This window comes from Myotis daubentonii, chromosome 5, assembly GCF_963259705.1.
Source record: "Myotis daubentonii chromosome 5, mMyoDau2.1, whole genome shotgun sequence".
Taxonomy (NCBI): domain Eukaryota; kingdom Metazoa; phylum Chordata; class Mammalia; order Chiroptera; family Vespertilionidae; genus Myotis; species Myotis daubentonii.
Genome location: NC_081844.1, coordinates 27026595 through 27141742, shown reverse-complemented (window position 1 = coordinate 27141742; position 115148 = coordinate 27026595). Strand labels below are relative to the sequence as shown.

Sequence of the window (115148 nt, the reverse complement as noted above, 5' to 3'; positions counted from 1 at the left end):
TGTAAGTTGCGGGTAATGAGAACTGAGTGAGGTGCAGCCTGGTCCACAGTGAGCAAGCGCTCGCTTTTCCTTGCAGAGTTCGTAGACTTGGCCCAGCGGGCACCCCGAGGGTCTCAGACTTGGGGGCCAGCAGGTCAGCAGAGCGGCTCAGGCGGCCCATTTTCGAGTCCACAGGGGAGAGGAGGCGAAGAGGGCGGGCCTGGGGCCCAGTTCAAACCTTCCCTTGAGGCCGTCACCCTGCTGGTCCTCAGTTTGCCCAGCTGTAAAGTGGGGCTGACACTAGGCCCACCTCACTGGGCTCAGTGCTTGGTGTATCATAGGTCCTCATAAATATCTGTGACAGTCGGTTTATCATCCAGCCGTTCAATCTCTTCCTCAGTCTGGCTTAGAGGACTCGGAGATGACCTCCCTCTGGGAAGCAGGCAGATAAGCAAAGAAGTCATGGGAGAAATGGATTCTGCTTGGTGATTCCATCTCAACATTAGAAAAATTGTTTAGACGGAAAATTTCACCTTTTTTTAAAATATATTTTATTGGTTTTTTACAGAGAGGAAGGGAGAGGGATAGAGAGTTAGAAACATCGATCAGCTGCCTGTTGCACGTCCCCTACTGGGGATGTGCCCGCAACCCAGGTACATGCCCTTGACCGGAATCAAACCTGGGACCCTTCAGTCCGCAGGCCGATGCTCTATCCACTGAGCCAAACCGGTTAGGGCGAAAATTTCACTTTTCTTTACTGGTTTTAAAGAGGGAGAGAGAGAGAAACATTGATTTGTTGTTCCACATATTTATGCGTTCATTGGCTGGTTCTTGTATGTGCCCTGACCTGATTGGGCATTGAGTCCCCCCGCCCCCTTGGTATATGGGGATGATGCTCTAACCAACGGAGCTATCCAGCCAGGACTAGCTGAAATTTTGAATATACATATAGGACGGGGAGAGGTTGGCACATAGTGACAATTACTCTTTAAATACAGCTGCTGGCTGTCAGCGCCTTCCTGCATTTGAAGAACTTGGAGTAATACCACTTTGTAATGTCACAGTTTATGAACAGTTGTTTGTTTCACTCGTTTTTCTATCATTCAGACTCTGCTGGAACATTTTGAAGTAGTTGTGGAGAATGGATGGTTCCTTTTCCTTTTTTTCTGCTGAGAGCGCCTTTATCCAAGCTGGAGGCTGAAACCAAGGAAGGACTTAGAAGCAACAGGAGAGAGCCCAGGCCGTGCTGCTTTGGACTCTAGAAACGTCACAGGGAAGAAGCGAGTCACACGGGGCTTCGGAATAACTGAGAAGTAAAAGTCAGTGACACAAGTGGGCCAAGGTGGGACTGCTTTTCGCTCACTGAAAAGTCAGAGGAAAGGGGGTTTTAGAGACAGGTTCAGCGGGGTTCGCCTAGGACGAGCTGTCGCTGCCCACGGCTGCCCTGGTTGCAAGTCTCATGGGGGCTTTTAGAGTTTAGGAGAAAGAGAGCAAACGTGCAGGCCCGAGAAAAGGAGAGCGCACTGATTCCTTTTTAAAAATTTTTTATTGATTTTTTTATTGATTTACTGAGAGGAAGGAAGAGAGAGAGAAACATCAATGATGAGAGAGAATCATTGATCGGCTGCCTCCTGCACACCCCCTACTGGGGATCGAGCCCACAACCCGGGCATATGACCTTGCCCGGAATCGAACCTGGGACCCTTCAGTCTGCAGGCTGACGCTCTATCCAAGCCAAACCGACTAGGGCTGATTCCTTTTTCAATGGATTTTGTAATGAGGTGAAATTCACATTACATAAAATAAGTCATTTTACAGGGAATAACTCAGTGACATTTAGTACATTCATTATGTTGTGCCACCTCCACTTGCACCTACTTCCAAAACATCAGCCCAAAGGAAACCCTGTACCCATTAAGCAGTTACTCCTCATTTCCCCATTCACCCCAGCTTCTGGCAGTTGTCAAGCTGCCTATATGAATTTACAGATTCTGGATTTTTCATGTAAGTGGAATATGTGACCATTTGGCTAATTGCATCTAGCATAATGTTTTCAAGGTTCATCCTCATAGCATTTATCTGTATGTAATTCCTTTTATGACTGAATAGTATTCCATTATATGGATCACCACAATTGGTTAACCATTCACCTGCTGAAGGACATTTTAGCTATTGTGGATAATGCTGCTGTGAATGTGTGTGTGTGTGTATGTATGTGTGTGTATATATACATATATATATATACTAGGGGCCCGGTGCACGAAATTCGTGCACTGGGTGTGTGTGTGGGGGGGGAGTGTCCCCCAGCCCAGCCTGCCCCCTCTCACATATTGGGAGCCCTCAGGCGTTGACCCCCATCACCCTCCAATCGCAGGATCGGCCCCTTGCCCAGGCCTGACGCCTCCGCCAGAGGTGTCAGGCTTGGACAGGGGACCCCCATTTCCCCCCGATCACTGGCTCTGGCCCCCACCCAGGCCTGAGGCCTCTGGCTCAGGAATCATGCCTGGGCAGGGGACCCCCATCTCCCTCTGATCACTTGCTCCACCCCCCGCCCAAGCCTGACGCCTCTGACCCAGGCTTCAGGCCTGGGCAAGGGGACCATCATATCCCCCCAATCCCCAGCTCCGCCCCCCACCCAGGCCTGATGCCTCGGCCAGAGGAGTTGACCCTCATCACCCTCAGATCACCAATCACCGGATCAGCCCCTTGACCAGGCCTGAGGCCTCCAGCAGAGGTGTCAGGCCTGGGCAGAGGACCCCCAGCTCCCCGCGGTTGCAGGCTCCGCCCCTGCTCAGGCCTAACACTTCTGGCCTAGGCGTCCGGCCCGGGCAGCGGGGACCCGCAGCTGCAGTGGCCCCGCGATCGTGGGCTTCGCTTTAGGCCCAGGCAAGGGACCCCTAGCTCCAGGGACTGCCAGCTTCGAATGTGCCCAGCTCCCATCGCTGGCTCCACCCCTACTTCCTGCTATCACTGGCCAGGGCGGCAAAGGCACCTGATTCTCCGATCATGGCTGGGGGGCAGGGCAAAGGCGGCCCCAGGGCCGCCTTTGCCCTGCCCCCCAGCTCTTAGCTCCCCCCTGGGTTTCCGATCACTGTCAGTGGCAGGGGGCTTCTTCCTGCTTTCCCTTTCACCTCCCTGCATTGTGCCTACATATGCAAATTAACTGCCATCTTGTTGGCAGTTAACTGCCAATCTTAGTTGTCAGTTAACTGCCAATCTTAGTTGGCAGTTAATTTGCATATAGCCCTGATTAGCCAATGAAAAGGGTATCGTCGTACGCCAATTACCATTTTTCTCTTTTATTAGATAGGATATATATATATATATATATATATATATATATATATATACGTACATGTATGTGTATATATATATATATATATATACACACACACATATATATATTTGTTTAAGTATCTGCTTTCAATTCTTTGGGGTATACACCTAGGAGTGGAATTGCTGGATCATATGGTAATTCCACATTTAACTTTTCTAAGGAACCGCCAAACTCTTCCACAATGTTCATTCCCACCAACCATGTATGAGGGTCCCAGTCCCCTACACGTTATTTTCTACTTTATTTTTATTACAGCCATCCTAATGGGTGTGAAGATGTATCTCAATGTTGTTTTGATTTACATTTCCCTAGTGATGTTGAGCATCTTTTCGTGTGCTTGTTGGCCATTTATATATCTTCTTTGGAGAAATGTATATTCAAGTCTTTGTCCATTTTTAAATTGAGTTCTTTTGTCTTTTTGTTGTTGAGTTAGGAATTTTTTATATGTTGTGAGAGAAAATGGAAGAAAAAAAAACAATGAAAAACCTCTCTCGCTCTGCAGCTCTATGAAGTTTCAGTGCTTCACCAGGATAGTTCCAGCTCTGCCTTAGCCCTCGCTTCCTGTTTGTGCGGAACCTAGAGATTAGCCAGAGTGACAGCTTGTCTTTTCAGGTCTTTCTGAGCATTTTCCTGCCTTGGGGATGCACAATGCTTTCTAAGTTCCCCAATATATATGGGTGCTTTTCAGTGCTCTAATTACCCAAAGAAACTTCCACCCCAGCTTTTCCTCACAGCTGCTAGCCTGTCTGTCATTGTTCTCAGTTGTAATCTTGCCCTAGGTGGCTGTGGGTCTTCTTTTGCCTTATACCAGTGATTTTGTACCCTTTTCATCTTTTGTTGTTGTTTTATTTTAAATTCTTTTTTAAAGTATATTTTTATTAATTTCAGAGAGGAAGGAAGAGGGAGCAAGAGATAGAAACATCAATGATGAGAGAGAATCATTGATTGGCTGCCTCCTGCACACTCTCCACTGGGGATCGAGCCCACAACCTGGGCATGTGCCCTTGACCAGAATCCAACCTGGGACCCTTTAGTCCACAGGTTGACGTTCTGTCCACTTGAGCCAACGTGGCTAGGGCTTATTTTAAATTCTTTATTGTTGAAAGTATTACATATGTCTCCTTTTCCCCCCGCCATTGACCTCTTCCTGGCCCCAGCACATGCTCTTGGCATCTTTTTCATCTTATGTCACACATAAACTAATTACTAAAGTTCTGTAGCACACCAAAAATATATTTTTTGCAGATCCAACAAAAAAATAGGTGTAATGTTGATTTAATCACACAAGGCAGCTATTTTTTTTAAGACCTAATTGTCTTTATTAAGTGATTCACAAATCAGGCAGCAACCCATCCCATCTAGTAACCAGAATGGTACTCCAGATGGCTATTATGTGTTGGCTATTGTCATTGTTTTATTTGACACTCTAAGGTAGTGGTTCTCAACCTTGGCTGCACATTAGAATCACCTGGGAATCTTTTTAAAATCCTGACTTCTGGGCCTCATCCTCCGAAAATTCTGTTTCTTTGTTACTAATGTTGTGGCCCCACCCCATAACAAAGAAACAGAATTTCCATAGGACGGGGCCCAGAAATCAGGATTTTAAAGATTCCCAGGTGATTCTAATGTGCAGCCAAGGTTGAGAACCACTGCTCTAAGGGAAAAGAGGTCAGTGCCCCTGACTAAATAGTCAGGCATTGCATATTTTAAAAATTCTTGCAGCACACCGCTTGAAAATCGCTGCCTTACGCTGTTTTTTAGGAGTACGTTCTGAACTAAACAGACAAGTGTCTGGAGTTCGTCCTCAGGTAGCCCGCAGACATGTCAGAACAGACAAACACTGCGAGAATGAGGGCTTCTGCTCCCTCCAGAACTGGGGACGCAGGCTGCCGTCTTCAGGACCTGCCATGCTGGGGAAGGAGATGAGGGAAGGGCAGGGAACACACAGGGCTTTCCTGCCACATTCACACCGCCTTTTTCCTGACTGAGCACTGGCATGGTTGGCATAAATCTTTAGCTCTTTCCCAGCGGTTAGGTAAAGTTGATTCTGACTATCTTTGCTCGATTGGTCAATTTTTCTGGAGGGACAGGCCCTTTGAACTACTGATTCCTCTATTTTCCCTGACATCTGGGGTCTGAATGGATGATTCTTATGTTCCTTGATTAAACAAAAACAAAAACTTCCCCCTCCCCTATTATTCCACAAATCTTTACTGAGCGTCTGAGACTGTGAATAAAACAGAAACTGTCCATGTGCTGGTGGAGTTGTCATCCTACTGTTGCTCCCCTAAGATGATGTTAGGTAGTCATAGGTGCTAAGGAGTAAATGCTTGGCTGTAGGTGGTATGACCCATTTAGCCTGGTGGAGTCAGGGAGGGCTTCCCTGAGGAGGTGGCATTGAAGCTCAGACTGGAAGTAGAAGGGACAGGAGGAGACAAACAGAGAACAGTGCCACAAAGCAGAAAGGAGGTGATGGGAATGGAAGCAGTCAGTGCAGGCCACATCATGTGGGGTCCCTCTTCCCTTTGTAGCGTTGGCCTAGAATCTTAGCCTGAGGTCCTTACAACCATGGGGAGTTGGCAAACTGGTTTCTGGAGGTGAGGGTTCCCCTGAAATTATAACCAAAAGATTCTAAGAATGTGCTGGGAAATCTTTGTGCGCCGCCCCCACCAGAGCTGTTCTTCACCTTTCCCTACACTGCTCTGTACCCTGGAAGGCTGATCGCTATACACTGGATCAATCTGGCTGCTTGAGTTTGGCCCTGGCAGGAGATCTGGGGCCTGGAGAGGAGGAAGGCCTAGATATATATCTCCTGGCTCCCACCTGTTGGTCTGTATCTCTCTACCAAAGCCTGCAACTCCAGCTCTCTCCAAATTCCAGGACCACTTCCTCCCCAGCAACTTCAGATCTGGGCGGGTCACAGCTCCCTGACCCCAGGAGTCACCATTCCTTGTTGATTTCCCTTCATCCTGTCCATGACTCCTCAGGGCTGCCTCGTAAGTACAACAGCTGTGACAGGTGACCAGTACAGGCATGTGTTGCTGTTTTTCTGAACACAAGTCCAGGTTATAGATTTCTGCACCACATTAAATGCTCCCAGGATGAAGTCCTTACATTCAAGTTCCTTCACACACGTTATTCCCTCCACCTAGCATGCCCTTCCCCCTTCTCAAGACTTTTGGAGTCAGATATCTGGAAGAAATCTCAATTCTGTCTCCTATCCATCAAAGCCAAGAGTCTCTTAACTCTTCTGTACACACAGGATAGAACCACAAAAATAGACCGACGGAATATGTTTTGGCTTTCAGGCCAGACAGCCAAATATTTACGGCTCACCGTATGCCAAGCTCTGTGTAGGCTTAGGGAAGCTGCAGCAGACAACAAGGACCCCCTCCCTGCACCTCTCGAGGCAGAGAGCTGGATGAATCCAGTAAATTCAAGCATGTTCTGTGAACCACCTGGACCTAATCTAATTGACATTTACAGGATATATCACACAGCTGCAGAGCGTTGTTTATATATTTTAAGGGCCAATAGAATGTGGAGCAAGATATGCTGGGCCATTAAAAAGTAATAAATTTCTGCCCTAGCTGGTTTGGCTCAGTGGATTGAGTGTCTGCCTGGGGACTGAAGGGTCCCAGGTTCGATTCCAGTCAAGGGCATATGCCTGGGTTGTGGGCTCTATCCCCAGTAGGGGGTGTGCAAGAGGCAGCCAATCAATGATTCTCATCATTGATGTTTCTATCTCTCTCTCCCTCTCCCTTCCTCTCTGAAATCAATACAAGTATTTTTTAAAAGATTAATAAATTTCAGAGGATTAAAATTATATGGAGTATATTGTCTAACCACAAAGGAATTAAAGATCACTAATAGTAAGTTATTTAAAAAGCCCAAAGATTTATAAATTAAGGAACACCTAAATAAACTATGGTTCATAGAAAAAACTCACAGGGAAAAAGATATTATTTCTAATAATGATAATGAATCACAATATATTAAAATGTGTGAGATGTAGTTAAAGCAGTGCATAGAGGGAAATGTATAGCTTTAAATGCTTATGTAGAAGCATTTATATAGAAGATAAAGGTTTTAAATCAATGATCTGGGCTGCTCAGTTTATTGGAACATCATTCTATACACCAAAAGGTTGGGGTTCGATTCCTAGGCAGGGCACAAACCTAGGTTTCAGGTTCAGTCCCCGGTCTGGGCACATATGGGAGGCAACCGATCAAGGTTAGTTTCACATCAATGTTTCCCTCTCTCTTCCTCTTTCTTTCAAATCAATAAAAACATATCCTTGGGTGAAGGTTCATATAAATGCTGAAAAAAATAAATGATCTAAGTTTCCATCTTAAGAAGCTAATAAAAGAAGAGTTGATTAGACACAAGGTAAATAGAAGAAAGAAAAAAGTAAATATAAGACCAAAAAGCAAAGAAATAGAAAACAGAAAATAGAGAAAAATAACAAAGTAAAAAGTTAGTACTTTGAAAAGATGAATAAAACATTAATTTCTAGCAAGACTAATCAAGGAAGAAAAAAAAACACCCACAAATTACGTTGCCAATGGGACATCACCACAGACCCGACAGACATTAAAAGGATAACAAGAAAACATTAACAGTTTATACCACTAAGTTCTACAACTTAGATGAAATGGACAGATTCCTTGGAAACAACAAGCATACTAACTGCAATAAAAGAAAATTACAAGGCACTATGGGAGAATTCGGCAAAGGGGTTTTCCTAAGTTCAGAGGGAACTGGGTAGGCTTCACAGAAGTGATATGTAAGCTGAGACCTGAAGAAGTGGGATTTGACCAGAGGGATAGAATGATGCCCAAAGGTCCTGATGTTGGAATGAGGGTTGTGTGTCCAAAGAAAAAAAGGTCCAGGGGTCCTTTTCGGTGTTTGGTGTACACATGTCTATGTCCTTCCTGGGTGTAAACCTCCAGATGGGCCCACTTAACTTGAACAGAAGTGTTTAGAGAGCAAAGCAAATCTACTTGTCAAACAAATCTTTGCAAGTTTCTGAGCTGGAGCTGGAAGGCAATTTATTCTGCAAAGTAGATCATGGCCTCAGTGCCGGAGCTGGTGCTTCACCTGGCCTGCGAAGCTCCTAACGCTTTTCTTCGCTGTGGTTTCACGTTGGAAATGCTCACACCCCTCATGGCGTCGTGCTCCATCTCATGAGTTCTTTGGATCTCTGTCTGCTCCTCTTTTTTTTTTAAATATATTTTATTGATTTTTTACAGAGAGGAAGGAAGAGGGATAGAGAGTTAGAATTGATGAGAGAGAAACATCGATCAGCTGCCTCCTGCACACCTCCTACTGGGGATGTGCCCGCAACCAAGGTACATGCCCTTGACCGGAATCGAACCTGGGACCCTTCAGTCCACAGGCCGACGCTCTATTCACTGAGCCAAACCAGTTAGGGCTCTGTCTGCTCCTCTTAGCTGCATTCTACGGAGCAAGAAGATGAGGCTTCAAAGGAGAACCATGCCTTCCTTGCCTGAGGTCACGGAGGCCAAGCCCTAACCACCCTCCATCTGACATGTACATCAACTTTGGCGCTGGTTGGGCTGTGGTACATGCCTTGGGCGTGGATTTCCTGAACAGCTCACAGTCCTTACCCTTCCTCACGCCCAGGAGTCCTCTCATTTGTTTGTCCCTCGCATCTTCAGAACTATGGCCACCAAGGCTCCGAGAGGTGCTCGGGTCTGATGTGCACCAATGGAAGGGGTGGGGAGAGGAGAAGGAGTCTTTCAGTAACTCAGATATTTATGCAACTTCCTGCCAGTGAGGAAATACTCGGCTAGAAACAGCCCAGCTTCTCCTTTCCCTGCTCTGGCCCCACAGAAGGAGTTGTGGTGAACCGTGGGCCACACTGGCCTCAGCCAGATTGCCTGGCCAGTCGCTGGAGAAGCAATGCCCTGGACTGTCCTGCTCTTTGCAGCTGGTGAGCCTGACACCCCTGCAACCCACCCCCCCCAGCCACTCCCCATGCCTGCTCACCTTACCTCTGCTCTGGGGGCAGGAACCTGTACCTGGGGCTGCCCTCCCCAGGTGCTGGAGATGGCTGAGCCCTGACAGATTTGTCCCAGAGCCTTGGAAATGTCCCAGGAGCATGGCTTTCTTTTATGGGGCTCCTCGTTACCCCCACATCATGGTTATCAGAAATGCCACCCCGCCAAGGAGAGCGGTGCCCACGCCCCATGACTCAGCCCTGTTGGCCTCTGAGGCTCCCACCTCCAGGGCCAGAGCAGCAGATTTGCGGGCGGAAAACGGAAGGCTTGTGTAGACCTCACCTGAGCCAGATCCACACTGTGCCCAGGAGCCTGGGGACAGCTGGGGAGACAACCCCGAAATCTATATTCCTCACCACAGCCTGGGAAGCAAGCTAGAACCTCCCCTCCTCCGGCTCTCCCTGTTTCTCATGCCCTCCTCGAATACCCCACGCCCCTCCAGCCTCCCAGCCTTTGCCCACACTGTCCCCTCTGCCTGGAATGCTCTCTCTCAGTTCTTCCTGTGTCGCTTCTTCAGGGAAGCCCTCCGTGGTCAACCCAGCTACTGCAGCTTCTCATGACTCTAATGCAGTGGTTCTCAACCTGTGGGTCGCGACCCCTTTGGGGGTCAAACGACCCTTTCACGGGGGTCGCCTAAGACCATCGGAAAACACATATATAATTACATATTGTTTTTGTGATTAATCACTATGCTTTAATTATGTTCCATTTGTAACAATGAAATTGGGGGTCACCACAACTTGAGGAACTGTATTAAAGGGTCGCGGCATTAGGAAGGTTGAGAACCGCTGCTCTAATGTGCTGCACAGCATTTCTTATCTCCTTGAGAACATGAGCTCCCGGAGGCAGGCATGTCTGTCTGTCTGTCTGTCTGTCTCATTCACTGCTCTGTCCCCAGTACCTACAGCAGGGCCTGGTGCCAATCAGTACTGGTGATTGAAGCAATGAGAATGTGATTGCATTGCTGTGTAATAACTACTGCTATCATTAAAAAAAAAATGACTCAGCCGAAACCGGTTTGGCTCAGTGGATAGAGCGTCGGCCTGCAGACTGAAAGGTCCCAGGTTCGATTCCGGTCAAGGGCATGTACCTGGGTTGTGAGCACATCCCCAGTGGGAGATGTGCAGGAGGCAGCTGATCGATGTTTCTCTCTCATCGATGTTTCTAACTCTCTATCTCTCTCCCTTCCTCTCTGTAAAAAAATCAACAAAATATATATAAAAAAAAATGACTTAAACGCAGTGACCCCTGACCATGTACAGGGCACTTGATTCCCCAACATCGCAGTAGGGTGGGGATGACTAGCCTCCAGTTGTACATAAAAATCAAGGCCCACAGACATTTATCAACCTGTTTGACTCTATCTTGATTTGAATGTCTTCTAGATTGTGTAACAGTAATTAAAGATGTATCTTCCAGGCTACATGTATAATAAGAACTTCTATTAATTGCATATATGCCTTTGATGTATTTCCCCCCTCCAAATTATCAGCTGTGTACTAGGATTTGACACGTGAAAAATAAATCTGTAATCAGCTCGGGGAGGGAGGAACAAGGTCCAGAGAGTGTGAGCCACTTGCCAAAGCCACACAGCCAGGTTGGCCCCTGCGCTAATCACCTGCTCACCCAACCTCCCTTTTCTGCCTTGTAGGCTCCATGGCGATACCAGCGCCATCCATCCTGCTGGCGCCCCCGCACCCCAGCAGTCAAGAGGACCCCATCTTCATTGAGTGCACGGCCCCCCAGGGCTTCCCAGGGGCCAACTTCACGCTGTACCAAGGGGAGAAGGTGGCCCAGCTCCTGCAGGCCCCTGCGGACCAGCTCAGGGTCACCTTCAACCTGAGTGGCGGCTGGGAGGCGGCCGGGGGGACGTTTCACTGCCAGTATGCCGTGCTAGGCGAGCACAGGCAGCCGCAGCTGTCAGACCTCAGTGAACCTGTGCACGTGTCCTTCCCAGGTAAGGCCCTTTCACCAGCCCTCACTGCCTGGCTCCATGTTCTCACTACCAGGCCTTTCCAAGTGCTGTTCCCTCTGCGTGGAAGTTGTCATAGGACGAGCCAGGCTTCCAACTTGCCAGGATTTACTCACTTTTCCTTGTTTAAGCCTCACAGTCATCCCGTGCGGTGGGTGTAGTGATGCTCCCCATTTTGCAGGTAAGGAAACCAAGGCATAAGAGATGAAGGGACTTGCCCAAGTCACACAGCGAGCAGGCAGCAGAGCTGGGATTCCGCTGGTCTCCAAAGCCCAGGCATGAAATGTGCATGCTCTGCTGCCCCTCCCCTCCTGGCCATGGGACATGTTAGAGCACCTGCCACTCACCGTGAACGAGTAGTCTGAGAATTATTCGATCTGCCAGTGGGGGCAAGTAAAATGCAAGGATGAAATACAGCCTGGTGAAGGGTGTCATTTTATTTTTTTTTAAATATATTTTTATTGATTTCAGAGAGGAAGGGAGACAGAGAGATAGAAACATCAAGGATGAGAGAGCATCAGCTGCCTCCTGGCACACCCCCTACTGGGGATTGAGCCCACAACCGGGGCAAGTGCCCTTGACCTGAATCAAACCCAGGACCCTTCAGTCCACAGGCCCACACTCTATCCAGTGAGCCAAACCAGCTAGAGCTAACGGGTGTCATTTTAAATACAGAGGAGAGTGGTCAAGGAACACTTCTCTGAGGAAGCAGTGTTTGAGAACAGACCTGAATGATAAGGAGTCAGCCACATGAATGTCTCTGGCAAGAAGGTTCCAGGTGGAAGGAGCAGGATGTGCAAAGGTCCTGAGGCTGGAGTGTACCTGGTGTGTTTGAGCAACATGGAGGCACCCGTGATTGAAGCCTAATGAGCAAGGAGGAAAGTGGGGAGAGACGAGGGCAGGGAGGTAGCAAAACGGCTCTTGTAGGGCCTTGTGGCTGCAGGAAGGACTCTGGCTTTCTGGGTGAGTGCGACAGAGTTCGGGAAGCTGCTGATCCTTTCAAGACAGGGTGGGTGTGGGCTCTGGATCAAGGAGCGGAGAGAGGGAGGAGCCTCCAGGTGGAGCCTCTGTGTCAGCATCAATCAGAACTTTTCCAGCTGCAAATAGAACTTGGTTGCTAGCAGAGGCTCACACATTATGATGACAAAACAGTCTCTATGTCCTTCCCGGCCTCAAGCTCTACTATCAAAGGCCCCCTTCTCTTACCTTGGTCCTGTGGTCTCAGAGTGGGGAGGTGACAACCTTTACCCCCCACCCCAGATGAATGAATGAACAAGGCTAACACTGTGAGAACACCAAGCGTGCATTCCTCCTTCACCCTCCTGGCTTAGCTCCTACCTCCACTGGGTCAGGGCATCTGCTCCAGGCTCCCCCGAGAGATCCCCTCTCTCTCCAGGGAGGGGCAGACAAAACTCTGGAGCTGGGGCTTCAGCTTCTGTGGCTGACCTCTGTGTAGGCCTCATGGTCCACACATGGCTGAGGGGGGGGGATTTGTCCTCTGATACCCTGGTACCCACGCTGAAATCAGCAGGACTCTTCAGGCTGCAAGTAACTGAAAACTTGACTCAAACTGGCTTCGACAACAAAAAGGGATTTGTTGATTCGCTGAACTGAAGTCAGATCACGGTGCTGAACTGAAGTCAGATCACGGTGCTGACTTCAGGCATGGCTGGATCCAGGTGCCCAAAGGTGTCAGGAATCATTTGCCACCTCTCAGTTCAGCTTTCTTCTGTGTCTTATTCTCAGGCAAGCCCTCCCCCACATGGTAGCAAAATTCTACCCAGCAGCTCCAGATGTTTATCCTACCAGTTTTGTAATATTGGGTAGAGGAGTAAACCTCTCTTCCCAGCAGAGGCCTATCCAAAGTCTCAGAATTAATTCTCATTGGCTCAGCTTGGGTCACATGCCCATCTCTGAACCAATCACAATGACCAGGGGGAGGGAATGTGCTAATTGGCTAGATATAAGGTTTGCTGGGTCCCTAGGGTCCAGTTACACTCAAGCCACATAGTTGGGGTGCAAGGGGGGAAAGCTGACAAGATGATAGTTGTCCTACCTCCTCCCTGTGCCTCCACAATCCATGACCTGCCCACTCTCTCTTTTCCCATTTTCCTCTAGTACCCACTTGGATCCTGGCACTCTCCTTGAGCCTGGCTGGGGCCCTCCTCCTTGCTGGGCTGGTGACTGTTGCTGTGGTGATCAGGAAAGGTAACAGCAGGCAAAGAAAGCCTCACCGGAGGATGTGTTCATTGATTTAGAGAGAGAAAGGGAGAGAGAGAGAGAGAAAGACAGAAACATCCATGTGAAAGAGAAACATCAATGAGTCGATCTGTCGCCTCCCGCATACACCCTAACCAGGGATCAAATACGCATGCAACCCGGGTATGTGCCCTGACTGGGAATTGAACCCACAACTTTTTGGTGCACAGGATGAGGCTCTAACCGAGCCAGCCGGCCTGGGCTCCAGAATTCTTTCATCTTCTCAAACTGAAACTTTGTCCCTATTAAACATTAATTCCCCCTCCACCTCCATCCAACCCCTGGCATCTACTGAAATTAATTTTTATGCCGAAACTGGTTTGGCTCAGTGGATAGAGCGTCGGCCTGCGGACTGAAAGGTCTCAGGTTCGATTCCGGTCAAGGGCATGTACCTGGGTTGCGGGCATATCCCCAGTAGGAGATGTGCAGGAGGCAGCTGATCGATGTTTCTCTCTCATCGATGTTTCTAACTCTCTATCTCTCTCCCTTCCTCTCTGTAAAAAATCAATAAAATATATTTAAAAAAAAATTTTTTTTTAAAAAATCCTTGCCCGAGGATATGTTTTTTTAAAATATGTTTTTATTGATTTTTTTTTTTTTAGAGAGAGGACGGGAGAGGGGTAGAGACATAGAAACATCCATGAGAGAGAAATATCAGTGATTGGCTGCCTCCTGCACACCCCCGACGGGATCAAACCCGCAACCTGGGCATGTGCCCTGACCAGGAATCGAACCAATGACTTCTTGGTTCCTGGGTCGAAGTTCAATTGTTGAGCTACACCGGCCGAGCCAAAGGATATGTTTTTATTGATTTTGGGTAGAGAGAAAGAGGGAGAAACATCAGTGGGTCAATCAGTCACCTCCCATATATGCCTTAACCGGGGATCAAACCCAAAACTTAGGTATGTGTCCAACAGGGAGTTGAACCCACAACCTTTTGGTGTATTGGACAACGCTCCAACCAACTGAGCCACCAGGCCAGGGCCAGACCTTTTTTTAAATTATAAGGTATTATTTATTTTATTTTATTTTAATCCTCACCTGAGAATATTTTTCCATTGATTTTTAGAAAGAGTGGAAGAGAGGGCAAAACAGAGTGAAATATCGATGTGAGAGAATCACATCAATTGGTTGCTTCCTGCACGGGCCCTACCAGGGGCTCTGGGCCAGGGAGGAGCCTGCAACCAAGGTACATGCCCTTGACCAGAATCAAACCTGGGACCCTTCAGTCCACAGGCCAACGCTCTATCCACTGAGCCAAACCGGCTAGGGCCAGACAGACTTTTTTTTTTTAATATATTTTTATTGCTTTCAGAGAGAGAGAGAGAGGGAGAGAGGGAGAGAAACAGCAATGATGAGAGAGAATCATTGATCGGCTGCCTCCTGCATGCCCCCTAGTAGGGATTGAGCCTGCAACTGCAACCCAGGCATGTGCCCTTGACCAGAATCGAACCCGGGACCCTTCAGTCCCCAGGCTGATGCTCTATCCACTGAGCAAATCTGGCTAGGGCCAGACAGACTTTTAATATCTGCTGTTTTTCAGATGCCTTGAGACAGTGATGTCCAGTTGAAGTTTTTTCCTCTTCTCATTTCATGTCCATATAATAAAGAAACTGAGAATGTAGCCACCCATTTTAACAGGAAAATGAGTTTACTATCCAAGGGCCATCTTTCGTGTGGGCCATCACATATGATCACCAAGGATTATTCAATCAAAAGTTGAATGTACGCCCTGGGGTGGCTCGGTTGGTTGGAGCGCTGGCCTGGGCACCAGAAGGGTACGTTCCATTCCTGGCCAGAGCACCTGCCTAGGTCGTGGGTTTGATCCCTGGTTGGGTGCGTGCGGGAGGCAGCCTCTCTCGCTCGCTCGCTCGCTCTCTTTTCTAAAACAAAACAAAAAAGCAATTGAACATGCTTGTACCTTGTTTGACGTTTTTACCAACACACATGACTCATGTACTTGGGGAAAAGAAATGTTTGCAGTAGTTCTGTTGAGTGGCAAATTTGCTAGGGGAGAAGGCAATGTCTGAGGGGGGCTTTTGGCCTTTCAGCTTTCAGAAACTTGCAACCAGGATGCACCCAGGACCAAAATCTAACAAATGCTTGTTTATTTTTTGTTCCCCAGTTAAAGTAAAAAAAATGCAGAAGAAAAGGTGAGACCATTTCTGGACACCCTGTGGCGGTGAGGGGGGGCGGGGCGGCGGGTGTTAGGAGAAAGAAATATTCAGTCCCAGGGCATGAGCTCCTGATGGGTGTTAGGGACTCTAAGAGCCGGCCAGGTTCTGGGAACAGAAGGGCACTTCCCTGGCTGTGTGGGAGCTCCACCGTGAACAGCACTGAATGATGGGAGGGCCGCCTCTTAGGAACAGGTGTGCGGGGCACTGTGCTAGGAGACGCTGAAGCTGGAGCGCCTGTTAGCCTCCTAGCACCCCGGAAGCAGGCACTATTAACAGCCCCATTTTACAGACCAGGAGACTGAGGCACAGGGAACTGGTGGCTGAGCCTTCCTCACATCCGTTTACTGCCAGCTGCCAAAACTGTTCTCATCACTCTAGAAGTCCACAGTGGGAGGAGGCGAGTGGCGCCCCTGGGGCTGTGCGGTGCCCAACTTGGTGCCCTGGTCCTGGCCTTGGTTTCTCCTCTGAGAGGGGTGGGCACCCGCTGCCTGGTGGCAGAGAGCTAGCAGAAGCCCTGGGCTGGAATCCTGGCTTCATCGGGCTGGTGGGCTCTTACAAGAGCATTTCCATATGAGAGGACTCAGGATGGGTGGGGAACTAAGGTCAGGTTTGGGGCCTGGAAAAAGCCTCCTGCCAGAGATGGCATCACTGTCTTCCCAATCCCTTTGCAGAGAGCGGGAATCCTGCTGGGCCCAGGGTAACTGCACCACCACAGGTTTGTGCTTCCTCCTTGATCCTGTCCCTACCCCCTCGCCCAGGCAGGGTTCACTGCCTCAAAACACTATGGGCCTCACCGCTCTCTACTGAACCTCTTTCGGGGCTGATCACTTCCCTTGGGGGCAAGAATACACTCTCTCCCCTTTCCAACTCCCCTCGACCCCATGTTTCACCTCTCACCTTCTCTCCTTGCCCTATGCGTGGGCCTTTCATGCACACTGCCCTCTGCCTAGAGCACGCTTCTTCCCTCTGGTCGCAGTCCAAAGGTCACCTCCTCCAGGAAGCCTTCCTTGATTTTCTAGACAGGGTCTGTGCTTTCTACTTACATGATCCCAACAGACACCCTGTCATTCTTCTTGCCCCTTAGTAGAAACACATTCAAGTAATCTTGCCTGTTGGGTATGTAACATTCGCCTCCACCGCTGGACAGTCAGCTCCACGGGGGACGCACTGCGTCTGTCTTGTCCCCTGGAGCACCCTGGTGCTTTCACGGTATCTGTCACCATGCTCCAATGGAGCCCCATTTGTGGTCCAAACGTGTCGTTCTGCCGGCTTCCACCAGGGGGCGAGGGGTAGCCAGTCTGTGTGCGTGCTGCTCGGGAAGGGGCCCCCAAAGGGAGACACTCCATTCTTGTACTTTTTTCACCGTCTCGCGCATTTGTTGAGCACCTACTATGTATTGAGGTCTATGGGGCTCCCTCGATGACCACGACAGAGGTGGCCTCTGACCACAAGCTCACATTCCGGGGGGGGAACATCTGATGTTGGCCCAGATCTGTGGGGGCTAGGAGGGCTGTCCTCCAAAGAAGTGGTATTTAAGCAGAGACCTGAAGAAGGCGCTTCGGGGAGAACCTGGGGCAGTGGAGGAGCTGAGCGGTGCTCCCGAAAGCGGGAGTGGAGATGAGGAACCCATTTTCCAGAGGGTAGCGGAGGCTGCCGAGGATCGGGGCAGAAGAGGGACGTGATACCATTTGCGACTGTGAAGGGCTCACCCCGTGAATGGGCTGGAAGGGAGCAAAGAGGATGCCCTGAGACGGTGCAGACCCTTTCCTCAGGGTCTACATTGGGTGCTGGGCTTGGGGGAAGTGGGTGAACAAGGAATTGAAACTGGCCCCAGTTTTGGTTTCCCTCTCTCTTTCTTTTTCAGACATGTCCTTCGATAATTCCTTGTTTGCTATCTCACCGGTAAGTTGTTTCATTTCTTGGCTTACTGTCCTGATGCCAGGAAGGCAGGGGCCACCACCAGGCTGGGCTGTTTCTGAGTTGGGGGAGGGGGTGGGGGGGTGCTGGGAAAAGCCCAGAATCTCTGAGCAGGGATTTGTCTGTGAGCTGAGAGTTGGCTCTGAGACATCCGGGGGGGGCGGGGTTTGGGGGTGGCCTCATACGGGCCATTGTGTGGCAATGGGCAGGCCCCTGCAGGTGCTTGGTCTTGGGGTCAGCACTGTCGTTGCATTCAGTTGGGACGACCCCTTAGAATGGTGACAGAGGGGACTCAGGGGACCTGGTGGCTTTGGGGGATCATGGAGCGCGTGACAATCCGATGCACACTGTAGCCCCCTCCTGGTATAAAGAACAGCCTACTGTGTGTTCAGTTTCTGGGACTTCAGCTTAAACGTTCCTGTTGTACATTTTCCCTTCTAGTGGGGAGGGTCTCACTACACACACCCCTCCTCATCAAGGAGTGTGGCTCCCCTAGATCCGTGGTCGGCAAACTGCGGCTCGCGAGCCATCCGCGGCTCTTTGGCCCCTTGAGTGTGGCTCTTCCACAAGATACCACGTGCAGGTGCACATACAGTGCGATTGAAACTTCATGGCCCATGCGCAGACGTCAGTTTTCGGCCTGGGCGAGCCTATTTTGAAGAAGCACTGTTGATACTTGGCTCTGTTGACTAATGAGTTTGCCGACCACGGGGCCTAGATCATACATGTTCGAGCTGGGATTTGAACCCCTCTGCACAACTGCACCTTGGGGTGGCCTTGGTGTTTATACTTTATTACTTTTTTTTTTTTTTTTTTTTACTAAGTTAGCGAAGGCTGAGCCATGGCCACCATAGATAAAGACAATGTTCAGCTGCTCCTCTTCCCACAGAGAGGAGTACAGGTCTGACGTGAAGGTGGCCCCACTCGAGGTGCCCTCAGATGTCCCATTTGGCCAAGTAGACACTTAGTTTTTGGTGTTTTTTAAAAAATATATTTTATTGATTTTTTTTTTTACAGAGAGGAAGGGAGAGGGATAGAGAGTTAGAAACATCTATGAGAGAGAAACATCGATCAGCTGCCTCCTGCACACCCCCCACTGGGGATGTGCCCGCAACCAAGGTACATGCCCTTGACCGGAATCAAACCTGGGACCCTTCAGTCTGCAGGCCAATGCTCTATCCACTGAGCCAAACTGGTCAGGGCCAAGTAGACACTTTGGGACTGCTGTCAGGGCACCTGGGGCAGAGTCCTCTGCTTGAAGTACCCAGATGGGGACTGGGGTGGGGGTGGGGATGGGGTGAGAGTATTGGATTGGTCATCGCATCCTTCCTGGGCATCTGGACAAGAACAGAATGAGGCCCTCCCTTCCTCAGAGCTTCTTGTGTTTTGTTTTGCTTTTAAATGAAAGATATATTCTCCCCCCCCCCCCCCGAGAAGAAAGGAGAGGGGGAGAGAGATAGAAACATCAATGATGAGAGAGAACCATTGATCAGCTGCCTCCTGCACGCCCCCTACTGGGGATCGAGCCCACAACCCAGGCTTGTGCCCTAACTGGGAATCAAGCCAAGATCTCCTGGTTCATAGTGAACGTCCAACCACTGAGCCACACCAGCCGGGCTCCCTCAGAGTTTCTTAATTCTATGAGGGGAGAGATAGACGATGCCACGTGGGGGGAGTGACCAGGAAACTCGCTTCTCACTTACGTAGGGAATCCAAGGCAGCTCAGAGATGAGCCACAAGCAGGACGTAGCTGCGGACGATGGATCCAGGCTCAGGACGCCTTCCTGGCACAGCACATATAACTGGGGAGGAGGGGAGTGAGGAGCTGGCGGGCCATGTGGAGAACTTTGACTTTTACCCCAAGTGGGATGGGAGCCATGAAGGTTTCAGAGCAGAGAAGGGTCGTAACCAGATTCAGGTGCTCATGGGCTGGGGGGGCGACAGACTCGGAGGGTGTGAGCGGACTGGCCCTCAGCGTGGTTTGGTCCAGCGTGTGGGCAACAGAGGTGGAAGAAGCAAACGGATGCAGGTCAGGTAGACTCAGCAGATGGGAAACATGGCACTGCTTTTTTTTTTTTTTTTTTTAATCCTCGGGTCCAAGGATATGTTTATTGATTTTAGAGAGAGAGGAAGGAAGAGAGAAAAAAATATTTCGTATCTGCCCCAACTGGGAATTGAACCTGCAACCTTTTGGTGCTTGGGACTACGCTCCAACCAACGGAGCCACTTGGCCAGGGCATGGCACTGATTTTGTGTTAGATGAGGGCTGAAGGAGGAGGAGGCGTGGGGGTGTCTTAGGGAGGGAAAAGGGACAGACCACCTCATTCGGTTATGCCCAAGAGCAGACGGAGACATGAGTCTGGAATTCCAGAGAGAGAGGAGCAGGGAAGTTTAAACCGGTCCCCCGTCCCTGGTACAAAGATAGTGGCAAGGAAGGGGCTTGGCGCCAGGCTGTTCAGCCCTCTGAGGTCTTAGCTCTGGAAACAAATCCAGAGTTGTTAAGAAATGCCAGCAGGCAGGGCAAATTCTGAAACTTTCTGTGAGAAGCCACAGGCTCAAGGCACAAGCCTGATGATTTTTCCTTTTAAAAAGACATTTAGCCCTAGCGGTTTGGCTCAGTGGATAGAGCGTCGACCCTGGGACTGAAGGGTCCTGGGTTCAATTCCGGTCAAGGGCACCTACCTCATACCTCGGTTGCAGGCTAGATCCTCAACCCTGCCCTGATCAGGGTGTGTGAGGAAAGCAACCAATCAATGTGTCTCTCTCACGTCGATGTTTCTCTCGCTCTGTCTTTCCCCCTCCCTTCCACTCTCTCTAATAATCAATGCAAAAAAAAAAAAATATCCTTGGGTGAGGATTGATAACAACAACAAAAAAGACATTTAAAATGAAACTATGGAAAACAGAGAAACAAATTATTTCTCAGTATTTAGCCCTGGTGACTATATACTTATTTATTGCTATATTTTTTAATTAAAATTTTTTTTTATTTTTTATTTTTTTATTTTTTTTATTTTTATTTTTTTAATTAAATCTTTATTGTTCAGATTATTACATTTGTTCCTTTTTTTTTTCCCCCCCATAACTCCCCTCCTCCCAGTTCCCGCCCCACCCTCCGCCCTCACTCCCCACCCACTGTCCTCATCCATAGGTGCACGATTTTTGTCCAGTCTCTTCCCACATCTCCCACACCCCTTTCCCCCCCAAGAATAGTCAGTCCATTCCCTTTCTATGTCCCTGATTCTATTATAATCAACAGTTCATTCTGTTCATCAGATTATTTATTCACTTGATTCTTAGATTCACTTGTTGATAGATGCATATTTGTTGTTCATAATTTGTATCTTTACCTTTTTCTTCCTCTTCCTCTTCTTAAAGGATACCTTTCAGCATTTCATATAATCCTGGTTTGGTGGTGATGAACTCCTTTAGCTTTTCCTTATCTGTGAAGCTCTTTATCTGACCTTCAATTCTGAATGATAGCTTTGCTGGATAAAGTAATCTTGGTTGTAGGTTCTTGGTATTCATCACTTTGAATATTTCTTGCCACTCCCTTCTGGCCTGCAAAGTTTCTGTTGAGAAATCAGCTGACAGTCGTATGGGTATTCCCTTGTAGGTAACTGAGTTTCTTTCTCTTGCTGTTTTTAAGATTCTCTCTTTATCTTTTGCTCTTGGCATTTTAATGATGATGTGTCTTGGTGTGGTCCTCTTTGGATTCCTTTTGTTTGGGGTTCTCCGCGCTTCTTGGACCTGTAAGTCCATTTCTTTCACCAGGTGGGGGAAGTTTTCTGTCATTATTTCTTCAAATAGGTTTTCAATATCTTGCTCTCTCTCATCTTCTGGCACCCCTATAATTCTGATGTTGGTACGCTTGAAGCTGTCCCAGAGGCTCCTTACACTATCCTCGCATTTTTGGATTCTTTTTTCATTTTGCTTTTCCGGTTGGATGTTTTTTGCTTCCTCGCATTTCAAATCATTGACTTGATTCTTGCGCTCCTCTGGTCTGCTGTCGGGCGTCTGTATAATATTCGTTATTTCAGTCTGTGTGTGCTTAATTTCTAGTTGGTTCCCCAATATAAGATCGAGGGTCTTATTAGTTTTCGTGTAGATCTCATTAAGTTTATCGGCAGCTTCTAAACAGTTCTTGAGAGACCTTAAAAGTGTGGTTCTGAACTCTATTTCTTCCATTGACAATTTTGTCCCGTTTCTTTGTCTCCGCATTTTGTTATGCTTCCTTGGTGCACCCCCTAGTGGTCTTTGTTCGCAGTCTTATAGATAAATCTTGATTGTTGTAGCTAATTCCAGGGAGGGTTTGACCTCCAGGCCAAGTGGCTATGAGGATCAGCTGTGTCAGCAGTGAGAGAACTTCTGTCCTCTAGGGAGGTGCTAATCTAGCCTTTGCCTGAGGCTATCCGGCAAATGCCTTTGCCTGAGGCTATCCGGCAAATGCCTCTGTGCAGGGCTTGGGCGGGGTGGGTCGCACAGGATCAACAGGGTGGGCCGGAGAGAGCAGTTATGGCGGCTCTCAGTCCTGTCCCAAGGGGCTGTGCCTCTCTGAGTCCCAGCACCCGCTGCAAAGCTCGGAGAGAAAGCTGCACTCGCTCTGACCGAAGCCAGGCAGTCCCGCTTCTCCCGTTTGAGTCTGGGTCCCTAAAGACTCGCCCGGATCTGGAGCTCAGAGTCTGCGACTCCCTCCCGATTGAAAACAACAACCGCGCCCTCCGCCACCAGCCCGCTCCGCGCACTCCGCACCTCAGAATTTGACTTCAGCACTGCGCCTCCTCTGAGTGTCCGTATGCGTTTCTCTTTCCTCCTAGTTGTAGGACTTCCACTCAGCCAGCGTTCCTGTGGTTCTGGGTGATGTCCCTTCCGTTTTTTGGTTTCACTTTTGAAGTAGTTGTTCAAAGCAGCAAACTCCGGCGTTAACCTATGCCGCCATCTTGGTTCTCCTAATTAAAATTTTTGAATATAAAACACACCCATATGTCAGGGAGATTATACATATAGTAGTGTTTTTTTCTATCACTTAACCCTTCTCAACTACAGACATAGAAGTAACCACTATTAGGAGCTTCTTGCAAAATGCAAGCAAAGGTTAAAATAGCAAATCTATATCCTTACCCTTTTATTTTATTGTAAAGATCTTTTATTGATTTTTTTTAGAGAGAGAGGAAGGGAAAGGGAGAGAGAGACAGCAAAACACGGATGGCTGCCCCCTGCAACCCAGGCATGTGCTCTGACCAGAGCTGAACAGGCAAACTTTTTTTGTATGGGATGACGCCCAACCAACCCATACTGGCAGGATTATCCTCACAATCTTTTAAACATAAATGATAGCATGACACCTACATTGTTACGTATGGTGCTTCTTTTCCTTAATGGTAAATTCTAGTGATCTTTTCTAGTTTCTTTTGTTTTTCTTCGAATTATAATAAAATATATATAATAAAATGTACCATTTAACCATTTTTAAAAATTTTATTGATTTTAAAGAAAGAGAAACATTGATTTGTCGTTCCACTTATTTATGGCATTCGTTGGTTAATTTTTTTATGTGCCCTGACTGGGGTCAACTCACAACCTTGGTGCATCAGGTTGATACTCTAACCAGCTGAGCTCCCCAGCTGGGATCCCATTGTAAGCATTTTTAAGCAGCGTGGTTCCGTGGCATTAAGTACACGTACGTTGTGCAAACATCACCATCTTTCATTTATAGACTTGTCTTGCAAAACGGAAACTCTGTTCCCACCCTACAGTATTTCCTCGGTATTGGCAACCACCCAGCCCTTGGCAACCGCCATTCTACTTTCTGTTTCTGTAGATTTGCCTTTCTTTGTTTGTTTGTTTGTTTTAGAGAGAGAAGAAGGGAGAGGGAAAAAATATATCAATGTGAGAGAGAAACAGCAATCGGCTGCCTCCTTCATGCCCCCGACTGGGGATCCAGCCTGTCCAGGCATGTGCCCTGCCTGACCAGGATTTGAACCATCAACCTTTTGGTGCATGGAGCAACATTCAAGCAACTGAGCTACACCGGCCAGGGCATGTAGATCTGCCCTTTTTTGGACATTTTCTATAGAAGTGCGTCTATACAAAGTTCATCCTTTTGTGTCTGGCTTCTTTCACTCAGCATAATGTTTTCAAGGTTCACTCGTGTTGTAACATGTCAGAATTTCCTTCCTTTCTCAGGTTGAATAATATCCCATTGTGTGTGTGTACCACATTTGTTTACCCAGTCACCCACTGGTAGACACTTGAGTTGCTTCTACCTTTTGGCTATTGTGAATAATGCTGCCATGAACACATGAACATGGGTGTGCAAGTATCTGCGTTCCTGCTTTCAATTCTAGTTTCTTTTTAAAAAAAAAATATATTTTATTGATTTTTTACAGAGAGGAAGGGAGAAGGATAGAGAGTTAGAAACATCGATGAGAGAGAAACATCGATCAGCTGCCTCCTGCACATCTCCCACTGGGGATGTGCCCGCAACCCAGGTACATGCCCTTGACCGGAATCAAACCTGGGACCTTTCAGTCCGCAGGCCGATGCTCTATCAACTGAGCCAAACCAGTTAGGGCTCTAGTTTCTTTTTGGAACATTAGAAAGCTGTGCTCTTGGCTGAAATGAAAATGCAGCAGCTGACAGATCTCTTAGTGTGTACAGTATTGCTACACTGAGGATCTGGAGGATCTTGATATTTACTTTGTAACACCCTATAAAGTGCGAGTGACTTTTAAAAAATTTTTTTTTACAAACAAAGAGACTGAAGCTGGTTATGTGCCTTACTGGGGTCGCCCAGCTTAGGGAGGACCTAGCTGCGCTCACCTGGCAGGCTTCAGGTTTAGCAGGTTCGTCTCTTCTTGGCTGGTATTTGGAGCAGGAGCCTGCGAGGCAGAGGAGAGGGTAGACGTTTGAGGAAGCCCAGAATGGAAAGAGAGGAGATAATAGTAATGGCTTTGTTCACTTAACACTTAGTACTTACAATGTGATGTGCCAGGTGCTTTAACTCCTTTATGCTTCTCCGTAGCAACCCTAGGAGGGGGGTATTAGTGCTCTCCCTCTGGTGCAAAAGGGGAGACTGAGCACAGAGGACTTAAGTCATTCGACTGAGGTCACACCACCAGGAAGTGCTGGAGCTGGGATGTGGACCCAGGATGCTTGGTTCCCTGTTCAGCAGAGAGGAAGGCAGGAGGACAGAAGGCAGACCAGGCCCCTGACCCTGTGGAGTATGTGGGTGTGTGGGTGAGATGAGACCTGGTGGACTGCGGAGTCTCAGACTCAGAACATGGGGAAACCCTGACACGCCAAATCACCCAGTTCTATTTCTCTTCCACGGACAAAGAAAATGACTTCAGAAGGGGACGAAGGCGCCCTGGATGCTTGCTCGGATTCTGCAGCAACCTATGAAAACTCTGGGCCCCGGAAGAGGCCCACCTCCACATCCTCCTCACCTGAACCCCCTGAATTCAGCACCTTCCGGGCCTGCCCGTGAGGCTGAGAATTGGAGCCCCCGTCTCTCTGTCCATGCACTCCGCCCTCCATTCAGTGCTCTCACTTGACCTGGTGGGGCCGGTGGGGCCTGAGGTCCCTCCAGCTACTTTGGGGGGCTCTAGCTGCTGCTATCTCAGGGAATTGAACAGAGACAAAAGGGGTGCCTGGCCTTGGGACCTTCCTCACAGAGGAGCAGGAGCAGAAGAGGGGGAGCAGGCACTGGCTGGGAGCTGGACCGAAAGCAGGAAGTCTCTCTTTGGAGTCTCAGCTTCTCAGACCACCAGGGAAGTTGTTATGATCCCGTCTGGTCCCCAGCTGGGCCATAAGAGGTCAGAGCTTTCTGCACACCCCTCCTGTTTCCTCTTCCCTTGCCACAACCCAACTTGGCTTTTGGAGCATAGGGTACCTGGGGGCATGTTTTGAGTGTCTGCCTTGCTGGTATGCCTAAGTTATTAATATAGCACATGTTGAGCTGTCCCCAAGACCTCTATGGAGTGTAATCCTTCAAGCCTGGGGCTTCTGGGGACCAGTCACTGGATGCCTGGTGCGTGGCGGGGGGGAGTACCCCTCAACTGCATGCAGACAGGGAGGCCCAGGACGGTGCGGGGAGGGGACAATGCCTCAGAGAATCTCTGCTAAAGTCCTGGTGTTTGTGGGTAGAGGAGGTGGAATGATGCGGGGATGGGGCAGAGGAATATTGAGGAGAATGAATCGTAAATGAGAAGGTCCAGGGAAGGGTGGGAGCTGGGGAAGGTGATAAGTGGCCACAAAACTCTTTGGGTCCCCCCAAAAGCAGCCCTGGAACAGTGGAAGAGGGGGACTTAAAAGGAAGGTGTGTGTGTGTGTGTGTGAGAAAAGGCACTTTGCCATGTTCAGCTGGACTCACCAGCCAGCAATCATTGAGGGAAGGCAAAGTAGGGGCTATGGAGGGGTCCAGAGGGAGAGGGCCCAGAATTTTTTGTGGGGGAGGAGGCAGTGAAGGTCTGAGCATGGAGGGGGCGCTGTGGAACTGGAATGGAGATGATGGGGAGGAGAGAAGGAGCGCTTGAATGTTTCGAGAGAGGGGTTTAGGTTGGGTGTAGACCAAACATGTCAAACTCAAAGGCTAACACGGGCTAAATAAACAAGGTGTAAGTGTATGTGGGCCGCAAAAAAACAAAAGCTTCAACTTTCATAGAAACATAGGTTTATTTCGATAGAGACATGCTGAATACAAAGGGCTGAATGAAAGAGTTACCTATATAATAAAAGGGTAATATGCAAACTGACCCTAACAGCAGAACGATTGGGAATGACTGGTCACTATGACACATACTGACCACCAGGGGGCAGATGCTCAATGCAGGAGCTGTCCCCTGGTGGTCAGTGCGCTCCCACATGGGGGAGTTCTGCTCAGCCGCAAGCCAGGCTGATGGCTGCCAGCACAGCGGTGGTGGCAGGAGCCTCTCCTGCCTCCTCAGCAGCACTAAGGATGTCCGACTGCAGCTTAAGTCTGTTCCCTGCTGGCAAGTGGACATCCCCCGAGGGCTTTCGGACTGCCAGAGGGATGTCTGACTGCCAGCTTGGGCCCGATCCCTCAGGGAGAGGGCCTAAGCCAGCAGGTGGACATCCTCTGAGGGGTCCCAGACTGCAAGAGGGCATAGGCCGGGCTGAGAGAACCCCCCCCGCCCCCAGTGCACAAATTTTTGTGCACCAGGCCTCTAGTCATTAACATAAAATAATAACACATTTTAATAAATATTTTTCTTGAACCTTAACTTACCAGACACTGAATAACTGCACAAATTAATAAGCGTAACACAAATAAACCTATTTTTCTTGTTCTCCGAAAGTGAAATATTTCCTGTTGTGAACACCAAACAAGTCAGTCCAAGACTAATGACGTGGCAATCAGCTGCTAAAATAGTCGCTGCTAGTATTAGTGGAGAGAAATGGTGCGCCTGCACGAAAGGTGTGTAAGGGAAATGAATGCAACACGATTATAGTAATCAGTCATTAGCGAACGTTGTAGTTCGTTATTAATAATTATGTATAACAGGATAATGTAAAAATTAATTTACGAAATTTTTATTAAAACGTTTCTTACATACTGTTATATGAGCTGGGCCACAAAAATATTCCTTGTGGGCTGCATGCGGCCTGTGAGCCGCCAGTTTGACATTGTAGAGTGTGACTCCCACCTAAAACTGCTTTTTGGGACTAATGGACTGAGGGAATGGGGCCTCAGCCCAGGGTGTGCCCCAAGTGCCACACGCCTCAAAAAGTGAGGCCCAGCCCTCGCCCGTTTGGATCAGTGGGTAAAGCATCCCCCTGCAGACTGAAGGGTCTTGGGTTTGATTCCGGTCAAGGGCATGTGCCAGGGTTGCGGGCTCGATCCCCAGTAGGAGAGTGCAGGAGGCAGCCAAGCAATGATTCTCTCTCATCATGGATGTTTCTATCTTTCTCTCCCTCTCCCTTCCTCTCTGAAATCAATAAAATATATATATATATATTAAAAAAACCAATGAGAACGACATCTATGCATGCAGTGCATGGAATGGGTAGGAATGAGAAAAACAAAGTGCAAAATGGGGTGTATAGAAAACCGTTTTTTGTGTATTTGGGAACGATGGCGCCAGGACCAACAATTACCAGCTGCCCAAGTGCCAAAAAATGATGCTTCCGAAATCTCTTGATGTTGATTCCGCACGAAGAGCAATAAGGCTGCTCTACGTGAACCACTCACCACAGAAGCCGTTTTTCCTCTCTCTCATTGATGTTTCTCTCTCCCTCTCAAAAAAAAAAAAAAAAAGGGAGGACCACTGGAGGGAGCAGAGCCAGCATGGAGGCGGGCCCATCGCAGCTGAACTCTGCCCCTCCTCACGCCGCCTCCCACAGCCAGGCAGGGAGGGGGCGGGGCCAGCCTCAGGGGCGTGTCCAAGCCGTGGCGTCAGACACGCCCCCACCGCTTCCCGGACTGGGGCACCGCCTCATAAAGCGCGGCCCTGGGCGCTGGGCGGACCGGGGCGAGGGCGCACGGCCGAGCACCGCCCCGACGCGCTCCTGCCCGCCCTCCTCCGGCCTCCACACTCGCACGGCTCATTAGCGGGGCCTTCCCTCCGCGAGCTGGGGGCGGGGCTCAGCTGGGGGCGTGTCCGAGGCCGAGCACCGCCCCCTGACGCACGCTCCCGCCGCCGCCGCGCCGGGGCCACCGACCACCTCACAAAGCGGCGACCGTTCGCGCGAGGCCGAGTGGGGCGGGGCGGGGCCGACCCCTTCCCGCTGCGAGTGTGGTCCCCCGCGTGCTCCCTCCCCGCGCCCAGGGCGGCCGGCAGGGGGCGCTGCGCCACGGGGCCGGGCCGTCGGCGGTGGCAGCGAGGCGGCGCGTGGCCCGCAGGCGGCGCTGCCCGGCTCGGCCTCGGCCTCGGCCTGCGCGGCGGCGGCGGCGGCGGCGGCGGCGGCAGTAGCGGCGGCGGCCTGGGCCCGGGCGCGGCGGCGGCAGTGGGGCCTGGAGCCGGATCTAAGATGGCAGCGGCGGCGGCGACGGCGGGGCCGGGCGCGGGCATTATGGTGACGGCGGGCGCCGGCGTCGTGGGGCCCTGCGCGACTGTGTCGGTGTTCTCCGGCACCCGCCTCCTCACCATTGGCGACGCGAACGGCGAGATCCAGCGGCACGCGGAGCATCAGGCGCTGCGCCTCGAAGTGCGCGCCGGCCCGGAGTCGGCGGGCATCGCCCTCTTCAGCCGTGAGTGCGGGGTCCCGGGTCGGGGCAGACGGCCGGGCGGCGCGTGGCCACGGCGCACGAGGCGGGTCGGGCGGGGGCCCGGGGCGGGAGGGACGCGGCGGCGGGGGTGGGTGAGGGGCTTGGCGGCCCGAGGGCTAGGGCCCCGAGCGCTGGGGGCCTGGTGTGGGGTGTGTGGGGCCCGGCGGAGGGAGCGCGCGGCGTGGGGCCCGGCGGAGGGGTGTGGAGGAGCTGGATCAGGGAGCAGAGGCAGGAGAGAGGGCGGTCAGAGGTGAGGTGCCCGGTGTGCGGAGGGAAGCGGGAAATGGGGGAGCGAGGGCCCTGAGGTTGGGAGGGGGTGGATGGGCAGGAAGTGGGGGGCCGAGAGTGGAAGGTGGGTTCGGATGACGCCAGGGGCGTGGGGGCTGGGTGGGAGCGAAGGGGGCCCGAGGTGGGGAGGCTCGCGGCCGGGTGTGGCCGCCCGGGTCGGGGGCGAGGCGTGTGGGCAGCTTCTGGTCGTCGCAGGGGCCCCCTGGGCTGCTGAGCACGGTGGGAAAGTGGTGCCCGGTCTGGGGCGGCTTCGGGGGCCGGGCCCACCCATCGGGAGGGCGTGGTGTCGGGACCCCCGAGTGGGAAACTCGGCGACCAGGGCAGGAGGAGGGGGTGGTGCGAGCACCTGGGTGCGCTGGGCGATGCCGGGAATGGAGAGGCCCGTCGTGCCGCCGCTGAAGGGGTAACAGTTTCCTCCTGTGCCGTGGTCCTCGGGTCTCCTTTCGGGGGTGTGAGAAGCTGGGTGCTTTTTCAGAAGCTAGTTTCAAAACTGACATTTTAGGGGGGGCGGGGATCACAAATGTGTTTGCCAAGGACCCCTAGTCTTTGTAGTTCAGCCTCTTTCTTTTGTTACTCTTTCTTATCTGCTCTCCCCCATTCTTGATGCCTCCTTCAGATTTTGCTATTATGTTTCGTTCAGCTTTGTCTGTCAGGGTTTCTTACAAATGCTCTGCGGGAGCCACTCAGGAGTCTCTGACTGGCTGTAGCGCGTGGGGATTTTTGGCCACTTGGGGTATAGGGTGTGAAGATAGTTGGTTCACACAGGTTTCTCCCGGTGCCTCCACTTAGAAAACCCAAACTCCGGGAGCTGTGCCTGTTTCCCAAGTGTCCACCCCACCTTGCTGGGGCAGAGCTAGATCCTGGACCAGATGAGAAGGGAGAAAGGTGTCCCAGGTGGACATCAGAGCTCAGGACAGACACTTAAGGTCCATCTTAAGCTGAGTAGGATCCCCCAGGTCATAAATACGGGCAATCATTCTGCAAGTATTAATGGGGAACAGAGTAAAGGAGGGTAGAGTTTTTCGAACTAGGGTCCCAAGGCTGACCCCCAGGGGAGTTTCAGGAGAGTTGATTTTTCTTTGTAAATAAACTTCTTTTGATTTTAAAACAATTTGGGGTTGATAGGATTATTAGGAAGATAGTACAGAAAGTTCCCATATGCTCCATACCCAGTTTCCCCTCTTAGCATCTTTGTTCAGCAGAGTTTTTACTTTTGTGTTTTTTGCTGGTAATCTTGCATTGTATGAGCTGTGCAGATAGCACTTCTCTTTTTGAGGTAATTCATGACTGGAGTATTATTTGTAAAGAGGAGAAAGTTCATGTTTTTCTAACAGATCCTTAGTCTGGGATGATATAGTCTCACGAGTCTGAAAGATTCCCCCGCCTCCCACCCCCCTTTATGTTCACCTAACGTAGTGTGGGGTTGAGAGCAGGGGTTCTGGAATCAGCTGAACCTGCTTGCGTTAGTCTCCCAGGGCTGCTGTAGCAAATGCGGTGGCTTAAAACAGCAGGAATGTATTCTCATATAGTTCCTGGCCCAAAGTCTGAAATCAAAGTGTTGGCAGAACCACATTCCCTCCGGATGCTCCTTTCTTGCCTCTTCTAGCTTCCATGGCTCCAGGTATTGCTTGGCGGACAGCAACACAACTCTGATGTGTGCCTCCGTCTTCACACCCCTTCTTCCCTGTCTCTTCCCTTCACTTATCTTTGGATTTAGGGCCCATCCTAAATCCAGGATGATCTTATCTCAAGATCCTTATCACGTCTGCACAGATCCTTTTTACCAACGGTGAAGTCATCTTCATAGGTTCTGGGGGTTAGGGCTTGGACATGGTTTTTCTTTTTTTGTCCACTATGTGGGCTAGACTAATGCCCTACCGTACTTGTATGCCTGTGCCTCAGTTTCCTCATTGGTAGAATGGGGGTGATGGTAGGACTGTGTGGCACAGCATGTTTCCTTATAAATGGACACTTCTTAGAGGTGCTACCTATAACTCCTCCAATAACTGGCTGGCGATGGCCTCCAAGTAGGTTGGGTTCCTTCGTCTGAGTGAGGCAGCATTGGTTCCTGAGCAGGCCTGGAGAGTGGGTGCACAGGAAAGGACTGCTGTGAAGGGTACTGGGGAGTGCAAAGTCCCAGGGCTGGGGTGTGGGCTGCACACTGCTCCTGGATCTGAGAGCAGGCCTGCTGGGTATGGAGTGCTGACTGACAGTCCCCTGGAAAAAGTCAGAGATGGTCTAGCCACTGAGGAAATGTGCAGGCATGCGGAGTTGGGACTTGGGGGTTAACCAGGCTGCTGGAAGCTTTAGGCCTTCTCTTGGGATGAATTTCCTCTCTGGCCTCAGCATTTTCCCACCTGGATCCTTCTGGGATCTAAATGCTTCTTTGGGCAAGTGAGAGAGCATCAGGAGCCCAGTTTTGCTCCCTTGTCCCTCATGAGGTGGAGTCTTTCGAGCTGCTTCTGTTTCTAGATCACCCCTAGGATTTGAATTTGTGTTTGGGTTGGGACAGGGTTGGCCTGGATACCTGCACGAATTTCCCAGTTCCTCCATGTGGGACTTGGGCCAGAGGCATCTTTGGATGCAGTCAAGGATTCTGAATGTGGAGTCTGACTGGTATGGTCTTACACTAGCCATTTCACCTCCCTGAACCTATTTCCTTACCTATAGCATACTATCTGCACACAGCCTCGGTTTCCTCATCCACAATGCTGCTACTTGGAACCCCAGGAATGTGTGTGAAGTGGACCATGGGGTTGTGGAGCAGGGTGTCTGGCATTAAATAGTCACTATTTCTATAGATATTAGTGACTGTGATGTTATTGGTATAGAGTAGTAAAGGAGGACTGGCTTTTCTGGGAGGGATCCCCTTATACTGCAGCCTGCCCAGCTAGCTTGCATTTCCTGCAGATGGAAGAGGGACCTCTGGGCTGCAACCTCTGCCTGAGGTGGCACGTCTGGGAGCTGGGTAAGGGTAGCAGGACATACAGCCCTATTGCTTTCTTTTTAAATTTGATTTTAGAGCCCTAACCGGTTTTGCTCAGTGGATAGAGCGTTGGCCTGCGGACTGAAGGGTCCCAGGTTCGATTCCAGTCAAGGGCATGCACCTTGGCTGTGGGCACATCCCCAGTGGGGGGTGTGCAGGAGGCTGCTGGTCGATGTTTCTCGCTTATCGATGTTTCTAACTCTCTATGGCTCTCCCTTCCTCTCTGTAAAACATCAATAAAATATATTTAAAAAATTTGATTTTAGAGAGAGAGAGGAGGGGAGAAAGAGAGAGAAACATCGACTTGTTCTACCTACCCATGCATTCATTGGTTGACTCTTATATTTTCCCTGACTGGGGATTGAACCCACAATCTTGGTGTATTGGGACAGCACTAACCAACTGAGCTACCCAGCTAGGGCCAGCCCTGTTTTCCTTTTTTTTTAAATCCTCACCCGAGGATATGTTTTTTTCATTGATTCTAGAGAGAGAGGAAGGGAGAGAAAGAGAGACAGAGAGAGAAAAACATCGATGTGAGAGAGAAACATGGATTAGTTGTGTCACCCACACACCCCGATTGGGATCAGACCTGCAACCTAGGTATGTGCCCTTATGGAATTGAGCCTGTGACCCTTCAAGTGCATGGGATGACACTCTAACCATGGAGCAACATCGGCTAGTACCCTCTGTGTGGGAACGATGACAGCTGCAAAAGGCCTTGTCCCAGTCACCCTTCCTTCTTGCCAACTGAAGTAGCTTTTCCCTACCCCTTCTTGCCTCTTGAAGTCGCCCTGTGTCCATAGCATTGACTAAATGGCAGCTACCAAAAACCAGGCCATTTTCCCTGGGCAGAGGTACAGCTTTCCTGGGCTTGAGGAAGCTTTGGCACAGCATCTGGAGTACTTGGAGCAAGATGCCCCCCCCCCCCCCCCCCCCCCCAGGATGCAGCTCCTTGAGGAAGCCCATTGTGGGGTGGCCAGGGCAGAGAGCAAAACAGACTCTTAGTTCCTCAGTCCCATGACAGACTTACTGGAGATGACTGTGTCACTTGTTTTCTTGGTCAGCACAAGTTACTTTGGTTGTCTCTCTGGATTGTCCCTAACCCTTTGGCTAGGAAGAAATATATAGCAAGACTGGCTCATGCAGGGCTAAATATCAGTTTGTGGGGGCATGCCAGGATACGGAAACCCCAGAGAAAAACCCTCTGTGCAAACAGGGGAAGAATGGCCTGCTGCCACAGAATCTGAAACCCTTGTGATTTCCTTCAGTCATACTCATGGTAAACGCACCCCCCCCCCCCCATCTGTGGGAGGGGGTGAGGGCACAGAAGAGTTTATCATATGTGCCTAGCCTTTAGAATAGTCAGTGACATGTTGGGGTGAAAATCAAGAAAGTAATACTGGAAGGGCATTCATATTTCTCTGGTACCTGATGTTCCTATTGGCTGCTGTTCTTCATTGAGCATTTACTGTGTACCAACACTGCATAAACTTGTGTTCACATACTCAATTGCTTGACCTTGGGAGTAGCTGGGGAAAGGATAATGGTATAAATTAGGGCCTGGGAGCAAACTGTTGCCTATGGGCCAGGTTGGGTCTGCAGCCTTTTTTAAAATTTATTTTTATTTTTATTTTTTTTATTGATTTTAGAGTGAAAGGGAGAGGGAGAGAAAGAGATAAAAACATCAATGATGTGCCCTGATCGGTTTGGCTCAGCAGATAGAGCGTCAGACCGTTTACTGAAAGGTCCCTGGTTCGATTCCGGTGGAGGGCATGTACCTTGCAGGCTTGATCCCCAGTAGGGGGTGTGTAGGAGGCAGCTGATCGATGTTTCTCTCTCATCGATGTTTCTAAGTCTCTATCTCTCTCCCTTCCTCTCTGTAAAAAATCAATAAAATATATTAAAAAAAAAAGAGAGAATCATTGATCGGCTGCCTCCTGCATGCCCCCCACTGGGGATCGAGCAGGCAACCCAGGCATGTGCCCTTGACCGGAATCGAACCCAGGACCCTTCAGTCCAGGCCGACACTCTACCCACTGAGCCAAACCAACTAGGGCTAGTCTATTTTTATATAGTCAAAGCTAAGGGAGGTTTATATATTTTTGAAGGTTTGGATTTTTTAAAGACAATCCAAAGAATATTCAACCAAGACCATTGTGTCATGCAAAACCTAAAATACTTATTTGCTGGCCTTTGACAGTAAAAGCTTGTCGACCCCTGGGATAAATTAATGAAGCAGGCAGAAGGAGGGGGCACTGTGGGAACTTGGCCTCAGCCAGGGATGCCAGATCTGCCAGTTTTAAAAGAAATGGAAAAGCCTTTCATCATGTTTGTTTTGATTATGAAGTGTCCTGATTGCCCGGGCCAGATAGAGTACACTTTCTGGACTGTGTGGGCCAGTTGGCCCGACAGGTGTGACTCTTGCTGTGTGTTACCATTGGTCCTTAAGACAGTCCTGTGAGGTCAAGGACACCATTCCCGTTGTATTGGTCGAAAACAGGTGGAAAGGCTTGATTGACCAGGTGGCATGGCTGGCAGGCAGCAGAGCTGGGTTTAGAGTTCAGGGCTATTGGGGCTGCTGTCTTAATGCAGAGTGGTTCAGTGAAAAATGGTGATCAGGATTCAGTTTGTTTGTTCATAACACATACCCAAAGTATTAGTGGCTTAAACGAGATGACATTGTATTTCTCATGCTTTTTATGCTAAAGTCTGGAGATTGGCAGACCAGGGATGGTGTGAAGCCTCTACTTGAGGAACTCTTCAGACCCAGGTCCTTCCTGGAGTGAGGTCTTGTCATTGTTATCAACTTAGTGGCTGAAGTTCAGCCATTACAACATGGTTTCCAGGCAGCAGGACAAAGAAGACGTAAAGGATGCCAAGGGTCCATCCAGGTGTCTGTTATTGGAGGTTCCCAAAAGCTGGTTGAGGGGGTTTTTGCTTTCATCTCATTGGCTAGAATATAGTCACATGGCCACCACTAGCACAAGGAAGGCTGGGAAATGTAGTCTTTGGTACAAATGGTCATGCGCTTAGCTAATTTCAGGGTTTCTTTTTCTGTAGGGGAAAGGGAGAACAGACACTGAGAGACAGACGCCTTGGCCACAGTGCGTAGGATGTGGATATAGCCAAATTGCTGGGAAGGACATGGAGAGGTGCTCAAGTGGATGGGGGGTGGGGGCAGCAGCCTGTCATGGAGCAAAGGGGTCTCTGAGGAAGTGGGGAGCTAAAGGAGAGGTAACAAAGTTGGGTCCAAGTCATGTTTTACAAGTGACGTCCTTTTCCTATATGTGGTCAGGACTGCATTTTCCCAGAGGACTAACATGATACAAATGGTATTTCTGAAGATTACTCTGCTAATAGGTTATGGTGTAGCTGGAGCAGGGAGAGAGAAGCCTGTGGAAGCTTCCAGACCAGAGAACAGAACAGGAATGTAACTGAATAGTTTCACCTTAGCCCATCCCAGAAGCATTCAAGGGTTCAAGAGTTGTGATAATGAACAAAAGGTGAATTCGAATTCTGCTCAGGGCATTGGGGACAAGATAGCAAAGCTCATGACCCTTGGTCAGGGGTGTGAGTGACCTGCCAGAAGGCTTTGCTTGGCCACAGGGTTAAAATAAAAGTAGACATCCAATATTTTAAAAACTGGTTGATTTCACATCAAAATCTGACTTAGTACTTCTGAAAAATCAGAAAGCCTGGCAATCCCAGGCCTACATGCCCTGAGACCAGGTAGAGAATAGTGCCACCTTCCGAAGGGGCTATGCCACCCCAGTTAGCCAGAGACATCTTTCTGCCCGATGCCACCCTAACACAGGCCTTGCGCCAATAGTCATCTGTCCTTTCACTTGCAGTGGTTTGTTTCTTAAAATAGAGAAGCATTTGTCTGAACCCAGGTCTCCATCTGGTGTGGGATAACATCTCTTTCCCTTAGCCTGCAATCTCCTTTGGCCCCAGACCCTTCCTTTAGGTGGCTCAGGTGAATCCCTGTGCGGGTAAGGGCTGTTACACCCAGTCCTAACCTGGCCTGGCTTTTAGTCCCCCTGCCCACCCTGCAGCCTCTCTCCTTCCTCACCTCCATTTGCAACCTGTTTAGTCCACAGCCCTCCCTGGCAATTTGGAAATCCAGAACTTCTGGAAACCTAATCTGCCATTCATTTGACAGCAAAATTTAATCAGACCTGAACTCTGCCGCCTCGGTTCTTTATTATCTCTACATATCCAATTTAGTGTGACTAATCCTATGTTTCCCTGTAAAATATGTTTGGTTACAGGTGTTACCCATACTCTGCTGGGGACCACCTACATTATCTGTACCTGCTACCTTTATAAAACTGAAGAGTTTGTACAGGTGTACCTCATTTTATTGCACGTTGCATTATTGTGCTTTACAGGTCTTGCGGGTTTGTTTGTTTTTTTAACAAATTGAAGGCAAGACCCGCCACCAGAAAAAAGATTATGACTTGCTTTATTGTGCTACTCACTTTATTACGGTGGTCTGGAACCACCAATCCTGCAATATCTCTGAAGTCTGCCTACGTGGGCCTACATGTTTCAGACAAGGGGCTGAGGGCCCAGCATCATACCCTCTTTAGGGTTGTTGGGGTCTGTATGTGAGATCACAGGAGAAAAGAGGGCTGCACTGTGTGTGTTACCTGGCAAGCGAGCAAACATTCATTACATTTAGGGGTCTGGACGTGATAGTCACGCAGGGCCTTTTAACAGGAGGGGTGTGGCATGAACTCATGTTGATTCTCAGGTGCCAGACTTTGGACCAGGTCAGATTTAGCAGAATGGGGGAGGATCAGGTACCCTTGTTGGTGCTAGTGTGTTTTCTTTCCCCAGGAGTCCGCTCCATGTCTGGGATCTGCCTGCTACCCAGGGAGGTGGTGAGTTTAAGTTTGTCAGGACATCTGTCAAGATGCCCATCCCAGAGAGGGTGGGATGGAGGGTCATACCTGACTGCTCCAGGTGGAGAGTGGAGGCCACTCAGAGCTGGGGCTCTTAGCCTGAAGTCTGTGGACAGCTCGTGGGGTCCCACAATTCCCTGAAATTGTATGCAATTTTGCATAAGGACACAAGGACAAGAGTCAGTGGCTGTGACTCAGATAAGCCTCTTTGATTGTAGAAAAGGTGTGACAGTGGCACCTCTCCAGAGGGAACACATGTAAAATGCTTCACTTCATATGCATCTGGTAAACCATGGCCTTGGTGTTACTATTGGTTTTATGTGCATTTGGTCAGGAGGAGAGTCTCCCTTCTTATGATCTCCCTCAGAGGGATCTGTGATCAGAGAAAGGCTGACAGGAACTGGAGGACAGAACCAGAGCGGGGTGGGGGGCGGGGGGGGGGGGTGAAGTGGATGCTCCTGGCTTGTAAGGGATGGTGGTAGTCAGTGGGAGAGGCGGGGGCAGGGGGCCCTGTGTCTGCTAGGTCTCCGGGAGTGGGGAGCAGCTTTGGACAGTCAGGATGGAGAGGTTAGCAATATTGGCTGCTGCCCAGGGTTAGAGCTAGAGCCTTGTGGAGGTCACCGGATTTCTGACCTGGAGGGCAGCTCCCTTGGAGGGCTGCAGTGGGGAGGGGACCCAGCTAGTTGGCCGGTTTGGTGGGGCGGGGCTGAATGCCAAGTGGGAGAGCTGAACCTCACCCAGGATGGCAGGGCCCAGCCACAGTTCTTTGAAAATAGGGAGACTCCTTCAACCAGAAATGGGTATGGAGAGTAGACTTGCTGTCTTTTTATTGCAGTAGTTACCATTCATCTAACTTTAAACAGCAAAATTTTACTGAGCATTTGCTGTGTGCCATTTACAGTTTTAGGAGCTGGGGATACAGTGACAACTACAATAAGCACATGGCCCCACAACTTTGGCTCTGGGGGTGTTGTGTGACAGGCACTAAGTCAGCAATCACCTCCAGTGTGCTAGTGCTCCTAATGCTCTGTGCCTGGGAGAAAATAATGAGCTGATGCTCAACAACGTTGGAGGAGGCGGTGGGGGTTTGGTCAAGGAGGGGGTAGGGGGCTGGGGGGACTTGTTCAGGATGGAACATTGAAGCCGTCAGTAGAAGAGCAGGTGGGGGCTGGGCCAAGTTCTGACCCACACTTCACCATCTGAATGCCCTCTCTGTACCTCAGTTTCCTCTGCTGTAAAATGGATCTTGACAGCATCCACCTTGAAGGGTTGTTGTGAGTTATGAGCTAACAGAAGTAAAAATAGTGCCTGCTTCCTTTCACCTGTAAATGTCTTCTGATGTCTCTTGGCTGTTTTTATCTCAAAGCATTAATCTATGTTTCTTGAAGAAATTCATGAAAATGCATCAGTAAATTCTCAGCAGCTTAAAGATTGCCAAAAAAAAAAAAAAAAAAAAATTTGTGCCTGTTCCCCTGTGGTGGGAAGACCTCTAAGAGTGAGGTTGTGGCCGAGACCGGTTTGGCTCAGTGGATAGAGCGTCGGCCTGCGGACTGAAGGGTCCCAGGTTGGATTCTGGTCAAGGGCATGTACCTTGGTTGCGGGATCTGTGCAGGAGGCAGCTGATCGATGTTTCTCTCTCATCGATGTTTCTAACTCTCTATCCCTCTCCCTTCCTCTCTGTAAAAAATCAATAAAATATATTAAAAAAAAAAAAAAGAGCAGCCAGCAGCCGGTGTGGTTGGAGCAGGGGGAGCATGGGATGCACGGGGGAGGGGCGGGCCCCAGCAAAGGGGCGTAGCATTTATTTCAAAAGGGTTGGGGAGGGAAGTGACCCCTGTGGCTATGTCTGGGTTAGCCCAGTCCTGTTCCCTGCCTTTTCCAAGTAGGATGATCACGAGTGAGCCTCAGCCTGCCGAATCTCAGCTTTCTTGTTGATAGGGAGGCCTCACTGAGGGGTTGAGCTGGTGGCAGGTGACCTTGGCGAGGGTGGACGTCTGTGCCTGGACTGTAGGCACAGCCCTGCTGCACAAGTCAGACACGATCCCCACTCCCAGCACACCTAGTCTTGGGGAGCAGAGAGAAGGCAGAGGAGGAACCCCATCTCCCACTGTATAGGAAGTGGTCAAGGGCCCAGTGTAAAGAGAATGGTAGCTAAGGAGCTATGTGTGGGGGTAAGAGGCCACAGGCCAGAGAGAATTGAGGTGGGAAGGAGAGAACCCAGGGTCAGGGGGGCAGTAGCTCTGCTGGGGTATCAGCCTGCTCTGAGGGCAGCTAGGGTGTGCAGTGTCTTGCCCTTGCTTTGCATTTCCTGGGTGGAATATTCTCCCTTCCCCTCCTGGACTGCAGCAGCCCTCTCTGGGTCAGAAGATGCTGGAGGTTGTGATTAGCATAGGTTAGGAAGCCTAACCTTGATATGATCTTGTGACCCTGGCCAAGTGACCCTTGTCGTCACTACAGTTTCCTTTCTGGACAAAGGTAGTTTCAAAGGTTGGTGTCAACCCAGCACATAGCAGATGAATAACACGGTATAATCCTATATAATAAAAGTGTAATATGCAAATAGACTGAACGGCTGAACAACCAGTGGGCAGGGGGCGGGCCGGTGAGCAGGCAACACCAGGTCAGCCAAGGCGGGTGCCAGAGGGTAGAAAGAGGGGACGGTGGCGGGGTGATGGAGGGCAGGGCCGGCCGCTTGCTGGCTGGTGCTGTCCCCTGATTTTCCGGTCCCCTGATCTGCCTGCTGGTCACCTCCCACAGAGGGAGGCCAGATTGTAGCCATCAGTTGGACATCCCCAAGTGCTCCCAGACTGCGAGAGGGTGCAGGCTGGACTAAGAGACCCCTCATCCCCCCAGTGCATGAATTTTCGTGCACTGGGCCCCTAGTATATATTATATATTGTTATATATTATATAGTATATTTATATATATATTATATATAACTAGGGGCCCCATGCACAAATTTGTGCACCTTGAAAGGAATTGTGGGCCGCGGGGCTGCGGTGGGGGGTGGGTCTCGGCCCATTCTCTGTGCCCCGGCTCAGCTGCTCCGGCCGCCGCCACTCCCATGCGCTGACTGCACTGGCTCCACTTGCACCCACTATCAGTGCAGAGCGATTGGGGCTGGGGCTGGCTCAGGAGTGGTGGCTGCTGCCCCAATTGCCCCTCAGGAGCAGGGGGAGGTGGAGAAGCCCTTAAGGGCGATTGAGCCAGCAGCTGCCGCTTGCACCTGCTGATGGCGCCAAGCAATAGGGGCTGGTGCCAGCAGCAGGTGCAAGCAGCAGCTCTGGCACAAGCAGTGGGTGTGAGCGCTGGGTGGGACCATGGCACGCGGAAGCAAAGAATTTTCAGTAACCAGTAGAGGCTCGCCCCGATGACTGGCACCCCACCTTGGTCTGGCGCCCCCACTCACCTGCTCCACCATTCCACTGTGGCCGACGCCCACCATGTTCTGCGCGCACCCCCTGGTGGTCAGTGCACATCATAGTGACCGGTTGTTCAGTTGTTCCGCCCTTCAGTCTATTTCAGTGATGGCGAACCTATGAACTCATTTTTTTGGTTGATTTTTCTTTGTTAAATGGCATTTAAATATATAAAATAAATGTCAAAAATATAAGTCTTTGTTTTACTATGGTTGCAAATATCAAAAAATTTCTATATGTGACACGGCACCAGAGTTAAGTTAGGGTTTTTCAAAATGCTGACATGCCGAGCTCAAAAGGTTTGCCATCACTGGTCTTTTTGCATATTAGGGTTTTATATATATAGATACAGTGGGGCCTTGACTTACAAGTTTAATTCGTTCCGTGACGGAGCTCGTAACTCAAATTACTCCTTGTCAAAAAGTGAACGAGTGAGACACGTGATGCTGGGCTGATGTTGTGGCATTCACTGTGACGTTCGCTGCACCAACTAGTGGTGGGGTGTCTGAAGCTGGCTCGTAACCCGAATTTTAGCTCGCAACTCAAAGCAAAAAATCAGTCAAGAGAGACAGCTCGTATCTCGAAAAACTCGTTAGTCGGGACACTCGTAAGTCAAGGCCCCACTGTATACTTCAGCCTGCTCTGTGCCCTGGAAGAGATGATGTGTCAGTGGTGTGGGGGTGATCATGAAACCCCTGACAGTTGGAGCTGGGTGGGACACAGAGGTGCCCTTGGAGATCCTGTCTGAGCCCCCTGTTAGGGATGACTCAGGAGGGAGCTCCTCCCTTTGTGTGATCACCCTCCCATTGTCTCACTTTGAAGACTTGTTTGGTAAGCTTCAGGATTCAAGCCTCAGGAATAGTGCATGGACCTCTTCACATCTGCCCAGGAAAACCATGGCACCTGCTCTGACTCTTGTTTTGCTGCCCAGATCTGACTTTCTGGTTAGGAGTCTGGAGTCCCTGACTTCCCCCACCCCCACTCCCTTTGTTCCCTGAAAAAAAGTTATATGAAGGAAATTGAGACCAGACTCCACCCAGGCCTTGCAGGAGTTGGATATGGAGACTCCATGGCCCTTGTTTGTCTCATCTTGTGCGTTATTCTTTTGATTCCTTATTTAATTGTTTAATCAACACACAGATGCCCAGGCATTAGGTGTTCAGGGCATTCAACAACTATGTACATTCACATAACTGCCCCTCAAAACCAGACCTAGAATTTATCCCTTAGCCTCTGGGTAGTTTCGTTTGGTCAGGTGGGTCTGTCCCCGGCTGCCAGGCAGAGCACTCTCGAAAACTGGTCCAGACTGGTTGAAGGGAAGGGGGCTCTGTCTCCTCCCCACCCCCGCTCCTTATACAGAGAGGGGAGAACCTCCTTTTATTCCCTGTTTTTGTCTGTCTGTCGAGCAATTCATCACTCACAACTTTGGCAAGAGTGGATCTGGGCTGTTTTTCTTTTAGATTGTTGGTGGATTTGCTCCCCACTAATTGTGTTCCTGTGGCCAGGGTTTGTTTTTTGCTGGAATTGTTGCACATGTCAGAGGGGAATGGTTTTATGGATAGAAACCTGCCTGACAACCAGGACAGATGGGATTCTGAGCAAGGAAAGGACCCTTGCAGTTCAGCTTCTTCATGAAAAAGGGAGACACTTGTGACCCCTGCAGGGGCCTGGGAATGAATAACCGAAGAACTTGCCACGTTCTTCCTTGGGCTGGAGCTCAGGCAAAGGCAGCCTGGAGCTTCCAGACTTCTTCTGTGTGCCCAGGGGGCCCCCCTCTGCAGAGCCTGGCTCTGACTGCCTTCATCTCTGACCCCCTGGGCCCTGCTTATGGACACTTCCAAGCCCTATCATGACTAATGTTTACTGAGTCCGAGCATGTGCCAGCAGCCCTATGCCAGGCACTTTATGTTCATTGACTTGTCTAACCATGGAACAACCCCAGAGGATGCTATCTGCTGTGTGCTGTTGGCACAAGGGTGCTTGGCAGAAGCGTGAGTTGGGTGAGACCAGCTCATTCTCTTGGGGAGCCACAGTAGCCACAGATCCTATCCCTGTTTTGTAAACAGGAAGCTGAGGCACTGTCTGATGGATGGTAGAGTTCGGATGCCAACCCAAGTGCACTCGGTAACCTCTACCAGCCCTGCTGCTTCTTGGGCGCTGATGAGGAGTCCAGGCTGTACCAGGAGATTCAGCTAGCACCTGGCATGGAGGAGACACCCACCTGCTCCTTCTTGTCATTGTCTTTTGTTAGGGCAATGGCCCCTTGGACTCTTCTGGAGTTCAAAGCCAATTTTTCCTCATTCCTGCTTAGGTTTTTTTGTTTTGTTTGTTTGTTTTGTTAATCCCCACCCGAGGATATTTTTCCCATTGCTTTTCAGAGGGGAAGGGAGAGAAAAATTGATGTGAGAGAGGCGCATCAAATGGTTGACTACTGGTTGCCTCCTGTACACACCATGAACGGGGATGGGGAGTGAATCTGCAACCCAGGTATGTGCCCTGAGACTCTGTTGCGCAGACGGATGCTCTAACCACTGCGTGTACTGGCCAGGGCCATTCCTGGCTAGTTGCTGAGCCCTTTGTGGTGTCCCCTATAGCCTGCAACACATCTGGAGTTACATCTGGTGAAGCGGGCGGGTGGGTGATGGCCTTCCTAATGCAAACATCCTGTGCAGTGGGGCCAGTTGGACCTTTGGAGCCCCAGGGGCCTGACAGAGGCCTTTCCACCAGCACTGCAGCCCCGGGACATCCTGTTTCACCTCTGGGCCAATGGTCAAAACCTTTCTTTCTTTCAAAATGGGTCTTGGAGAGGGACTCCAGATGGTCAGCCCTTGGCTGCAGTTTCCTCCAACATGCATTCCCTGTGAGGCAGCCCCTGCTCCGTCCACCAGCCTCCCCAGAGCCACACTGGCCTGCATGTTGAGGCCCCTTAGCTGGCCAAGGGCGGCCCTCTTTCCTAGGAGCCACATTCATGATCCTTAGACCTGCTCCACTTCCTGCACTGTCCCAGACAGCGGCTGGAGCCAGAGTGAGGAGTGTACCAACCTCCCAGAGGGCCAGCCTCCCTGCACAACCCCAGGGATCGTGACACACCTCATGTCAACCTGGCTTTCCAGGCTTCCCTAAGGGTCTCCTCTGCCAAGGGCTTGTATGTCTCCGTCCTTACAGAGCACTGCCTGCTCAGTTCCTGCTGTGTGTTGCAGGTGGGGTCCCTCAGTGATCCCTCACAGCCATAGGAGGAAGGCTCCACTGCCTCCCTTTAGTGATGGTTCAGGGGATGGCGCCTGCCAGCCATGGTCAACTAGCCAGGCCTGGCTATGTCTGGGCCCAGAGCCCATGTCCTTCCCAGTAGTATCCTGAGCCCGGCCCTTCATAGCCTCCTGAGCCCAAATCTCCCAGGAATATGGTTTGGCTGTCTCTCACAATCTACTGGATCCCCAGGCTGAGCCGCTCCCAGCATGTCATCTCTCTCTCTGTCTCAGTTTCCCCACTTAAAGACGAGCTAAATGTGCCCTGGAAGGTGGTTGGGAGCACCTACTGATGCACTGTCTGGCACTTGGTGTGTGCCTGGTATTGCATAAATCACAGTTTCAAAGTCATGGTTGGGGGAAAGAGGCCAAGTGAAGGAGGCAAGAGGGGCTGGGGTTGCCTGTTTATTTCTTTGCTCACCTCCCTCCCCTTCTTTCATAATTATCTGCTAAGCCCCTGTGCTTTCAGGGCCCTGCCTAGGAACTGGCGCACATCTGCTGTCCCTTTTGTAGCTCACAAAGCCCGGCTGGGGCTGATTAGCATGGATGGGGAGATATTTGCATGTAATAGCTCCTGCCCAATCGGTGCCCTAGGATTCTTTTCAGAAAAGCCAGGCCCTTTCTTTGTCTGGTCCTCCTTTGCTTGGGGTTGCCCTTCTGCACATCTAGCAATTAGATGGGGCCTGTTCAGATCAGGCCTACAGAGCCCAACGCTTTCAACCCCTGAAGGTAGAACTGGCCTCCCCAGGAGAGGAACCTTCTGAGTGTCCGCGCTCAGGCTTCTGACCTCTCCAAGCCATCACTGATTTAAGAGGTTTGGTTGTCTCTAGTGCAGGGACCCTTCTCAAGCCCGTGGTCAGCCCATGGTTCCCGAGGGACAGGCCTGCCTGGCATTTCTCAGCATGTCACGCCCCACGAGCAGCTTCAGCAGTCTCCCAAATACAGCAGAGAAGCCTGTGGCCTGAGTAATACTGGGCTGCAGGGGCATTACCTAACCCATATGCCAACAGGAAACCTTGGGGGGAGTTAGTGCCCCCCAGATGGCTGCCTGTCTGACCAGAAGACTGTTCCATCCTCAGCCCTGTTCATGCACCACTCCACAGTCCTGTTATCCTGTCACTGGATGACTTTGGAAGTGATTAGCCTTCATGGGAAACCTGTATTCTCATAGCCCCTCTTGGAGTAGATTTAACTGTTTGACTTTTCCAGCTGCCTGTAAATTTTGCCAACGCTGGACTCAGCGTTGGGCCAGCAGAGGTGGCTGTGTTGAGTTATTGTGAAATATTTTGAAAGGAATGAAGAATAACACAGTAAACACTGTGTGCTTCCACCCTTACCTTAAGAAATAAAATGCAGATAGAACGAAGGACCTTCCCTTCTTGTCTCCTCCCAGGGAGGTAACCTCATGTTCCCCCAGTTCAGGGGGAGGGTTAGTTACCTTTCACCATGGGCCGTTTTGACGTGGCCTAAAGACCCAAACTAAATGAAGATGTGCCCAAGCAAGGCGTGAGGCTGGGCCTAGTATAGCTTCGTGTCCAGAATTCTCTCTGGGTCTCCTCCTCTCTACTGTTTACCTCTGGCCTTAGGGACATGGGGGCCAACAGCACCTGCTGTGTGCCCTTGGATCTTGGGCTGGGCAAGGGTGTATTAGTGCTACGACAACACTAAGCAATGAAATATTTTTCTAGAAATGAAAGCTGAGGATTTGGTGAGGGTCCCCTTGCTTGCAGATGGAAGAGCCAGGATTCAAACGCAGGGCTAACTGACTCCAGAATCAGGGTTCTGTAAACTACTTTGCCATGTGGCTTCCCCTGCTGGGGGAGAAGGGCTTTCCCAGGTGACAGCTGCCTCGAATGCAGGTCTGCTGCTCCAGGCTTAAAGAAACCTGAGTCTCTAGTGGCCCTGGGCACCCTGACCTGGCTAGCCACTGCCCCTCCTCCATCACACTCACTAAGAGGGGGTGGTGTGGGTGCAGGCCTGCTCTGAGGGAGCCAGTGACTGGAGGCTGAGATATTGGTGTGCTCCATCCTCTAGCTCTAGTAGGTCAAACCTTTTGAGCTCGGCGTGTCAGCATTTTGAAAAACCCTAACTTAACTCTGGTGCCGTGTCACATATAGAAATTTTTTGATACTTGCAACCATAGTAAAACAAAGACATATTTTTGATATTCATTTTATATATTTAAATGCCATTTAACAAAGAAAAATCAACCAAAAAAATGAGTTCGCGTGTCACCTCTGACACGGGTGTCATAGGTTCGCCATCACTGATTAGGCCATAGGGCCTAAGCCATCACCATCTGCAGCCTGTTCCCACTCCCCTTCCTCATCCAGCAGGATTAGGGGGGAGGGGCACCTAGTCAGACCCACTCACTTGGAGGAAGGCCAGCAGATATAACGATTGCCTTTATCTGCTTATCTTTTGTGTATGTGGTAAAAATTCCAACATGAAAAGTCCTTCTTTTCCTCCCTCCGGATCCTGGCCTGTCCCCATACTAGGTCTTCTGGTGTGGCCTTCCTGCAATGGTTTTCAGGCACATACAGGAATGCGTGCATAAATCTCTCCCTGGGACCCCGCTGTACTTAAAGTTCCTCAATTTCAACAATGGGAAGGCAGGTGGTGGGATTGGCTACCAGGCCCTCCACATGGATTGCCATCTCATCCTGCGGGCTGTGTCATGATCATCATTTGACAGATGAGGACGTTGAAGCCCCTGGTCACACAGCTGGAGAACGGCAAGTTCAGCCCTAAACCGTGGTCTGCCTTGATGTCCATCATGTTAACCACTGCTGTCCTTAGCCTTCCTTACTGGATGGTCAGAGAATGACCTCTTCTCTCTCCTGGCCATGTGGTGCCATGCCACACAGGGACAGATGGAAGTTTTCAGTGCCCAACAGTTTGGAAACTTGATCGCTGCCTTCAGGGCAGTGGGGCCTGTGCTTCTGGTAGATGGGATGTTCTTCCAGGATTCGAACCCTGCATCACTGCGGGCCTGGCTTGGCATGATTGTCGTCACCTCCCCGAGGCAGTCCATAATCTGCATTGTACCCCAAAACTGTGTGATCAGACCCCTGAGTTCCTTCCAGCCCCTCATATTCTATCTTCTTACTGGCATACCATGTGCCATCAACCTCCCACTAGCATCTGAGTGTGGGAAGGCAGGGTCTGGCATCCTGTTCACTGTTGGGGTCCCTGGTGCCTGCACTTGGCACACGATGGCTGTAGGCAGGAGCTGCCCATGGGCCCTGAGCAGAGGGAAACCGCTGGGCAGGGGGCTGGGAAGAGTGCACCTAGAATTTTCCATGCCTCGTGCTTTCAACCTAATTCCCCTTTTACTTAGAATGTTTTTCCTCTAGAAGGTGAACAGCCCGTGTTTTATTTGGCAACAGGAGGTGATTTAATAGAAGACCTCACATTTGGACAAGTGTTTCTATTCCCCCCAACCTTCAAGTCTGCCAAGATAAATAGTTTTAATTATTCCTCGTTTGGTGGCTGTAATGGTTTTCCTACTAGACCAGTGATGGCGAACCTTTTGAGCTCGGCGGGTCAGCATTTTGAAAAACCCTAACTTAACTCTGGTGCCGTGTCACATATAGAAATTTTTTGATATTTGCAACCATAGTAAAACAAAGACTTATATTTTTGATATTTATTTTATATATTTAAATGCCATTTAACAAAGAAAAATCAACCAAAAAAATGAGTTTGTGTGTCACCTCTGACACGCGTGTCATAGGTTCGCCATCACTGTACTAGACTCTAGTAACTAGAGAGACAAGGACTTGAAATTTGGCCTTTTTGTTGTTCGTCACCAGAGCTAGAGCTGGTGGCTGCTTTCTTGTCTTGCCTTCTACCTCCTTGTTCTCAATGAGGGAAAGAACCTCCCTCATCCTATTTATTTATTTATTTATTATTATTTTTTTTAAATTGATTTTTACAGAGAGGGGAAGGGAGAGGGAGAGAGAAACATTGAAGTGAGAGTGAAACATTGATCGGCTGCCTTCTACACACCCCCTACCAGGAATCGAGCCTGCAACCTGGGCATGTGGCCTGACCAGGAATCACACTGGCAAAATTATTGGTTCACTGGACAGTGCCCAACCAACTGAGCCACATCAGTCAGGACAGAAATTCCCTCATCTTGCATGAGGATGGAAGGTTCTGTTGGAGGAGAGTTTAACTCCAGGTGTTTGTCCTTGTTCCATTGCGTCCCTCTGATCCAGGTCTGTCCAGCCTGAAGGGATTGAAGCCCCCCTGCTTGCTTCATTACTCTCCAGAAGCAAGGGGGAGGGCCAGGAGGACGGTAGGGGCAGAAAGGTTACCGTGCAGGGCCACCCAGTACCCAGTGTTTTTGAGCAGCTAAGTGACTTTCCCCAGGCCATGGACACGGTCAGGGGCTGGGTGCCTGGTCTTCCATACCAGCTACTTCCTGCACTTAGGGAAGGGACCCCGCCCCTGGGCCTTCATGCAGTGCCCTTCACATGCAGAGCCTTGGGTCTGTGCAAGGAGGGTGTTAAATATGGAGTCACCCTATGATTGGTGCTTGTCCAGGAAGTTCTGGAGGACCTCTAAGAGAAGGTGACAGGGATACTGGGGAAGAGAGGAAGGGTGCTCTGGGTCTCAGGAGCCATGGAGGCAGAGAAGCCCATGGTCTGGGGGATGGCAAAGGTCAGCATGGCATGGCTGGGATGATGGAGAGGTGTGACAAGACTGTGGACACTGGCAGGGGCTCATGGGCCCCATAAGGAGTTTACACTTATTCCAGGAGGCTCTGGGAAACCATGAAGGAGTGTAAGCAGGCCAGAGACCACAGCAAATCAGCTGTATTAAAAACCATGACTCAGCCTGGCTGGCATGGCTCAGTGGTTGAGCGTTGACCTATGAACCTGGAGGTCATGGTTCGATTCCCGGTCAGGGCACATGCCCGGGTTTCGGGCTCGATCCCCAGTGTGGGGCGTGCAGGAGGCAGCTGATCAGTGATTCTCTCTCATCATTGATGTTCGTAGCTCTCTCTCCCTCTTCCTTCCTCTCTGAAATCAATAAAAATATATTAAAAAAAATAAAAACTAAAAACCATGACTCAGAGGTGACTGGAGGAGGCTCCTCCTGTCCCGCAGGACCACTGGTAAGTGCCCCCGAGACAGGTGTTTATGTGTCTGCCTTTTCCTGAGGCAGCCAGCTCTTCTGAGGCATTCCTGGGTGCTGGGCATGGAGTAAGGAATGGGTAAGGAGCAGGGCATTTCCTTGAAGCCAGAATCAGGGAGCCCCCTGTGTCTCAGGCTCCCCCAGATTCTGCTGCCTGGATCCCAGGGTGCTGTCCAGGGAGCCACCAAGGAGGTTGGCTCTGTGGTGGGCAGGGAGCCGGCAGTCTGTGGCCTCTAGAGCTGCCCCTTTCCCAGCCTCCCTCTTCTCCTGGCCAGCAGCTCCCCTTTCAGTCCTGTCTCTCTCTCAGCACGTGGTCCTGCTACTGCCAGTGGCTGTGGAAGCAGCCAGACTTCTGAGCCACACATACACTGGGGCCTCTTTCAACCCCTCAGCTACCCTCCTGCAAATCACCTATCTTGCCCAGGAGTCTGTCTTGGCAACCTCCCTGGGTCACAGCCACACTGTTTTGATCACTTTCATTTTCCCTGCTGTACCCTTCCAAGGAAAATCATTTTTCCTCTGAGTCTCACACTGAACACTGGAACACCTCTGATTACCAAGTATGTGTGTGTGGGGGGTGCTTCCAATATGGGTGTCCTATAATTCAACTCGGTCCTGACACTGCCTCCTTGGAGATGGGGTCAGATCCCACAGGCCAAGCGTTGAGTCCCACAAGATTGACTGTCGTGCTCCGCATGCAAATAGTAGGTCTAGGTCAGTGGTCGCCAACCTTTCGGACCTCACGAACGACCAGTGTTCCATGGACCACTGGTTGGCGACTGCTGGTCTAGCTTTGTCACCTGTGCTTCTGAGCAACCAGCTTATAGGTTGGATTTTCCCATGACTCTGTCCTTGGGTTTGACAGATCTGCTAGAGCAGCTTACAGAACTCAGAAAACATTTTACTAGATTCAGGTTAATATAAAAGGATGTATAACTCAGGAACAGCAGATGGAAGAGATGCGTAGGGCAAAGTGTTTGGTAAGGGACACAAAGCTTCTATGCTCTCCCCAGGGGTGCCACTTGCCCCAAGCAAGTGCTTTATTCAAAGTAATGTCCATCACTAGCTACACATTTCCCCCATCTTCCAGGTAATTTGTGGATACCGTCCCAATAGAACTTTTCTTGTTTTGAGGCAAACCATTCAGAGACCCAAATTTCCAGGTGTTTCACCAACCTGAAAGCTCTCAGAACCCAATTCTGTTTGAGTTTTTATGGAGGCTTTATTATGTAGACCAGGGGTCCTCAGACTTTTTAAACGGGGCCAGTTCACTGTCCCTCAGACCGTTGGAGGACCGGACTATAGTTTTAAAAAAAACTGAACAAATTCCTATGCATACTGCACATATCTTATTTTGAAGTAAAAAAACAAAACGGGAACAAATACAATATTTGTATTTGCATGTGGCCCGCGGGCTGTAGTTTGAGGACCCCTGATGTAGACAGTATTGATCTTTTGCTATTGACAACTTGGGGTGGGAAAGACTCAAAGTTCCATCCCTTTAATTACTTGGTCCCTCTAACAACCAGCCTTCATCCATAGGGGCTTTCCAAAAATCTCACTAACTCACTCTGCAGTGATTGAAAGGGGCTTGTTATGAACCACAAAAGACACCTTTATCGTTCTTATCACTTAGGAAATTCCAAGAGTTTTAGGAACTCTGTGCTAGGAACAGGGACCAAATATCTATATATACTAGAGGCCCGGTGCACAAAATTCCTGCATGGGTAGGGTCCCTAGGCCTGGCCAGCGATCAGAGCCAATCAGGTTTCCTGCCTCCCCACCTCCTGCTTCCCTTGCTACCCACGCGCTGCCACTGTGCAGTCCCCCCCTCCCTTGCCACCCGCATGCCCCAGCCTCCCCACCCCCTCTTTCCCTCGCTCCCTTAGTGCCCCCTCCACTGCTGCTGCTGGTCACCCACCATGTTCCGCACTGCCCCCTGGTGGTCAGCGCATGCCATAGAGTGCAATCGAACTGGTTGAACTCCTGAGGGGACAATTTGCATATTAGCCTTTTATATCCTATATAATAAAAGGCTAATATGCAAATTGTCCCCTTGACCAGGAGTTCGACCAGGGGGTGGGGCTTCGGCCGGCCAATGGCCTGCTCCCCTTGCCTGGCCAGCTCCTCCCCTGATTGTTCCCTCACCCCCATCAATCATGGGCAGGGCTGGCCTGCCAACCACCCACAGCCCCTCCCGATTGGCTCCCCCACTCCTATCGGGGGTGAGGCCAGCTGGCCAACCAACCGCCAATGGCCCCTACCCCTGGCCAGCCCAGCCCGATCGGCCCCAATTGGGGTGGGCCCACTGGACCCCACCCGTGCATGAATTCGTGCACCAGGCCTCTAGTATATAGATACTAGGTGTACCGGTTAATAACAGCAGATTTTGTAATCAAAGAAAACACGATAATTTCAAGAGAAACATCAAAAGTGCTTTATTCAAAGTAATGTCCATCGCTAGCTACACATTTCCCCCATCTTCCAGGTAATTTGTGGATACCGTCCCAATAGAACTTTTCTTGTTTTGAGGCAAACCATTCAGAGACCCAATTTTCCATTTCTTCATACATTTTGAAGTGCTGCTCAGAAAGTGCGTGTGCCATAGATCGGAACAAGTGGTAATCTGAAGGAGCAAGGTCTGGTGAATACAGCGGGTGGGTTAATACTTCCCAGGCAAGATCTTTTAATGTATCTTTAAATGGTTTTGAAGTGTGTGATGGTGCGGTGTCATGAAGCAAAATTACTTTGCCGTGTCTTCTGGCCAGTTCTGGTCGTTTTACGATCAAAGTGTCGTTCAAATTGATTATTTGTTGTCGGAGGCGATCAGTATTAAGTTTCACCTGGTTTTAGAAGCTCATAATACACCACACCTTCCTGATCCCACCAAACTGAGAGCTTTGTCTTCTTTCCAAAGCAGTTTGGCCTTGCATTCAATGTTGATGGTTGACCTGGATCAACCCATGATTTTGTGCGTTTGGGATTCCCAAAATAAATCCACTTCTCATCGCCAGTCACTATTCCATGCAAAAAGGACTTTCTTTCGTGCTGTTGAAGCAACATTTTATTGATGACTTTTCGGTTTTACATTTGTTTTTCGTTCAGTTGATGTGGCACCCATTTTCCTTCCTTTAAAAACTTTCCCATTGCTTGTAAATGAACAAAAATTGTTTGCTGAGCAATGTTTAATCTTCCTGCAAGTTGTTTTTGAGTTTGACATGCATCTTCATCCAATAATGCTTGTAATTGTTGGTCTTCAAACTTTTTCGGTTGACCTGGACGTTCTTTGTCTTTCGTATCAAAATCATCACTTTTAAAGCATTTAACCCAGTGTTCACAAGTATCTTGAGATGGAGCATGTTCACCATAAGCTTCCTGAAGTATAGGATAATTTTCAGCAGCACTTTTTTTCGAAATAAAGTAATGAATTTAAACTTCCCACAAATGCCCTTCTTATGGCATGAAATTCGACATTTTTAAGCATAAAAATATCTATGATAGCACCGATAGAAAACTTGACATATGGCCCTGACCGGTTTGGCTCAATGGATAGCACATCAGCCTGTGGACTGAAAGGTCCCAGGTTCGATTCCGGCCAAGGGCATGTACCTTGGTTGCGGGCATATCCCCGGTAGGAGGTGTGCAGGAGGCAGCTGATTGATGTTCCTCTCTCATTGATGTTTCTAGCTCTCTATCCCTCTCCCTTCCTCTCTGTGAAAAATCAATAAAATATATTTTTTAAAAAAAGAAAAAGAAACAAGAAAAATCTCAAATAAACAACCTAACTTTTCAAAAAAACCCCACTTTTGACATATGAAGTTTTGAAGCTTGCTGTCAATACAACAAAATAGTTTACATATCAAATCACATATATATCAACATATGTGTAACTTCATCTATTGAAAAATATCCACATTATTAACTGGTACATCTAGTAAAAGGCTAAGCAACCGTCCAACTGTACGACCAGTAGCTATGACGTGCAATTACCACCAGGGAGGCAGACACTCAATGCAGGAGCTGCCGAGCTGCGGTAACTTGGCAGCAGGGATTCTTGGATGACTAACCCCGGAACCAGAGAGGAAGGAGCCCAATTCTGGAACGCATCACCCAAGAACTGCCCTCTTGTAATCTGGGACCCCTCGGGGAATGTTGGAGAGCTAGTTTTGGCCCAATACCCTCAGGCCAGGCCGAGGGGGTCCCACCTGCTGGAGGAACCCTGCTCACTCCACAGATGCCCTTTGAACTGCAGTGCTGCCCTAGGGGTAGCTGGTGGAGGAGGGACTGTGGGAGGTTGGCTCCAGGGTGTGTCTGCCCATCTTGCCCAGTCCTGTCCCACCAGCCACCTTCTAATTAATTTCCTTTCAGTGTTCATGAATCCGTGCACTGGGGCACTAGTCCTATCCTATCTAATAAAAGAGAAACATGGTAATTGGTGTACGACCGCTACCCTTCCCATTGGCTAATCAGGGCGATATGCAAATTAACTGCCAGCCAAGATGGCGGCAGGCAGCTTAAACTGAACATGAGGCTTGCTTGCTTCAGTGACTAAGGACTCCAACGTTCCCCGCCTGCCTTGCCAGCCTCTGAGCCTGCAGTTTGAACATTGTAACAAATATAGAAGTTAAACAAAACCCCAGAAACCTGCTTTCAGCGAGCCGCGATCTCAGAGCTGGAGTTGATACAGAGTTTTGATTATAGAACTTAAACAAACCAGATACCTACTTTCAGCAGCTGAGGCCTCAGAGCTGGAGCCAAGCCTCAGAGCTAAAGCTGGCCCAAAATAAAAAAGAAAAAAAAGAAAAAAGGAGCGGTTGGGAGCTTCAGTCCCAGCCTGAAAACAGCCCTCAGCCCCTCACCCAGACTGGCCAGGCACCCCAGTGGGGACCCCCACCCTGAAGAGTGTGTGACCAGCTGCAAACAGCCATCATCCCCTTATACAGGCTGGCCAAGCACCCTAGTGGGGACCCCCACCCTGATCCAGGACACCCTTCAGGGCAAACCAGCCAGCCCCCACCCATGCACCAGGCCTCTATTCTAAATAGTAAAAGGGTAATATGCCTCCCAGCACCGGGATCAGTGGAGCCGCAAGGCCTCCCGGCACCGGGATCAGCGTGACAGGGGGCAGCGCCCAAACCCCCTGATCACCCTGCTGCTCTGTGTGTGACGGGGTAGAGCCATAACCTCCCCATTGGCTCTGCCCTGAGTGTGACAGTGGCGGCGCCTCAACCCCTGATTGGCCCTGCTCTGTGTGTGACCGGGGGCGGTGCCCCAACTCCCCTATCGGCCCTACTCTCTGAGTGATGGAGGAGCTCCTCAACCCCCTGATGGTCCCTGCTCTGTGCATGACAGGGGGGTGCTCCCCAACCTCCTGATGGGCCCTGCTCTGTGTGTGACAGTGGGGAGCTCCCCAACCCTCTGATCGACCCTGCTCTGCATGACAGGGGGGATGCTCCCCAACCCCCCTTATGGGCCCTGCTCTGTGCATGACAGGGGGGAGCTCCCCAACCCCCTGATTGACCCTGCTCTGTGCGTGACAGGGTACGGAGCCCCAAGCCCCCTGATGGGCCCTGTTCTGTGCGTGCCAGGGGGCAGCGCCCCAACCCCCTGATTTGCACTGCTCTGTGCGTGACGGGATGGCGCCGCAACCCCCCCATTGACCCTGCCTTGAGTGTGCCAGGGGGCTGTGCCCCAACCCCCAATCGGCCCTACCCTGAGTGTGACTGAGGGTGGCATCGCAACCTCCCATTCAGCCCTGCTCTGTGCATGACAGGGGGTGGCGCCCCAACTCCCCAATCGGCCCTGCTCTGAGCCCGACCAGGGGCTGCACCTAGGGATTGGGCCTGCCCTCTGCCACCCGGGAGCAGGCCTAAGCCAGCAGGTCGTTATCTCCTGAGTGGTCCCAGACTGCGAGAGGGCACAGGCCGGGCTGAGGGACCCCCCTTCTCCCCCGAGTGCACAAATTTTTGTGCACCGGGCCTCTAGTATAATATAAGCCTAATATGCTAAGTGTCTGGTTGTCTGTTCAATCTAAGTGTAATATGCTAATGATATGCTAAGGTTGCTCAACTGCTTGCTATGACATGCACTGACCAGGAGGCAGACAGTCTACTGGTTGACCAGTCACTATGACGTGCACTGACCACCAGCGGTCAGACACTTTGACCGGTAGGTTGGCCTGCTGCTGTGGTCCAGCTGATCGGGACTGAGCGAGACAGGCCGGACATGCCTTGTAGCCCTCCTACGGTCCCTCCCCGGCTGGCTGACCTCCTGTGTCCGTCCCTGGCTCCAATTGTGCACCGGTGGGGTTCCTCAGCCTGGCCTGTGCCATCTTGCAATCTGGGACCCCTTGGGGGATATTGGAGAACTGGTTTCGGCCCAATCCCGCAGGCCAGGCTGAGGGACCCCACTGCTGCATGAATTCATGCACCAGGCTTCTGGTCCTATAGATTAAAAGGGTAATATGCAAATTGACCCTAATGGTGGGATGACTGGTCACTCAACCCCCTGGTGGTCAGTGCGCTTCCATAGGGGGAGCTCCGCTCAGCCAGAAGCCAGCTCATGGCTGGCCAGCGCAGCGGCGGTGGCGGGAGCTTTTCCCGCCTCCAAGACAGTGCTAAGGATGTCTGACTAACGGCTTAGGCCCACTCCCCCGGGGACATCCAGCAGGTGGACATCCCCCAAGGGGTCCCGGACTATGAGAGGGCGCAGGCTGGGCTGAGGTGGGGACACCCCCATCCCCCGTGTGCATGAATTTTCGTGCACCTGGCCTCTAGTTTATCATAAAATCCCAGGCCCAGCCATTGTGGCTTAGTCATTGAACATTGACCCAGGAACCAACAGATCAGTTCCTGGGCTGGTTTCAGGGCTCGATCCCCAGTACGGGGCCTGCAGGAGGCAGCCAATCAATGATTCTCATCATTGCTGTTTCTATCTCTCTCTCCCTCTCTAAAAATCAATAAAAACATTTTTTAAAAATCACAGTGTCACACCCCCCTTCTCTCTCTCTCTTCCATGTGCTTTTTCCTCTTATTGGAGAATTTGTTCTTAATCTCTTTCCCAGGCTGGGTCAAGGGCCACCTCTAGGTACCCACCATGGCCCTGTTCCCCTGACCTCAGCACCCCTCACCTGGGGATCCTCATAACTGCCACCTGGCTAACCCCACCTCCTCTGGGATAGGCATGGTTTCTCTATTGCTCAATGGCTGGTGAGCAAAGTGAGAAAGTAGGTGGAGAAGGGATAGGAGAGAGGGGGAGGGGGGGGATAGCATGTACAAAGACCCAGAGCTGGGGGATAAAGAGGCTGATGAATGAGGGGTACAGGCCTCGACTGCCAGTCGGAGAGCCTGCTGAAACTTTTGAAAGCGCGTAGGAACGCGGGCCAGCTTATGCTTTTTTTTTTTTGTCAGATATTTACTGAGCACCTGTGTACCAGGGACTAGCCTGTGGGGTGGCATAGCTGTGACACTCATAAAAGGCTGGCTTCCCAAGCTTTGGGTGCCACTGAGGTCAGGTTGCCCGCAGCCCCAGCTTCCCTGGCCCAAGCCCAGCCTCTCGGTTTAGCCAAGCTTTACTCAGCCACAGGTCCTTGTGGTTGCCTGCTCTGCTCTGGGTTGCAGGGGACGCCTAGGGCAACTGGTCAGGTTGCCAGGCTGCTTTGCAAACAGAGGCCCTCATTGGGTTGCTCTGGCACAGCCAACGGATTGGCTTATCTACTGCCCAGGAGGGGCGTGGGCAAGGGCACCATGCCAAGGTTTGGGGTTCCTTCTTGGGACCTGCTTATAGCTGGACTTAGGAGTACCTTGTCGTGAGTTCCCTGTGGGTGGAGCATGGCTATAAGCCTGCAGCAGTGCCCTGCCAATATGCTTTTCCCTCCCACCCCTGGTTAGGAGGCTGGCCATGCTCTACCCCCACCAGGAGGGTGGGACCTGGCTCCTGAGGTGTGAGGCAGTTGGGCAGAACCTGCCCTATGGCTTGGGGAGCCCTCCTCCTGGGCCTGGCCCTGGCCCTGGCCCAGTGCTCAGACTACACAAGAGGAGAGCAGGGGGCCCAGTGAACACCCGTAGGCCCTTTATACCTATTCCCCTGGGAACATTCTTTTTCTGTTGAGATAAAACTCACATAACTTAAATCATTTTAAAGTGTATAGTCTAGTGGTATTTAGTCCATTCCCACTATCTTGTAACCGTCACCTCTATCTAGTACCAAAATATTTTCATCAACCCAAAGAAAATCTTAAGTACTCATTCACCCATCCTCCCTCTTCCCCAGCCCTTGGCAACCGCCGATTTGCTTTTTGTCTCTGGATTTGTCAATTCTGGATGTTTCATATAAATGGAATCATATATATGTGTGACCTTTTGTGTCTGACTTCTTTTGTGTCTGGCATAATGTTTCTGAGGTTCATCCATCTTGGAGATGTGTCGAAGCTTCATTCCTTTTTATGACTGAATGATACTTTGTTGTATGGATGGACCACATTTTGTTTATCCATTCCGAAGTTGATGAACACTTGAGTTGTTTCTTCTTTTTGGCTACTTAGAGTAGTACTACTTTGAGGGTTTGCATACAAGTATTTGAATACCCTCTTTCAGTTCTTTTGGGTCTGTAACTAGGAGTGGGGTGGCTGAGTCAAATGGTAACTCTATTTTTAACTTTTTGAGGAATCACTAAACTGTTTTCCACCATTTTCTGTTGCTACCAAGCAGGGTGTTAGGGTTCCAATTTCTCCAAATTCTTGCCAATACTTTTCACCCCCACTCCGTTTTGTTTTTTTTTTTTACATTACAGCCATCCTAGTGGGTGTGAAATGATGTCTCATGGTGTTCTTAAAAAAATTTTTTTTGTTGCCCTGGCTGGTTTGGTTCAGTGGATAGAGCATAGGCCTGCAGACTGAAGAGTCTCAGGTCGATTGTGGCTAAAGGCACATGCCCAGGTTGTTCGATCCCCAGTAGGGGCCATGCAGGAGGCAGTTGATCAATGATTCTCTCATCATTGATGTTTCTATCCATCTCTCCCTCTCCTTTCCTCTCTGAAGTCAATAAATATATATATTTAAAATTTTATTTATTTATTATTATTATTTTTTTTTGGTTAAGCCTTACCCGAGGATGTTTTTCCATTGGATTTTAGGGAGAGTGGAAGAGAGAGGGAAAGACAGAGAGAAACATTGATGTGATAGAAACATTGATTGGTTGCCTCTGACTAGGGCCAGGGCCTGGGGAGCTTGCAACCAAGGTACATGCCCTTGACTGGGATCAAACCCGGGACCCTTTGGTCCACAGGCCGACGCTCTATTCACTGAGCCAAACTGGCTAGAACTGCTTTTTATTGATATTAGAGAGAAGAAGGGAAAGGGGGGGGGGAGGGGGAGAGAGAGAGAGAGGAAGGAAAAAAAGAAAAGAAAGAAACTGTGATGTAAGAAACATCAATTGGCTGCCTCCCATATGCACACTGACCAGGGATCCACCCACAACCTGGGTATGTGCCCTGACCAGGAATCGAACTCGAAACCTTTTGTTGTACAGGAGGATGCTTCAACCAATTGGGCCACACCAGCCAGGGCTCATAGTGGTTTTGATTTGCACTTCCTGATGACAAAAGTTTCATTGGCTTGTTGGCCATTTGTATGTCTTCTTTGGAGAAACCTGTCTCTTAAGTCCTTTGTATACTTCATTTTTCTTTTTTTAAATCCTCAACTGAGGCCATGCTTAGAGAGAGGGAGACAGAAACATCGATGTGAGAGAGAAAAATCAATTGGTTGCCTTCCACATATACTAAACTGGCAATCCAGGCATGTGCTCTGACTGGGAATCGAACTGGCAATTTTTGGTGTACAGGATCAAACGCAACCAACTGAGCCACTCTGGCCTGGCCCTTTGCACATTTTTTAATTGGGTTATCTTTTTGTTGTTAAGAGTTCTTTATAGCCCTGACCGGTGTTCTCATTGGTTAGAGCATCTCTCTCTGCTTCTCTCTCTCTCTCTCTCTCTCTCTTTCCTGCTTCTTTCCTCCCTCCACTCCCCCAAAAAATCAGTGGGAAAAATATCCTCGAGTGAGGATTAACAACAACAAAAAGCTTTCCATTTTGACAAAGTCCAATTTATGTAGTTTTTCTTTTGATGCTCTTGTTTTTGGTGCTACCTCTCAAAATCTTTTACCAAATTCTTTGCCAAATAATGAAGATTTACTCCGGTGTTTTCTTTTAGAAATTTTATAGTTTTCACTCTTATATTTAGGTCATTAATCCACTTGAGTTAGGTTTTATGGATGGTATGAGGTAGGGCTTCAACTTCATTCTTTTGCATGTGGAGATCCAGTTATCCCAGCACCATTCATTGATGAGACTATTTTCTCCCCACTGAATGTCAATTGACTGTGAACAATAGGGTTCATTTCTGGGCTCTAATTCTATTCCATTGATTTATATGTCTGTCCTTTTGCCAGGGCTATTCTGTTTTGATTACTGTACTTTTATAGTAAGTTTTGAAATCAGGACCTGTGAGTCTTCCAACTTTATTCTTTTTCAAGACTGTTCTGGTGATTCTGGGTGATGGGGAACATTTTGCCACATTTTACTTGTGCTTCTCTGTACAGATATTTTGTTGTTGATTTGATGAGCAACGCCAAAGCAAATTGTAGACAGCATAAGAATCCACTTGAAGTTCTCCCATGTTTGTCTCTCTCTTTTTTAAATATATAGTTTTATTGATTTTGGAAAGGAAGGGAGAGGGAGAGAGGGATAGAAATATCAATGATGAGAGAGAATTATTGATTGGCTGCCTCCTGCAGGCCCCCTATTGGGGATTGAGCCTGCAATCTGGGCATGTGCCCTTGACCAGAATCAAGCCCGGGATCCTCCAGTCCACAGGCCGATGCTCTATCCACTGAGCCAAACTGGCTAGGGCCCATGTTTGTCTTTTAAGAATAAGGGCATTCTACAGAACCACATTGCTATCATCACATCCATATCATTTAAAATAATCACATCTAGCCCTGACCAGTTTGGCTCAGTGGATAGAGCGTCGGCCTATGGACTGAAGGGTCCCAGGTTCGATTCCGGTCAAGGGCACGTATCTTGGTTGCGGGCACATCCCCAGAAGGGGGTGTGCAGGAGGCAGCTGATCGATGTTTCTCTCTTGTCAGTGTTTCTAGCTCTCTATCCCTCTCCCTTCCTCTCTGTAAAAAATCAATAAAATATATTTTAAAATAATCACATCTATAGTTCACACTTATGTTTCCCCAGTTATCCTTTATAGCTCCTGAAAATTTTTTCCTTAGTTCCAGTCAAGGGTCATACTTGGCATCTGATGATCGCATCTCTTTAGTCTCCCTCCTGGAATGGTTCCCAACAATTTTGGTATTTCCTGACATTGGTCATTTTGAGAGCAAGCAGGCTTTTTTGCAGACTGCCTTGTGATCTGTCACTGTTTATTGTCCCCTTGTAATGGGACGAGGGTAAAATTTTTGCTAAGAATGCATGACAGATGCCTTGCCCGTCCTGCCGTATTATATCAGGACCACAGTGTTATATGGATTTGTGTTGTTCCTGTGATGCTAAGTTTCACCTGTGAGCTGAAGTGGACACACTTGTTGCGTGTGCCTGTTGAATGAATGACTAGTAATGGTAATAAGGTTGGGCATGTGGATGCAGTGCTTCCTGTTGTGCACTGGATCCTCTGCCTGTCCCACCATTAGCCCCATTTGACAAATGAGCAAACCAAGGCTTAGAGTGGCTAAGTGACCTAAGCATCATAGGTGGGACATGAACCCAGGCTATCCAGCTCCAGTGGCCACGCTCATAATCACTATGCTGCATAAGGAGAAGAGAGTTCAGCTGAAGGAAGCAGAGGTGCTACCAAGAATACTTTATCTCGCCCTAACCGGTTTGGCTTAGCGGATAGAGTGTCGGCCTGGGGACTGAAGGGTCCCAGGTTCAATTCCGGTTAAGGGCATGTACCTGGGTTGCGGGCACATCCCCAGTAGGGGGTGTGCGGGAGGCAGCTGAATCGATGTTTCTGGCTCTGTATCCCTCTCCCTTCCTCTCTGTAAAAAATCAATAAAATATATATATTTTTTAAAAAGAATACTTTATCTCCATCCCAGCCCTACTCAAACTCTGAAGGCCAACATCCCTCACCCCCGTTGTATGGCACAAATGAATGCCGACTCCCTCAGCTGGGCATAGGCACCCACCAGGGTCTTGGGACTCTCTGACCCTGCCAAAGTTGCCCTTTTGTCGCTATCTTTCTACCTAAGTGCCCACTGGATGAATGTGCTCTATGAAGGAATTTACTTGAAATATCTGCTCCTACAGCTCCTGGCATCCCCCATCTCAGCCCTTGGTTGCCCTGTGAACAGCAGTCCTCTCTCTGGACAGGCTGTGTCCCTGCGTCCCCACTGCCTGATCCGCCATCACCTTGTCCTCAACATAGGCTGGGCACATGGCAGCACTTTCAGGGAGGGATTTGTGACACCCTGGAAGAATTGGAAACAAGGGAAGACAAAGGGTGGTGAGGATAAGACTCTAAGGTAATTGACAGGGAGCCTTGCTCACTGGCCCTGGGGCCTGCTGGCTCACACCCGCTTCTCCTCATAGATGAAGATATATGTGTATTCAAGTGCTCGGTGTCCCGTGAGACGGAGTGCAGCCGCGTGGGCAAGCAGTCTTTCATCATCACCCTGGGCTGCAACAGCGTCCTCATCCAGTTCGCTACACCCAATGGTACGTGACCCTTCTGTCCCGGTGGCACACAGAACACCCAGAGCCAGGAGGTCTTCGGCGCTGGGCCGTGGCTGGTGGGAGCCAGGAGCCTAGTTAAATTATGGCCTATCCATCTGTCCCAGCAAAGGCTCCACTTTTGTTCAAAATCCTATTTCTATGTAGCGTTCTGTCCTCAGTCAGCACATCTTGGTTTCTAGAATGCTCTGCACCAGACTCTTCCTCACAGGCTCCTTTAGGTCCTTCTGGGCTTGGCTCATATGTCCTCTCTTCTAAGAGGCCTATTCTGACCACCTGGCTGGGCTGCACTCCAGGCCTCTAGGAGGAGCCTGTCGGGTGGGGTCTAGGGCCTGGCACTCCCAACAGCAAAGGAGGAGGGTGAGACGAAGTCCTGAGGCAAGCAGAGGCTCTGTTCTGAGTTCAGAGAGGTCATTGGAAGGTTCTAAGCCAGCGGTTCTCAACCTGTGGGTCGCGACCCCTTTGGGGGGGTCCAACGACCCTTTCACAGGGATCGCCTAAATACATCCTGCATATCAGATATTTACATTACGATTCATAACAGTAGCAAAATTACAGTTATGAAGTAGCAATGAAAATAATTTTATGGTTGGGGGTCACCACAACATAAGGAACTGTATTAAAGGGTTGCAGCATTAGGAAGGTTGAGAACCACTCTTCTAAGCAGACGTGTCTGAAAAGACACAAGCAGACACATGAGGTTACTGAGGAGGGCTTGAGGTAGGGGGTGGGCAGCAGTGGAGGTGGTAGGATGCCTAGGGTGGGAGACAGCTTGAAGGTCTAGCAATAGGGCTTGGTCACTGCAGAGCAGAAATCCGTGGGTCTGGTGGGCGGCAGAGGCTGTGCAGGAGAGCCCAAGTTGGAGGCCACCTGCCCACTAGCTCTCAGGAGCCCCTCCCTTGGCTCTGCCCCAGGGAGCGGACTTCCCATGGTCCAGACCAGCCTCGGGCTAATCACCCTTGTGCACTACACACTCTCCACATCCCCACCCCCCAGTTGCTGGCATTTTTCCTTCCACTTTCTCTCTCTGATTTTGTTCTACCTTTTTTTACTTGTTACAAGTTAGTGGTCATCATTCTATGTTAATAAACGTAGTTAATTTTGAAGGCTGTATAACATCCAGTCATGTAGACCCATGGTAATTGGTTCTCTGACATGCTGCTATGTCCACTAGGGTCCATCAGTCCCCTATTGTGGGATATTGAGGTGGTGTTCCTGTGTCCACTGCCATTCACAGACGCTGTGCACTGCTGGGTAGACTTGCTGGGTGAATCCCAGAAATCTGTCGCCCAGCTTGGCAGGCTTGTGCCTTGCAAAGGCTCCAGCCACACTGTCCTTTGATGAGCCAGTGCTGGACCCACTGCTACCAGTCATGTGGAGCACACTCGCCCCAGAGTACGAGGCAGTTGCCTTTGTCAGCCACCAAGTGGCGGACTTCGCTACCCTTCTTTTCCTTAAGTTTCATCATTGCCTTTTACAAAAAGAAATCACCAAGTTACGCATGCTCAGTGCAGGAAAGTCAGGGTGTGCAGCTAGATGGAGGGTCACTGGCTCATACGAACCTTCACATCCCCAACACTCCCATGCGTGACCTAGCTTCCCCCTTCCAGATTTCTGTTCCTTCTACAACATCCTGAAATCCTGCCGGGGCCATACCCTGGAACGGTCGGTGTTCAGCGAGCGGACGGAAGAGTCCTCTGCCGTGCAGTATTTCCAGGTGGGTACATGTGGTCCCGGGCAGACCACCGTCACCTGATGGCCCCCGGGAGGCTGCGCAGCACAGGGCAGGCCCACTTGGGTTCACGTCCTGGCTCTGCCCCTTACTAGCTGTGTAACCTTGGGCAGGTTTCCTCCACTTGCTGGGCCTCAGTTTCCTCATCTGTGAAACGGAGATGCCAGGGCTTGTCTAAGGGGGTTGTTGTTGGAAGGACTCAAGAGCAGATGAAGTTTAGGTCCACAGATGTTTTGAATAATGAAAGCACAGATAGAATGTACCAACCATGTAGGGTATGCCAGGCACTGGTCCAAGCGCTTTCACACGTATGGAAGTGCTTGTGCCCTCCCAACAACTCTAGGAGGTAAGTACTATTATTGTCCCCATTTTGCAGATGAGAAAACTGAGGCTCAGAGAGGTTAAGTGACTTGCTCCAAGTCACACAGCTATTATGCAACAGAGCCAAGATGGGAAGCCAGGCCTGCCTGATGCCAAAGCCTGTGCCCCTGCCCAGGTGCCACGCTGCCTCCCGATCGCCTGTTGTCTTACCGAGAGACCCCGCAGCACCTCACCCGCCTGGCGCTCTGAGTCCTAGGGTTCTGTTTGATCTACTCTGCTTCTTTGAGTTCCCTAAGATGGGTCAGTTGGCCCCAATTCCAGAACTCTGCCTGTGGTAAATCTTGAGTTCTGCTGGTGGATTCCAGGTCCAGATGGCATCCAGCTGTGTCCTTTGGCCACGTGACGTGGAGATGTCTGTGCTCGGGGCTGCCTCTGGCTCTCGCTCCCTTCTCCTGAAGTAGCCAGCAGCTGCAAGAAGGGTTGGGGCCAGCAGAGAGGGTACAGCCTCCTGCTGGAGGTTTGTGCCCAAGGTGGCCCTTCTTCTGTCTTGGACCAGCCAGGGACTCGGCCATTTGTGCCGTCGCGTGCCCTGTGCCATTGGCGTGTCTCTGTTCCAGTTTTATGGCTACCTGTCCCAGCAGCAGAACATGATGCAGGACTATGTGCGGACAGGCACCTACCAGCGTGCGATACTGCAGAACCACACGGACTTCAAGGACAAGGTAAGCAGGACCTGCTCTGACTCTCTTCTTCTTTCTCACACCCCTTCTCTCAGGCTCAGTGCCTGTCTCACTGTGGCAGTTACCTCTCTCGCTTTTTTTTTTTTTTTTTTGCTTGCGGATTTTATCTTAAATTTTTTCGGATTACAAAAGCAAAATCTACTTTTTGTAAAAACTCAAAGAACCCAGCATGTATAATATACACATGAAAGACTTCTGTCATTTCTATCTAAAACAATCATTGCCCCAGCATATATATTTTAGAGTTACTTAATCTTCTACACACACACACACACACACACACACACACACACAAATAAGATTGTGTTTTATTTCATACTTTTCCTGTAAAATTCTTTTCCCCCACATAATGGTATGTCTTGGGACATATTATCAAGTCATGTGGATGTAATGTGACTATCTGGTTCCCAATATTTATTTTTTAAATTATGCAGTACACCCTAGCCAATTTGGCACGGTGGATAGAGCATCGACCTGCAGACTGAAGGGTCCTGGGTTCCATTCCCGCCAAAGGCACATGCCGGGGTTGTGATCCCCAGTGGGGGGCGTTCAGGAGGCAGCTGATTGATGATTCTCTCTCATCATTGATGTTTCTATCTCTCTCCTCCCTTCCTCTCTGAAATCAATAAAAATATATGTTAAAAAGAAATAAAAATAAAAAATAAATTATGCAATATCTTCTAATTTTTATTTTTTCATTAATCCTCACCTCGAGGATTTTTCCATTGATTTTTTTTTTCCTTTAGAGAGAGTGAAAGGGAGGGAGGTAGGTAGGGAAGGCAGGGGAGAGAGAGAGAGAGAGAGAAGAGAGAGAAAGAAAGGAAGAGAGAGATCGAGGTGAGAGAGATACATCAATTGGTTACCCCCCTCAAGCACCCTGACCAGGGCTGGAGATCAAACCTGCAACACATACCTGACTCAGTGGATTGACCAGGAATGGAACCTGTAATGCTTCGGTCCGCAGGGCGATGCTGAGCAACTCCAGCTAGGGCCCTAGTTTCTTTTAAGATCTAGTATACAGTGAGTCCTCACATTTTGTCAATAGGTTCTGTGATTTTAAATGAAATGACATACAAGGAAACCAGTGTACCCTAGGCTAATTGTTACCAGCAAGATTTAGGTTTCTATGCCACCTTATCAACGTTAGAATGAACAACATTGAATGAAATGACGTTGAGGATGTGCTCTATGCTCATGATCAAAACAAGAAAGAACAGTACAGAGTATCTATGTTCAGAAGTGAAAGTTTATTCCCTTCTCCTCCATTTTGACCCAAATGAGAGCTTATATTTTTCTCGACTTATCTTTGTGGGCTCTCAACATGATCAATGTAGATCTGCCTCTTCCATTGTCTTGGTCATGCCACCACCCCCCGACCCCCAGCATTGCAAAGAGTCCCCTCAGGACACTAAAGTCCCCTCAGCCCCAGGGCCTGACCCTTTATCCCAGGAATATGTCCTGGACACAGCAGCATGCCTGTCATGGTCCTCCTGGGGTCCCCAGCTTCCCCCTGGCTGCTGGAGCAGTGCTTAGGCCCAGGAAGTGCACTCTCCTTCAGCAAAGTCCATTCCAGCTCTCCTAGGATGCCAGTCCATTTCCTGGTTCATCCAGAGCTCTGAGAGGCACCCGAGGCCCTCCCACCTGACTATCACAGCGCCCCTCTGGGCGCTCACTCTGTGCCTGCCGCTGTACCCAGAACAGCTCTGCTTTAGAAATCACGTACATGCCATCATCAGGAACTTTTATCCTGATTCTGCTGACATGGAAGCAGTCAGACAAATCTGGAATGAGGGATGTTCTACCACCCGCTAGCCTGTACTCGTCCAAAAGATCAAGGCATGGGAACCAGCAGCCCTTGAGAGGGTGCCCAGCTGGCCACAGGGCTCGGGCAGCTCACCTGCCCCAGCCCAGCCCAGCCACTGGGTGATTCTCCTGGCTAGGGTTGGTACACAACCAGAACACACTGCCACCAACACCTCTTGGACTCCTTCCCTCTCTGCGAGGGCTGTAGAATTCCCAGAAGGACACCTCTTTCTCAGTTGTTGCACCATTTTCTGGGGAGGACCACAGTACTCGGCCTAGCTGATTCAGAGGCCATAGGGCCCATGGGGTTGGGGCCACGTAAACTTTCCCTGGGGACTTCTCCTAGTCCTCAGGAATGTCCTGTAGGGCCTGGGACTAGGAGCTGTCCAGCTCCTGCCCTCTGTGTGGACCTCAATGGTCATGCTGCAGGGCTCAGAGGTGTCCTTTATCTACTGAGCACTCATTCCAAGAAACTGCAGGCTCACTTGTGACAGCCAGGTATCCACCATGCAACACAGATAGTTCACAACCCAATCAGTTCTTCTTGAATCAGGTGTGAGAGCACGTGATGGTTTTAACACCCTAGCTGTCTTCAGAAATCCTGTTCTACCATCTTCAGATCCAGACCTGGGGGCTCCCATGTGCTCTAGGTGGCTTAGAAACCAACCTATGGGCAGCTGGCCCATGCCAAGGGGAGGCAGGCTGCAGGGCTTTCAGCTGCATGAGTCTGCAGGGAGCCAGAGCCTGGCGATGTGATCACTTCACGGTGTCTCGTTCTCACTGCTCCATCCTTCCTCAGATTGTTCTTGATGTTGGCTGTGGCTCTGGAATCCTGTCATTTTTTGCCGCCCAAGCTGGAGCCAGGAAGATCTACGCGGTGGAGGCCAGCACCATGGCTCAGCACGCCGAGGTCAGTGGCCCACTGGAACCCCTGCAGTCCTCGTCCTTCAGCTATATGCCCGCTTTAAGCTGGGAAGCCGGCCCTGCTGGGAGCCCCCAGGAGACCTGACCTCCTGGCTTTAGGGGATTGTGGGGACATCACTTCTCTTTGTTCTTTTATCCCCAAAACCTGAGCTGAGGTGGTGTCCCCTCCTTAACTGGTAGTCACCTACTGGGTTCAGGGGTGATTTGGGGTCTTCAGAGGCTTGGTGGCCTTGTGCTTCAGGGGACTGTGCAGTCACACAGGCCAGGTGAGATCTCAGACCTGGCCAGTGCCTGCCTCTCTGAACCCCACTTCCCACATCTGTGAAATGTGGGCAACAACAGGGTTTCATTTCATTAGTTTAAGCTGTCATTTTCTTTGTTCCTTTTTTTGCACTGAAACCTTCATTCACAAGGTTCAAAACCTAAAAGCCACAAAAGGGTAAACATTGACATTGCTCCCTTCCCCATTCCTTGCTCCCAGCCTCCTCATCAGGGGAGAGGGACACATATGCAAGTTCTGCAGAGCTCTTGGGTGGCTCCATCAGCAGTGTGTACCCTGCCGAGGTCTTAGACAGCTGGTAGCACCTGCTCTAGTCCCGTCACAGTTTGTTTGCTACTGTGTCATCATATGAAGAGCTTCCTTACTCTTTCTAATGGCCACAGAGCATCCCTTTACCCAGACGGACCGCTGTGTTAGACACAGGTTATTATCCTCACTTAGGCTGTTTTTCCATCATTGCAGCACAAACATATGCTATACTGAATGCCTCCTCATACATGTGTCACCTCTTCTGTGTGCAATTATGTTCATAGGACACATTTCTAGCACTGGAAGTGCTGGGGTGGAGAGTATATCCAAGTTTAGCTTTGGTGGCTATAGCAAAGCCTATCGTTCTCATCTTAACTCCCATTAGCAGTGCCCTCTCAGGATTGATGGTGACATGAGGGATCCGGTAAGGCCCTGAGGAAGGACTGGGGCTATGACTAATCATGGCTCTCGTTAGGGTGCCGATGAAGGAGGCAGAGGGAATTGGGTGGCCATGGGGACAGAAGCCTTCCCTCCCCTGAGGATGCGTGGTGGATGAGTGGGTACAGGGACCCCTGTGACCCCTCTGGCCCACCCACCCACAGGTCTTGGTGAAGAGTAACAACCTCACCGACCGCATCGTGGTCATCCCCGGGAAGGTAGAAGAGGTCTCGCTCCCTGAGCAGGTGGATATCATTGTCTCGGAGCCCATGGGCTACATGCTCTTCAATGAGCGCATGCTCGAGAGCTACCTCCACGCCAAGAAGTACCTGAGGCCTGGTGGTGAGTGTCCCTGCTGGCACGGGGCCTGGCACCAGGGGCGCACCCACCGGGGCCCCTTTGGGGCGCCCCTGGCTGCTACTCAGTGGGCACAGTTGTGGTTCAGCCCTCTGCTGGCCTGTTTGATGGCCTGCGGTGCTAAGGGCATCTGGGCTTTCATGCTTCCCTTCCTCCTTCCCCCCTTCCCTGTTCCCTATGCCCATCTTGTCCCAGACAAGGCCACACAGCCACTTGCCCAGCCCGCCTGGACAGGGTACTTAAGGGCTCCTCTCAGGTCCCCTGAGAGCCTCCGGGGTGCCTGCCATCTCATGACCTGGTGTCTTGGGGATAGTGTCTGCTGGGAATGTGACAGATATGGAAGGTGTTCTGTGGTCAGCACAGAGGAGTTGACCTATCGTCTTCATTCCTCACCTGGTAACCTTGCCTTCAGCCAGGGAGATGGGGCAAGGGTCAGTGTGTTGCAGGGGCAGCTAGCTGTCTAGCATGCCCATCAGTGGCCTCTTGCTTGTGGCACTGTGCCTCTCGTCCATGCTCCTAGGTCATTGGGTCACTGTTACACCTACCCATCTGTATCCTTGTGTATTTGTGCCCAGCTCTGGAGGGGGGATCTGTGCTTGGCCCTAAACATCTGATGGTGTGTCCATTTCCTGGTTCAGGTTGTGTGACTTTGAGTATTTCTGTACAAGCAGGGATTGTGTGTATGCGTATGTGCATGTGGCACAGGAGGACCTGGCCAGGACAGGTGTGGGAAGCCAGCAGACTGGTGGCCCCAGGGTGGGCAGGGGGGTTGGTCTGTGGAGAAGCACCTATTTGGTCCTCTGACCTTCCTGGATCCAGGCTGCAGGGACCTGCCTTGGGCTTCGCTTCTGGAGGCGGCAGGTAACTACCATTTCTCACCACGGTGTCCTGTTTCCCAGCTGTGAGTGGGAAGCCAGGCTTCGCTAGGGTGTTGTCTGGACCCACTCTCCTCCCGTTCTGCCTTTAGGTAGCCAAGCCTGCTGGGGGGGCCGGCCCAGCAGAGTGGACTCCTCCTTATGGGACATAAGGACAGACAGGAGTCAGGCTCTGGTGGGCAGCTGAAATTCTGCCCCGCTGCTCACACAGCCTTCCCAGAGTGAGGCCTGGAGCCAGTGATGCCCCCACTGCCCTGCCTACATGAGTGCGTCTTCATTCGATCTCAGGAAGCTCTTTGGGGGATTGGAAAGAACCTTCTTCCCAGCTGTACACATTTAGGTGTCTTTAGGACTGGGGCACTTTCCCATGATGCTCCAAGTGACTAGCAGACTCCTGGGCAGGCAGCCCAGCGAGTGGTCTCTTAGCCAAAGTAGACCATCTCCCCTCCCCACCCCAGCCTGAATCCTGCTAGTGCCTTGACTCCCCCCCACCCCCTATAGGAAAAGGGAGGGAGGCCCACACCTGGAGGCCAGGTGACTCAGCCCTAGACTCACTGAGGCAGCCACTGGCCCTGACTCATTTGTTCCTTGAGTCACACAGATGGAGGACCCTGTGGCCCCTCCCATTTCAAGTCACGTGCCAGACCAGGGTGGCTAAAAGGCCCACCATGTCTGCCAGCAGCCTGGACAGTCTCAGCTGTGGGGATTCAGCTGACCCTCCACCCAGCCTCTGGCCTCAGCTGAGGTCCCTACGCCATAGCCTGGGGTTTAGCCTTCTTTGTCCAGAGAACTTTGCTTTCCCTGGCTGCATGTCCATGATGACAGCACCTAAGCAACACTGCATGGCTTATGGAGCAGGGCTTACCCTGAGGTTCTGGCGGGTTCCTTCCTGTCTCCCAGCCCTAGTAATGGGACATAAGGACAGGCTCTCCTTTCTCCCTGGCTGGCTTTCTAGGTTTGGAGGGATAGTGCATGTCAGGTGCTCATTGGCCTCTGGCACAGCAGGTGCCCAGTACCTCTGTATTATACCAATGCATGAATGAATGGATGAATGAATGAGAGGCTGGGAAGGCCCAGGGTTGGAGGTCCTGGGGCCCTTTGGAGGCTCTGCCAGGCCCTGCAGAATGTCCCACCATGACGCCAGCACCCTCCGTGCCTCCCAGGAAACATGTTCCCTACCATTGGTGATGTCCACCTCGCGCCCTTCACGGATGAACAGCTCTACATGGAGCAGTTCACTAAGGCCAACTTCTGGTGAGTGCCCTGCGTGTCCTGCCTTCTCAGGGATGGCCCTGCCTCTTTTTTTCCTTATTCTCAGTAGGACCTGAAAGACTTGGGCTGGACGAGGGCCAGCTGGGAGAGAAGACAGGCTACCCACCTGCCTCTCTGCTGCTGGTGACCTTACTGTGGGGGTTGGGGCTTTCTGCAGGTACCAGCCATCTTTCCATGGAGTGGACCTGTCAGCCCTCCGAGGTGCCGCTGTGGATGAGTATTTCCGGCAGCCTGTAGTGGTGAGTGGGGCACCCAAGGTGCTATCACGGCTAGCACTGGGCATGGCACTTCTCTGGGGGGCTGGAGGGGGCGGGTCCTGTCAGGCCTTGTGCAAGCTGCAGCCCTAGGGACACCACTTTCTCTCTGAGCTCTCCCTTCTGCCCCTGAACAGAGTTCTCTCACAGTTGTGTTGGGAATCAAGTGGCAATGCATATAGAGCACTTAGCACACAGTAAGCATGCAGTACACGTGAACTGTTATTAGATGAATTGATCCTTGGTGAACTGATTTTATTTGACTGATTTTAATTATTGAACTGATTATATAGACCCAGGGTACACAAATCAAGAAAGTATAAAAGTGAAAACCCTCCCTGCTCCTGTCCCCAGACACAGTTCTCCTTCCAATAGGCAAACAATATATCATGTATATCTTTTGAGAAGTTTTATATCTAAATGTACATATACAAATGTGTATATATACCTTTTTTCTCAAATTATATATAGCATATTCAACATACCATTCTGTCTTTCTCTGTGGTCAGAGAACATGCACTGTATGATTTTAGTCCTTTGAAATTGAGAGTTGCTTTATGCCCATTATGAAGTTTCTTTTGGCTTATGTTCTATGTGTACTTGTTGAATACAGAGGTATGTTACTTTCAGGTCCCATTTGTTAATCATGTTGGTGAAATCACTATCTCTATTATTACTGATTGTAGATATAATTATCCATTTAGTTCTGATACTTTCTGCTTTATATTTTCGGATACTACATTATTTTGTGCGTACAGGTTTAGGATTATTATATCTTCCCGTTGGAGCAGTCCTTTTATTATAAAAAGTGTCTCTACCGCAGGTGGTATTTCTTGCCATATGCCTTTTCATTTCTGATGGCAGTGTAGCTACTTTGGTTTTATATTGGTTAATCTTTGTACAATATATGTTTCTCCATCCTACTTTCAACCTTTTTTTTTCCTTATCACTTGAGTTTTGTCTCATGTAAGTAGCATGTATTTGGGTTTTTGTTTTTTAACAAGGTTAATGTTTTCTGTCTTAAGTGAATAGCCCATTTGCATCAAATGTAATTGCTGCTTTTTATGGATATGTCTTTCATTTTATTTTATTTTATTATTTTTTTAATATATTTTATTGATTTTTTACAGAGAGGAAGGGAGAGAGATAGAGAGCTAGAAACATCGATGAGAGAGAAACATCGATCAGCTGCCTCCTGCACATCCCTCACTGGGGATGTGCCTGCAACCCAGGTACATGCCCTTGACCGGAATCGAACCTGGGACCCTTGAGTCCGCAGGCCGACGCTCTATCCACTGAGCCAAACCGGTTTCGGCTGTCTTTCATTTTACTATTTTTCTTTTTCTCCTGTTATTTCTTTTTAACTCTTTGCTTGCCTTCTTTTAATACATTATAATTGTTTTTCCTTCTTGATGTCTTTCACTAGTTTTGAGAGACTCTTGAGCAGTATCTCTTTAAATACTTCCTCTGCACCATTTTCTTTCTCCTGGGGTTCTGGTTGCATGTACATTACACCTTTCACCATGTCTCAAGTGGTTCTTATATTCTTTTCTGTATTTCCATATTTTATTCCTCAGTTGCTTCATTTTTATATTTTCTACTGATTTATTTTCCAGTTCCAATTCTTTGTTATGTCTAATCTGATTTTTTAATTCTTTTTATTTTTTATCTTTTTTATTATTGATTTCAGAGAGGAAGAGGGAGAAGAGAGAATTTGATTTCTCTGTGAAATTCTCCATATTTTCACCTTCCTTCTTGAACATATTAATTATAAGTCTTTGATCACTTTTAGTATTTGGATAAGTGGTGTGTTTTTGTTGTTTATTCTCTTTGTGTTTGGTTCTCATCCTTTGGTCCTGTCTCTTGGTTCCTGGTTATCAAATGCCAAAATGCAAAATTGTAGAGAGTCTGGATGAGTTTTTTCTTTCAAGGATTTGTTTTTTCAGACAAGATCACTTGGTCCTGTCATGCATTTGAGTGAGATACTTCATGGCTACTTTTCAGTCTCTGTTGGTATATTTCCTGGGCATTAATTCTCAAACATTTTAATCTTAGGTTCCCTTTACATTCTTAAAAATGGAGAACTCCAAAGAACTTTTGTTAATGTGTGTTATATCTATTGATATACTGTCTGTGTCTATTGATATTAAAAACTAAGCCTGGCCAGTGTGGTTCAGTGGTTGAGTGTCTACCTATGAACTTGGATAGCGGTTGCCAACCAGTGGTGGTCTGTGAGGTCCGAAAGTTTGGCGACTGCTGAACTAGGAGGTCTGGTTTGATTCCTGATCAGGGCACATGCTCAGGTTGTGGTCTTGATCTCTAGTGGGAGGCATGCAGGAGGTGGCCAATCAGTGATTCTCATCAATGTTTCTATCTTTCTGTCCCTCTCCTTTCCTCTCTGAAATCAATAAATAAACATTAAAACACACACACACACACACACACAGAAAAACAAAACCTAAGCCCAAGAAATTTAAAAATATTTATTAACTCGCCAAAACCGGTTTGGCTCAGTGGATGGAGCGTCGGCCTGCAGACTCTAGGGTCCCGGGTTCGATTCCGGTCAAGGGCATGTACCTGGGTTGCAGGCACATCCCCAGTGGGAGATGTGCAGGAGGCAGCTGATCGATGTTTCTCTCTCATAGATGTTTCTAACTCTCTATCCCTCTCCCTTCCTCTCTGTAAAAAATCAATAAAATATGTTTTAAAAAAATTTATTAACTCATTTAAAAAAAACAACAGCAATGAAACCATTGTCTATTAACATAAATAGCATTTTTAAGAACAAAAACTGTTGTCCAAAACTTTTCAGTGAGGATACTGGCATTTTAAATTTGGATTCCTCTGTTGTGATATCACGGTGAGTTAAATGAATTTGGGCAGAAAACATCTGAGTCTTATTGTGAAAATAGTTTTGACTTTGGGTGCTTTGGAAGGAACCACACTTTGAGAACTGCTGCTGCTTTAGGGTGTAGCCTGCAGTGGTTTAAGTGGGCCCTGGTTCTAACCTCCCAGCACTAATACGTTGCTGAACCTTTCCTTAGCTTTTTAGTGCCTTCTGCTTGGTCTCTTGTCCTCTAACCCCCACCCTACACACAGCTCAGGAACTGGCAAATGCCACGAAGTGAAATCACATGCAGCACATGCACCTTGTATTTCCACATTTCCTTTAGCACAGTGATTCTCAACCTCAGCTGCACATTAGAATCACCTGGGAATCTTTTTAAAATCCTGATTTCTGGGCCTCATCCTCCGGAAATTCTGTTTCTTCGTTACTAATGTTGTGGCCTCACCCCATAACAAAGAAACAGAATTTCTGGAGGATGAGGCCCAGAAATCAGGATTTTAAAAAGATTCCCTGGTGATTCTAATGTGCAGCCAAGGTTGAGAACCACTGCTTTAGCATCTTGGCTCCTTGTGTCCCAACTGCCTTGGTAACCCTGAGCCCCCCTTTCGCTTTCCCGACCCAGGGAAGCCGCTGAGAGGTCCCATATCGAGGGGGAAAGGCACAGGAAAAAACACCTCCCTTCTTTCTAGGATCTTGGCCCTCAAAGCCTTGGCTGCTGCTATTGCTTTCCGGTGCTTTCAAGCAAGTGGGTTTTTTCCTTTGTATTTTATTCGGCTCATATAATTCTTGGCAAGAATGTAAGTCTGATAGAAAATCTGCATTGTAGCTGTGATTGGACATCAGCACACAGTTCTCTGACTTGCTTATCTCAGAGATCTTTCCCCGTATGTTCATAAAGAGCCTCTTTGTTGTTTTTCACATACAGCCTTTTATGGATGGGCCACCAGTTTAATTAGATGTTTTCCAGTGTGTCACTACTATAGACAGTCTGTAATTAGATGTGTGAATTTGTACATGTGCACGTCTATCTGTAGGTTGAGTGGAATCTTTAATGCATATGAACACTTGTTATTTTGAGAGCTGTCATCTAATTGTCCTCCATGGTGTGGTAAAAGTTCATCCTCCTCCAGCATGTCTGACAAGGGCTAACTGGTTTGACCTGAATGGCCTGGAGGCCATGGCCAGACTCAGGGAGAAGAGCAGGGCTCTCCCTTGCCTTGCTGGCCCCTGAGCTCGAAGCCAGGTCACCCTTGTGGTCTTTCCCAGGACACATTTGACATCCGGATCCTGATGGCCAAGTCTGTCAAGTACACGGTGAACTTCTTAGAAGCCAAAGAAGGGGATTTGCACAGGTACCAGCCCTCATGCCCCTCGTCCTGGGCCACTGCTGGCTCTTGCAGGCATTCTACTGCCCCAGGGCAGGCAAGTGGGCCAAGGTCTGGGACTCTGCACCTGGCCACCCCTCTTCTTTCCTACCAGCCTCCGTTCAGCTTCCACAGTAATCACTGCCCTTTGCTTTCCAGGATAGAAATCCCATTCAAATTTCACATGCTGCATTCCGGGCTGGTTCACGGTCTGGCTTTCTGGTTTGACGTCGCATTCATTGGCTCCATGTGAGTTCAACGGAGCAGAGCATGCTGTCCCCAGCCCCTGGGACCTCTCTGCAGTTGTGAACCCCAGGCCTGGCTGGTTTGGATGCTGACTGAGGGCTGGGAGGGCAGGACAACCCTCCAGGTTCCCCTGTCCCTCCCAAAAGACAGTGAGAGCTTGCCCTGGGCCAGAGACTGTTGTGAAAAGGGAGAGTGTCCACCTGTTTTGAGTGACTGTCCTTCACAGGACCTGGTCAGTCTTTGGCATGTATGTCAGGGTGAAAGAGCACCCCATGACTGTGGTCTCCTTGTGTGTGTGGGGGGGGGGGGGGGGGAGCACGTGACTGGGACTACCTGGGTGGTCAGCCTGTCTCAGCTCCAGGGCTCCCGAAGACCTATCAGAGGGCAGACACCTGGGGAGAGCTCCTGGTGCATAGGGTGGTGGCTCCAGCCCAGTCAAGTTCATGCCTGTCCCTTCTTGGCAGAATGACTGTGTGGTTGTCCACGGCCCCGACGGAGCCCCTGACCCACTGGTACCAGGTCCGGTGCCTGTTCCAGTCACCACTGTTTGCCAAGGCTGGGGACACGCTCTCAGGGACATGTCTGCTTATTGCCAACAAAAGGTGCAAGCTGCCACCCTGGGCTGGGGGAGGAAGGGGTTCATCCATCCAGCCAGCTCACGGCCCTCAACCTCTGCCCTTTCTATAGACAGAGCTATGACATCAGTATTGTGGCCCAGGTAGACCAGACGGGCTCCAAATCCAGTAACCTCCTGGATCTGAAAAACCCCTTCTTCAGGTAAGATGGGCCCTCGGCCTCCATCAGGGGGAGGGGGCTTCTCCTGGCCTGCAGCCCCTTGGCCCTGCCCATGCGTCCATCTCTGCTGCAGATACACAGGCACGACACCCTCACCCCCACCTGGCTCCCACTACACATCCCCCTCAGAGAACATGTGGAACACAGGCAGCACCTACAACCTCAGCAGTGGGATGACCGTGACTGGTGAGCAAGTCCCTGTTTGGGGTATGTGTGGAGGAGCCACTTCCTGGTCACACCTACTAGCACTCCCTGGGTAAAGCTGGCAGTTCTGGCCCCTGGAACCCCGAACAGGACACGGTCCCCACCCCTGACATCCCCCTCTCTGGACACAGGGATGCCAACTGCCTACGACCTGAGCAGTGTTATCTCTGGCGGCTCCAGTGTGGGCCACAACAATCTGATTCCTTTAGGTGAGTGTCCCTGGGTCTGGGGAATGGGGGGAGGGTTTGCTGCCCAGGATGGCCCATGTGCTTGGGCCTTCTGTATCACCTGTTCCTCTTCCTGGGGCTCCTGGCTGAGGTCCTCATTCCTTTCTGCCTCGCTCTGCCACTGCTGCACTCCCCCTCCCTGCACCCTGGTGACAGTGTGAGTGGGAGTGCCTACCTCAGGCAGAACATGGGCCTGAGCTGGCTGGGGGCGGTGACGCCGTCTCCCTTCCTTCCTCCTCTGCTGCGCAGCCAACACGGGGATTGTCAATCACACCCACTCCCGGATGGGCTCCATAATGAGCACAGGGATTGTCCAAGGTAATGGAGGGGGAGGGTCACCTGGGTGTGAGCATGCTGACTGCTGGGCCACCCACTGGCCCTCTCGCCTGCTCTCTCTCTCCCTGTGACTCTGCTGTGGGGCTGGGCAGGCGAGGGGCAGGGCTGTCCCTCAGTGCCCGTGTCCTGCTCCACAGGGTCCTCCGGCACCCAAGGCGGCAGTGGCGGAGGCTCCAGCGCCCACTATGCAGTCAACAGCCAGTTCACCATGGGCGGCCCTGCCATCTCCATGGCCTCACCCATGTCCATCCCAACCAACACCATGCACTACGGGAGCTAGGCCCCTCCAGTGGGGAATGGACTGACAGCACCAGGAAACCAAATGAAGACCCTGCCCACCCATCCCTCTGCCCGGGCGGCTTTCACCCTGTACTGGAGAAGCCCAAACACCAGTCACAGTCCTCTTTGCTATGGGAACTTGGACACTTTTTTACACAACATTGCTGCCGCCGCTCCCACCCCACCATCCACCACATCTTGGCTCTGAGCGCGTGTCGCTGCCATATTTTACACAAGATCATGTTGTGGGAGCCCTGTTCCCCCCTCCTGCCCTCTCCATCCTGACCTGGACTTAACATCTAATGGAACAGGCGTGTCCAGGCCTGACAGCTGCAGGCCCTGCTGGCAGGTGGCAGGGAGCAACTAGCCCCGCCCAGTTCCCTGGCGCCTGCCCTCCCTTGCCTATCTCCAGTGGGAAGGCAGTCCTAGCTAGATGGGGCCTCCCCTTCAACTACCAGGCGTTGGTCACAATGGGCGTGACATGCTGCTTTTTTTAATTTTATTTTTTTACAAAAAGAACCAGTGTCAATCCACAGACCCTCTGAAAAAACCAGGCCGGCCGGGCCGAGCCAGCAGCCCCTGTCCCCAGCTCAGAGGCTCGGTGGTGAGGGGTGGCCCTGCCAGGTCTTCAGGACAAGGTGGGGCCAGGCTTGTGTAGCCCCACAGGCCCCTCTCACAAAAGGGTTCACCTCACACTTGAATGTACAACCCACCCCAGCTGTTGGGAAGGCCCTCCGTCCAGCCCCTGCCTCTTGCTGCTGTCCTGTCCCTGAGCCTGTCTGGGTCCCCCTGCCAAGAGCTAGAATAGGAGGCCTGTGGGCCTGGAGGGGAGGAGGGTCCCTGTCAGCCACTGGGGCAGACACAGAGAAACCTCAAGGACATGTCATGGAAGGCGTCCTTTCTCCTTGTAGCTGACATTAGGCCTGTGTATTTCCCTCCGTATTTGTAGATGCTCCAGTCCCTACTATGATGATGGCATTTTGGTCCCTTCTCAGTCTGGGAAGGGGCCTTGCAGGGATATTTCCCTCAAAAAAAAAAAAAAAAAAGAAAAAACAAAATAAACAAGGAAATGTGTTTCAGCACAGGCAATTTTCTTCTACTTCTGCTCCCCCCATTTCTAACACCCCCAAACTTGGATGTGGTGGAGCCAAGGGTGGGGCATAGCTGAGGCTGGAGTGACCCTTTGCTTTCCTGCTGGACCCTCAGGGGAAGGCCCAGCAGGTGGCCCGTGGGGCAACAGCTGCACTGGGAGCTCCTAGTTCAGCCACCCGTCTCCCACCTTTATATAAATTCTCTGAATCACCTTTGCATAGAAAATAAAAGTGTTTGCTTTGTAAGAAAAGTCTGGAAAGTAGCAGAGTGATCTTGAAATGTCAAGGGAACCTTCACTCATCATCTTGGGGGCAGGGCAGGCAGTGTCCCTCCTGTTAGACCTGAAAGAGAAACTCTGCCAGTGGCTCTTGCGGGGCAGAGGCTGGAAGCCCTTTAGCCACAGTTGGAAATAATTCCTTACCTGTAGCCTCAGGCCTTCGGTTATCATAGGCCTTGGCGGGGTGGGTGTCAGGACTACGTTTGGGTGCAGAGATGTGTCCTGGTGTGCAGGTGCCATGTGCTCCAGAGGCAGTGGCTGGAAAAAGTAAAACTGAACCCAGACCCCTGATGTTAGCATCAGGGCCAGCAAGCTGACCCCCAACCCTGAAGTCCAACTGACCACCCCAGACCCATACCTTACAACCCATGGCCAGGAGGGCGTGGAGTAGTACGACAGCAGATAGCAGCATGGAGGCCACCAATCTGGTGTCCTCGCGTACAATGGGCCAGAGGGTGAACACCAGGCCAGCAGCTGACAGGGCCAGAGCCAATGCCCCAAAGAGCCACTGTAGCCATGGGACAGGGATCAGCCACAGGACCTGGGGACAACATGGGCAGGTAGCTACCAGGTTTCTCCATGGCATACGCCATCCCCCACCCCCTGGGCCTTACTCACCACAGTGGGAATGAAGATGAAGAGGGAGTAGCCATAGAAGCACACAGTCTCCAGGAATGTGTAAGGCCCCATGCGCTCCCGGACACCCTTGCGCCACTGCAAGAAGGCCCACAGTGCGAGTGGCACCAGCCAGGCATAGCAGTAGATGGTGATGCCAGCCACCGTCACTGGGAGGCAAGGTAGGCAGTCACCTCTGGGGCCCCATGGCACCCCTAGCCCCACCAGGTGCTGGGCCTTGCCTGCTTTGCTTACCCTTGTGGAACTGGGGGCTGTAGTGGATGGAAGGGTCCCTCCTCTGGGCCAGCACCACTGTCAGGTTCCCAGTGACGGCCAGGACAAAGGCCAGTGTGGCGCAGATCCAGAAGGGGCCTGCGGGTAGAGTGGGTCGGGCCCAGTCACAGAGCTTCCAGGACAGGTGACTTGTCTTGTTTTGTCCCAGTCTTTCCAGGCTCTGGGCTGCCTCCACACCCACCATTCCCCTGACCTGACTTACACCACCCATATGACAACCTGGTGGTCGAATCCAGTGCTGGCTCAGTCCTCATCTTTCTTGGCCTTTCAACAGCCTTTGATGCAGCTGACCCCCTCCCTCTGGGAAGAGTCCACACCCTGGCTTCAAAGTCTCATGTCACTGGCAATTCCTTAACTTATTTCACTCCCTGACCTCTAATGGGAAGCTGGCTGGGCCCAGTCCTTGCCCCCCCTCTGTCTATGTTCACTCCTTGCATGATCTTGTCCAACCTCAGGGTTTTGTGCTACCTCTGGGCCAACAACTCCCAAATGTCTCAAGACCGGGCCTCTGCCCTTAACCTCGGGCTGCTATTCAATGTTTTCACGTGTGCACCTCCCTTTCCACCCCACCACACTCTCTTCCCTCAAACCCGCCCAACATTTCCTACTGATAAAGAGCAACTTCACGCTTGGCATAGTCCAGGCAAAAACCTTGGCACCCTCCTTGGCGCCTCTCTTCCCACCCTATATCTAGTGGGTCAACAAATTCTGTCAGTCCTGCCCTTCAAGACATGGGCCCGAATCCAACCACTCATCTCTCTCCCTGGGGCCAGCCCCCACACCCACACCCACACCAGCTCCTCCTCCTCCCTCCCCCAAGATCTGGACCACAGTAGTTGTCTCTTCCCTGGCCTCCTGGCTTCTACCCTCTCACCTGACAGTGGTCAGAGGGCACTAGAAACACTCAGCTCCCTTACTGAAACTTAGGAGGTTGTGCGGTCTGTCACCAGGTGGTGGCCTGGCAGGTTCTTCTGCTCCAATGACAATGCTGCCTGAAGTTCAGGTGTTTTTCCACTACAGGGCTTATGCCCCTTCTGGAATGCTTTTCCCTGAGTTCTCCCTAGCCCAACCCTGACACCAACAAGGCTCATCCCTCACCCTCCTCAGAGGGTCCTTCCTGACCAACCCATACAGAATAGCAACTGTCATCCTCTGAAATGACTGCTTCTCTGCAACCTCCGATGTCTGTCTCCTTGAACAGTGTAAGTCTCATACTCTCCGTGAGGGGCTCTGCTATAGGATCAGGCACACAGTTCACATTTGCTGAATGAATCAAATGAGCTAAAAGCATAATCTCACTCACCATACAGGTCTGGGCGATTCCGCAGATGGTGCCGCACAAAGCTGTGGCCAGGCCGGGGTAGCAGCGATCCTTTAATCCGGTCCAGAACCTGGGGGCAAGGTGGGACACAGGATGGAAGCCTGCTGGGGCTCCCCACCCACAGAGGAAAGGGGCCAAGCTCCTCCCCTGACCTTCTAGGCTCCCCTGCTGCCCTCCCTCCCTCCTCTCCACACAACTTGAAAGGAACCTGCACTTTCCTCTGGGATTTTGATGAGCTATTCCCATGGCCTGGAGCCGCTTCCCCTGACCAGCCCCTCTCAATAGACCATGTCCCACCATTCTGAAAGATTTAAGGGCCTCCACCTTCCTCTTTGCAAGGCTGCCGCTCTTGCTGCCTCCCCCAGCCCCCATAAGGATAGACATGCCCTGGGCATTCTCCCTCCCGCATCTCTCTCCAATAGGCCCTCTTACTCTGTAGCCCTGGTTTATTATCACCTCTCACCCTGGCATGGGGCCTCTGATCCAGCTTTCCATGTTGCATATCTGCTCTATACCCTCCACGACGCCCCAGCACCCTTAGGATAAAACCCAAAGTCCTGCACATCCCTCAGGTCCCTTTGTGGTCTGGCTTCTGCCTGTCTGCCTATCCCCCACCTCTCATGCTCCAACCAGGATTAAGTGACAGGTAGCTTCTGTGATAGGTCCTGCCTTCTCTCGTTTCTGGTCGTCGTATATGATGTTCCCTGTGCCTGGAACATACTTAGGCATCCTTCCACTCAGCCTGGCTAAGTTTTCCTTCTTCAAGTCTCAGCAAATCCCTTACCACCTCCAGGCGGCTTTCCCTAACCCACCATAGCAAGTGTGCTTCCTGTGTTCCCCAAAGCCCAGCGCAGCCCATCAGAACCCCGTGGCCACAGTTACTTCCACCGGCCCCGGGGAAGCCTTTTCCAGTGATGGCGAACCTTTTGAGCTCGGCGTGTCAGCATTTTGAAAAACCCTAACTGAACTCTGGTGCCGTGTCACATATAGAAACTTTTTGATATCTGCAACCATAGTAAAACAAAGATTTATATTTTTGATATTTATTTTATATATTTAAATGCCATTTAACAAAGAAAAATCAAACAAAAAAATGAGTTTGCGTGTCACCTCTGACACGCGTGTCATAGGTTCGCCATCACTGTCCTTTTCCCGTGTGTGTGTCTCCAGCCTGCCCAGAGCCCAGGGCACAGAAAGGGCTGGGCGCAAAGGAGCTGAACGCCCAGCATGACAGCCCCCTCCCACCAGCTTCCCAGACCTGACCTGCGAGGTGTCCACATCGAAGAAGCTCTGATAGTAGCTAAAGGTCCAGAATCCCGGCTGCGGCTGCTGCTCCTGTAGAAGCTGCACAGGGTGGGCTTTCAGTCCTGCCCGCCCCGCCCGGGCCGACCAGGGGCTGGAGGACGGGGACACCGGGACTCACCGCGGTCTTGTCGCTCTCCACCTCGTCCTCGGCTCCATAGCCACCACCTGAGCCCACGGCCACAGCTACCTGCCCCTCTGGGGTCCGCGGGTCACTTCTGCTGATAGTGGTCACATCTGGGGTCTCGGCCAGAAGATTGGTGGCTTCCTCGAACTCTGTCGGGAATAAGTGTGGGACACAGGCATGTTGGGGGGGGGGGGGGTCACGACAATTTGGTTTGGCCCAAGGGGACCATGACTCTAACCGTAGCCCCCTCGGGGCGCTCCCCAACGCGGGGCCAGGCTTCCTCGATTCGGGAGTGGGAAGGAGCTGAGTTCCCTCACGTCTGACAAGGATGGTAACTGGGGGCTGGGTAGGACTCCGGCTTGAGGTCGGAGTTCAGGACTGGAGCGGAGTTCGAGTTAGAGCTGAGTCAGGACCGACAGCTGACGGAGGCTCGGGTCCGATATGAATTAGGACTTGGATGCGAGGTTCTGGCCAGAGGGGGTTGGAGGTCGGGCTAGATCACAGGCGCACTCACCATGGAAGGCCAGTTCGTCGGCCGCGGCCATGGTTGCTCAGGGGCGTCTCCGCATCCCGCGCCGAACAGACAGAGGCCAATCAGGTCTGCACGCAATCCCACTCGGCGCCCTCCCGGGGTTTATCCCTCCGCACCCACCGGGCCTGGCGGTAAGCGGTCCCCGCTTGGGCGTGAACTCGCCGACCCTACACACAGGTGCACCCCGCCCTCCTCACAGGACGCCGTCGCAGTCGGCGTGGCCAGGGGTTTCTGCGCCTGCGCGGCCGGCCTACGGGCCAGTCAGTCCCACTCGTCCCGGAGAGCAACATCCGGCGCCGGTCCGTTTTCTATACTCTTCCGATGGGAAGCCACTACCGGCAATATTGACGCCTGCGCAGATGAGACTCCCGGGCCTTTTCCTTCGCGTAGCTGTCGTTTCCCGTCGGAAAACGGACGTCAAACCGGAAGGGGATGGCGGGAGCGGCTCTGAAGCGACTTTGGTTGCGAAGCCGCGGAGAGGCAGGGATCGCGGCAACCGCGAAGCCAGGCGTGTGGACGAGGTTGGGTGAGTACGGCGAGCGGGTGGCTGCAGCGGCGAAAGGCGCGGGGTGAGTGGCCGCAGCCCCGACCCCTCTCTCCGCTTCTTTCCCGTAGGCACCTGGGCCCGCGCGCTGCTCCGGGACTACGCCGACGCTTGCAGGGACGCGGCGGCGGCGGCGCGGGCTCGGCCAGGCCGGGCGGCCGTTTACTTGGGGCTGCTGGGCGGCGCGGCGTCCTGCTGCGCTCTGGCGCCGGACGAGGCGGCCTTCGAGGAGGCCCTGCTCGACGCGTCGGGGACCCTCCTCCTGCTGGCGCCGGCCACGCGGAACCGCGCCTCGGAAGCGCACGTCCAGCAGCTGCTCTGGCTGCGCGGCCGCGGGCGTCTGCGCCACGTGAACCTGGTCCTCTGCTCGCTGGTGTACGAGGCGCCCTACGACGCCCAGGCCAGCCTCTACCAGGCCCGCTGCCGCTACCTGCAGCCCCGTTGGGTCGAGTTCCCACACCGGATCCTGGACGTGGGCTTCGTGGGCCGCTGGTGGGTGCTGGGCGCTCGGATGCGCGACTGCGACATCAACGACGACGAGTTCCTCCACCTGCCGGCACATCTGCGCGTCGTCGGGCCCCATCAGCTGCACTCGGAAGCCAATGAGCGGCTCTTCGACGAGAAGTACCGGCCGGTCGTGCTCACGGACGACCAGGTGGACCAGGCGCTGTGGGAGGAGCAGGTCCTGCAGAAGGAGAAGAAGGACAGGTTGGCCCTGAGCCAGGCCGACTCGCTGGTGGCGAGGGTCCGCGATGAAACCCAGTGAGGCCTGGGTCCCGCCCAGCCCGAACCTGGGCAGACGGTTCGCCCGGGATTGTGCAATTGCTGTGAGTGAGCCCCAGGTGCAGTGACTGAAATAAATCATATGTAAAGTGCCCTCGCTGGGTTTTCGCAAAATTAGGAGGCCTTTCTCCTCCTCACACTGTTCTTAATGCTATAGCTACTTCAGAGCCTTCGTGGTCTAGGAGTTGGGGAGAGCAGATGTGACAAAAGTTTATGTTTATTGCTGCCGGTTAGTAATGAGCCTTGTACGTAAATTGGCGCTTTTCATTGGGCCCCTCCATCCCCTTGACTGAAGCGTCATATGTCAGGTGACTCCCAAGATCTCCAGCCATTCAGATTTTCATTCTGAATTATGAGCTACAATGTTTATACTCCCATTTTAATGAGTAAATTTTAAAAACATTAAACTTATTTTGAAATCATTATAGTTTCAGAGTAAACTGGAAAGATAATACAGGACATCCTTTGTACCCTACCCCAGCTTCCTCCACATGGTAACAGTTTTTAAGCCTTACCAAACTAGAGATTGACGTTGGTATGAGTATTTGGCTGTTACAGGGACACTTTGTGTAAAAGAGCCTGCTTTTATCATTTGTGTATTAATAGTGATGTTAAAGTGAGTTGGAAGAATAAAATATTCTCTGATCAGGAAATCTGTGTGGGAGCATAGATTCTGGTTATGTTCCACTTCAGTAACCTTTAAAACACAGACTTGTATGGAAAGGAGTATGTTAGCTGGCACTTAGCTAGGTTATGGTAATCGCACTTTAAAAACTAAACTTATGCCAGCACCAGTTTGGCTCAGTGGATAGAACGTCAGCCTGCGGACTGAGGGGTCCCAGGTTCAATTCTGGTCAAAGGGCATGTACCTGGGTTGCAGGCACATCCCCAGTAGGAGGTGTGCAGGAGGCAGCTGATCGATGTTTCTAACTCTCTATCCCTGTCCCTTCCTCTCTGTAAAAAATCAATAAAATATTAAAAAAAAAACACACTAAACTTACAGCAGGCTCGCCAGGCCCGGAGGCGGGCTGCACAGGCCCAGCGCCCCAGGGAGGTGGAGTCTCAGTGAAAAATAGTCTCTGAACTGAATCCTGAACTTGTCTTGTTGGTCAAAAGATTAAGGTACCAAATTTCCTTTTCATTTGATAGTATTATCATTAACGTTGTTAAACCCCTCCCCCCAAAACCTTAATGTTCCATAATAAAGTGATTAGAAAATCAGTAAACAAAAAACAACTAAACTTACAGGCATGATACTTTCTTACCTAGGTGCCCTGTTGGTAGTTAATAAAACCAGGAGATGAAACAACCAGCTTTTTTGTGATTTTGTGTTCTTGTGCTTTGCTATTAAGTTTTGGTGTTCAGACCTTTCATTTGTACTATGGGTATCGTATGTTGGACACATGGTAATTTTTAAATACCTTATTTTGGGGGCAGAGGAGCATCTCAGCATTTCCATTTTCTTTTTTATTGATTTCAGGGAGGAAAGGAGAGAGAGAGAAACATCAGTGATGAGAGAAAATCATTGATTGGCTGCCTCCTGCATGCACCCTACTGGGGACCAAGCCCGCAACCTGGGCATGTGCCCTTGACCGGAATCGAACCTGGGACCCTTCAGTCCGCAGGCCAACGCTCTATCCACCGAGCCAAACCAGCCAGGGCTCAGCATTTCCATTTCCCAAAGGAAAAAAGTGAGGTTCATAAAGGTTATTTCTCCAAGACCAGCAGAGCCATGATTCAAACTGTGACTTCCAACCCTGTCACTTAATTCTCAAACTCATGGCACTATCTTTGGTCTTAACCACATAATGTCAGAAATTATTAAATACTGCTATCACTAACCATAAATAAAACTTGAATACAGAAATAAATGAATATTTAAAAATGCAATGAAAACAAAAGAAAAAGAAAGCCAAAGGCAATACTAAATCCTAATCGTATACTATGACCTGCCAAAGGCTCTGAAGCTAAATCCTGATGTTTTTGTTCAAGAGAGACTAGCCAACCTCAAGGCAGGATTTAAGACATATTGGCATCCACATGAGAGGTGTTCCTCACCGTGACCAGAGTATTGAAAGGGTCTGCACAGCATTGCTTGAGGGAGTTACTAAGCGCCGCTTCTGATTTGCTGCCGGGTGTGTTCGCGCAGACCCTCTGGCTGGGAAGCTCGGCAGTGGCTGCCAGTCAACTAAACAACTCCCAATGTGTTCACAAAAATCGAGGGTCTTGGTAAGAGGCCTGACATCTGTGTGGCTTTGTCTTTGGTCGGAGGCTTGGCCTCGCCCAGAGGAGGACCACCTAGAGCTCCTCCCTAGGAGCTCTGACCTCTGGTGTGATGTAAGGCTGTAGACGAGCTGTTAGATTGGACAGCGGTTCCGCATGATCTGCATCGTGCACAGGCGCCCACAGGGCAAGTCCAAGTCTCCTTGCTCGTTGCTGAGCCCCAGTAGATGTTGAAGGATTTAAATGACCAGAAACTTAGATACAGTAGAACCTCGGTTCATGAACTTGATTTGTTTCTGAAGGTTGTTTGAAAACCAAAGCATTTTTTCCCATTAGCAGTCATGTAAATTGAATTAATCTGTTCCAGAACCCCAAATTATGCCATTTTAACCTTATGTACAGTGCATGTCTAATATACTGTTTAATCCAGGGGTCCTCAAACTACGGCCCGCGGCCACATGCAAATACAAATATTGTATTTGTTCCCGTTTTGTTTTTTATTTCAAAATAAGATATGTGCAGTGTGCATAGGAATTTGTTCATAGTTTTTTTTTAAACTATAGTCTGGCCCTCCAACGGTCTGAGGGACAGTGAACTGGCCCCCTGTTTAAAAAGTTTGAGGACCCCTGGTTTAATCTATAAGCACTTTAAAAACAGAAAGGACAAGCCCTAGCTGGTTTGGCTCAGTGGGTAGAGCAGCCTGCAGACTGAAGGGTCCCTGGTTCAATTCCTGTCAAGGGCACATGCCCAGGTTGTGGACTCAGTTCCCAGTGGGGAGCATGCAGGAGGCAGCCAATCAATGATTCTCTCACCATTGATGTTTCTAACTCTCTCTCCCCCTTCCTCTCTAAAATCAATAAAAATATATTTTTAAAAAAGAGGACAAGCCCTGACTGGTTTGGCTCAGTGGATAGAGCGTCGGCCTGTGGACTGAAAGGTCCCAGGTTCAATTCCGATCAAAGGCACATGCCCAGGTTTTGGGCTTGATCCTGTGTGGGGTTTGCAGGAGGCAGCCGTTCAATGATTCTCTATTATCAATGATGTTTCCATCTCCCTCTCCCTACCCCTCTGAAATCAGTAAAAATATTTTTTTAAAAGGACATGAAATATAAATGAAAATTTAACAAAAAGGAAATGTACATTAAAAAATGAAAATTTAATAATAATGAGCAAAAAAACATGAAAATAATCACAGCACAATTTCCTGACATGTTAACAGCAGTAAACACTCATATGCATTCTCTCCTTTGTTACTTAAGGGACACATCACTGATCATACACCTATCAGCATGAAAGGGTTGTCAGGTTGAGACCCAAACTATTTGAGATGAGAGACTTTTGAGAACCAAGGTTTGACTTTTATTAACAAACCAGAGGCCTGGTGCACAAATTTGTGCACAGGTGGGGTCCTTCTAGGTGGCCTGCAGGGATCGGGCTGAAACCTGCAGTCCAACGCACCTGCAGCTCCTACCTGCTCCTCCCGCTCCTCCCGGCCCCACTGTGCCTGCCACGGGCTCGCACCCAATCAGGAGAAGCTCTCGCCAGCCATGAGTCCTACATCTGGCACCCTCCCCAGGGGAGTGGCCTGTGGGATCAGGCCGAAACCGGCTCTCCAATATCCCCTGAGGGGTCCCAGATTGTGAGAGGGTGCAGGACAGGCTGAGGGACCCACCAGTGCATGATTGGGCCAGGGAGGGACCGTGGGAGGCCTCCAGAGCATGCCCGGCCCATCTCGCTCAGTCCCAATTGGCCGAACCCCAGCAGCAAGCTAACCTACCGGTCGGAGCATCTGCCCCCTGGTGGTCAGTGCTCATCATAGCGACTTGTTGACCAGTTGACTGCCCCCTGGTGGTCAGTGCATGTCATAGTGAGCGGTTGAGCACCTTAGCATACCATTAACATATTTCACTTTGATTGGTTGTTTAGTTCTGCCATTCGGTCTATTTGTATATTACCCTTTTATTATATAGGATGTCACCCCAATAAGTTCCATAAAAAATAAAAATTACTGGGGGAATGGGGCATAGAGGGGTCAATGGGGAAAATATGTAATATGTTCAATGAAAATTTTTTTAAAAGACTTAATTGAGATACTGCACATGCCCAGTGTGGGTGAACTAGTATGCCCTGGTGGGGAGTGGAAGAGGACCAAGATTGACTGCCCATACCTAGCAGCCCAGGGAAGAGGCCTCTGGTCTTGCCCTGCCCCGAGCCATAAACAGCAAAGTGCACACACTGTCTCCGGTTCCATAAGGGCGGTAGGACCTGGGAGAGAAGTGGGCTTTCAGTCAGGGTTTAAATCTCAGCTTTCACATTTATTAGCTTTATCACTACCTGAGCCATAGCCATAAGGCAAGAAAAGAAAAAGGCATCCAACTAACCAGTTTGGCTCAGTGGATGGTGTGTCGGCCTGCGGATTGAAGGGTCCCGGGTTCGATTCTGGTCAAGGGCATGTACCTTGGTTGTGGGCACATCCCCAGTAGGAGGTGTGCAGGAGGCAGCTGATCAATGTTTCTAACTATCCCTCTCCCTTCCTCTCTAAAAAAATCAATAAAATATTTTTTTAAAAAAATAGAAAAGAAAAAGGCATCCAAATCATAAAAAGTGAAACTGTCACTATAGTCATGTGCCATTTAATGACAGGGACACTTTCTGAGAAATGTGTTGTTGAGGGATTTTGTCCTTGTGCAAACATCATGGAGTGTTCTTACACAAACCTAGGTGGTATAGCCTCCTGCACACCTAGGCTATTATTGTTCTTAGGCTACTGTACTGGCTCAGTGGATAGAGCGTTGGCCTGTGGACTGAAAGGTCCCAGGTTCAATTTCGGTCAAGGGCATGTACCTTGGTTGTGGGCACATACCCAGTGGGGAGTGTGCAGGAGGCAGCTGATTGATGTTTCTCCCTCATCGATGTTTCTAGCTCTCTATCTCTCTCCCTTCCTCTCTGTAAAAAACCAATAAAAAATATATATTTTTTAAAAGAGGACAATACGTAGGAATGAATTTAACCAAGGAGGTGAAATGCCTGTACATTAAAAACTACAAGATACTGATGAAAGAAATTGAAGAGGACACAAATAACTGGAAAGATGTTTGTGCTCCTGGATTGGAAGAATTAATATTGTTAAAATGTCCATACTACTCAAAACAATCTACAGATCCAATGCAACCCCTATTAAAATCCCAATGACATTTTTCACATAAATAAAACAATCATAACATTTGTATAAAACCACAAAAGACTTTGAATAGCCAAAGTAATCTTAAAAGAACAAAGCTGGAGGCACCACGTGCCCTGGTTTCAAGCTATATTACAGGCTATAGTAATCAAAATAGTATGATATTGGCACAAAAACAGACACGTAGATCAATGGAACAGAAGAGAGACCAGAAATAGCCCCACACATACTGGTACTAGTATATGATCAATTAAATTTACAACAAAGGAGCCAAAAATAATACAACAGGTAAAAGATAGTCAGTAAATGGTGTTGGGAGACTGAACAGCCACATGCAAAAGGATTAAACTGGCGCTGGCTGGTGTGGCTCGGCTGGGCATGCACTGAGAGGTTGCAGGTTCAATTCCCAGTCAGGGCACATGCCCGGGTTTGATCCCGGGTAAAGGGTGTGGTGGAGGCAGTTAATTGATGTATCACTTTCACATCGATGTTTCTTTTTTCCTCTCCCTTTCTCTCTCTCTAAAATCAATTAAAAAGTCTTTTTTTTTAAAAAAGAATGAAACCGGACCACTATCTTACACCATACACAAAAATCAACTCAAAATGGATTAAAGACTTAAATGTAAGACCTGAATTCAGAAAACTCCTAGAAGAAAACAGGCAGTAAGCACTTACCATTGGTCTTGCTGATTATTTTTTGGGTTTGACATGGAAAACAAGGGCAACAAAAGAAATACAAACAAGGGGTTACATCAAAATAAAAGCTGCACAGCAAAGGAAGCCACTGACAAAATGAAAAGGCAACCTGATGAATGGGAGGAAATATTTGCAATTATATATCTCATGAGGGTTAATGTTAAAAAGATGTAGAGCCCTGACTGGTTTGGCTCAGTGGATAGAGCATCGGCCTTCGGACTCAAGGGTCCCGGGTTTGATTCCGGTCAAGGGTATGTACCTTGGTTGCAGGCACATCCCCAGTGGGGAGTGTGCAGGAGGCAGCTGATTGATGTTTCTCTCTCATCGATGTTTCTGACTCTCTGTCCCTCTCCCTTCCTTTCTATAAGAAATCAATAAAATATATTTTTAAAAAAAGAAAGAAAAAAAAAGATGTAGAGAACTCGTACAATCCATGGCAAAAAACAAACAATCCAATTAAAAAATGGGTAGGGGGGGGTCAATCGGGGGAAAAAAGAGATACATGTAATATTTATAAACAATAAAAAATAATAATAAAAATAAAAAATGGGTAGAGGATCTGGAGAGACATTTTTCCAAAGAAGATGTATAGTTGACCAACAGGTGCATAAAAGTGTGCCCAACATCACTAATCATCAGGGAAACGCAAATCAAAATCACAATGAGATAGAAACTCCCACCTGTGGGAATGGCTATTGCCAAAAAGACTAGAAGTAACACATTTTGTTGGGAATGTAAATTGGTGCAGCAACTATAGAAAACAGTATGGAGTTTCCTTAAAATTATTAAAAATAGAACTACCATATGACCCAGCAACTCCACTTCTGGGTGTGTATCTGAAGTAAACACTGGCTTGTAAAGATATTTGCACCCTCATGTTCATTGCAGCCTTATTTACAAGAGCCAAGATATGGAAACAACCTAGATATATATCCATCGATAAATGAATGGGTGAAGAAAATGTATATACATGCCATGGAATATCTGGCCATAAAAAGAAGGAAATCTTTCTTTTGTGGGCGGCGGCGAAAGGAAAGAGGATGCTGTGAGGGCGGCGGGCACGTTGCTGGAGCACAGGGTGGGGGTGCTGCCTGCCCGCCACCAAGCGCCGCACACCGCCCCTCCACCATACGTGTGCCTTTTCGCCTAACCACAGCATTGCCAAGTCTTGCTTCTGGTACTTGGTGTCTCAACGGAAGAAGATGAAGAAATCCTCAGGGGAAATCGTCTGCTGTGGGCAGGTGTTTGAAAAATGCCCCCTTTGGGCAAAACACTTAGCCATCTGGCTACGCTACCATGCGCAGTGGCACCCACAACACGTACTGGGAGTACCGGGACCTGGCCACGGGGGGGCCACCACCCGTTGCTACGGAGACACCCCCTTCCCGCACGACCCCCCTGCCCGCTCAATCCAGGTCATGAAGGTGGAGGAGATCGCAGCCAGCGAGTGTCGCCCACCAGCGGTCAACCAATTCCGTGACTCTAAGGCAGCCGTGGGCAAACTACGGCCCGCGGGCCGGATCCGGCCCGTTTGAAATGAATAAAACTATTGGAAAAAAAGACCGTACCCTTTTATGTAATGATGATTACTTTGAATTTATATTAGTTCACACAAACACTCCATCCATGCTTTTGTTCCGGCCCTCCGGTCCAGTTTAAGACCCATGGTGGCCCTCGAGTCAGAAAGTTCGCCCACCCCTGGAAGGTCAAGTCCCCACTGCCTCACCTGGTCCTTCCCCAGCGGTGCCAGGCCTCACCACCAAGAAGCCCAGCATCTTTTAGGTGCCGGGCCTCCCCGTGCCCTGGTCGGCCCTCCCCGTGCCCTGGTCGGCCCTCCCCGTGCCCTGGTCGGCCCTCCCCGTGCCCTGGTCGGCCCTCCCCGTGCCCTGGTCGGCCCTCCCCGTGCCCTGGTCGGCTCTCCCCGTGCCCTGGTCGGCCCTCCCCGTGCCCTGGTCGGCCCTCCCCGTGCCCTGGTCGGCCCTCCCTCTGCCCTGGTCGGCCCTCCCCGTGCCCTGGTCGGCTCTCCCCGTGCCCTGGTCGGCCCTCCCCGTGCCCTGGTCGGCCCTCCCTCTGCCCTGGTCGGCTCTCCCCGTGCCCTGGTCGGCCCTCCCCGTGCCCTGGTCGGCCCTCCCCGTGCCCTGGTCGGCCCTCCCTGTGCCCTGGTGGCCCTCCCTGTGCCCTGGTGGCCCTCCCTGTGCCCTGGTTGGCCCAAATCAACCCCTTAGGAACACTGGCGCGGGGGTTGGGGGAGAGAGAAAAGCTTGCCATTTGCAACAACATGGATGGACCGTGAGGGTATTAAGCTGAGTGACACGCCTGGCAGAGACAAGCACCCTATGATCTCATCTGTGGAATCTAAAACAGAAAGAAAAGGAGCTCATAGGTCAAATTGGTTGCTGCCGGAGGGTGGGGGCCTGAGGTGGGGTTGGTGAAATGGGTCAAGGGAGTCAAAAGGTACAAACTTCAAGTTATAAAAAGTCCTGGGACGTAACGGACAGCTTGGTGGGCACAGTTAATGGTGCTGTACTGAATGCTTCTTAAAACGTGGGGTTTGAACCCCAACTTTCACACTAGCTCTGCAACTGACCTGGGACATCTCCCTGCCGCCACTTCCTCATCTGCACACGGGAGCGATGCTGCTCGGGACTGTTAGGGAAAATCCGAACCTCGTGAAAGCTTCCCCAGCCCACGGTGTGGCTGTGTGGGGACGATCGAGGCTCTGAGCCCAGGACCCACCCAGCCTGGTGCCTGGGTGTGCGCGTCTCTCAGAGCCAAAAGACACTTGAATCTAATATGAACATTTTCCCAGTTCTCCCTTCCTCTTAAAATGTAGTCTGCCCTGGCCGGTTTCGCTCAGTGGATAGAGCGTCGGCCTGTGGACTCAAGGGTCCCGGGTTCGATTCCGGTCAAGGGCATGTACCTTGGTTGCAGGCACATCCCCAGTAGGGGGTGTGCAAGAGGCAGCTGATCGATCCCTAGCTCTCTATCCCTCTCCCTTTCTCTCTGTAAAAAATCAATAAAATATATTTTTTAAAAAATTTAGTCTGATCATTTCTGTTTTTCAGGCCAGGCCAGCATGGCCTCCGCGCCAGCTGTTGTGATCAGAGAGGCCAGCAGAGGGCACCCGAGGTTCGGTTCCGAGACTGGCCTTACCCAGACGGCTGGCCAGTTTGCTTTTGTTCTGAGGAGCAGCAGGAGGTGGTGCAGTCTGCACACTTACTGCTCCTTAGAGGTGGTAGGCTGTGGCCGAAGTCAGGGCTGTGGGGCTCCAGGGAGTTCCATCCCCAGAGCATGCACCTGCCTCGTTAGCTGAGGAAGCCGAGGCCTCCCGATGAGAGGCCCGCCTCCTTCCCAGGGCCGCCTGGTTGGCCCTGGGAGCTTGTCCAGTTCCCTAGTTTTCTGGAAGTTGGATTGAGCACTCAGTGCACTAGGCCCTGGACCAGGGTAAGGCAAGTGGGGTCCCTCGGCACAGGTTTTAAGGAGACGTCCCTCTTGGGGTCCAGCAAGCGCGGGGTCTGCCTCAGAGATGGGTGCTGGCCTGTGGCACCTCCAGCGCCGTCCTTAGGCCTGGCCTTGAGCATCTTAGTCGTAATCACCCACGTGTGCCCAGCAGGCTCTTCCAGATTTGCTCGACCCTGACACCACGAGCCCTTCTTCTTCTGATTCTTTTTTTTAAAAAAATAGCAGTATTTTATTTTTTTAATATATTTTATTGATTTTTTACAGAGAGGAAGGGAGAGGGATAGAGAGTTAGAAACATCGATGAGAGAAACATCGATCAGCTGCCTCCTGCACACCTCCTACTGGGGATGTGTCCACAACCCAGGTACATGCCCTTGACCAGAATCGAACCTGGGACCCTTGAGTCCGCAGGCTGACGCTCTATCCACTGAGCCAAACTGGTCAGGGCTCCTTCTTCTTTTTTTAAAAAATATATTTTTATTGATTTCAGAGAGGAAGGAAGCGGGAGAGGGAGAGATAGAAACATCAATGATGAGAGAGAATCATGGATTGGCTGCCTCCTGCACGTCCCCCACTGGGGATCGAGCCCACAACTGGGACATGTGGTCTTGGCCGGAATCGAATCTGGGACTCTTCAGTCCACAGGCCGACGCTCTATCCACTGAGCCAACCCGGCTAGGGCCTTCTTTTTTTTTAATCCTCACCAAGGACATTTTTGAAAAATTGATTTTAGAGAGAGGAAGGGAGAGGGGGAGAGGGAGAAGAGGAGTGAGGGAGAGAGAGAGAGAAAAACATCCATGTGACAGTGGAACACTGATCAACTGCCTCCTGCACTCCCCGCACTGGGAATCGGACCAGCAACCTTTTGGTGCATGGGACGACGCCCAACCAACTGAGCCACACTGGCCAGGGCAACAAGCCCTTCTAAACTGATGTCCGAGCCACAGATGGGAGGCGTGAACAAGCATCTGACATTTTTTTTTTTTCACTTCTCAGCCTATCACTCGCCTTCAGGTTTGGTCACATGACAGGTAGAGGCATAGCTCAGAGATATTGTGGGTTCGGTTCCAGACCACTGCAATAAAGCGAGTATCTCAATTAAGCTAGTCGCAATCTTTCCACAGGTGTAGGGTCTTGCTCTCAATTTGTAAATCGGCAACATGAAGCACAGTAAACGGAGGTAAGCCCGCGCTTATCAGGGAGACAGTTGAGAGAGGAGAGGCAGAGCCAGCAGGACGTTCAAGGTTTGGGGCTTCCAGCAACACTCTGAAACTCTTGTAGAAAAGAGTTCCAAACAGATGAGCGTGTCTGAACCCCAGGCCCTCAGCGCCCAGTGGGACAGGGAAGATTTCGCCGCATTTGCATCAGCTGGTTTTTCGTTGCTGGAGTATTTTAAAGTCCATCCCAGACTTCACACCAGTCCACCCTGTAATTTCAGGGTGTGTCTTACAGGATGGTCATGAGGTTAGCACAGCTAACAAATTCACCGTTATGCTTCGGTTCCATCTGATGCCAGCCCATGATCACATTTCCCTCATAGCTTAAAATGTCGATTTACATGTTGGTTTGTTTCACTCTAAATCCAAAGCCCACACATTATATTTGGTTGTTGTGTCTTTTTTGGGGGGTGGGGGGTTGTTATGTCTTTGAAGTCCCTTTTAATCTGGAGAAGTACCCGCCCGCCCCCACGCACACACATCCACGCGTATTTCTGACCTGTTGCAGAAATGGGTTCTGTGATCTTGAGAAGTATTCCACACCCTGGCTCTGTCCGTTTGCGTCATCGGACTTTGTCCCTTGTCCTCCTTAGCTCCTGCAGATCAGCTCTCGGCTCAGAATGCACGTTGGGCACACCTGGTTTTATTGCACGTCACTGTTTTTTTTTTATTATTGCACATCACAGGTGTTGCATCTTTTACAAATTGAAGGCAAGACCCTTGAACAGCAGAGATTACAACTCGCTCTATTGCAGCGGTTCTCAACCTTGGCTGCACATTAGAATCACCTGGGAATCTTGTTAAAATCCTGATTTCTGGGCCTCATCCTCTGGAAATTCTGTTTCTTTGTTACTAATGTTGTGGCCCCACCCCATAACAAAGAAACAGAATTTCCGGAGGATGAGGCCCAGAAATCAGGATTTTGAAAAGATTCCCCGGTGATTCTAATGCGCAGCCCAGGTTGAGAACCGCTGCTCTGTCGTGATACTTGCTTTACTGGTGATGTAGAACTGAGCCTGCAGCCTCGCCACGGCTGCCTGCAGCTAGGCCCCCATCTAGGCCACTTGATTCAATGTCCCGGGGTGGGTCCCAGGTCGCCAGTTTTTCGATCTCTCCCGGTGACGCTAGTAAACAGCCGTGTCTGAGAACCACCGCTAAGAGGTTTGATTGGAATCCTTTCCGTGGTTCCAGCGTGTTCCCGCCAGGGGGCGCTGCGTCCTCGTGGGGCATCGCGGGGAGAGGCATCCCCTGCCTGGCTGCCCGTCGAAGCCTGGTCCCTCTCAGGCTTCCTGCCAGCCTGTCTCCTGACGACGTCGTCATTCTCCATCCAGGGGTGAATCAGTCCTGTCTCGGGGGCTGTGTTCTTGCAACCCCAGCGGGAGCCCCTGAGCGCAGGCAGCCCGCGCGCTGCCGCAGGTTCACCGTGGCCTACAGACGGGGAAACCCTTGCCAACCTGTGACACGCCCGGGCTTGGCCTTTTGAGGCCCCCCGGGGCGGCTGCCAGGGTGCCGCGCCCCTTCCTCCACCCGAGGCGGACCTTTGGCTGCTACAAATAGTCACTTATTATTGCAGGAGGCCTGTGAGGAGGGCCGCTCAGGGCCGGGTGCGGCCAGCAGCGGAGCAGGCAGCCAGGAGCACCCCCCCCCCCAACTCTCCCTAGGATCCCTGCGGCCCGCGGAGATGTCCCAGGGCTTCCCCCGTCCCCTTCATCCTTTTTCTTACGTGATTCGCTTTAAATAAAGAAAAAGGGACTAGGTAGCTGGCACTGGGAAGGCTGTACGGTTTTTATTTTGCTTATTTTAATGGTTATGGAGGTGAAACATAACATCGAATCAACCATGTAAAGTTACACAAGCGAGAATTGGAGGGACCTCGGCCAAGCATAAAAGTTGACAACAGCAGCTGGGCCCACTTTCGAACCTGCGAGAGGCGGGAGAAGGTGACGTGAGCCAACTCCCAAAGCAGTATTTAAGCGGAGACCTACCCTCTCACAAAGACAAAATATAGACAGACACTCGGGGGGCCCCTGAAGAGGTTCGGAACCGGGACTTCGGAAGAGAATTAGAAGGGAGAGAGTTGCTGCGAGAGAAAAGAACGGGCCGCCAACTCGAGAACCCACAACCCCCTCTTCAGTGTCCAAGCGGCCTCGGCGAGACCAGATTCCTGCTGCCAACCTCGAGGCAGACGATCCTCCCCCAGATGAGGAAGATGAAGATGAAGATCTTGAAGAGGAGAGTGATGATGATGACACTGCAGTGCTTCTTGCAGAACCAGAAAAAATTAAAAAGGAAAGAGCTGAAGGGCAAGCCAGGAAGGAGCAAGAACAAAAAGCGGAAGAAGAAAGGATTCGTATGGAAAACATTCCAAGCGGAAACCCTCTCCTTAATCTCACTGGCCCATCCCAGCCTCAGGCAACTTCAGAGTTAAGAGAAGGTGGGATGATGATGTTGTTTTCAAGGCCTGTGCAAAAGGCATGGAGGACCAGAAGAAAGACAAAAGATTTGTCAATGATACACTATGATCTGAACTTCACAAAATGTTCATGGGGAAATATATTAAACTAGAGGCCCGGTGCACGAAATTTGTGCAATGGAGGGGGGGGGTGTCCCTCAGCCCAGCCTGCACTCTCTCCAATCTGGGGTCCCTCGGGGGATATCCAACTGCCGGTTTAGGCCTGATCCCAGGGACATCTCTGTAAACCAGCAGGCGGACATCCCTCTCACAATCTCGGACTGCTGGCTCCTAACCACTCGCCTTCCTGCCAGCCTGATCACCCCCTAACCACTCCCCTGCCAGCCAAATTGATGCCTAACTGCTCCCCTGCCAGCCCGATCACTCCCAACTGCCTTCCCCTGCAGGCCTGGTCCCCCCCAACGGCCCTCACCCCCTGCAGGCCCGGTTCCCCCCAACTGCCCTCCCCTGCAGGCCTGGTCCCCCCCAACGGCCCTCACCCCCTGCAGGCCCGGTTCCCCCCAACTGCCCTCCCCTGCCGGCCATCTTGTGGTGGCCATCTTTGACCACATGGGGGTGGCCATCTTGTGTGAGGGCATGATGGTCAATTTGCATATTACCGCTTTATTATATAGGATAGTACAGTTTTATGTGCTTAATTAAAGACTGTATAACATGCAATAAAAATAAAGTCACACAATGCACGTGTCCTGACCGGTTGCTCAGTGGTTAGAGCGTCAGCCTGCGCACCAATAGGTCCTGGGTTTGATTCCAGGTCAAAAGCACATACCTGGGTTGCAGGTTCAATCACAGGCCCAGGTCAGGCATATTCTAGGGGCAATGAATCGATGTGTCTCTCCCACCATCTCTCTCGTGCTCCCTCTCTCCCTCTCGTCCTCTTGCTCCCATGCCCCCCCCTTCCCTCCCACCATATTGTTTTTGGATTCTAAAAAAATACCCAGAGTACTGGCTGTGAAAGACATAGGTTTATTGGGACTTATGTGTGCACTGGTGGCAGTGGACCGGTGAACTTTACTGGCCAAGCCGCAGTTGGGCAGCACCAGCTGCGGCCAGCGGTGCAATTGTTTCTCTGTCACCCAGACTTTCCCAGCACAAGGTTCTATGGAGTACGGAAAACAGTGCGTGCAGGGGGAGGGGATGTCATGAGATCAAAACACGAGCTGTTTACAATCCAGGCTCACATCTCGAAGCAGTTTCTCTTTGGCCTTTCTTGCTGGCCGGGTTCCTAAGGTCTCATGGTTCCTCACAGATGGCTTTCACTACTATTCCCACGGGGGGGGGGGGGGGGCGTTGGCACATGGGAAGGGGCCATGTTCCCATTTACCATACACGTGGATACATGGGACAGGCTGACAAATTCAGAGGAACGGGTTGTAGGGGGGACGCATAAAGGCAAAAGGATTAGCTAAGGAACATATATGCACAGTCCTCTGTAAGCGGACTTGGCAGTAAACGTGGGATGATGCTCAATCAACTGAGCCACACTGGCCAGGTCTCATGAAGTTTAAACAATTTTTTTTTAATTGATTTCAGAGAGGAAGGTAGAGGGAGAAAGAGATGGAAACATCAATGATAAGAGAGAATCATTACTTGACTGCCTCTTGCACTCCCCCCTACTTGGGGATTGAACCTGCAACCTGGGCATGTGCCCCAACCAGGAATCGAACCGTGACCTTCTGGTTCGTAGGTAGACACTCAACCTCCAAGCTACACTGGCTGGGCCAGGATATACTTCTGATCGCACCAACTCCTCTTAGGGGCATATGACTAAGGTGGAGAAAGACAAAAGCTCACTGTTATGGCTGCTCTGCTGGGCAGAGGGCCCTGGGCTTGGACTCAGACACCCCTGGGTTCCAGGCCTGCTCCATGGGCCGAGCCAACTTCCTCTCTTTCTACTTCCCTCTGTAAAATGAGGCTGATATATCCCGCTTGGGTTCTGATGGTTAAATGAGGCACATATGATACAAAATGTGTAAAAACACCTTGTGAATTGTAAGTGCAAGTCAAAACATTCCCATATGCCCCTCAAATAATTACCCTGCAAGTTCCTTAGCATTTTTCCCTGTACCTACAACAAAACACCAGTGTGCTGTATAAATTATGCGGAGTGCTCTGAAGGCAGAAGCCTCATAGACCTCAGCTTTCTGTACTTGGCACAAATGAAATGCTCAGCAAGCCATTGAACCAAAGGTTTATGAATTAAAAAGTTGTGGGCAGTTGTTTTAACAGAAACATAACCTTTGAGGAAAGAGTGAAGACATAAAATGAGTCAGTTTAGTCAGGCTGACTATTTAGGCTAAATTCCTAAAATGAAGTAGGCTGAGGCAGGAGGAAATAGTTCTATTCTTGCTTTAACTAAGTGAGGACTTACACTTAAAAAAATGTTATTGATTTTAGAGAGAGAAAGGGAGAGAGATTGATGTGAGGTCAAAATATCAATAAGCTCTTTCCAGCACCCTCCCTCCTCCCCCCCTCCCGGTAATCGAGCCCACAACCTGGACATGTGCCCTGACGGGAATCAAACCGTGACCTCCTGGTTCATGTGTCATCGCTCAACCTCTGAGCCACACCAATCTCATAAAGTTTATTTTTACTCTTTTTTTTTTTTCTCCAAGGCAGTATGTTTGCTGTATAAAATCAAAACAATACAGAAATTAGGCCCCATCATCCCATTCCCCTGAGTTAACATATTCTTCCAGACTTTTACCAGAGCCTTTTAAAAATATTTATTTATTTTTTTTAACAATACAAAAGATAAATGGAACAAAAAAATCTATCCAGGTAAGCTGTTTGGTAGATATCCCAATGACAGGTTATCAGTGGATGTAGCAAGACATGCTAATTAGATGATCAGGGGTTTTTGTTTGTCGTTTTAAAAACCGGTTCAGGGATGGATCTCTGCGTTCTTTCAGCATTTGAGAGGCTGTGGCTGAGTCTCCGGATGAGGCAATAGAACTGGCTCGGTGGAGACCAGAAGCCACACTGTCCTTGCTCTGCGGCCAGTCCCCCTGAGCACCCACGCGGCCCTGAGGCCGCTTGGAAAGGTAGGCAGGGGACCCCAACACAAATGCCATTTCCCGGGCATCAGATCGGCAAAAACCGAAAAGCCTGACAAAACCAAGTGTGGGGGAGGCGGTGGAGAAGAAACAGGACTTCTCACAACGGGTGGCAATGGAAACGGTGCAGCTGCCGGGGGAACTGTTGGGTGAGAGCGCTGAAGGGCGCGTGTCGTCGGCGTGTGTCTGAGTGTGCCTGGAGACCTGGAGACTGTCCTCCGCAATGCCCGTCTCGGCCAGTGTACACAGAGCTCATGTGTGGGATGTGCAGACGTCTTAGCCCGTTCGGGCTGCTGCAACAAAAGACCACAGACCAGATGGTTTATAAACAACAGAAAGTTCTTTCTCCCTGTTCCAGAGGCTGCAAGTCTGAGATCGAGCCCCCGCGGAGTTAATGGAGGACTCTGGGCCCAAGCACCAAAGCTCTATTATTTTGGAGAAGAGTTTTCAGAGACCAAATGACTGTACCAACTCTCTGTAACTGTGGTTTGAGGGGCCACAGACGCCGGTCTTTTAGTGGCGCTTAGCAAATTAAGAGTGAAAGCTGAATTTTTGGAAGGTTTTGATACTCTATATCTTGGCGTATCCCTCTAAAAGGCGTATTTGTCTAAAAATTGAAATCCATATAAATGTCCGTGAGGAAATGTTCCCAGGAAGCCCCGGGTGGGCTCGGGCTGCCTGTCGCCGTGTCCAATAACGAAGGCAGGGTTGAGTCATGCAAGGCGTTTATTGGAAGGCCAGCCAACCAGGAAGGCAGGGAGCTTACAGGCATCCGAAACCTGTTTTATGGCAAGGTGCCGGGGACAGGATTATAAAGGGGGATGGGCGAGGGTGAGGCTGGGAATGGAATGCAGCTACCTGCGGCCCTGGAGGTCCGCAGAATTCAGCTACTGTGCTTGGTCGTCGGGTGATGAGAGGATGCCATGCCTCCTGGTGGGGTCGGCCTGACCAGGCGTGATGGTTCTGCTTGCTGGGTACATTGTACACTGTCCCAGCTGAGTCACCTCCTCAATCACTTTGCCCGGGATCAAAGGGAGTATGCAGGTGCACCGGCCTAAGAAATGAAACTCAGAAAAACTTAACCCTCTGCTCCCATAAGTATATGTATTCTAGGATTTAAAGTTAATACGCCCTGGCTGGTTTGGTTCAGTGGATAGAGCGTCGGCCTGCAGACTGAAGGATCCTAGGTTTGATTTCATTTAGGGGCACATGTCAGGGTTGCGAGCTCAATCCCCAGTGGGGGGTGTGCAGGAGGCAGCCGATCAATGATTCTCCTTCATCATTGATGTTTCTATCTCTTTCTTCCTCTCCCTTCCTCTCTGAAATAAATAAAAATATATTAAAAATAAATAAAATAATGCTTATTTTTCAGATTAGTTCAGGTGCTCTATCTATCAGATTATAAATTCCCCCCCCATCAGAAACAACAGCTAATCCCAGGCCCACCCTCCTGTGGAATATTATAGAAATTGACAAGAGGGCGCGATCACATGCACCAACGTGGAAGGGTGACCAGGAGATGGAATGAACGACCAAAAGCAAGTTTCAGCAGAGGCTGAAAGTAAGTTCCCCAAAGTGGGATTGCTGGGTTAAAGGATGGGAGCGCAGCCGTGGTTGAGCGTCAACCTATGAACCAGGAGGTTGCAGTTTTTTGTGGTTTTTTTAAAAAAATATATTTTATTGATTTTTTACAGAGAGGAAGGGAGAGGGATAGAGAGTTAGAAACATCGATCAGCTGCCTCCTGCCCACTTCCTACTGGGGATGTGCCCGCAACCAAGGTATATGCTTTTGACCGGAATCGAACCTGGGACCCTTGAGTCTGCAGGCTGACGCTCTATCCACTGAGCCAAACTGGTCAGGGCGAGGTCGCAGTTTGATTCCAGGTCAGGGCACATGCCCAGGATGCTGGCTGGATCCCCAGTGGGGGCCGTGCAGGACGCTGCCAATCACTGATTCTCTCTCATCATTGATGTTTCTCTCTCTCTCTCCCTTTCCCTTCCTTTCTGAAATCAATAAAAATATATTTTAACAAAAGATGGGAGCGCATACACCCACTAGGGGGGCTATCATCTCGGCAAGGAAGCGGAGAACCTGAAACCCTGTGCACTGTTGGTGGGAATGCACAGTGGTGCAGCTGCTGTGGAAAACGGCGTGGTGGTTCCTCAAAACATTAAGCATGCAATGACCACACGACACAGCAATTCCACCCCTAGGGACACAACCAAAGCATTGAAAGCAGGGACATGAGCAGGTGCTTGCACACCCATGTTCACAGGAGCATTATTCACAATAGCCAAGAGGTGGAAACAACCCTAGCGCCCCTCGATCGATGATCGGTGAACAGATAACAAAACATGAGTACATCCAGACAATAGAATATTTTTCAGCCTTAACAAGGAAGGAAGTTCTGACCCTGCTACAACATGCGTGAACCTGGAGGACATGATGCTGAGTGAAAGAAGGCAGACACAGAAGAACAAGTACTGTACGACCCCTCTTATAGGAGGGTTAGAGGAGTCAGACTCATAGGGACGGGAAGTAGATGGTGGGTGCCAGGGGCTGAAGGAGGGGAACTGGGCGTTAGTGTTTAACAAGGGGACGGGGTTTCAGATTTACAAGATGAAAAAAGTTCTGGAGGTGGGTGTGTGAATGTGATTATACCTAATGCCACAGAACTGGACGGTTAAAAGTAGTAAACTTCATGTTATATGAGGAGCATTTGAGGCCTTGCTCCCCGGCATATGTTGTCAGCTTGGCTCAAATAAACTCTTATAGAGCTTCAAATTTTTTTCCATAGATTATGTGTATTCCCCGAGCAGTGTGTGTGTGTGTGTGTGTGTGTGTGTGCGCGCGCAATTGTCATTTTGGTTAGTATTGCCATTTCCCCATAGGAGTCAGCCCATTGGTCCCTCCCACCAGCAGTATATGTGACTGCCAGTTGTCCCAGAGCCCTTACCGCTGACACTGTTACCAAGCTTTTGGATTTCGCCAACGTGATAGTTGAAAAATGGTGGCTCCTTCTATGTGTTGTTGTTGTTTTTTAGAGAGAGGAAGGGAGGGGAGAGAAAGAGAGAGAGAGAGATTTGTTGTTACACTTATTTGTGCACCCAGTGGTTGTTTCCCATATGTGCCCTGACCGGGATCGAACCCACAACCTTGGCGTACCCAGATGATGCGCTAACCACCTGAGCCACAGGCAGGGCCGCTCCCTGTAGTTTCCATTTGCATCTCTTTTGTGAGTGCGGCTGAGCATCTTCTCAGAGGTTTAAAGGCCATTTGTATTTTGGGGTCTGGTTTCATTTTGCTTCCTGTGAAGTGATCATATCCTTTGGTTGTTCATCGTTATTTACTGCTGAGAACTCTTCATATTAGCATGTTAGGCTTTTCCCTGTGGCCTGAGTTGTAAATATTTTCCCCAGTTAGTTACTGATTTTGGCCACGAGAAGTTTATTTCTATGTAGTTGAATTTGTCAACAATTTATCTTCTAGTTTTAGAGCCATCGTTAGAAAAGTTTAGAAAGAGATTTTCCCAAAGTTTCTTCAAATAACTGTAGGATTTCCCATCCCCCCCCTAAGCTTTGTGTTAAAATACATGTAAAACTTACCTTTTTAACCACTTTTAGTGGCCCGTTCAGTGGCGTTAAGCAGGTCACATTGTTGTGGAACTGCCTCCACCACCATCTCCAGGGCGCCTTCACCTTGCAAAACTGAAACCCTGTCCCCATTAAACATGAACTTCCACCTGCCCCCGGCACCCACACTCAACTTTTTTTTTTTAATATATTTTATTGATTTTTTACAGAGAGGAAGGGAGAGAGATAGAGAGTTAGAAACATTGATGAGAGAGAAACATTGATCAGCTGCCTCCTGCACACCTCCTACTGGGGATGTGCCCGCAACCAAGGTACATGCCCTTGACCGGAATCGAACCTGGGACCTTTCAGTCCGCAGGCCGACGCTCTATCCACTGAGCCAAACCAGTCAGGGCCACACTCAACTTCTTACCTCAATGAACTTGACTCCTCCAGGAGCCTCCTGTGAGTGGTCTCCTATAGTGTTTGTCCTTTTGTGTCAGTGTTTATGCCAGTTATTCTCAATAAAGCTTTCTTTCTTTTTTTTCCAGCGAAGCGAGCAAGGATTTATTTATTGACTGAAGCAAAAACACACTTGGGACAGCGAAACAAGGAAGGGCATAGACGGAGCAACAGGAGAGCCTGGGCTGGGCTGGGCTGGGCTGGGCTGGCTCGCTGGGCTGGGCTGGGCTGGGCTGGGCTGGGCTGGGCTGGGCTGGGCTGGGCTGGGCTGGGCTGGCTCGCTGGGAGCCAGAGAAAAGGGGCCTTGGAGACAGGGTCAGGGGGTGAGCCTAGGTTGAGCTGCCACTGTCCATTGCTCCCCTGGTTGCAAGTCTCCTGGGGTCCCTTGCAGTTTAGGAGATACGTGCCTGCCCTGGCCGGTTTGGCTCAGCGGACAGAGTGTCTGCCTGCGGACGGAAGGGTCCCAGGTCTGATTCTGATCAAGGGCACGTACCTAGGGTGCAAGCTCGATCCCGGGCCCTGGTTGGGTGCATGCAGGAGGCAACCAATCAATGTGTCCCTTTCATCATTGATGCTTCTATCTCTCTCCCTCTTTCTTTCTGTCTGAGATCAATTAAAAAAATTAGTGTTTTTGTTTTTGTTTTTAAAGGAGATACGTGCCTGTGGGGGAAAGAGAGGAAGGGAATGGGACAGGCGTGCTTCCTGCGGGGAGAGCACCGAAGCTGTTTTTAAATAGAGGTCATATTAGGTTTACAGAAAAAAAATGAGCACATAGTGCAGAATGTCCCCATATCCCCCCTCCCCACCCCCTAGTTTCCCTGTTATTAACATCTTAGTTCAGTGGGGGAACATTTGTTACAATTGATGAGCCAATATTGACACATGATTATTACCTAAATTCCACAGTTTACATAGGGTTGACTTTCTGTGTAGAGAGAGTGGGTTTGGACAATTGTATGACAAATATGCACCATTATAGTCCTGTACAGAATCGTTTTACTGGTCTAAAAATCCTGTGCTTCACCTATTCATCCTTCCCCATCCCCACCCCCTGGCAACCACTGATCTTACTGTCTCCATAGTTTTCCTTCTCCAAAATGTCTTACAGTTGGAATCAAACAGTATGTAGCCTTTTCAGACTGGCTTCTTCTACCCAGCAACATGCATTTAAAGTTCCTGCATACCTTTTCATGGCTCGAGAGCACAGTTTTTAAAATCACTAAAGCCCTGGCTGGGTGGCTCAGATGGTTGGAGTGTCATCCTGTCCATCAAAAGGTTTCGGGTTCAATTCCCAGTCAGGGCACATACCTAGGTTGTGGGTTTGATCCCCAGTTGGGGTGCATATGGGAGGCAACTGATCGATGTTTGTCTCTCTCTAAAAATCAATAAAAACATGTCCTTGGGTGAGGATTAAAAAGAAATCAATTTAAAAAATAAAATTGCCGAAACCGGTTTGGCTCAGTGGATAGAGCGTCGGCCTGTGGACTGAAGGGTCCTAGGTTCGATTCCGGTCAAGGGCATGTACCTTGGTTGCGGGCACATCCCCAGTAGGAGATGTGCAGGAGGCAGCTGATCGATGTTTCTCTCTCATCGATGTTTCTGACTCTCTATCTCTCTCCCTTCCTCTCTGTAAAAAATCAATAAAATATATTTTAAAAATAAATAAATAAAAAATAAAATCACTAGGTATATTACTTTAGTTGGATTACCACAGTTTGTTTCTCTACTCACCTAATGAAGGGCATCTTGGTGCTATCAGTTGAGTAGGTGGGTTATGGGTGGCGGTGGAGTCTCACAGCCGGAGGAGTGAGTAGCCCGGGGTGACCACCAGAGGGTGCCAGATCTCCCCTTTCCTCTCAAACCCGGTGGGCGCCAGCCACTTCCCCATCTGTTCTAACCCACTGTTCCCTGCACTAGGGCTGATCTGGTCTTTGGAACTAGGATTGATATGGACACAACTGTGGGAAAAGTTAAGATGGACCTGCTTCCTTTGGAATAAAATCCAGGGATTCATGACTAGATGTTTTCCTTGGACGTGAAGGGTGTGTGTGTGGGAGGGAAGTTCTTGCTTCAGCATTTATGGAGCTTGTCCGGAATCTTGCCCCCAAAGAATTAACTAAAGCGCCAGCTGGGTCTCCCATCTGTAGAGATGAGCAGGGAGGAAAAGCAGACCCAAGTCCTGCTTTCCCATGAGGGTGATGCCACCAACCTGCTGTGTTGGCTATTTGCATCTGGTTGGTGTGACGGCCCCGCAGGAGGGACACACGTGTTGTCAGGCTCTGTAGAGAAGGCATTGTCTGTTCCCAAATTACTGATCGATTTTTAAGAATGTGTTTATTAAGACACTTAGGATGATAAGGAGTATGGATTTCTACCCACAGATAGGTTTTTAATTATTAATTCATGGTGAATTATTATTATTATTATTTATTTATTTTTTTTATTGCTTAAAGTATTACAAAGGGTATTACATATGTATCCATTTTATCCCCCATGGTGAATTATTACATACTGAATCCAATTCAGGGGAAATAGAGCATTAAACCACTTAAGAATTCTCATGGAAACTTGAGTGAAACTGGAACTCTTTTAACTCTTGTCATTCTCATTTCCTGAACTCTCTCCCTCATCCTTTAAACGAGAAATGAGCCCTGGCTGGTTTGGCTCAGTGGATAGAGCGTCAGCCTGTGGACTGAAGGGTCCCAGGTTCGATTCCACTCAGGGGCACATGCCTGGGTTGCAGGCTCAATCTCCAGCGGGGGCTGGGGGTGTGTGCAGGAGGCAACCAATCAATGATTCTCTCTCATCATTGATGTTTCTATCTCTCTCTCCCTCTCCCTTCCTCTCTGAAATCAATAAAAATATATATTAAAAATAAATAAAAGGGAAATGACAATTCATTTTGGTGAGAGCAACCTGGACAAAGGTATATTGACCCTATAGGGGACTTTATAAAAACCCAGCTCTGGCCACACCCATGGTATTTGGGTTTCTCAGATCCTCACACAGCATCTTGCCTAGATCACCACGTGCCTCCAGAAGCCACAGGGACCACGGATCACGAGGGGAGGCTGCTGGGGAACCCCGCCTGGGAGTCCAGGACGTCTCCAGCATAAGGGGGGCATCCAGGCAGAGGCAACACTGTGTGCTAAGACCACCAGTCATGCGACCTTGGCCGTGGTATAGAGATGGACTTGGTCCTAGGCAGTTGGGATGGGACATGTATTTTGTAAAAATTAATAGCTTTTATTTTTTTGGAACAGTTTTAGGTTTATAGAAAAATTAAGCAGGAAGCATCGAGTTTCCATACTTCTCCCCACCGTAATTTCTCCACTATTAACATGCATTGGTGTGGTGAATTTGTGATAAAGAATGAAACAAAATTGATACATTACTATTATTAACTGAAGCCCATAATTTACAGTAGGGTTCACTCTTAGTGCTATACAGTTCTATGAGTTTGGACAAATGTATAGTGACAAGCATCCACCATCACGGCACCACAGAACAGTTCCACTGCCCTAAGTCTTCTGGGCTCCACCCATTCCTCCCTCATCCCCAAACTCCTAGAAAATACTGATTTGAAAAATATATTTTTTAATTGATTTCAGAGAGGAAAGGAGAGGGAGAGATAGAAACATCAATGATGAGAGAGAATCATCAATCAGCTGCCTCCTGCACTCCCCCACACTGGGGATGGAGCCCGCAACCTGGCATGTGCCCTGACTAGGAATCAAACCATGACCTCCTGGTTCATAGGTCAACTCTCAACCACTGAGCCACACCAGGCGGGCAATACTGATCTTTTATAGTCTTCATAGTTTTGCCTTTTTCCAGGATGTCCTAAGGTTGGAATCATATAGTATGCAGTGTTTTCAGGCTGCTTCTTTTGTTTGTTTGTTTGTTAATCCTCACCCAAGGATATTTTTTCCATCGATTTTTAGAGTGGAAGGGAGAGACAAGGGGAGAGAGAGAGAAAGAGAGAGGGATTGGCTGCCTCCCTCAGGCACCCCAAATGGGGCCGGGGATCAACTTGTCACAGGTACAAGCCCTTGACTGGGACTCTAACCTGAAACCCTTGTGTGCACAGGCTGACATTCTAACCACTGGGCCACCCGGGCCAGAGCCAGGCTGCGTCTTTCAATAAGCAATATGCATTTAAGGTTCCTCTATGTCTTCTCATGGTTTGGCAATCTTTTTTTTTTATTTTTTAATATATTTTTTTATTGATTTTTTACAGAGAGGAAGGGAGAGGGATAGAGAGTTAAAAACATCGATGAGAGAGAAACACCGATCAGCTGCCTTCTGCACACACCCTACTGGAGATGTGCCCGCAGCCAAGGTACATGCCCTTGACTGGAATCGAACCCGGGACCCTTGAGTGTGCAGGCCGATGCTCTGTCCACTGAGCCAGACTGGTTGCAGTGGTTGACTGGTTTGGCAATCTTATTTTTTCTTTCTATTTTTCACGTACATTTTTGTTAATTACGGTGAGATACACATAATATAAAATTTATAATCATCATCAGTTTTAAGTGTCCATGTCAATGGTATTAAGTGCATTCACATTGTGAGCGACCATCACCATCCTCCATCTCCAGAACTCATTTCATTTTCCCCAACTGAAACTTTGTCCCCATTAAAGTTATCTCTTCCTTTTTCCCCCCAAGCTAAGAAATTGTGATAGAATACACATATCATAACATTTGCCATCTTAACCATTCTGGAGCGTACAGTTCGGTGGCACTAAGCACATTCACATAGTTGTGCAACCATTACCACCTACAGAACGTTGTCATCTTTTCAAACGAAACTCTCCCCATTAAACACTAAGTCCCCCCCCCACCCCAGCCCCTGGTGAATCTGACTCCCCTAGAGACCTCAGTTAAGTGGAATCACACAGTGCGACTGGCTTGTTTCACTAAGCACAATATCCTCAAGCTTATGCATGGCATTACACTTGTCAGAACTTCCTTCCTTCCTAAAGCTGAATGATAAGTTGGGACTTGCTCTGTCATATTGCTATTTGTTTATTTCTATATACCTTAGGGCTTTTTTTATTCCTCATTCCCTGCATTACTGTTTTCTTTTGGGGTTACTTTATTGTAGTGAAACATTTAAATTCCTTTCTCATTTCCTTTTGTGCATATTCTATAGCTATTTCCTTTGTGGTTACCATGGGGATTACATTTAACATCCTAAAGATACAACACTGTAATTTGGATCTATGCCAGCTTCACGTCAATAACATATAAAAACTGTGTTTCTGTGCATCTCTACCTCCACTCCTTTCAGTTTTGGGTTTAAAACATTTACATCTTTACACACTGTATGTTCAAAACAAGAAACAATTACCTCTTTTCTTTATTGCTCCAGTCAACGACAGGGAAATTCTGAGGCCCAAGGGCTGGGGTTCAGGCAGGAGGCTGCCCTGCAGGCCGAGGAGGTGGTGGAGGGGCCCTATTTGACCTTCTTGAGGCCCAGGTGGTTGGTGTGGTCGCACTGGGGCATTTGACTGCATAGGGGTGCGGATGGGCATAGCCCCTGCATCGCATCATCCTGTTGCAGTTTTACTTCTGGGTGAGGTGGTGGAGGGAGGGCTCAAGCACCAGGTGTAGGGTGGACTCTTTCTGAATATTGTAGTCTGAGAGACGGTGGACACCCTCCAGCTATTTGTCTGCAAAAATCAGATGCTGCTGGTCAGGCGGGATGCCCTCCCTGTCTAGGATTTTAGCTTTGACACTCTCAGTGGTGCCACTGGGCTCAACCTCAAGGGGATGGTTTTACCTATCAGAGTTTGGTTTTTTTTAAAATATATGTTATTGATTTTTTACAGAGAGGAAGGGAGAGAGATAGAGAGTCAGAAACATCGATGAGAGAGAAACATCGATCAGCTGCCTCCTGCACATCTCCTACTGGGGATGTGCCCGCAACCCTGGTAAATGCCCTTGACCGGAATTGAACCCGGGACCTTTCAGTACTCAGGCCGATGCTCTATCCACTGAGCCAAACCGGTTTTGGCAGAGAGTTTTTTTTTAAATATATATTTTTTATTGATTTCAGAGAGGAAGGGAGAGGAAGAGAGAGATAGAAACATCAATGATGAGGGAGAATCATTGATTGGCTGCCTCCTGCACACTCTCCACTGGGGATCGAGCCCACAACCTGGGCATGTGCCCTTGGCCAGAATCAAACCTGGGACCCTTCAGTCCACAGGCCGATGCTCTATCCTCGGAGCCAAACCAGCCAGTGCCCCATCAGAGTTTTCACAAAGATCTGCATCTCTGCATCTGCTGGGGACCCTGCATGGTGCCTCATTGAAGAGCAAGAAACAATTTTTAAAATGTATTCGTCTCTTAAATTATGTATAAAATCATGAAGTTAAAACCAATATTACAATAACACTGGCTTTTAGACTAAGAAATCAATTTTTAAAAATGTATTAATCTCTTAAATCATGTAGAAAACATAGAGTGGAGTTGCAAACTGTTGTTACAATAATGTTAGCTTTTACAACTGCCCATGTATTTACCTTTATTGAGCCCTTTATTTCTCCTTGTGGCTTTGAGTTACTGTCTCGTGTTCGTCCCTTCATTTCACCCTGCAGGATGCCTTGAGCATATCTTGTGGACCTAGTGGTAACAAACATTCTCAGCATTTGCTTATATGGGAATGTCTTAATTTCTCTCTCACTTTTGAAGGACAGTTTTGCAAGATATAGGATTCCTGGTTGACAGTTTTCTTCATTTTGCACTCTGAAAATACCAGACCACTGCTTCTGGTCTCCACAGTTTCTGATGAGAAATCTGCTGATGATCTTGAGAGTAAAGTTGTATGCGATGTGTTGCTTCTCATTTGCTGCCTTCAAGATTTTCTTTTTCTCTAGCTTTTGACAACTTGATTATAATATGTCTTAGTGTAGGTTTCTTTGAGTTAATTCTACTTGGAGTTCATTGAGCTTCTTGGATGTTTATATTCATGTCTTTAATCAAATTTGGAAATTTTCATCCATTATTTCTTCAAATATTTTCTGGCCCTTTCTCTCACTCTTCTCTTTCTGGAAAATCCCACAATGAGTATGTTAGTTCACTTGATGGTTTCCCACAAGTTCCTCAGGCTCTGTTCACTTTTCTTCATTTTTTTTTCTTCTGTTCCTCAGACACAGTAATTACTATTATCCTATCTTCATTTTTGCTGATTTTTTCTTCTATCTGCTCTTTTTAGAATTTGTATCTCTTTATTGATATTTCCAACTTATTCACACAGGTAGTCTTCCTGTCCTGCTGTCCCCATCTTATAGGCAAGTGGCAGGATCTAAATTCAGACTCAGGTAATTAGGTCCAAGCCCAAGGTCTTAAGCTTTGCTCCTCCTTGCCCTGGTAAGGGATTTTACACTAGTTCACCTCTGTGGCACATCGCATCCTGGACCTTCCTGGTTAGTTAGTTACCTGAGGAAATATAAGGCCCAGGGGCAAGAGGCCCCTCCAGAAGGTGAGATCAGGCATCTCACTTAACCGATCCAAAACAAAGCAAGCAGACAAACCCCACAGAAACCTCTCTCTACTTTGTTCAGAAAGCAATTTAAGGGAAGTAAATTTCAGCACATACCACATTGAGGGATAAAAATAAGATGGTCTCCTTTTCTTCAGCCCTTAATACTTGCTAAATGCTGTCTAGGTGCCTGTGAGGGTAGCACAGATGACCTAGTAACCACCAAAGTCTTCCCAGTAGCCTTTAAATCCCTCCTGATTCATCCTGAATTTCTCTTCCCTCGTCCATGCAGTTCCTAGCTCTTTTCAAACACAAGTACACAAAACATGGTCCCACCTCAGTGCCTTTGCATTTGCTGTTTCTTCTACCCAAAAGCTGGTTTTGCCTTATACCTGTGCGGTTTCTTCCCTTCATTCTGAGCTCTCCTCAGAATCACCTTATGGAAAAGGTGTTCCTTGACCACCCTGTTTGAGAACCCTCTCTAGCCTCTTGTCCTGCTTTCCTTTTTTGCTGATACTCATTAATGTTTTCTCTGTCCATCTCCCGCACTGGATGAAGGTCTGAAGGGGCAAGGATCTGCCTGTCTTCTTCACTACCACCTCTCCAGTGCCCGGCACGTAGTACAGACTCAATGTTATGGACTGAATGCTTGTAGCCTCCCCAAATGTATACGTTGGAATCCTAACCTGCAAGGTGATGTTAGGAAGTGGGGATTTGTGGATATGAGTGGAGCTCTCATGAATGGGATTAGATTTCTTTCATTATAAAGAAATCCCAGAGAACTCTCTTGCCCTCTCTTTCCGTCACATGAGGACGCAGTGAGATGTCCCTCTATAAGCCAAGAACTGAACTCTCACCGGACACTAAATCTGCCGACACCTTGATCTTGTCCTTCCCAGCCTCCAGAGCTGAGAGAAATAATTTTGTTGTTGATAAGCCACCCAGTTTACGGTATTCTGTTGAAGCAGCCTGAACAGACTAAGGCAGTCACTATTTGGAGTTAAATGCATGAGTTGACATCCTGCACGTTGTGGTTTGCAGAGAGGGCATTGAGGTGACCTCAAATGACAGCCTGATTTGCTGCTAATGAAAAATCCTTTCCAATCTTGAGCAACGAATGTCACTTACTGCATCCCAGGCATTAGATCCTGGTGGCCATAGATTATATTTAGGCTTCCTGCCATCTTATTGCTACTTTTTTTTTTTTTTTTTTTTGCAAAGAGTAAGCTTCATAATTGTCTCTGCTTTTGAAACCAAAGCTTGGTGGCTGTTCCATTTAAGCATGTGGTCAAGGAAAGGTCCCTTCACCTGTTCAATTTCAGGCCATTGCTCCATGAAACTCGCCTCTAGAATGCTACTTTGCAAAAACAGTTGAGGCCCATTATAAGCTTTTCTGCTCTTGAAGCATTGTAAACGTGAATTACAGAGATGGAATTTGTTTTGTTGGAGATTTTAAAAATGCACCAGGTTCTGGCTAGTGTGGCCCAGTTGGTTGGAGTGTCATCCCATATACCAAAATGTGGTGGGTTCAATTCCCGGTCAGGACACTTACCTAGGTTGCGGGTTTGATCCCGTCATGGCACATGGGGGAGGCAACTGATTGATGTGATATTTCTCTCTCTCTCCCTTCCTCTCTCTAAAAAAGAAAAAATCAATTAAAAAATGCACCAGTATCTTTTCCTTTCCTGGCTCTATCTTGGTCCCTGTGAGACCATGATCTTGAAGAAATGAAGGTGACATTGAGAGAGTATAATGTCACCATGGAGACAAGTGTGTCTGGTCCCTGTGCAACCATGTTCTTGGAGAGTTGAAGGTGACGTTGATAAGGTACGATGTTACTATGGCGATGACTGAGACTTGTTCTATGAACCATGTTCTTGAAGAGATGCAAATGATATTGATATAGTACAGTGTTACCATGGAAACAGCTGGGTCTGATTCTATTAGCTGCAATCATGGCAAAAAGATTGTGATGAAATTAATATGCCAGCAGCTCCTAGGATATATGACTGCCAAAAAGTCTGTGGTAATTTGTGTTTCTACTGACAAATCAGTGAATGTCACCTGAAATCATTGTGAAGATGAAATATAAAAAACTGCCAGAAAGGAAGTCAGAGAGATCTTCTAGGCTACCCCCTTGTTGGAGATTTCTCCTGTATTAATAGCTGGATAAAGCAGAAATGTTTGCACTATTTGTTGTAAGTATACATGCAGAAGAAAACAAGTAAGGCAAGAACAAAGTGAGCCCACCTCGAAACTTCATACTTGGCCTACAAATCAAACTGTCGGAGTCAGAGCAGCTGGGGGTATGCCTCTATATGCTCTGTGCCTAGATTTTTTTTAGCAGAATTTTAGTTTTATTTCAGTGGGCTTACCAATTCATCTAATGAATTTTTTAAAAGGAAAATTTCTATTGCTATTTCTATTGGCAGCCAACATCACTTGTTCTAATTAGAATATAACAGTGAAAACAGACATGATGACAGCTACTACAGAAACAGTATGGTGGTTAAAAATAGGATTTCCACCCTGGCAAGGTGGTTCAGTTCATTGGAGCGTCATTCTGTACACCAAAAGGTTGTGGGTTTGATTCCGGGTCAGGGCACATACTAGGTTGAGGGTTTGATCTTCAGTGGGGGCAGGTATGGGAGGCAATAGACCAATGTTTCTCTCTCTCTCTCCTCCTTCTTCTCTCTCCCTCTCAAATCAATAAAAACATGTCCTGCCCCGGCTTGTTTGGCTCCATGGATAGTGTGTCGGCTTGTGGACTGGAAGGTCCTGGTTCCAGTCAAGGACACATGCGAGAATTGTGGGCTTGATCCCCAGTGAGGGGCGTGCAGGAGGCAGCCAGTCAATGATTCTCTCTCATCATTGATGTCTCTGTCTCTCTCTCCCTTCCTCTCTGAAATCAATACAAAATATATTTAAAAAATAAATAAAAACATGTCCTCAGGTGAGGATTAAAAAAAATAATTTCCATACCATTCAGCAATCCCGCTCCTGGGTATATGCCCCAAAGAATTGAAAGCAGGGTCTTGAACAGATACGTGTACACCTGTGTTCACAGTAGCATTATTCACAATTTGCGCATCTTCTGGGTTGCAGATAGCAGAGTTCTCGTTGTATTTTCACGTAGTGGGAATAAGGCCAGAGAGTTCCGTGAGGACTCTTTTATTTTTTTTTTAATCCTCACCTGAGGACATTTTCCCATTGATTTTTAGAGAGAGTGGAAGAGAGGAAAAGACAGAGAGAAACACAT

At 49.7% G+C, this 115148-nt stretch overlaps 4 protein-coding genes, 1 non-coding gene and 2 pseudogenes across 8 annotated transcripts; 5 read left to right on the top strand and 2 right to left on the bottom strand.

The window, feature by feature from the left end:
- The first annotated feature begins 9060 nt into the window (after window positions 1-9060).
- Window positions 9061-25629, top strand: C5H19orf38 (chromosome 5 C19orf38 homolog). The gene is made up of 7 exons (XM_059696794.1): window positions 9061-9272; window positions 10991-11296; window positions 13430-13519; window positions 15696-15723; window positions 16419-16462; window positions 17612-17649; window positions 25004-25629. Exons 1-7 carry the CDS (start codon window positions 9242-9244, stop codon window positions 25151-25153), a joined length of 687 nt encoding a protein of 228 aa, XP_059552777.1. The 5' UTR covers window positions 9061-9241; the 3' UTR covers window positions 25154-25629.
- Window positions 25630-27759: 2130 nt separating this feature from the next.
- Window positions 27760-27893, bottom strand: LOC132236344 (U11 spliceosomal RNA). Its single transcript, XR_009453280.1, has one exon. It is a non-coding gene; the product is annotated as a U11 spliceosomal RNA (small nuclear RNA).
- Window positions 27894-28333: 440 nt separating this feature from the next.
- Window positions 28334-78233, top strand: CARM1 (coactivator associated arginine methyltransferase 1). 3 transcript variants are annotated; one of them, XM_059696787.1, is made up of 16 exons: window positions 28338-28876; window positions 61484-61609; window positions 63235-63341; window positions 64295-64399; window positions 67020-67130; window positions 68276-68453; window positions 70507-70597; window positions 70773-70854; window positions 74984-75069; window positions 75241-75330; window positions 75792-75929; window positions 76015-76104; window positions 76196-76308; window positions 76458-76535; window positions 76803-76871; window positions 77027-78233. In XM_059696787.1, exons 1-16 carry the CDS (start codon window positions 28657-28659, stop codon window positions 77167-77169), a joined length of 1827 nt encoding a protein of 608 aa, XP_059552770.1. In that variant the 5' UTR covers window positions 28338-28656; the 3' UTR covers window positions 77170-78233. The 3 variants fall into 3 exon arrangements, with proteins under 3 accessions (XP_059552772.1, XP_059552770.1, XP_059552771.1); XM_059696789.1 differs by lacking the exon at window positions 75792-75929 and having other exon boundaries at window positions 28334-28876; XM_059696788.1 differs by lacking the exon at window positions 76803-76871.
- Window positions 78234-78238: 5 nt separating this feature from the next.
- Window positions 78239-82999, bottom strand: YIPF2 (Yip1 domain family member 2). Of its 2 annotated transcripts, XM_059696791.1 has the most exons (10): window positions 82927-82999; window positions 82711-82772; window positions 82191-82345; window positions 82031-82111; window positions 80750-80837; window positions 79408-79524; window positions 79156-79322; window positions 78896-79078; window positions 78682-78810; window positions 78239-78601 (listed from the first exon to the last, which is right to left on the bottom strand). In XM_059696791.1, exons 2-10 carry the CDS (start codon window positions 82739-82741, stop codon window positions 78596-78598), a joined length of 957 nt encoding a protein of 318 aa, XP_059552774.1. In that variant the 5' UTR covers window positions 82742-82772; window positions 82927-82999; the 3' UTR covers window positions 78239-78595. The 2 variants fall into 2 exon arrangements, with proteins under 2 accessions (XP_059552774.1, XP_059552773.1); XM_059696790.1 differs by having other exon boundaries at window positions 82711-82928.
- A 130-nt stretch (window positions 83000-83129) lies between these two features.
- Window positions 83130-85364, top strand: TIMM29 (translocase of inner mitochondrial membrane 29). Its single transcript, XM_059696793.1, has 2 exons — window positions 83130-83254; window positions 83344-85364. The coding sequence occupies exons 1-2, from the start codon at window positions 83161-83163 to the stop codon at window positions 84036-84038; spliced, it is 789 nt and encodes a 262-aa protein (XP_059552776.1). The 5' UTR covers window positions 83130-83160; the 3' UTR covers window positions 84039-85364.
- A 5479-nt stretch (window positions 85365-90843) lies between these two features.
- Window positions 90844-91937, top strand: LOC132234530 (large ribosomal subunit protein eL20-like; annotated as a pseudogene).
- A 2840-nt stretch (window positions 91938-94777) lies between these two features.
- Window positions 94778-97676, top strand: LOC132234529 (spliceosome-associated protein CWC15 homolog; annotated as a pseudogene).
- Window positions 97677-115148: the final 17472 nt, after the last annotated feature.

Bases quoted from the DNA above. Each gene is read 5' to 3' on its own strand.
- TIMM29 (XM_059696793.1), top strand. From the start codon at position 83,161: ATGGCGGGAGCGGCTCTGAAGCGACTTTGGTTGCGAAGCCGCGGAGAG. The intron at 83,255-83,343 runs GTGAGTACGGCG...TCTTTCCCGTAG, and splicing joins AGGCGTGTGGACGAGGTTGG to GCACCTGGGCCCGCGCGCTG.
- YIPF2 (XM_059696791.1), bottom strand. From the start codon at position 82,741: ATGGCCGCGGCCGACGAACTGGCCTTCCATG. The intron at 80,838-82,030 runs GTCAGGTCTGGG...CCTTGCCCCCAG, and splicing joins TCGATGTGGACACCTCGCAG to GTTCTGGACCGGATTAAAGG. The intron at 79,525-80,749 runs GTGAGTGAGATT...CTCTACCCGCAG, and splicing joins GAATCGCCCAGACCTGTATG to GCCCCTTCTGGATCTGCGCC.
- CARM1 (XM_059696787.1), top strand. From the start codon at position 28,657: ATGGCAGCGGCGGCGGCGACGGCGGGGCCGGGCGCGGGCATTATGGTG. The intron at 67,131-68,275 runs GTCAGTGGCCCA...ACCCACCCACAG, and splicing joins CCATGGCTCAGCACGCCGAG to GTCTTGGTGAAGAGTAACAA. The intron at 70,598-70,772 runs GTGAGTGCCCTG...GGCTTTCTGCAG, and splicing joins TTCACTAAGGCCAACTTCTG to GTACCAGCCATCTTTCCATG.
- C5H19orf38 (XM_059696794.1), top strand. From the start codon at position 9,242: ATGCCCTGGACTGTCCTGCTCTTTGCAGCTG. The intron at 15,724-16,418 runs GTGAGACCATTT...ATCCCTTTGCAG, and splicing joins AAAAAAATGCAGAAGAAAAG to AGAGCGGGAATCCTGCTGGG. The intron at 17,650-25,003 runs GTAAGTTGTTTC...CCACGGACAAAG, and splicing joins CCTTGTTTGCTATCTCACCG to AAAATGACTTCAGAAGGGGA.